The following is a 123,782-nucleotide window of genomic DNA, read 5'->3' on the forward strand; positions in this document are numbered from 1 at the left end:
TTCCTAAGAGATCATTAAGCACTTTCCACGTCGCCTTTTGATCGCCAGATGCCTCGTTTATGCGTGACTGATAAATCTTTTTTATGCGTGACTGATTAATCGCTAGTCTTATCTCTTTATTGACTAGATTTCTTGAAGTTCTATAAGCCGTCCAATCTTCTAGCATACCGGTTTTGGTTGCTTTCCTTCTTAACCAATCTCGCTTAAACATCAACTGTTTGATGTTCGGATTTAACCAAGGAGAGGGTTTGTTACGTATTCTTCTGGTGCGTTAGTCCACCCGGCTAGCGCACAGTTCACATCTTAAAAATTATCAATACACGACCCAGGCGCATTACTGAGATCTCTTTTGAATTTTGATTCGTCAAAACGCTGAAAATTACTTGCCTCAACAAACCTAGGTCGACCGCTGGGAATCCCTATTTTCCTGATTGCATAAATAAGATAGTGATCACTAATTGAAAGTGGATAGATAGATAGATAGATAGATAGATAGATAGATAGATAGATAGATAGATAGTTCACTTTATTTATACACGGTAAATTCCACTCAGTCGTATACAAGCAATATACTTACAAATGTAAAGCTTAAAACTATATAATCATTATAAAATATATACAAAGATTAAAAGCCTAATCTAAACGAACTGAACTAACTTCTTATTAGAATGATAATAAATGAAAATAAAAGTACTGCTTTTCAGGGACGCCATGTCATTAGTTCACTCAAAACTGAAGTTACTTAGCTTCGTCTTAAACTCACCTAATGTTTTAGATACTCTATTATCAGTCGGAAGGCTATTCCACAACGCGGCACCGCTACAAGAGAAACTTTTACGAACATAATCGGTACGAGGTTGCGGAAGAGCCAGCCTCATTTCACTATTTAGCAGTCTATAACTAGTAGTATCATTACAAAAGATGAATTTATTTGATAAATAGTCAGGTGTCTGTCCATTTAGAATTTTGAACATCAATAGCGGCTTTGGCAATAAGCCTCAGGTCCCTTAGGTTTTTCCAACGAAGTGTGCGGAACAGGTCTAGAGCACTAGAATCATAAGGGGCGGACAACAATATACGAGCCGCCCGTTTCTGCAGCTTCAGAAGTTTTTCGGTCAGACTTGTACTACAGCAATCCCATACTAAGCTGCAGTAGTCAAACTGGGGCTTTACCAAACCATTGAAGATGTTCAAAAGAGTGTAGAATAGTATAAAATCTCTAAGAATTCGGTCTTAGTCAGGTTCAACGTGAGTTTATTAGAAGACAACCAGGTATTGATGGATTTCAAATCTTTGTTAAGATAATCACCTGGGTAAGCACCTGTGTGACTTAACCTTTCTTTACTATTGGTAATCACGACGTCAATTAAGGTTTTGGAAATAGGAGTGACTCTTGTAGGTTCATTTAACACCTGATTCATCTGAAAGCTAATCAATACATTAACTGTGAAGTGTGATACTCCAGGGGATTTGATAAAAAATTACAACTCAAATCGCCGAGTAAATAAATTTCTTTATATTTTGGCGCTACTTTCCCAAAAACAACTCAAAATACTAAAAGCATTGAGAATCTAACTTTGGTGGTCGATACCAGGGGGTGGTGAGGGATGGATAGGGGGAGGGGGTAGTGAGGGATGGATAGGGGAGGGGGGTGGGGAGGGATGGATAGGGGAGGGGGTGGTGAGGGATGGAGAGAGGGAGGGGTGGTAAGAGATGGATAGGGGAGGGGTGGGGAGGAATGGAGAGGGGGAGGGGTGGTGAGAGATGAATAGGGAGAGAGTGGGGAGGGATGGATAGGGGAGGGGGTGGTGAAGAATGGAGAGGGGGAGGGGACGTGAGAGATGGATAGGGGAGGGAGTGGGGAGGGATGGATAGGGGAGGGGGTGGTGAGGGATGGATAGGGGAAGGGGGTGGTGAGGAATGGATAGGGGAGGGGTGGGGAGGGATGGAACCCTTTATTTAAACATGGCATTTCATCAAATTAAAATATACAGCGATATTAAAATTTGGTTTACATAAAATCCGTACGCAATACAAGTTATATATTTACTATTAGAAAGTTTAATATTCTAGAACCAGTTAGAAACAAAATGGATTTCACGAGAGCATAGGGAGAATTAAGGTGGCCCACAACTGTCACGGCGAAAAAAATCGCTTACGGCGAAAAGAAATTGCTCACGGCAAAAAGAAATTACTCACGGCAAAAAAAAATTGCTCACGGCGAAAAGAAATTGCTCACGGCGAAAAGATATTGTTCGCGGCAAAAAGAAATTACTCACAACGAAAAAGAAAACTCAAAAACGCCTGGGTGGTGAGGATTGGTTCGAGTTGGCTCGGATTGCATCAAGCAGCACGCCATCTTGGAGCAGGGTGTCTAGCAGCAGCTGCGGGTAGTGTTTAGGGAATGAAGACAAGTAAAGATTGTGGGGGGATTTAAAGATCTCAGTTTTTGGGTTTGAAAGGGAGCCTACCCAGCTGTTGTTTTATAAAGAGGCTCAAAAGGTTTTTTTCTTTTTTCCTGAGCACTGCATTTGGGAGTGAAATAACTAAAGTAAAGTGACGTGAGTCGTGGATCAATAACAAATTTCAAACCGATGAGATAGATTAAAATGATCAATTTGTCATAGAGGTACTATGATTTGTGTTGCTAAGGTAACGCTAATTGTTGCTTAAAAATCTGAAGTTCTTGAATTCCTCCCTGAGTTTTTCCACATTTGGCGTAAAGCCTTTCCCCTGTGCGTCTATTCAATACACTATACCTCACCGTGCACAAGCAAACATCCGTCTTTAAAGACCATCCTGCATGTAAAAGTCTGTCTTTACAATTAATAGGTTCAAATCCCATACCTTTGCCACATTGAGAGCAAAACTTGTCTTCATTCCGTAAACACTGCTCGCAGGTGCTGCAAAACATTGTGCTCCATCGTGCCATGAGGAATTTCTTTTCGCCGTTTCTTTTCGCCATGAGAAATTTGTTGTCGCCGTGGGTAATTTCTTTTCGTCGTGAGCAATTTATTTTTGCCCTGAGTAATTTCTTTTTGCCGTAAGTAATTTTTTTTTGGTATGAGTAATTCCTTTTTGCTGCGAGCAATTTCTTTTCGCCGTGATTAATTTATTTTTAAGAAACAGGGCCCCTACGGATACCAGCCTTGAGCTGAACGGGCTACCTTGTGTAAATAAAGTTTTACTTCCTTTTACTTAGTTTCAATACTTACTTTTCGCCGCGACAGTTGTGGGCCACCGTAGAGAATTAACACTTCTAGTGGCACTATTTGAAGATTCAGGCAAATGGTTTTAGCATGAAATGCCACTTTGATGACGACCTCCTAAGTCGCACCAGGTGTTTATTGTTTTCATCCTCTCTTATTCTAGTTAGGGAGGTCCAGAAGGGGTCCAAAAGGGGGTCTAGAAGGGGTTCTAAAAGGGAGTCAAGAAGGAAGGTCCACGTTTTGTACCGTCCCATTTATGTCTATGTATGTACAAATTTCGAGAAATTTTTAAACAAACAAAAACATAACAAATCAGTTTAAAAGGCGCGTCGTAGAAGCGCAATTTTTGTACAGATCGAGAATAGCTCAATTCCAGCGAACTGTATGAATTAAGGATTCGTCCGGTAGGCAAACATGATCACATCTTTGCAGTTCTCTTACAATTTCATCTACCGTGTTATCTTCCATGGTTTTTGACAAAATTTCTGGCGTGTCATCTCCCCAGTTTTGAAGTCTAGCACCCCAGTAATGGTTAAGTCTTATTTTACTTTCATCTGCGTCCTCTGAAAAGCCATGTGATAAGGCGTGGTGATGGACGTGAGAACGTAATATATCCGAAGTCTTGTAGATGGGTTTAACCAAATTGTTAGCCGGTCCGCGTGTTCTCCGCTTGAGGCGATCGAGAAGTAACGGGCGTTCCTTATCGCTAAATGGTTTACCAAGAAACAAGAAATTTTTCATCGTTATCTGAGAAACACTGGGTTTTTCTCTGGAGAAATTAGCTATGAAACGTTGTATGAAATTGGGTTTGGTGTCTTCCGGACAGAAAGGGTACTCGTCCATATCGATGCTTGCTTGCCAATTTGATTTCTTGCCCCATGTTTCTACGCAATGCTGATAGGCGCTTTCTTGAGTTCCAGTCATTGAATAGGGAAACGCTTTGTGACTCCAGTCCACATATGTGACGAAGCCTTCCTTTACGAGGAATTCTAGCGCGTTCTTTTGTGATTCATTCTTATAAACATAAGCATCGTACACGTAAACATGTTCAAAACCAGCGTATTTTAGATAATAAAGCCACTGCAATAGTTCTCTTGTGCTAAGTTTTGCCAAGTCACTGGAATAAATTCGTACAAGCAAGACTCCGCTGAGAAAATACTTTGAACCGGCTGTGTTTGTTTTGTGACACCAACGGTGACAATCATAACGTGTTCCATCTTTTGTAGTATTTTGTACAACAGTCGATTTTTGTTTTATATCGAGACTTAGATTAACGATTAGGCTTGTATTTCTTGACGAAGAATTCTTTATGAGTAGCGATACCGCATGATTAAACTTGCCTCCGACGAAATTCTTTCCTCTGAATTCACTTAGGTGATAAGTGATCATCATAATAAAGGCAGTTAGAGAACACAACCATATGGCCCTAAAATACTTTCGACTGCAAAGTATTTGTAGAAAGCCAACCTCCTGAATTGGACAATACGTTAATTGAAGCTTCATTATTTGCAGTTCAAAGCTTGTCAATAACGTAGTGTAGATCCGATGGAATTACTCAGTTAGTGATCCATGCCTCGGAAAGGTTCGTTGATCAAACTAAAACGGCTTTAAAAACGGCGAGAGAGATGTTGGTTCACCGCTAACATTCTGAAGTTTTTTTGAACGATTCAGCTGTTTGTCTATCCTGTATCACATTACTCGCCAGTTATGTGGTTCAAGCGTGGACAGTCAGAGTACAGATAGACTCTTAACTCAGGATGTAACAAACCAAAAGGGTTATAACACTTAATTTTTTTTCCGCATCCAAATTTGATAGAACCTTCAAATGCAGCTCAGATCGTTTCAAGCTGTAATCAGTTGGATGCAGGCTTCTTCCCGCCAAAATGACACCAACTAACGACGCGCATGTCTATCAAGGTCCTCCGTGGTGACCTTTTGTCAGACGTTTTGCGACTTCCTGAATCACTATAAAAGAAGATAAAGTTATGCAGTAAATGGTTTGAACCCGGGGGTAACATGTGAAGGTGTAGTCTGATCGTCCGGGTGAGTGTAGTCCTGAGAAGGACTGTTGTCGGTGGCAGTGACTGACGTTTCGACAACCTGTGCGGAAGTCATCATCAGAGTCAAGTGAGTGATTGTTGTCAGTAGAATGTTCTTATTCCAGTTCGTGTGAAATGATCGGTTGGTTTTGCCGTGATGTTATTGGCTGTAAGACTCAAGTGACGTAAGTCGTTCGTGATTGGTCTGTTTCGGTCTGTCGGTAAAGCTAGGTTGTTCTTTTTCCGTCGTTTGTGATGTTTATGTCGTGAATGAGTCGTTTGTATGGGGCGGGTAGTTGTTGACATCTGTTTAGGGGAGTCTGTTCTAAGTTAGTAAACCAGCTTTCCAGAGTCAGTCGTTGAAAATAGTCAGTGCTGTAGGTTAGGCATTGCGCAGAGTCCCAGTCAATGTTGTGGTTGGTAAGTCGATGGTGTTCAGCGATGTGATTGCTGACATCACCTTTCCTCGTCGCCCGTCTGTGTTCAGTCAAACCGAAACAGACCAATCACGAACGACTTACGTCACTTGAGTCTTACAGCCAATAACATCACGGCAAAACCAACCGATCATTTCACACGAACTGGAATAAGAACATTCTACTGACAACAATCACTCACTTGACTCTGATGATGACTTCCGCACAGGTTGTCGAAACGTCAGTCACTGCCACCGACAACAGTCCTTCTCAGGACTACACTCACCCGGACGATCAGACTACACCTTCACAAGATAAAGTTAATAGCACTAAATAAAAAGAATTCTTTACGATAAAGAATATTATTCTAGGATTAACGACAACTTAACTGATTATGTATATGTGCACGATCCTTCGCAGTAAAGCACTATTTGAGCAATAGCTTCAAAAAAAAAAATTTCAGGCCTGTACGGGATTCGAACCACTGACCTCTGCGATACTAGTGCAGTGCTCTACCAATTGAGCTAACAAGCCAACTGGGAGCAGGCCATCAAATTAATTCGACATAAACCCGTAGATGACAAATCAAACAACAACAAACATATGAAACATATGTATGAACTGCGGTTATGAAACGTATATGTGCACGATCCTTCGCAGTAAAGCACTATTTGAGCAATAGTGAAAATCAGACCTGAAAAAAATTACAGGCCTGTACGGGATTCGTAATTTTTTTCAGGTCTGATTTTCACTATTACTCAAATAGTGCTTTACTGCGAAGGATCGTGCACATATACGTTTCATAACCGCAGTTCATACATATGTTTCATATGTTTGTTGTTGTTTGATTTGTCATCTACGGGTTTATGTCGAATTAATTTGATGGCCTGCTCCCAGTTGGCTTGTTAGCTCAATTGGTAGAGCGCTGCACTAGTATCGCAGAGGTCAGTGGTTCGAATCCCGTACAGGCCTGAAATTTTTTTCAGGTCTGATTTTCACTATTGCTCAAATAGTGCTTTACTGCGAAGGATCGTGCACATATACGTTTCATAACCGCAGTTCATACATATGTTTCATATGTTTGTTGTTGTTTAACTGATTATAATTGGAACTGCCATGGGCGACTAACTCTCAGCGAGGAAAACTCCAGGACAATTTTTAACGCGACTTACAAAATATATAATCTCAAGATCAGAACGAACGAAACGAAACGGTTAAAAATTTGTCGTGATGCCGACGAGTTACTGCTTTACTGCGAAAAAGCTGCACGACGTGCGGTACTATGAAATACAATAGAACTTTCTGGGTAAAACTGAACACTCAAAAGGGAAACTGAACTGAAAAAACTACGATGAACAATACGGTTTAAATACATGCTATTTTACGTAACGTTACGAAATGACACAAAGCATGGCGCACGCAAAATTTCTACTGCAATTAGTGCTGTTCGTAAAACAACAATAAACAAAAGAAAAAGAATAGGGCGTTTGCGATCTATAACAATGTTTTTAAGGTGAGTTGATATTAAACACCGTATGTTCAACCTAGGGGTATCGAATGGTCTTTGCGAGCAGTGTGTTTATTTTTGCGAGCACAAGCACATAAGAAAATACAGATAGGGAGCAGCGAGCACTTTAGAAAAATACAGATGGCGAGCAGCGAGCACTTCGAGTACTTCATAACTTTTCCGCAGGCCGGAATCTCTCTTTTATTGATGGGATACGTTCTTTTGCACCAAGTAATAGCTAACAATCTGGCTGACACCTTCCAAAAAGAATGGTGGGTGCAAAGCTAGGGCGGTTTGGTCAAACAGCCAATTGTGCCCTGCTTAATTGCCAAATCATTATGGCGCGTAGCTTCACATGCGTCGGTTCTGTCCTGGTGTACCGGTTCACAAGGGAATTACCATTGTTCTTTCTTTGTTTAGGAGTCATTGGTTAGCTGTTGTGTATTGTTCGGTCTTTTGTATCGGCTCTTGTGAACCGGTACACGAGGACAGAACCCATGCGTCAGTCAGGGTGGACGCTCAAGAACTTCAAGAGCTCTCAAGGAGATGTACTAAGTCCAAAGCCCGCGACCTAAAGTTTTCCATCTCTTTCTAATCCGAAGCTAAAATAGTTCTTATGAAATGTAAATAACGTGACATTCGGTCTACCAAGCATTTCGAGCTTCGGTTTCGATGTTCGGCAAACTGGTTTCCCGCTGATTGACTGAAAAAGATTCAACGCAATGAAGCTTTATTTGTTAGCTTTTATTTGGAGGTTACAGTGAAACAATTTTCAGTTTTTTATCTACTCTCTATTGAGGGTTCTATTCAAGGGCGGCTTCTATTTTTTCTTTTCACGACATTTCTGCGGCTTCTGTTCAAGGGTAGCCTCCTGCGCAGACGTTCTTTAGGCTCGTCACGCAATCTTCCTGAAAACATTTGCGTGACGAACCCAAAGAACGTCTGCGTGGGAGGCTAATTCAAGGGCGGCTTCTATTTAAGGGCGGCTTCTATTTAAGGGCGGCTTCTATTTTTGCTCTTCGCGAAATTTCTGCGGCTTTTATTCAAAGGCGGCTTCTAATCAAGGGCGGCTTCTATTCAAGAGAATACGGTAACCACAAATTTTCAACGGCTGAAATACTCATTTCTCGGTCATGCGAAAGGACCATAAAAATTAAGCATTTTAAAAAAAATGCTTAACGATGTAAAACACAAATTGAAGTCATAAATCCTAAATCTGAATTATTAAAAACATGGAGTAAAGTTCAGCTAGGAAATAGCTTACCAAATGTATTCATTCTTTTTTAAATTAATTTTCTCGTGCCTCGGTTTTGTATCTATGCAATTTCGGTATTCTCCTGGCCTTTCGACGACCATTTTTCGCCGGGTTTTCATGAGTGAAGACTCAAAAAGCTTTCCAGAAAGTGATTTTCCCTAGCATGGCCCAAGCTGAAGCATATCATAAATTCCATTCACTTAAAATGCATTATTTCACGCATTTTTGTTTTAGTTTTGAGCGATTCAGCGAGTTTTTTCTCTCTCAGCCACGATAAATATTCATGACAAACCAGATTGCCCATGGTTGCACCGTGTTTGAAGCGCTGAAGTCTGAAAACATTTGTTTCACTTACCAAGAATGAAGACTTTTTATGAAACATAGAGGGAAGTTTTGTAGGCTGAATCTTTTCGGTAAAAAAACTCAACGTCTGTAACATCAGAGTTCACTCCGTTATTGAATACACAGTAATCACCTTTATTGACACTTCTATTGGAACCCTCCACATGAAGGAAATCTTAGAGTGAAATTGTCATTGTTCTGTAGTTAAATTCCAGTAGGTGTAACACCAACCCGTATTAGTCACGCTGATTCGTCAGTTGATGAAATTTTTATTACACAAGCTCCCTTGTTCCTTGGATACTCCAAACTATAAATGAAGAACTATTCATCGACCTATTCATTAATTGGAACACCCAACAATAAGCAGAATTTTAGAGAAAAAAGTCAAAAATGATGCCGATGTTAATTAAATCCGGCATTCAGACTAGCTCCGCGCTAGTCAATGATTCACCGAAGGAGAGGTGAAAAATTGTTTTAGTATGTACCATATAAGACTAAAAGAATAGTTTATTTCTGTCGGAATACCGAGAAATAGCTGGAACTTTCACTCTTGACACGCGATTTTGCAATATTTGGAAGAGAATCTACCTGAGGTGAAAGGAACCTCGTTTATTAAGAGTCCTCAGACGTGCTGCATCATTCGAAAGACGAAGCACAGAAAAGCCTTGAATCAATTACACTCGAAATCGTTACGATGTCAAACTCTGCAGTGGAAGTAATAATGAAAATATATCGATATACAGAGATAAACGACAAAATACCAAATACGTATAATGCACGATCCTCGCAGTAGATAGCGCTATTTATGCAATAACGAAAATTAGACCTGAAAAAAATCAGGCCTGTACGGGATTCGAACCACTGACCTCTGCGATACTAGTGCAGCGCTCTAGCAATTGAGCTAACAAGCCAACTGGGGGCAGGCCGTTAAGTTGATTCTTACTAAACCCGTGATGATAAATCAGATACAATGAATATATGAAGTTCTTATATTTTGAACTGCGGTATTAGATACGTATGATGCCCATACAGGTCTGATTTTTTTCAGGTCTGATCTTCGCTATTGCATAAATAGCGCTATCTACTGCGAGGATCGTGCATCATACGTATTTAATGCCGCAGTTCAAAATATATGAACTTCATATATTCATTGTATCTGATTTATCATCACGGGTTTATTACGAGTCAACTTAACGGCCTGCTCCCAGTTGGCTTGTTAGCTCAATTGGTAGAGCGCTGCACTAGTATCGCAGAGGTCAGTGGTTCGAATCCCGTACAGGCCTGATTTTTTTCAGGTCTGATTTTCGCTATTGGATAAATGGCGCTCTCTTCTGCGAGGATCGTGCATCCTACGTATCTAATACCGCAGTTCAAAATATATGAACTTCCTATATTCATTGTAACCAAAATACCAAATTTCACTTCTTTCGATGAGACATGCGCAGGTACGAATTACTGTCTTTTCGTCCCAAAAGTTTTTTCATCTAAGTCGGTTCGGCTAATTGTTAAGTCTTTTCTCGAAGCAAATAATTATCTTTTAGAAGGTTAGGCAAGGTTATATAATGAACTTATTAGTGCGAGCCGTTGCCATTTTGGTTCCGATAGCTTTAGTCACTAATGCTCTTTTACGAATTAAACGTCCTAAATTACGATAAATACACAGAGAAGATGCTAATTTGGGGTAATTTTTGGCTTAGTTTTATTTCTTTATCATGTTAGACTATATTGTTGGTTATGTCGGACATTTAGTGATGTTACACTCGGTTGTCTATTACGCCTAACAGACACTTCACAACAAGCCTAATATTCCCATTTCTTTTGTGCGAAATAATTAAACGGCAAGTCTTTACTTTTGTCATTATCTAATAAAATATTTTGCGCTACAACTTCATTTAAAATAATGTTGTAACTTTGACGAAAAAACTTGATATTGGACGAATGGACCTAAGACTTTAGACGAAAAGACTCTTGGACGAAAAGACCGGATACCGCAGGTACATCCCATCACACAACTATAGAACAAACGGTAAAACAAATTCCTTCAGGTTTTACGGTTTTTTTAAGGTCTTCAAGCGCATCAACCTAAACAGAGGTGTTTAAAGTGCAATCTGCTCCGATCAGTAATCTGCGATGGTAAAACGTGGTATTCATTCATCGCCGGTTTCACTCCCAATATCGAAATGTTTGTTCCACGCACTTCATGCCTTACTCTTCTTATTGCTTGGCTTCGAGAATCTGGTGTTATTCATATTCTTAATAAGCTGAATAACACACATTTTAATTACTTCTTACTTATGATCTGTTGGAGGACAGATATTTGACTTTTTTTATCATATAAGTAAAATATATTCTATGTAGCTGTGTCTGTTGCTTTTGTGGCTGCGCCTGGTTGGTCACTTTCTGTTTACTTAAACGCACGCTTATTTACATTCTGTTAGGTTTTTTCGTATAATTTTTCTCTGTTTAATTTCATTTGTTTAAGTTTCTGGGTAAAATTGAACGCTTGGAGTATCAGAGTTCGCCAAGTTAAAATCGCCGTTTCTTTACCGCGTTCAACTCAAAATTTTTCCGTCCTTCGTGTCCACAAGTCATACAACGTTTCAACAAAAGTAATTGCCAACAAAGTCAGGTTTCAACACGATCAACCGTTATGTATATAACTTTTAAAACGTTCGCGTGTTGAAACCTGACATTGTTGGCAGTTACACGTAAAGTTTATTGTGAAGACGCACTCTGGAAGAACAAAACTGTTTACCGGTTTCCAAGAAACGATAGGCTTTAGAAAGTCATTCAGTTGAAAATGAAAGTCAGAGCGCATTGTGAAGAGATTTGCTCCAAAGATAAATTGTCCCAAGAATTTTTTTCCAAATACCACTCTATGTCGAAATATCCTTAACCACACAATCCTTCACGGAAAACATTGACTACCCTTTACGTGTTTGTCTTGTCATTCCGCATTAACACCCCTCGCCCACCAACATAACAATATTCACAGGAGCGAGAAACATCGAGTCTAAAATGATGCTTGTATAAAGATTCCGTTCCTTACCTTCACAATCGATCAGTTGTTGTAATCTGTGAAAAACTGTCACTTACTCACGGCTTAGTAATGGAAAAGTAATGGCAACCAAGACAAGTTCAAGACAGTTTCTCGTATATTGTGATCCGCTTGAACGCGGCATAACTTCAGAATACAGGGCCACTAAGGTCCACTTTATCGGCATGCTTTGAAGAACGCGTCAGAAAACAAAGTGATATATTGTGCTTCAATGAGATGTATATAAAGGGCCCTTTTTTTTAAGCCCTGAGGGTTTTCTATGGGGTGGAATTTGATGAATGGATTAGGAAAAACGGGTTAGAATTAAAACTGAATATTATACATTCCAGTTTTAAAACTGCAAATTATAAATAATACAATTATTCCACCAGTGGGAAGAATGACACGTCTGTGTTTTACGTTGTACTCCACGTTGAATAAACGTTTGGCAAAGGCTTAGCTCAGAAGAGGTTTGACAGACTTGAGAGGCTCTTCAGGTTCGTAAACGAATCTTTGAAAGAACATTTAGCTCAATTTTTACAATAAAGTAAAAATTGAGCTAAATGTGCTAAATGCTAAATGTGTGCCCCCTCTCGTAACATGTGGCCAGTTTTACCCGGCCACATGTTACGAGAGGGGGCTCCTCAAAGATTTCCCTTAAGGTTGGCACACACGAGGGGACTAGTCCCTGCGACTAGTCCGTGCGACTAGTCCCAGCGACAAGTCTTTGAAGGGTTTACACGAGGGGACCGGTAGCAGGGACTAGTCCCTTAAGGCGTTCACACGAGGGCACTCAATTGCACAAGAACATAGGAAAATTAAGAGGCAAATGATGTTTCTTAGTCTGGGGCGTTACACGAAAACAGTTAAAATTTGCTAACTTTCATTGTAGCACTATTAAACATCAACGCAAGCGAACTACACTTATTCAGTCGGATTATTCATGCTTTTACGTGTTCAGTTTTTGTTTTTTTTTTTATTTTATTTTTAACAGACAGAGAGTCAAATAGGGTAAAAAATTCCATCAAAACGGCTCCAAGACATCTGTATATGTTTACAAAACTAGAAATAGTTTTTTATTCTTCAGTTGTAGAAATCTAGAAGTCAGGGAAAATTCATAGAAACTGCAATGTTTACAAATACCGGAAGTCACGCATCGTACTGACCCGTGATTGGCTTATTTACCGTTTAGTCGCAGGGACTGGTCGCACAAACAGTTCACACGAAGGGACAAACATTTGTTTCATGCGACAAGTCCCTGCGACTGGTCGCATGAATTCAAACCAGGGGGTGCCGAAAAGGTCGGCACACACGAGGGGACTAGTCCCTGCGACTAGTCCCAGCGACCAGTTTCATGCGACTAGTCCCTTCGTGTGAACTACACATTTCTGTGGTCGCAGGGACCAAAATTTGGTCCCTGCGACTGGTCGCACGAATTCAAACTGGTTTGAATTCGTGCGACCAGTCGCAAGGACTTGTCGCATGAAACAAATGTTTGTCCCTTCGTGTGAACTGTTTGTGCGACCAGTCCCTGCGACTAAACGGTAAATAAGCCAATCACGGGTCAGTATGATGCGTGACTTCCGGTATTTGTAAACATTGCAGTTTCTAATGATGAATTTTCCCTGACTTCTAGATTTCTACAACTGAAGAATAAAAAACTATTTCTAGTTTTGTAAACATATACAGATGTCTTGGAGCCGTTTTGATGGAATTTCTACCCTATTTGACTGTGTATGTTAAAAATAAAATAAAAAAAACAAAACAAAAACGGAACACTTAAAAGCATGAATAATCCGACTGAATAAGTGTAGTTCGTTTGCGCTGATGTTTAATAGTGCTACAATGAAAAGTTACCAAATTTTAATTGTTTTCGTGTAACGCCCCAGACTAAGAAACATCTTTTGCCTCTTAATTTTCCTATGTTCTTGTGCAATTGAGTGCCCTCGTGTGAACACCTTAAGGGACTAGTCCCTGCTACCGGTCCCCTCGTGTAAACCCTTCAAAGACTTGTCGCCGGGACTAGTCGCACGGACTAGTCGCAGGGACTAGTCCCCTCGTGTGTGCCGACCTTAAAAATGTGTTGGTTCTGTATAATTAGTGTATAACGCCAATGTTTGTTCACCAATGTCAATGGCCTGGTTAACAAACTTCTGGTGGTCCAGCTTCTATTGGAGGTGGTCAATTTTGATATTCTTGGCATTACAGAGACCCACCTTAGTGAGAGCGTATCCGACAATTGGATCAGGATTCCCGGCTTCCACCTAGTGAGAAATGACCGTGACAACCGCGGCGGTGGTGTCTTAATCTACTCCTTCAAGAAAAGTCTTCTTGCTCATCAGGTTACTACATGGGATCATCCTAATTTGGAAGCTACTTGGTTGAACGTTACTGTGAGATCTCAGTCTTTCCTGGTTGGCTGTATCTATAGTGATTGTTGCTTCTTTGACGATTTTAGAAATCAAATCACAGAGATTTGGATGAAAAGGAAAAATATCATCTTGGTGGGCGACTTTAACTGTGACATGACTCCCAGCCTGGATTCAAATGATTCCCATTTTGGAAAACGCTTCAAAAGGATTCTGTGCAGTTACGGTCTGAAGAACATCATCGACAGCCCTACACGCATAACACTGGATTCAAAGTCTCTTATTGATCTCATAGTAACAACAGCCAGCGAAAATTCAAATATCTGGTTCCACTGACTTAGGAATATCTGATCACCATCTGATTTATGCAGTTTTTAAAGTGGCTAGAAACAATCCTAAGCCACTGGTAATTTCAACCAAGAAATATAAACAAGTAGACAAAAAACATCTTAATACAGACTTTGAGCACGCTCCTTAGTGTAGTATGGTATCCCTGTAGATTACGTATGCGCTCCTATCGAGAAGAATGTAAATGAGAACATAGATCTTGTGGAGGAAGTGGAAAGCTTCACACAACAGATCGTAGCAGGGCTTCCAGCAACGCCTAAGCGGCTGCAAGATATCAGTGAAGCCCAAGACCAGGATGAAGTATGCAGGATGATCAAGAAGTATTGCCTAGAAGGATGGCCGGCTTACATGCCAAGTTCTACCATACTCCGTCCATACTGGGAGAATAAGAAACATTTAACTGTGATAGACAAGATTCTACTATATGATGACCGTATTGTGATTCCAGCAGGAATGAGGCTGGAAATACTTGACCTCTTACATCAAGGACACCTTGGGATAACAAAGACGCAAGCACGAGGCAAGATGTCTGTGTGGTGGCCGGCGATTACTACAGCGATAACAGACATGGTGACGAAATGTTTTACGTGCGCTAAGAACAGACCAGTGCCCAAGGAGCCCCTGATGCCATCGTCATTCCCATCCAGGCCATGGGAAAGACTAGCCGCTGATCTCTTCGATCTAAAGGGAAAGAAACATCTTATTGTAGTCGACTACTACTCAAGGTGGACTGAAGTTAAAGCACTTCCCAGTGAATTGTCCGAGTCAGTAATCAAAGCCCTGAAAGAAATATTTTCAACTCACGGAATTCCAGACTTACTGGTGTCCGATAACGGCCCACAGTTTGCTTGTAAATCCTTCCAACTGTTTACAAGTATTTACGGGTTCACTCATATTACTAGCTCGCCAACGTACGCAAGAGGAAATGGTGAAGCAGAGAGAGCGGTACGTACTGCCAAGGATATCCTGAAAAAGAACGATGATCCCTATCTCGGTTTTCTAGCATACCGAACAGCACCTCTTCACAATGGCCTGGCGCCATGCGAACTTCTGATGAACCGCCAACTCCGCACCCAGTTACCAACCTTACCTGACAATCTACAACCAAACCTACGACTGAAAGACCTGGCAAAACTAGATGCAAAAGAGGGACTTTACCGCAGCAACCAGAAAAGCAACCATGACCGCAGATACAAGGCAAAAGACCTACCAGAACTTCAGAGCGGAGAGAAAGTTTGGATTCGCGATCAAGATCGGATGGGAAGAGTACTAGCGGCATCTTCATCACCACGATCCTACATAGTTGAAACAGACAAGGGAACACAGCTTCGAAGGAACAGGGCAGCCCTAGTTTCAGCAGATACCTGTACAAAGACACCCGACACCCAACCAGAAGATAACGTTGAGACAGAAATGCTGAGGAAAAAATCGAAAGTGCCCACCAGCAAAGACCTGACCACAGCTGCGATCAAGCCTACTGAGAGCAGCTACAAAGCTGAACCAGACACCCCGAAAGTGCACATGACGCGCTCAGGGAGAGTAGTAAAACCGCCGCAGAGACTTATTCAGGACACTTGAACGTTGAACATTTGAACATTGCTTTTGTTTATAGTAGACCCTTATACTGTTTGATATGTCGTTTATAATTGTCTGTTTGATTACTGTAAAAGCTTTAAGGGGAGGTGTAGTATGGTATCCCTGTAGATTACGTATGCGTATCACGTGACTAGCACGTGGAGATAGATCCGCCATCTTGATTAAAACTGTTGACATTTATATTTGTCTCGTCCTGCTTCTTAATATTACACTTAGCATCTTGTTAATTTGTTTGATGATATTGATGATTGCTACTCCATCTGGAACTACTTATACAAGGATATTATGGATCACCGTATACCATCTAGGAAAACAAAGATCAGATCTAATTCCCTCCCATGGATTGATTCTTCTATCAGGAAAGAAATGAACAAAAGATTTAAGCTCTTAAGTGAGGCTAAAACCTCCGGAGATCCAGTGACTGGAGTCAGTATAGGGTGAAAAGGAACAAGGTAAAAAATCTGTCAAAGAGGGCCGAAGCTGCTACTGGAAAGAACAGTTTTATAAGTCAACCAATCCTAAAGAATTCTGGAAGCTGACAAATCAGGTGCTAAGGAAAAACAAAGTTTCCAAGCTTGGTGCAGTTATGGATTACAAGCTACTGACTGATGATCTAATGAAAGCAGAACATTTCAATGATATTTTCATCAATGTCACTGAAAGCCTAACAACAAAGTTAAATCCTCTAGACGAGTCAACCCTATCGACCTTCGTTACTAGGATTACCCCTAGTAAGGATTGCACAGATTTTAATTGGGAGCTAGTCAAGAGTATTACCCAGAAGGCAACAAATCCTAAGAAGGATATGGGTCCAGACTTGGTCTCACCTAGGGACCTTTTTATGGTATTGACTGATCTGGTTACCCACAGCTTGCTTCCACTTTATAAGAATAGCTTAATCTGTACATCCTTCCCTTGTGATTGGAAACAGTATCTCGTGTTACTCCTGTGTTCAAGAAAGGCAAACCAAGCAATGTGAACAATTACAGACCGATATCTCTGCTTAGCATTCCTGGGAAAATTCTCGAGGCTGTGGTGTGCAATTCCACACTTTATCAAGTCGCAACCAGTGGGGCTTCAGAAAAAATCGCTCAACTGAGGGTCTCTTGCTTCATATGACAGAAACTTGTAAGTCAGCTCTGAATCAAGGTTTGGTAGTGGGTGTACTATTTGTTGACTTCCGCAAGGCTTTTGACTCAGTTAACCATTCAATCCTGTTGGAGAAACTGAAAGCCATGGGAATATCGGGGTATCTGTTTTCTTGACTTGCCAATTATTTGTCTAACCGAAATCAGTGTTCAGATATCTGGAAAGAAATCTGCACTACAACTTGTGAAGTATGGAGTGCCCCAAGGGTCCATCCTGGGGCCTAGATTATTCTCAATATATGTTAATGACTTGCCTGAATCCATATCTTATGGAGACCTCTATATGTTTGCTGATGACACCACAGTTTATACCATTGGTAGGGATACAGACATGATCATCTCTTCACTTTGATGTATTCTATCCCAGCTACACGTATGGTGCACAGTCAACAGACTAATTGCACATGAATCAAAGACTGAAGCAATGATAATATCTAGCTCCACCTTTATAGTCCCTCTGCCAGCTTTAAGATATGGCACCAAGACCATCGAGCTCAAGTCTTCATCTAAGTGTCTTGGCTTAACTATATAGACAATAAGTTATCTTGGCAGGATGAAATTAGGAATGTTTGTATTTTATATAACAAGAAATTGGCTGTTTTGAAGCAAATCAAATTCCTGCCTCAGTCCATCTTGGAATCTATTTATTTCAATTCAATTATTCCTAGTGTTGTATATAATATTGTTGTTTTGGGCTCTGCTTCCCCATCACTTATGGAAGATATTGAGTTAGTTATATGAGAGCAATTAGGATTGTTTGCAAGCTACCTACGACCACTCCAGCTGATGAGGTCAAGAAATTGAGGCAATGGAATCCCATTTCTTTGTATTATGTTAAAAGACTGCTGGTTCTGACCTATCAATCCTATCATAGCTTAAATACGGAGGATCTAAATATTTTAATTTCCAAGGCAAAAACGAATTACTGCTTAAGAAATTCTCTAAATTTAGAAGGGCCAAGACCAAGATCTGAAATTGGCAGGTCTTCTTTCAAACATAGGGCCGCCTTGGCATGGAATCTTCTCCCCCATCACATCAAGAAATGTGCTAACTTAAGATTGTTTAAGATTAAGCTTAAGGCTAACAAGTATTTTCTCAATAGCATAAATTTTGCCAAAGGTTCCTGCTGTGTTTCAAAGAAACATGATGACTTTCTGTATTTTTAGTTGTAAATTTAATATTGTTTTGTATTTAACTTATCTAATTGGAATTGTATTTAAGAAGTAATTTCACTCTGTTTTTCCAATTTTTATTATATATTTTATTGTGATTGTATTTAATTTGTAGTTAGGCAGGTCCACATCAGGACTTTGGTCTTGCCAATCCTTCTAACCTGCATTGTTAAATAAAGATGTATGTATGTATGTATGTATGTAGTGTATAACGCCTAAGGGTGTTATGGTAGATCATGAGAACAGAAATTAAAGCGCAGAACTACAGCACTATTGGATCCACTTAACTTTGCTTTATTTTTCACTGAACATATGTAAAGTCATTTACATTTGATGATGACGCGGAAAAAAATATATAATGTGGTGAAAAATCTTGTGAAAACCAATTGGACCATTAGGAATTAGCACTCTATAAATACTGTATATTATCATTATTATTATTAATTATCACGGCACGACAACATAAATTTGTTTTAAAGTTCTAGTTAAGGTAACTTAAGGCCTCGCGAAAATGTTGTTTGTTTCATTGGGCGGGAAGTCGTGGTGGGGGGGAATTATTTTAAGTATAAGAGCAAATTTGGGCAAAATTTTTAAAACCCAGGGAATAGCTTTAAAACCGGAATGTCTAGTGAGATGTCACAATTTCATCGTCATCTTCAGAGTACACTGGTTCAGCACAATCCTTCCATAACATATCTGGTACTGTTACCAGCACTTCCCTCGAAAACCAGTGGATCCCAGAGTCATTGAAGATATCACTATGATGAAAAGTGTTAGGAATTGGTGTCTCCCTTGTATATGGCAGAATCTGAAGGATTGCAGGTAAAGGAAAATAGGCAACAAACCAAAGCTTCTCCACAACAACAACTATTATTACAGTGTAATAATAAGTTAGTGTTTCGTTGTTAGTACAATTCAATTTTCTAAGTAAACTGGCAACAAAGTAAAGAAATAAGTGACAAAATGGTTGTTGTTGGTCACAAGAAGCCTTAATATGATGAGTGGTTGCTCAATGATAGCATATATGAAATAAGAAAAATCCAATTTTTTTCCAGTGGCTAATATCTTGGAAGCACAGGTAACACCCCTCTTGAGGATCAGGGTTTATTAGAAGACTAATTCCTCAGTTTTATTGTTATTCTTAAGTAACACTTAGTCCACCTATAGGAGCTTATTAACAGTCAAAGTCTCTCCTTCGAAAACTTCACTTTTGTTTCACCAAACGCTATGGCATGAAGGCTTACCAGTAAATTCACATTTTAAAAGGTTGTATAGATGGAAATTAGATAGAGGAAAAAGGATACATTGTAAATATATAATGCTTCTTCTCTTAGCTTTCTAGAGGGTATTCTGAATAGGAAAATATTAAAAAACATTGATGTTCCTTGAAACTTGCCATTTAATGTTTAATCAAGGTAAACTACTGTCTCCTTTAACAAAAGTACGTGAACATGTTTATCCAGATTTTCCTGAACTAAGGATTAATTGACAAATTATTTCTTATCTTCTATTCTCTATTTTTTGGCCAACCAACCAACCAACCAACCAAACCACTTTCGCAAAAGGGAAGGCCATGGAGCACAAAAATAGTTGATGGTAAAGGCCTAAATGAAAAAAAATTATGCAGGGCACCTACCTTTCCTGATAGCTTGTAAATCTATTCCCAAGAATGATAACATTGGATAGCCCTAGACCCCAGTTGGCCCAAAGAACACTGTTGTAAAGGGGTTTACCACAATGAAGCATGAAAAATAATGTTAAGTCTTCCACCCTTCTCTTTCCTTCCTAAGAAAATAAACCAAAAACAGTCTTAAGAATAATTAGAAAGTGTAATATTGTTTTTATTCCTTCCTGTTTCCAGTGTCCATCAACTGTGGGACCTGACACAATTTTTTGTCATTCTTTCATCTGATACTTTAGAAAGACATCTTACCTCATTGTGATCAATAAGAGAACATCCAAACTCTTCCACAACTACTTTATCATCTTGTGAAAAATGAGGTTCATAGATGAAACACAGTCCACTAATCTAGTCACAAAAAAGTTTTGTAAATGTCATTAATCACAAAACAAACTTACCTAATCAAGACCTAAAAGATCCCTTTAATTCAATCATAATCTGCCTTTCATTCAACAAAATATTTCAAAAATATTGCAAGTTTAAAATACCATAGTATTTTAAATTAGACAAAATACAATAACCTGCTGTAAGTCTAATCAGGATACCAAGTGGTAGATACAACCCATACTCATCTCAGTTCCTATGCTTAAAGAGTATTCCTTGTCCTCCTGGATGGAATACTGGGACATAACAGGTTACCCAGAAAGATTTTTATGATTTCCCAGATAATTTTGAGCACCCAATTTGTATTACTTGTGCAGAAGCATTGTGAGAATTTAGTGTCTTTCTTAAGAACAAGTATTGAGAAATAAGTGCCCAGCAACTTTACAATTTAGACAGTTAAAGATTTCACCAGACAAAGCTACCTTTAGCAACTCTCTCAATAACAGCAAAAAGGCAAACTGGTATCTAGCTACAGGACATGAAGACAGTTTTCCAATTCCATAACAAACAATATCAGTAACAGGTTCCTCTGGGATGGCCTTAGTATCTGGTTTAACAGCAGATTCAGCTGGACAACAGATATTCTTCACAGAGTGGCCATCACAAAGCAGTTCTAAAGAGAAACAAAAAATTGAGGCTTGTTAGGGAGGGATCCTTTGTATTCCATCTCTTATAGACCACTTTCATAAATGGCTGCCGGGTTAATATTCTTTTGTTTAAATTTAAATTAGCCCTTCTGGCCTCGCTTGAGATAATGTATTCTTTTGAATTTTGAACAGGAGAGTGAGGCCAGAAGGGCTAATTTAAATTTAAACAAAAGAATATTACTCCAGCAGCCATTTATGAAAGTGGTCTATACCTCATCTCCTAAACAATCCTTACATTGGCCAAGTAATTAATGAAAAAGTAACTCTAGCACATAGCATGGTTGAAAAGAGAGCAGATTGGACTCTCAATGCAGGGCTGCAGCTCTGCTCTGACCACTAGCTTGACTCTTTTCTGTTCACCTCCTCAACTATTGCAAATATAGCCAACTGGTATGCCTCCTGTCCGGCTAAATCATGTCACATTTGATTGCCAATCTCTGGTTACCTACGTGTTTTTGAAGCATGGGCCATAGTGAAAACCACTGGATCACCAGCAATTGTGCCACCCTTACAGAGCTGGGCTGGGTTGTTCAAAGCTGTATTAAGATAACCCAGGGTTAGTGTGAAATTTGATTTCAGATCTGAAAGCTCTAAAAGAAAATTCAGCTTAATTCCATCTGTCTACAATTTGATGATTGAATGTCCTAAAAAGAACTAGGAAAATTATCCCAAAATTGCTTTTGATTGGAGATATTTAGAAACCTGGATTAAAATTTAACCCTGGGTTAGAGCTAATCGGCCTTTCAACAACTGAGCCCTGTTCTTTATTTGGAGGTCCAGTTAAATCATCCTTGATGAAATATTTAAATTTAAGGGAGTAGTCTCTTCTGGTTTGTCCAGGGTTCATAAACTGGCCCTCAGATGGATAACTGAGATGGATAGGGAAAGGGTGTGGTGAGGATGCATGGGGGGGGGGGTGGGGAGGGATGAATAGGGGTAGGGGGTGGTGAGGGGCTTTCGAGGGCTGACAAAAGTTGACAGCCAATGCTCTAATTCTTGTATTTTACCTTGAACATTTGAAAGAAATTCACTCCCGGAAATTTCTTCCCTAATGAATAATATATATGAATTCAGTTAAGTAATCATGTAGAACCTTCATCTTCAGCGTATCGTCTGGGCAAAACATAAAACTTTCACAAAAAAGTAAACCTTTGCCTGCCTGCATTTCTCGATTTTCGTCTTTAACTCATTTATATCGCACTTTTCTGAATCATAGGAGCTCGAGATGTCCCGATATTTCGCTAAAGATCCGTTTTTATCTTTGTCATTCCTGTGTTTGCGACCTTTACTTTTCTTTACCACTTGAAATCCATCGTTGTCCGCCATATTTTTAAGCTAATCGTTCCCAGGGCCCACTCTGTCGTTTATCAAAATCCCTTGGGGTTGAGGAGAGGTGTAAGTAATAGCTTTTATTTTCTATAAATCACTCTCCGAATAAACATCTCAGTGGTGGGAGGTCTCCTGAAAAAATGTAATGCAGAGGTGAGGGCTCAGAAATTAGGTTGAAAGTTGAATGTGGTAATCCTAAGCCAACAGGGGCGAGCTAAGGTAGAGGCGCTGCCCTGTCCAACACCCCTTCACCCCCAATAACGGAAACAGGAAACCATCATCTTTCTGGCATGCAACACAGTCTCTTGGGGACATCAACATGTTTTTTCTCTAATGATAGGCAGCTTGTAGCAAAGGAAAGTGTTAACATACAGAAAGAGTAAAAAAGCCAAAGGATTGACTTATTACACTAAAATAGCCAACATTTTATTGTCTTAATACACCAATGTGGCTCCCACAATGTCATTTGAAACCCTCTATAAAATTTTAGCATCCAAACAATAGTTCAAGTGAAGCAGTAAATATTTACTCATGATAAGTTAATGTAAACTTCATTCTCTCATTTCCACTTCACCACAATTTATACTAAAGAAATGTTCCTTAAGGTTTGTAACTGAATTAAAAACAAGAATTGGTAAAATAAAGAAGCAAAGCTAACTTCATTTCAATTTCTGGTTATTTCAAAAGAAGATTTCCCTGTTAACTATCTACATGACATACAAATAGCAATTTCATCAAACTGTATAAATCACAACAGGATATTTAGAAAAAATGTTAAAAATGAACAAAAAATTTACACAAGGTAAAATGGAATATCAACTGCAAAATTAAAAAAAACCAGTTAATTTAGAAACACCTCACCGTGTAAACAAAACAACATTGATATCTGTGTTCCTCAACAATAAACATTGCCTACGCATTGTGTTGTAAAAAGCCAGCTGGGATAAATCATCACAGTTTTGCTATCTTATACAGACTGAAATAAAACAACTTCAAACATGAATGGCATGGTCTAGCCCATGCAAGCAAGAGAATTAGGAGCCTATTTATATCTGTGTATTTACAAATTTATACCAATCCTATCCATTAAGAGAATAAGTATCTCTAACAATTTTATCAATTGGATTTCTCAAAGCCTTTATGACTTTACGAGTGGTGCTATATCATTGTCACAAGTCATGTAAACATTTTGGTATTCCAATTGATACACGCACTGGTGGTACTCAAGTTGTTAATAGTTTCTTGAAATAATAACTTAATTTTGAAGTGAGGAACTCTTTCAAGGATAAAGCCTTACTTGTGACAAACTTTCACCTTATTAGAATATCAGAGGTCAACTGGATGAAGTCTCAGATTGTTGCAACAATAAATATTGAAACAAGTTAATTCAGGTGCATTATAAAAACTGTATCTAAACTATTTTAATAATTTTGAGCCAGTATAATTTTAGCACTGTCTATTGAGTAGTGATCTGCATTCTTGATTTACATAAAATATCAGAATTATCCTGCCTGGGTAAGGAAACAATCTTTCAGTTATTTGATGAATTCATTTCCTTGTATTCTGTATACTTTTTGCTTGATCCCTTTACCAGATCAGCAGGATATTTCTTAGAATTCAGTGCTATTTTAGCCACTACTTCCTTGGGTAGATCAACATGACATTTTTCTGCAAGTCTCACCAAGTAAACAAGTACATCGCTGAGTTCTTGGGCTAGATGATGCTTCTCTTTGGGAGACCAATCTGGAAAAAGCAATCACAAACAATTTGCTGAGATGCAGGGTTTTCCTTTTTGGCCAGTGACCAGCGATTTTCACCGCCTGCGAATGGCTCCGTCACCAGCAACCTAAAAAGTCGTTGCTGTTATATAATTTTAAATATTTTAGACAAATAATAAACACTTTGTATGTTGTCTGACAATGACGTATAAGAAACGGAAATCGATGAAAAGTACATATTTCAGCAAAAAACAAAGAAGAATTTTTACGCGTGTACTGGTACGCGACATTCATTGGGCCATTCCATTTAATATCCACACCCCCCCTATTGAAGGCCTAGGATTTCTTGGGGGGAGGGGGGGTCAATGCTATATTTTTTCTTAGGGGGTTCAACCATATTTCTGTGAGGGGTCGCCATAAAGTACACTTAGAATGAACGGCCCATTACAAATTTGCGCAGTCAAGTCATGCATCACTGGCATCCCTTCAAGCTTCAAGATACATAAATCATTCTATTTTTGCATTTAAATAAATTACTATTTGAAAGCTCAATTATCTTCTTGATTTATCTGCTTCTAACTGTTTTAGTTAGAACAGATATACTTTAACTAGGAACTACTTATTCTCACTAAGCGAAAGCTTAACAAATATTATCTTGGGTCAAGTCCGAAGTAAAGTACGTCTCAACCGATCATGTGGGATGCAATTGCAAAATATTTTCTGTGATGTTTGTATTTTTGTTTACCTTTCATTTCTGTGTCAATATATCTTTATGTGAAATTCTTCCAGATAGATTCAAGTGTTGTTTTACATTAATATTTATAAGTAATGTGCCCAGTATTGCCAATCAACGTGGCAGAAAAGGGCTGCATTTTATCAAATACATTGTTATTTCTTGTGTTGTTAAGCCTGTTCATTTCCTTAATTTAAGCACCCAAAATGCAACAGATTGCATCTCAGATCACGCAAATTTTCAAAATTTCTGGGGCAGCATGCCCCTGGACCCCCCTAGTTGTTCATGCCTTTGGCACTCAGGTTGGGCGCTACGCACCCAAATTGTCTCCACCTGCTTTCCTTTCATCCGACTTCAACTTTCTTTGAGAAGGAAAACCCTGGAGATGTGGTTCAAAATTCACCCAGTACAATGTACAGTTGTAATCTTCTGATTTCTAAGTTTTGTTTGCTACTTGTTTTTAATATAAGAACTATTCATGAGATACATTTGAATTCTTTAATCTCTGAAACCTTGGCTTTGGATTTTTCTGATTCTAGTCCATTTACAGGCCATTCCCTCCTTTCCATCATGTTTCTCTGATAATTTGCTTGGGGCATTTCTCAGTTACATTCCTAGGACTAGAGAGGTACTATAAGAGTTAAGCATTTTGCCCAAAAACACAACATAATGAGTGGCCTTATGCTCTGGTCCTGAAGGCTTGAAATGACCGCAGGTCAATAAAAAATGTCTGCTCAAAAATAGCTTTTGTCAGTCAAATCTTTAGATGGCCAGATCATTTCCTTCAGTTGTCTACACTTGGAAAAAAATTGGAATCTCAAGTTTCTGTATTTTAAGGTTTAACATTGTTGAATAACTTTTTAAAGATCTTTTAATTTTTTAAAACTAAACTAGTAAGCAGCACTCTGTGGACCGTGGTTGCAAAACATCTTTTTCCCCAATGCATTTCCTTTAACTGTCATAGACTTCTTCAGGAAGTTTTTACAAGTTAACATTAAACACCTGTATTTATAAGCCACAGTTAAAGGGTTATTACAGGGCCAATGACCAAATAGGCTTGGCCGGACTTATGAATAGGAACAGTTTTGGCTAAAATCATGGCCCCCAAACATTTTTCTCACCTTACCTGGAAAAAAATTTCAAATTTTTTCACAACTTTGCCTGCTCCTGTGTTGATAGGGAGAGTGGAAGGAACTAATTTTCAATGGACTAGCACCTCATCCAAGGGAGACAGTAGCAGTATTCCTAGTTGTTTCATGCAATTTATTTGTGGGCCACATGGCTCTAGACTTATAACTTACAAGAGAAAGGAGTGTTGCTTTCTTTCTTTCAGTTATTTTGTGGTGGAGATGGTCCTGAAAAGAAAGTAAGGACACTTCTTGTACTCACCTGGGAGTCCTTCCTTTACTTCACCTTTCCATTGGCTATAAATATGAAAAAAGATAAGGGAAAAGATAATTTTAAAAGCTAGGCAATTATTTAATTAATGTTTGGGGTACAACAGGACAATAATCTTTAAATCAGTAATATTTTACTTACAATAATTCTGCTACTTCTCCAACTTCTCCAACCTATGACAAAAGCAGGGATAAAAACTAAATAAATATATTAAAACAGAAGATCTATACTGAGAATTCATGAGAAATTAAAACAAAAAGTTTGCCTTTTCTCCAATTGTTACTTGGAAAACACATGCGGTCAGAGAAGACTGCCACCATATTAAAGTGGGGAGCCTATCTTTGGTTAGGACCAAAACTTAACTTAAGTTGTGTCCTCCTTTTTACAAATTATGAGAACCAAATAAAGGAGACAATGTCATTGAGAGCATGTACAAGAGAAATGATTCAAATTTTGTGAACCCTCCTTTCACATATTAAGCAGCTGTATTCTTAAACAACAGGGACCCCAATGATCTTCATTTTGCAAGAGAAAGAAAAAGGTTTGTTTTTCTTGGAAACTAAAGCACAAAAAGAGGTGCAGAAAGTCAAGTGTACGTCAGGTAGTTCAATCCCTAAGACAGGTTCATTATCAGTGATTAATTAGCAAGGTTTTATACCATTGCAAGCACAAGATTTCTGGGCTGGTGAAATTGATCCCAGTCTCTTTCTTTAGCGAACTTGGACTGCATCAGTCGGCTGAAAGTAAAGAAAGAAACAAAAAATTGAACATCTTAATAATAGATTAATTCATATCAACCTGCACTCATATCGATAAAAAATCGAAGTGAAGAAACTCATTACTAGCTGTAAGTGAGTATGTGTAATGCATATGTTATATGCAAACGATTGCAGAGTTAGCTCACATTTTCTCCAAAGAAGGCACTTCGCTGAACCTAAAAGCACTCGTTTCTTGAACATCCATGTCTTCAGCGTTCACCAGCGAGCTATCGCACAACATAGTCGACATTCGATCGTTCAGAAAAAATTAAATAACTCCAATATTTAGCGGCGAAATCACGGAACGCTTCACTGCGAAATTCGAACGATGGTGAAGATGGTGAACAATTGGCGCCAAAATGACGTAGATATCCCATAAGTCTTTCTAACATTGCAAACCTGACCATCATCCCTTGTTAAAGATTAAGTACAACAGCCGCCATCTTTGCACGTAAAAGCCGGTTCAAACTTTTTACGGTTCAAGATTCAAGACTGACGATGAGTATTGGGAGAACAGTTTACAACGCCTTATTCCGGCGAACTTCCACCTTCGCTGTAACTATTTTTGTTGGAGCATTTACATTTGAGAGAATCTTTGATGTCGGAATGGATAACGTCTGGGAAACCATGAACCGAGGGGTGAGCTTACCCAATATTTAGCTGCATATTCAGCATATTTAGTTTCATGCTAAACTTAAGGTTGTGAAGTAGAGAGCTAAAGCTTATACTTGAGTGATAGTAATGTGAAAGAAATACATTTAGTTATTAACCGCGTCAGTGAGGTTATTCGACACAAATATAAGATCAAACAATACTCAATTGATAGAGTAATATCGCAAGGAAATATTAAATGTACACCATTTTATGAAATTTTTGGTGTTATCTAAAATAAATTAGTTAGGTTTTAATGTATAGCTTTTAATCAGAATTTGATCAGCATTTTCCAGAAATCATGGAAACCGAACTATTTGTTGTAGTGGGTAACTGCATGCACTATACTCAGTTAGTCGACTACAGTACATTACTTAAAAGCATTTAAGTGTTCTGGCAGATGTACTACTTGTGATACAGAATTTGTAGGTTATGACAAATTGAACTAAAGGATAACAAGGTGAATTATGAATCATTAGAACAAGAAATTCAGGTATTTTATTTGGTGTCTGTAATGGCAAGTACTTCTTTGTAAGTAAGTTTGGCAAGTACTTCAATCAGTAAAAAACAAGGCTCAACACAAACTTTTTAATTTACTAGCCAAACTGGCGTGTGGAAATTGAAAACCACTAGCCAAAACTGAATTTCTACCAGTCTGTAGCTAGTTGGCTACCGTCAGTGTCGAGCCCTGAAGAAAGATACACAGACCCAGATTATTATCACATAGAAACTTAAAGGAGAGGCATCTATCTCTAATATGGAACTGTCTGACTTTTGTTTAAATATTTGATAATGGGGTGACTGTAAACCATGATAAATAATTAGAAAAGTCACCCTAGCACCAACATGGTAAGTGTCCTCTTATGAAATCCTATAACAATCCTGTCCAAGAGAAAGTTGCTATTCACATTTTCTCTTCAGCTCTGATTTTAGGTAATCAAAAATCATGTGAATACATCATAGTTTTGAATTAGCTTGAACAAAAAAACAAACAATATCTTTTGCCTTATTTTACCACCAGAAATTGTGGAATCACATCAAGCACCGATATGTCCAGAATGCTGAAGATGATGATGAATGACAGAAGAATTATGAATTATTTAATAGACTAGGAATGCCTTGTCCTGCTAGGCTTTCTTGTGAATTGGGACTTTTCTCCTGCAAACTTTATGTGCTTCAATTTCTTGATGATGGGTTATCATTGGTGAATTATACGCTGTGGGAACTGATTTCAACTGTTGTAAATGTCCACTGCTATCTTTCTATAAAAGAAAATAAATACCATTGTTTTGCACTTGTAGTGTTATTTTGGTGACAACTGCTTTTCAGTAAGGGGAAAATAGAAACTTGTTTTTCCAAGTTGAATGTCTTATTTCAGTAATGAGAGAATAATGTTTTCAATCAAGCAAACCTTGAAAGAGACAGAACAAAATCTGGTTTGAGTTTCTTGGAATATATTTTTTATACACACTATTTTATTGAGGTTTAAAACAGCAAGGCAGTTTTCTGTATGATATATTTTTTATTTGAGACTGTGCTAAGTGCTTCCTTTGTCATACAGCTTGGTGAGTGTTGCTAATTTAAGTGCAAGAAATAAGTATTGACAAGGAAGTCATATTCTTCCATACCAGTCTCTTCTTATTACTCAAGAAACAGACTGCCAAAGTTTTTGTTCATGAAAGTAATTCATACTCACATTAAGAATTGGAAGCTTGGTAAGCCTTGTGATTGAGTAAGATTGCTAATAAATAATATAAATATTTAAGTTAACTAAATAAGTTTTTGTGTTCATTGTATTGCCAAACTTTGGAAGAAATTGGCATTCAGTGGTGTCACTGGTTGTGAGCATATGTCAAGAAGAATACATGGTTGTCCCTTTGTCTGAGAGAAATAGAGATTGTAAATGCTTATTAATTTTCAGGCCTTCCACACAAGGGCCTTTATGTTGGGAAGGGCTGATTAAAATTCAGGGATGAGAACAAGTGGTAATTTCTTTCTATCTGTTTTCAGCTTTTTTTTCAATATCATACATAGTTTTACATTATTTTTACTTGAAAACTATGAAAGGCTTTCAATTACAGGTATATTTTGAACCAAATAAATAACAATTCTAAAGTATTTGCTAAGGGGTAGAGGGGACTATGCCTGTAGAGTGGGAATGGAGTCCCACAATGGAGAGCCTATTGGAGAGGGGTTTTGTTGTGTATTTGTAGGTTTCAGGAGGCTTCTGTGGAATTTACTGGAAAAAAAAAGAGCTAAACAGGAAGACTATCAATTGAAAATCGACTCTTATTTTCATAAGATGTATGCAAAGAGTAAGTCGAGCGCGCAACCATAACGGAGCTTCCTTACTGTTGAAGAAAAACGAGGAATAACGAGAGGGACTGGCACTGATGAAAGGGACTTGTCCCCAGTTCTTTTTCGATCAACGAGTCGATCGACGACTTGATTGGATTTAGTGGAACATGATGCGAAAGTTTGATAATAAATGGACGAATGCGTTAATGATATAGAGGCAGGCTTCTTTGGTGTTTATCTTCTGTACTGTCTAAATCCTCGCTACAAGGGACGCTCTTATATCGGATTTACTGTTGATCCTAATCGTAGGATCAAACAGCATAATGGAGGGGTGCAGAAAGGAGGTGCTTCCAAAACTAGTGGCCGAGGCCCATGGTAAATGAAAAGTGTAGTCCGAGCGTAATAAATTTTCTCTTCTTGCTTAAATGCTGCATTTACATTAAAATTTTTTACTACAGTATTGCTTCCAGTATAGACTAACTTGATTACTGACGTAGATCATATGTCAGAATCTAGATGTCTTCGTTGATGACGACCGTAATGATTTTTGAGTTGTTGGTTTGTTCAACTTTTGCTTGAGAATTTTGTGTTAAATCAAACTTTCACCCAGTTGATAATTTTCCCTTCGCTTCATACCCAGTGTCTGTGATCATTTCCTGATATTGTAAGGTGGATTTGTTTTTTAGTCACCCCTTCTCTTGAAAGAGTTTTATGAATATTTTGGCTGAAAGAAGGGAAGAAAACAAGGGAACAAGGATAATCCGGGCAGAAAAAAATTGACATGAATGCAAATTTCAAACTTGAAAAATTGACGGTAAATTTTTCTAAGGTGCACAAGTGGATATATGTTGGCTTCTTTAGATCTTAAAGGCCCATTTGTGAGATTATAATTTAAACTGTTCTATCAAATTTTAACACAAACAATCTTGATCTTGTCAACAGGGAGATGATTTTGATTATACATGGGTTCCCTAGTGATATTATTGCCTTACAGGTGAATGTTTCCATCTCTCTTAAATTTCCCTATCATTCTTTCTTGATATTGATTTGAATTGTTTGTCTTAATATTTATTTCATCATGACTACACAGTTTGAGTGGGCTTGGCAAAATCCAGGAAAATCCAGACGTCTTCGCCATATCTCTAACAAAAAGACTAAAGAAAAAGATATTGAATTTCGCTTTAGAGTTCTCTCAGAGATGCTTAACGTTGGTCCTTGGAATCGACTTCCTCTTACAATAAGATGGTTGAAGCAAGAGTACAAAATGGAGTTTGAAAAGCAACCACCCACTCATATGCCTATAGCATATGGTCCTCTAAATAAAAGAAAACCTGAGAAAAGCAAGAAGGGAGCTAAAGAGGAATTAAAAGATGTCAGTATTTCCCACTTTACTTGCGTGGTTTGCTCTGAAAAGATCAAGGTATGCATGTTGTACAGTAGGAGCATTGCTGCTTTGCTAGCATGTATTCTTACTGTCTCTGAGTGTGACAACTTTTCGTCACCCTTTTTCACCCTATAATCTTAGAAATTCTTGTCCTTGAATGTACTTTACATTGCAAGTTAGATAGGGACTTTTGCATGCAGGATAGTTAAGCTGTCACAAAAAATACTAGTTCTAGTTAGGAGCCCTTCTTAAGATGAAACACCACAGAATGAAAGTTGAAAGAGCTGTCCATTCCAATGTTTATCATCCATTCTGTATTTATTTGAGAGCATTTGAACTTGGGTAAAACCCAGATATCTGCTATTGTGACTAGAGGGAGCTAAGAAGAATTTTATTTTATTTCAGGATGCAGATGACTGCCTTTCGTGTATTTCAGAGAGCTGTCCAATGAAAGCTCATCTCATCTGTTTGGCTAAAAGGTTCCTTATCGAAAGTGAGGACAATTCATATCTGGTCCCTATAGAGGGAGATTGCCCAATTTGTTATCACACATTTCTATGGCGAGATTTACTCAAAAATGGCAATGGCACGGAACAAACTTCAGATTCAAATGCAAATAGCCCTCACTGGGCAGAGGCACTTCAAAGTCAAGAGGACATTCGATAAGCAAAATTTCTAACTATTCAAAAATGGCGAGATTTACTAAAAATGGCAATGGCATGGAACAAACTTCAGATTCAAATGCAAATAGCCCTCACCGGGCAGAGGCACTTCAAAGTCAAGAGGACATTTGATAAACAAAATTTCTAACTATTCAAAATTTCTTTACTATGATGTGCTCTGTCTTAATTACCACTTAGCAGCAGTTGACAACTGTTGCTTTGCATTACACACACCCCTCTAAATTACCAGGAATGTTATGTGGCCAATTGATTGGCTGGTGGTGTAAGAGTTGTTCACAGTTAGCCCATGTGTAAATTTCGGCTATGCATTATTTTTAATTGAGGCTTTCAATGGCCAAGCTCATAAAATGTAATCTTAGTTGAAATTACATTGATGCATTCAGATGCTCTTAATGGAAGTTGATCAATGTTTTCAAAATTTCAATTTTTATTTAATTTTGAATTTTCCTCTTCAATCAATAAACAAACTCATGCAAGAGATGAACATACACATTACCGAACCCAGATATTTATTTATCTCACACAATCATGGGTATAATCATTACTTAATTGCTTTGCTAAACATGTGCCTGTTAAACAGTCCTTGATGAAGATAATGCAGTTGAGGTAAAAGACACCCTTTAACTGGCCTATCTTTAACATGCACCTCCTGTCTTTGTTAAGGTCTTGTTTAGCACAAGGTAAAGAACAGACCTCACTTTTTACAAAGTTGGAAATCAAAGGTTTAAATGACAGAATTCTTTCATCTGTAAAGAAAATCTGCCTGAAGATTCCCAGCTATTTCAGCCTCCCATCTGTCACCATTATTGAGAAGTTTTTCTTTGTTGTAAAGCAGCTCCTGATGAGTTTCAGTAGCAAATTCAAAGTTGGGACCCTTGGAAAAAAGACAAATACCATTAGGAAACAAACTTGTCATAGAAAAGTAACATTCAAGGAGACACTTGAATATTTGGATTCTACTGTGTACCAGTTTTAAGGGAGTGGGGCACATAAGTGATAAAAAAAAAAAGAAACAGCACCCATCAAAATATATGGTAAGAGGGTATTATGACAAAGTTTCATTATCTAAGATAGTAAAACTATACTGTGTATGTCCTTTTAGTTGTGTAAAACCAACAAAATTTGTCCATGGATATTTTTCTATTTTTTTAACAGCATCCAAACTAAATTTTAATAAATTTACACCCAAGTGAACCTTAACAACCTTTCATGTTGGAAACCAATGTCTCAATAAGTTTTGGCCCTATTTCCAAGCAAAATCATAAGTATTTGAGAACTACTTTATTCGCTTTGCTAGTTTAAATATTGTATCAATCACAAAATCATTCATTTGTAATTCTTAATACCTCCACAATAGCATCCACAGGACAAGCTTCCTGACAAAAGCCACAGTAGATGCATTTTGTCATGTCAATATCATAGCGAGTTGTTCGTCGACTTCCATCAGCTCTAGGTTCTGCCTCTATGGTGATTGCCTGTAAATTACAACAAACAAAAACTTGAGAAACATTAGTTAGCTACCTGATTAACACTTCAGATTGTTAAGTTGGTGATTGAGCATTTATCTTGGCATTAAGACAATTTGCCTTTGTCCCTAAAAATATGACTACCACTTCCTGGGCTTCATAGTTCAGTGGGTAGACAGGATTTGGTGTAGTATTGTGTTGTTTTTTTTTGTTTGTTTGTTTGTTTTTAAGCTTTTCTTCCCAACTGCAAACCTCAGAGATCTCAAGGTAAACATCTATTTGCTTTAATTTTTTAGACTAACCTTGTAAATGTTCAAAGCTTATACTATTAGCATCTTAGATATCAATTTCTAGGAGTATATAGCAGACAAGTTAACTTAATTTGTCACATAGGCTCAGTTTCTGTCACCCACTAGAATTCAGTCTCTGATCATCCAATAGAGGACACTCCCACACCTCTTCATGGGAGGGTTGTGATGGATTTATTTCCCTCTCAGAGGCTGGTTGTAAAGCCTAAATATTACACCAAGAAGAAAGAAGTGAATGTTTTTCAGTTCTGAAAAAACACATGAATGTGTACGAACCTGTGCAGGACAGATAGCTTCACACAGCTTGCAAGCAATGCACCTCTCTTCTCCAGATGGGTATCTCCTCAATGCATGCTCCCCTCTGAACCGAGGACTCAAAGGGCCTTTCTCAAAAGGATAATTTATTGTTGCTGGCTCCTGGAACATCTTGCTCAATGTCATTTGAAGACCTGGAAATATAAATGTTATATAGCACTCCATCGTTATGTAATACATCTATTTTGGGGAAAAACGTAGATTGTTATACAGATGTTATTTGTAGCCAAGTTCAGATGATTGTCCTCAGTAATTACCAGTGTTGTATGTGAACAAACCTTGTTCAACTTTATCCCCATGTGCAAGGGATTTTGTTGTTGTTTGAGAATGTAGATAGCATATTGGGTGGGTTGAATCATATCTAAAACACTGTAGGGTTGTGTCACAAGCTGAGGGAAAAACTTGAATGATCATTGCCAGTGACTAGAAGTTTATATGGTGGATGAACCAATGAAGAGTATTCAAAAGGGGTTGTTTTGAGCTGTAGAGTTTCTCTCTTTCCAGAGGGTACCCCTGTTTCACAGGTTAACCATCAACAAGTTATGCAACAAGGGTGGGGGGTGGGAAAACTCTTATATGGTGCTCTGACTTATCTCAAAATTGATATCTGACCCACGGTAAATGCCATGCTCAACAAGAAATACAACATCACATTAATTAATCGAGGCAACCTTAACTCATGACGAAAGGGTGAGACCATAGTTTAAGGGGAGGGGGGGAGAGGAGGATGTAATCATCAAAATAAATTGGGTTTAAACAGAGTATCTTGGAGCTTAGGGCCTCTGAGCTCTAGAGGGGACCGCTTACTAGGCCCCTCCTGTGAAGGTGCCGCTGAAACAGATCGTTTTTTGCGCCGAATCGAGCTCTGAAAATAGTTCAATTTGTTTACCTCTTAGCAACTCTGTGATGAAAAGCGACTGCGCATTCCTTTCCGTGGCACTATGCCAATCCATTGGTATGTCTTGTGGTTCCTTTGATATGTATTCTAAAAGAAACACAAACGTTACCCATTTAAACGCCTTTTCCACAACAGTTAAAAGAGCATGATATTTCGAAGTTACCCAAAGCTCAAAGTTCGTACTTACTATATGCAAGTCTTTTAGACGACACCGAAATAGTTCTGATCGCCAAAGAATTGTGCATTGTAATCTTTCGTGCTTAGAGAGTTTTCAAAAGTAAATATAATTAGTATGGAGCATCAATAGAACACATAACTGAAAATACTTGTTTACCAACTCGCCAGAGATTCGCCATTTTGTCTTGACCGCTGCAAGAGCGCAGGGAGTTATGGGACAGGCAACTCTATTTCGCGTAACCATTGCATCGTGGGAAGGTTGAAAAAACACAAACAAACATGTCGGATGCATTGAGGGCGGCATTTACATCGGTAACAAAGACTGTTTTTCCTTCGTCACGTTCGATACGAAACCATCAGCGACATCATTTGGTGAGCACAGGTTAGAAACTATTTTTCACCGAACTTAGTATAATTAATGATTCTTCACATGTTGAAATCCTTTACGATCCTAGACCTGTCCCTTTTTTAACGTAGCAACGTCAAAATAAACTCATGTGGGACTCAAAATGAATGCATGGCAACAAAACTGCCATGATGTTATATCCTATGAAAGGCCTCAATCCCGCGTTATTAAAACAAAAAGAAACTTACCGAGGCCTTAGTGACCCAAGTAGCAACTTCTCCCCTCGGCGAATTATGATAGGAGCTGGCAGGAAGTGGGGGGTTGGGGGGGGGGGGGGGGGAGACGGTATGAAAAAACTTGTACTTCATTTGCATGTACATGTAGTTAATTAACTGACTAATTATCAGTTCATCTTAAAAGGAAATTAAAATTCTTACAAGTTTTTATATTTAGAACTTAAAAAATACCCATTTCCCAACATGCAACATAATTTACCAAAGGAATGCATTGCAAATTTCATCTCATCTTTACTGTCTTTCCAAGGAAATGAAATTGTATCTAACTTGGCCCTGCAGATGTCATTGTACTTCAATGTGTATTTTTCCCCTTGTTGGTACATAACATGCATTGTCATGCTGGTAGCAAAGGTTAGTTAGCTTACATCTACATAACTGTGACTCAATAATGTTTTGTTTTTTAGTTATTTTTGTGTTGCTTGTATTCAGCAAATGTAAGAACTAAGAAGCAAGTGGATGTAGTTTCTAAACTTGTACTTCATTTGCATGTACTTCTAGTTAATTAACTGAGAAATTATCATTATACCAAAATCTCTGATTTTCAGTGAACATAACAGCTACATTTTTGATCACTGAAAATTACAGAAAACTGGTTTAAATTTACTACATAAGCTAATATGTAAGAATGAATAAAAAGGCTAAAATTAAGAAACTGTGATGCTTCATCAGTGGGCATGTTGCAAGATGATTTGCTTTTATAAACATAATTAATGATGTGAGCTAGCTTCAATAGATTTTAAAGCTGCCGTTTCAAGCATCAGCCCTTTGTCAGTGAATCGGTTCTGAAAAATGAAATCTGTGTAATTTACATTTATCAACTCAGTTGGTAAAAAAAAAAAAAGAGATCTAAAACCGCTTTTGGTCTGTGAATGGAAGTGTTATCATAGTACTTGTGTATCTTGTAGTATCAAAAGTTGGACTCAGTATACAAGTTCATTACAATTGTCATTTACATTGCCATGGCACTAGTGGAGATTGCTAGACTTTACTTGGGATATGCTGGAAATCTTCAAGAAAAGGTACACTGTAGACAGAGACATTTAAACTTCCTCATCAAAATAGGTTGAATCTGTTGTTCTTTGATGTTTAAGGGCATAGTCTAATAATTACAGTACTTTTGATTAAGGCTTTGAGATTTGTAGAAAGGCAGCACAGGTATAAGAAAGAACAGGCTTGAGCAGCTAGAAAAAGAAGAAAGTAACTTAGAACAAAAAAATTCTTATTGTGTAACTTGTAACTAGTAAATATGCAATTGGGAATCCTTCTACAATGGAGGGCCAGACTAATGACATTTTGTATTATAACATAACCAAAGTAAAGCACACCCTCTGATTGGTCAATTTAGCACCCCCCCCATTTGTCCATGGGTGTACGCTGCTGATATGAGCAAATGCAAAGACTATTTTTCCACGTGTGCTTGTTTTTTTTGGTCATGTAAGATTTGTTAAAAAAAAGGGAACTCTTTAGCTACAATGTATCAATGTTGTGTTATAAAACAAATGGTAAACACCACAGCATACACTATTGAGTTATGGATGCACTTGGGAGGTTTGCTAAGCACTCAAGAAGCTAGAGTTGCTCTCGGCTATTGCCTTGAGCGACTCTTACGCTTCTTTCGTGCTTAGCAACCTCCCACTTGCATCCATAACTCAATAGTGTACACTGTGTTGTTTACCATTTGTTAATTGCAGAATGGCACTTTAAATGCAATGCTTAACTGGTTTGCTTAAAAATGCCATAAGGTATCTGAAAAGTCTTTGAGCTGAGATGAGATGCAGTGTTGTACCAGCCACTTAATATACTTCAAAAGTGTTAGAAAATTTTTTATTGAAGGAATTAGCCAAAAGTTACAAAAAACTAAAAAAGACAACAATTTTAATTTCAAATACTTAGACAACAGTGATTTTTTTTGTAAAGTCACCACTTTTCCTTATCACCATTTCTTCCTTCTTCAGGTTCCTGAGCTTGCTGGTTTCTGGATCTTGACCCTTGTCCTTCAGCTCCCATTGACACTAATGCTATTGCTTAATGAGAGCATGTTGATCATGCCAATGGAGAGAGCTGTCAACATTATTATGGCACTATTTGTTTTGTTTGAGACAGTTCAGGGCTACAGGGTGATAAAAACAATGATAGACCACCAGGTTTCAAAGTTTCATGTACAGCAGTTTGATGACTTAATTGAGCTTCAAGAAATGCCAGGTGGGGTTGAAGATGTGGGTTTTAGACCTCAGTAAACCTCAAAAGCTATTTTAAATTATGAAGTATGGTAGGCTTTTTTCACATGAAAGGGTCATCAGTATTAAATGCAGTATTTATTTTTGGTGTATGTTAAATGTATATATTAGATTAATGTTAGATTAAGTCTAAATTTATTCTAGCTTTTAACTTGCAGTTGCAGTATTAAATTGAAAGAAAAGTTACCTTCATATGTATTACATTTGCTTATAAATGAATTGGGGTATTTCCATGGATTTCCATGCCTGAGAAAAGCCATAACTGTGCACATGTAAAATTATAACATTTTTGTGATGTGTTGAATATTGCCAAAAAGCCACTGACACATCACTTGCCTTTCATGCCATGCTGTCAGGCTGTTGAATGAATGGTAAAGTGTTCACCATTCTCACTGGTTTTCTTTCATTAATTAAGTCATTCATTATTCTCTACGTCTTTCTCATAGAGCAGGAAGCGAAGTTGTAAAAATGAAGTAAACCACCTCCTTATCTTTTTATTGCCCCTAATTTCTCATCTATCTTCATCAGAAAAATTTGACTTCTGCAATCCTTACCCTTCTCCGTTTAAATTGCTTCATTACTTTTCCAAATTAGTCAGCCCCATTAGTAATTTGAAAATGTTAACAGGTCCAAGAGGCTCATTTTATTTTAATAAAACACTATTTGACAAAGTTTACAATAAGGAAAAGTGTTAAAAACTCCCAAATAAACCATAACTTATTCAATAGTGGGGGTGCAATTGAATTGCAACAATTTTGCACCCCCTGAGATTTATCAAAAGCATATGGGCTTCCAGCTCTTTAGATAAGATCACATTTGACACCTTTAAGTTGTTCATACTCTAGAAGAGCTTAATTTATGGTGGAAAGAAATTGTATTTTAAGCACGTGCTAATTAGGTATGAAATTTTCTGCATCTATTAATTAGATAATTTGATTAGGCAGGGGATGTTAAAGAACCCACATCACGAGCTTACTGTGATGTGGTCTGGCCTGTTTACTGGGAATTGCAGGGAGGGGGCATCTGTTAAAATTCGCCTTTATTGTTTGTAAACTGCCACTGGCAGTCTGGTAAATTCCCCCACGCAGCGTTGTAAAGTGCCTTGAACATAGGATAAGAGCACTATAGAAATAAAAGTTATTATTATTATTATTTCATTATTCATCAGAACAGGTGTATACAGTTGTGTGTACATTGTTCAATATAAAAAATATATTTTACATAGAATCAAATTAGAGAGAGAATGCTTGAACATTAAACTGTATCAGTTTGTATCAACCTAGAGTACAAGACATGAGCGACACCTGAAACCAGGCTCATATTCACAAGTTCTAATATCACTTGAATGATGCTGTTCAGGTCTTGTCCATCATCACTGCTTCCCATCCAACTCAACAGTAAAACCTGCATACACTCAGGGAATAGTTCTTTGACAAGAACTGATGATGGAGGAAGATTATCAATTGACGTTATGTGCCTTTTTTTGAACTCGGTTACCCTTTCACTAATTTCAGGCTGGAGTCTATTAAATTCGTCACCAAGATATTTGCTAACTGCTACAAGTACCTTTGATAATCCAGTTCGTTTAGGGTTTGTTTGAACTTCATACTCCTTTGAAATTCTTATAATAGTATCAAGAAAACCATTAAAGTCGTCCTGATCTACTTCTTTCGAAATTTTCTCCATTTCTTCGATATGTCGCCTCCAGTTAGGGGTTGTAAAACATTTGTGCTGTAAAGAACCTGGTGCAAATGAATGAACGTTGTTGCAAACCGATTCTATTGTTTGAGAAGACGGTGTTCCTGATGGGTCAACTCTTTCATTCGAGACAAACTGTTTAGTTGACATTACGACCTCTGGCTGCGCAGGAATGTCCACTTTTTTGCTGGGAGTATCTTGAAAACTAAGTTCAATTTCCCTTTGTGTAAAAGGCTTGTCTGTAAATCTTAACTTCCACGAGGCGCAGAGCTTTGTCAGACATTCCAGTTGTTCCTCGCGATTGTAATACTCAAAGCAAACTCTGAAAACGCCTTGAACTGAGTAAAACCAAACACCTCGAGTCGAACCATGGATACCTTGCAATCGTAGAGAATTAGGGAAGTTAACTTTAACAGCCAGGCCTTGTTTGGAAAACTTTACATGCATCCTTGGTAAGTTAGAAACAGCGATAGAACACCCAGACAGCACATCGGCCCCTAGAAATAGGGGGATGCTGTCTGTTGGCTTTTTCGAAATTGAAATCGTGTCATCTGTCGTAGCCCATTCCAAAAACCGTAATTTTCTTTCACTAATCTGAACCTCACTCATATGGATAGAATCGTCAGCCATCTTAGTTTTAAGATGTATTACCGCTGAAAGTTTCTCTTGGCAACAATCGGCTCAAATTTTGTAATGACCCACCTGAACAGCTGTTGCTAAGGAACGTCGGCTTGTTTTCCAGGACTCCTCGCAACAAGAAGCGCAAAGCAAGTTTACTCCGTTGAAGACGGACATTCTGCGAAAAGAAAGCAAGATGGCTAGGTTAGTTCAGCCTCCACCGAAATACACTCCCGAAGAATGGCACGCTTCGAACCATCTTCAGTATTTTAATGCTGAACGGGAACGCGCTGCGGCAGAAAGACTTCGAGATGAAAGCTATCGACTCGCTCATGAAACCGAAGTTCGTACGACACAAACTCAAATGGACGTCAACAAGAAACTTGAACAGCGAATCACCGATATAGATTTTTGGAAATCAGAATTAGATCAGAAGCAGGAAGAAACGGGAGATGAAATTTCCACCTTACTTCAGTTCAAAGCCAGAGTAGAGAAAGCTCTAGCAGATACAGAAGTCCCTCTTATGATCGCTCAACAATGTCTCGTCAACCGAGAAAGACGAATGAAAGTTGATCTTGTCCACGACAATGTGGAAATGCAACTTCAAAAGGTAATTGTACGATTTTGTGTTTCTTATTTGATCATTTTCTTAAAATATAAGAGGGATGATTTAACGATTCGATGCGATCAATTTTTTTAGGAGGTGGAGGTTATCGAAGGAGTACAGGCCCTGTTACAGAGAACTCTGGAACAAGCAACTGAGCAGATAAGGTAAGTCTGCCAGTGGTGATTCTTTACACACGTCTAAATAATAGGTTTTTAGTTGTAATTGCCATTCTGCCGTCATGGTAAGATGATTACTTAAATGTCCAAGAAGCAATAGCCTCATCTTGAATTTAACCACTTTCTGTCGATTTTCTGTCAGCAGCATTTTAATAATCTTACGAATCTCGAGGCCATCATATACGAAAATTTATATGTTTTTATTAGCCAAAAATGTCAGCAAAAATGACGTTATTTTCTTTCTACTTCTATGCAAGACTAAAAGACTTATGGAATTAAATATGGATATCAAAAACCATATCATTCTATATAAAGTACTTGCATTCACATTTTAAAATTTTTATTTTTTCCCCTCTAAACAATACAGGCTTTTAAGATCAGCAAAATACTACTTGGACAAAGACAAGAAAGACAAATTCCAAGCTAATACTATTGACAACAAGTGTGCATCACTAGAAAATACTTCAGCTGGACTGCACTTTGCCAAAGATGCCGTTAAGGTGGAGAAAAAGTAAGTGAGAGTTGATTTTGTAATAGCTTTCCTCATGTTTTTAAACTCTGAGAAACTATGTCGTCGATGTTAATTCATTTAATTGAACTTTTACAATTTAAATAATGGCAAATTGCAGGCCAAGTCCCAGAGGAAAATATTTTGAGATTGTAGGATCAAGAAGAATCTCGATCCCAAAGTTAAACCAGTAAAGTTTCTATACTGAGTCGACTTAACAGTGATTTGATGCTTTCATAGTTTTTGCTGACAGGAAAAAATTAAGCATTGCTCAGACAGGTGTCTTCACAACCTCATTTCAACCTTCATCTTTAATCCCAGTCTCTATCACCTAGGATCTAACTCAAAGACTAAACCGTATGTTTTCAAAGTATAATTTAGAGGTATTTAATTCCTTAACCTTCTTGATAGTAAGTGATCTTGGCTTCTTGTTTCTAATGTGTACTTCTGTAATCTTGGTTTCAGCTCTGTGACTCCTGATGAGTGGGAAGATTTTTCCAACAAGAATATTCTTAAGGCAGAACGAGAGAAAAACTCTTCTATAAATCTGCGTAGCATTATAGATGGCATACTTATGCAGACCTTAAGTGACCTTCAAGCCCAATGCCAAGCTGTCAACCTTGCATTCCAGAAGAGGATTGAAGAAACTGTGGAAGCAAAGACAAAATTAGAACAACATTTAGCTCAAGTGAGTTATAGTGATATTTTACAACCTAACTGTAAATTCCTTCACATTTGATTATTTCAATGTCTCAAGAGAGCATGGAATGTAAATAAAACTAAATGAAATGTCAAGGAATAAATGCTTGGCAAATTGTTTACTGTAGATTGCTGATTGAGAGTGGAATTATGATGTATGTTTGTTGGTGTAAATAATTGTTATCATTTTATGATAATTTTTAATGACTATATGCTTTCTGGTGCACTGTGTTTGATGAAATTGTATCCAAACATTCCAGCAAACAGCTAATAAGAATAGTAGGTCAGACTTATCAGCTAGAAGTTGTTATCTTGATATAACATCAAATTCTCACCAATAATTTACAAGGAAATATGTAACAGCTATTGAGGAGATTTAACAACCAGATAGTAATAATAATAATAATAAATATATCTTATTAACCAAGTGCGAGGGCCTTACTGAGAGAATATCGGCCCGAGGTCTTGACAGTACAAAAAAGACCAAGGGCCGATATTCTTCCAGTACAGTCCCAAGCAAACTTGGTTAATAAGAGATTTACTATCTATAGGACTGAAGTTCAAAGGGACACAAGTGTGGTATCATTCGGGACCATTCAGGACAGTGCCCGGTCCAATACTAAGGGAATATTGACCAGCAATAGAGCATTTTGATTGGTTGATTTTAGTTACTGACCCTCTGACTGCCTGAGTCGTGTAATAGTAATCTTTATTCTCTCAAGATAAAAGTACATATCTCAAGTTACAATTATATTAAAAAGATAATCTAAGAATCATTGAATATTAAAAAAGATAAATCTAAGAATCATTAACTATAACTAGACAAATAATAATCTAAATATTATATCTAAAAACTAGCCTATTCACAAACACATTCTTAAACCTTTCCGAATTTATTCCAGAATGATGGCAGATTATTAGTGGGAGTTAAAAGGTTGACTTAACGTACTTCTTCTTCTTCTTCTTTCCTCAGGTGATGGAAGAAATAGCTGCCATGGAGCAAAACATTGAAATGCTCAAAAGAGCTATTGCTGAGAAAGAGGCTCCAATGAAGGTTTCTCAGACACGACTGGAAAACAGAACCTTCAGACCCAACGTAGAGCTTTGCCGAGACCGTGTACAGTATCGGCTGATAGAGGAAGTATTTGAGATCTCTACCAACATTCAGCGACTGCGAGAAAAACTGGCTGATGCTGAAGAGTCCCTCAAAGGACTGATCAGGAAGCAGCTGTCTTTGGAAGAAGATATTGAAGTCAAAGCAAACAGTCTTTTTATTGACAGAGATCAGTGTATGGAGTTGCGCAAACAGATCAATCATGTGCCTCATTGAAATAGCAATTTTAGGAGATATGCTTCCACAACTCTCAGATATTGATATGTATCAAAATTGTAAATTAGACAAAGTTACTGTTAGTGTTCTAAAAGGGTTTTTTGCATTTCATGTGAATCTTTTAAAAATGGAACTAAGCAGTACGTTTTTTTAAAAGTGTTCGTTTCTATTATTGATTTTTCCTCTTTTTTCCCAGCAAACTCAAACTGACATTTTCAAACATTGAATATAAATTTTCACCTTGAAGAATTGTAATTCTTAAGAGTAATTTTTGCCTTACCGTGTCGAGTACTGAATAATCTCAAAGACGAATTCTGTTGTAAATACAATTATGTCAGGTTTAACTGCAGTAGCTGTTAGTCAATCAATCACAACCTTTCATTGTATTGTTCTTCTTGCTTTCAATGAATGTCGATAATACGTGAACTTAAGCTTCCTTCAATTCATTTTCTTTATTTGTACGGTTGTTTATGGGAAAAACTATTGGCTTCCTGTTATTTCAGTATAGACTCGTCAAAACTCGTCGTGTTTTACTGTGGGATTATATTAGTTTACGTTGGATGATCAGTACTATCACATCGAAGGTGTACATAATGGTTGTTACGGCAGCACCTGTAATCGCCTACATGAAGTCAATTGATTTTCCGTGATGTACGTAATTGCGCCCAATTTAGGGGTCGCTAGGTAAAGAAAGCCAAATATGTTTTAAAAAACCGCAATAATTAGCGGGTTATCATATTTTCTCACTATAGCTTTAGTTTTTATACGATGTTTCGGTGACGTATAGCCAATGCAAGCACGGGAATATGGAATTGTGCCTTCTTCGTGGTGACTAGGGAATCAGACGATTTCTTTCCTAGACTGGGTTTGCCTTAGAAACTTAGGTTTGAGGGACCAGAGTATTTAAGTCTTGATATTGCGCGAGAAATCAGCAAGGAGCTGCAGATCAACGACGATAGGTTTTGATCAGTGGTTTATGAAGAGTTTTGTGAACTGCTACGCTTGATATCTGTTGACGTTATAGATACTACAGCAATACAGTGATATCGGACTGGAACGCTATGACTCGGGAAATATATCGCTATTACACACTAAATGCTTGGGGAATTATTCTGCAGTGGTGACTAATGTTCTAGATGTCTGTGAATTACATGTAAGGATACCGTTTTATTTTCTTGATGGACCTTGCAAACTGTTATAGTTGCTACGTCACCCAGTAACTCTGAGGAGTTTTTTAAAGGTAACTGCTTTGTGTGCTGTTATATAAACAATGTTGAACCATGTACTCAAAGACAAATGAACAGCTCTACCTTACAAAATTCGATGACTGTTTCGACTTAAGGGCAAGAACAAATACTCTAATTAAATTACAAATCAGTATATTTAAACCAATTTACTCAAAAGTGATCCGTGGTAGACACCGTGACCATTTTTCTGAAAAAGCTCGGACCAGAGCATGTAGATGTGGCCCGTGTGCGGAACAACAGATCATTTGCAAATGAAGGAAGAGAGAATTGAGCGACAGTCTAGTCGGTCTACCATCACAGAGGTTTACATTCTCACTGAAGAATTTAAGAAAGTGTAAGAATGAAGAAAGTGTATCATTAAGATGAAAAGATTGCGGATTTTCAAAAATAACCCCAAATCGAAGGACATACTTTTCTTAAGCGAACACAAGCGTTATGGGCATCGTTTCATCCATGACTTTTCACCTCTTCGCTTTCGTCTAGCGCTCAGGCTAGTTGTCGCGCGAAGATTGCTTGACATTGTTACGCCCTAGAGCTTTGCGTGTCTACAGGAAATCGCGTGAATCGTTATATTCTTTTTTATGTCACTCATACTTGGATCACGCATACTTCGTTTGAAATTCAAAACAAGCTTTTGTAAGCTTTTATAGTAGTGCCTTCTGATAAGTTTAACAAGAAATGGTTCAACGCACATTGAGAATAGGCTTTCATATTGTGGTTATGTGTTAGAAATAGATATACGTCATGTGACTTGCGCCTGTTTCGCTTTCAATTTCCAACTCTGGATGATTGGAGACAGGAACTTCTATTCTTCTTTAAAGTGATACTATTACAACTTTGCTGTCTGTTTCTCGAATATTTCGACGCAGTAAGTACAATGCATATCCTTTCTTCACATTATATTACTGGAATCACATTTTAGAGTTGTTTGCACACTTTTGCAAACTTTTCGGTATCGATGAAGTTGCGATCAAAGTAGGTCACCTATCGTTGTCTGTTCCTCGATGATCAAAGTTCTATAATATACTCTATGTTACTAAGAGTTTGACAGAAATAGCTTTAAGTGAACTCCTTCAAGATTCCATCGATCAGCGTTGCCCTAAGATTTTTTATTTTGAATAAAAGTACTTCTGCAGCTGTCATTGTTGCTGGTATTAAATTTAGTTTTATCTACCTTCAGTCGAGCAGAGGTGTTAAGTATCACAGGAGCATTGTGAACCATTCTGTATTGCAGTTCCCTCCAGATTCGCCTTTCCTACTTATTTCACTCAGAGCGTAAGACCACATCAGCAAAGATTTAGCCATGAGCCGAGGCGAGGCAGAGAGAAATTCAAACGGGTTTTCTCCTCGCAGCTGTTTTCATTGTTCTTTAGTCATGGTTCTATATACAGCGAACAGTTGACGCCTAAATTCAGTCACGTTTGGTTAACGGATAACATTCCTGTTTACGAAATACTCGAAAAAGGGAGATTCAAAGATAGATGAGGGAAACCTACAATCCTGATTTGAAAATTTAAAAAGAGGTTTTGAGTCATAAGTTTACTAAATTGTACAACATTCAACCGATTGGAACATTCTCGAACACGAAATCCATTGTAGGGTGGATTCTATTATGTAAATTTGATGAAGTTGTTTATTTATTTACCAACGATTTCCGGTTGCGTCTATCTTTTTGCTTATTGTTCCCGTTACGTCTTTATCCTCCTCATAGCGACGTAAAACCCTTCATAATACATTACAAAATAATAATATCAACAATATACTCTTCCTGAGACTTTTTAAAGCTTTTATTCCGACTCCTTTCCAGTGCGCGTCTTAAGACTTCAGGCTCACTATGTTCTTTATCCACTCACCTTCTGATACCAAACGATGTTTTCTTGCAAAGTGTTTATCTCAAGAATTCAACCATGTCCGTGCATTTCCGCATGTTGAACCCGGGTCGTAAATTATCAGTTGTGTGCGCTAACACTTCTTGCGCTTGTCGCAAAACTAGATCATAACAATATGCTTTTAAGACTAGATACTCTCTTTCGTGAAATTCAAAGCATTTAAAAACATTTTAAGCACGATTTCGAAGGTTTTTAACTGTCTTCAATTAAATCAGAATAGCGTACTTGCGCTTTGTCAACCCAACACCGCCAAAGTCATTGCGCAGCTACTGAGTGCCTGTTGACCGTTTGGTGCAAGCCACATTTCTCCGGTGTTAGTGCCGGGTTGGCCGTTACGATTCACAAGCATTTTTCCAGCATAATTTGGTTTGACGAACAATTTCTTTTTCTTCCTTTTCAAAAAGAAATCCTGAGATAATTCAGCGGTGTCCACCAATTTTTTCTAAATTAGTCTGCTGAAGCATAACTTTGCTTGTTTTTGGTATTTTAACACTTTGAAAGACCATTAAGAAACAATTCTACAAGCTCTCAATTCTACCAGTTCTCCACATATATGCTGTTTTAACGTTGTGACTTGGAAAAACGCGTAGCCGGTCAGCGAAAGATGAAGGTCGCGAAACAGAAAATAGGTCAGCTCTTAAGAGCGCTGGTAAATCATTCTAAAATAAAAGTTCCTTTGGTGCAACCATCTTCGGCTGCAGCAGAGAGAGTATTCTCGATACCTAAAAGTTTGTTTTACAACCCCTTGGCTAAGGGGCGTGAGATGTACTTGAGGGTGCCCCTCTCAGCAACGCACTCTCTTTCTACTGAACCACTGCTGGTATTTAATTCAATTGGACATCTAACATAAAGACGCTGTTCCTTATTCTTCATAAAATGTTTTAAGGGTTCCTCTATGAAAACAAAATAAAACAAAAACTTGTAGTGCAATTGGTTAGACTGTTCATCTACGGGCTTCAAAAATATAGGGCTAAATTACAGAGTCTAGAACAAACCAATGGAAGAGGGATTGGATCAGATTCTTTGAAAGTATTCTGTTAACAATACCCCAACGCCGGCATGTAATACATTGTTGGCTGTAGTTATCAACTCGCTGTACTGTAATCAGCTAGAGGTGCATCTCTACTAGTGTTGGTGAAGCACTTTTCAGAATATCAGTGACTTTCAAAGTAATTCAGAAAAGTTCATTTTGCTCCTTGGGTGTCATGAATTCCGTGTTTCTATGCTCCAGCATCCCTTTAAGTTACCGTAAGCGCAGACGCAATCACTAGTCATAGGTTTCATCAAGGCCTTCAAAGAAAATTAACTGAAATCGCACGCTATTAATTATTTGATCAGTGCATTTTTGCAGTATCAATTTTGATATAGGATGTGCCCTCGACACAAAGGCAGATTAGCCATCTCTGTTAAAAACTAAAAATAGAAACTCTTTTTTTCTTTTTCGCAAGGGACAGTCATGAAACTTTAACTATAGCTTAAGCGAAATATGGCTTCATCGGTGGAATACAGCGAGGAGCAACTAAACTACTACAGGATCTGTTACGTTACCACTGACATCCTGACCGAAGGTCTGCGAGAAATCTTCAAACAAGAATGGGACAATCGCTACAAAGCTACTTTAATAGGAGAGTGGAAAGATACACCGAAAAACGGACTGGACTTTAAGAACGGCGAGTCGCCACGGAACCAAAAGAAGCATGCTCGTCTACTAACAACCATGACTAAAGGCAACAGAGCTGAGTGGGATTGTACCATGTTGTTTTACGCCATTCTTTACTCCGATTGCATTAATAGTCTCAATCCAGTGGTCAAGACAAATGTGCATAACCTCAGGCTGTTTCGGAACGAAGAGTTCGCTCATATCGCACGAGGTCACCTCTCTGACGTAGAGTTTCAAAATGCCATTAGTAGAGTGGAGAATGCATTTAACGGTCTCGGTCTTTCCACTGTGAAAATTCATGACGTTAAGACCCAAAAATATTTTCCAACAGAGCAGCTGAGACGTGTTTTGAAGGAAGTGGACGACCTTAAACAGGAAGTTCAGGAGAAAGACAAGAATCTACAAGAGAGAGGAAAGGAGCTTCGTGAAAAAGAAGAACAAAGACAGACTCTTGAAGAACAGTTAAACAGCGATACTCCTTCATTTTGCATTCTTCCTCCTAAGCCCTCTCATCATGTCGCAGATCGAGATTCTGATGTGTCTGAGATTATACAAAAGCTGAAAGAGTTAAAAAGGTGCACAGGATTAAGTTACCTGTATATCTCGGGTAATCCTGGAAGTGGTAAATCACAGATAGCATCGCTCGTAGCCAAGCGTCTTTTTGACGAAGTCACTGAAAAAATTCCATCTACTGCATTCTTTGTGATGACCCTGAATGCTGGAAACTCTAAAACACTTTTGGAATCGTATGTCTCTTTCGCTCGCCATCTGAAGTGCCCAGAATACGCCGTTACCAACACATTTACCTCAAAAGATTTGAGTACAATTGAGAAGATCAGAAGTCTCAAAACATTGATCAGCCCAAAAATTGAACTGTACTCATCGTGGCTACCGATAGTTGATAACGTCACCAACATGTCTCATCTGGATGGTAATTTACCTGATCCAGGAAATGGGCAGTGGGCAAGGGGCCAGTTGCTGATAACGACACAGGACACTGCGGCTATACCACTGTCAGCCTCATTTATCCAACATATCTCAGTCAGCAAAGGTATGGACCCTCATGAAGCCCGCTCTCTTTTAGAAATCCTGTCTGAAGTTACTGACCCCGAGATGGAGAAAGTTTGTCAGGTTTTAGACTACCAACCACTTGCCCTTGCAAGCGCTGCCACTTATGTAAGAGAAGTAAGAAAAACTGGATTATCTTCGAGTTTTGGTTTTATTGACTTTTTAAAGAAACTAAACCAAGGGAAGAGAAGTACAACAGAAGCCATGCTTACTGAAACCAACCCAAGTTACAAAACCTCTATGACTGCTGCTACAACACTTGCTGTTGAGAAGGCGATCGCAACAGATAAGGTTTTGGGGCACACTTTTAATTTTCTCTCTGTCTGTGCACCACACCCTTTGAGTATAGAAATTGTTGTTAATTACGTGAGGAAAGTGGATCAAGAGCTTAAAGATCCTGAAATGCTTGCCACGAGAATTCGGAAATGCTCTTTGCTGTTATTTGAAAAAGATAACAGTGGCGTTTACATTCGGATGCATCAGATTGTCCAAGACGTCATCGGCGCCATTATGAAAACTGTCGCAAAAAGCAAAGAGCTTGAAGCCGTAGATGGGGCCATCCATTCATTCTGCCAAGGTATATCTCAAACCCTGGATGAAGACGACTTGTATACACTTGTCAAAAGCAAGAACGTTGTTCCTCATTTAGTCACATTAAGTGACAAAATCGACGGTCTATTTACAGAAGAAGGAATAACCGACGCTGAAAAAGCCAGATCATCTACTTCCTATGACTACTACAGTAATTTCACAACTCTTGGTATAACCTGCAAAAAACACTGTGAATTCCGCACAGCATTAAAGTACTTTAATATCATATTGAGACTAACTCAACGTGAGGACGTGTTTGCTGACACAGACGTTGCAACCGCATATAATTACATGGGTAGTGTTCATAAAGACCTTTGCAACCTGCAGCAGGCGAAAGAATGTCATGATCGTGCACTGACCATTCGTCTGAAAAAGCTCGGACCTGAACATGTCGATGTGGCAATTACTTACAATAATCTGGGTACTGTGCACCATGATCTTGGTGACCTGCAGCAGACAAAAGAATGTCATGATCGTGCACTGACCATTCATCTGAAAAAGCTCGGACCTGAACATGTCGTTGTGGCAACTACTTACCATAATCTGGGTACTGTGCACCATGATCTTGGTGACCTGCAGCAGGCAAAAGAATGTCATGATCGTGCACTGACCATTCGTCTGAAAAAGCTCGGTCCTGAACATGTCAATGTGGCAAGTACTTACAATAATCTGGGTACTCTGCACCATGATCTTGGTGACCTGCAGCAGGCAAAAGAATGTCTTGATCGTGCACTGACCATTCGTCTGAAAAAGCTCGGACCTGAACATGTCGATGTGGCAAATACTTACAATAATCTGGGTACTGTGCACCATGATCTTGGTGACCTGCAGCAGGCAAAAGAATGTCATGATCGTGCACTGACCATTCTTCTGAAAAAGCTCGGTCCTGAACATGTCGATGTGGCAAATACTTACAATAATCTGTGTAGGTTGCACCGTGCCTTTGGAGACCTGCAGCAGGCAAAAGAATGTCTTGATCGTGCACTGACCATTCGTCTGAAAAAGCTCGGACCTGAACATGTCGTTGTGGCAACTACTTACAATAATCTGGGTACTGTGCATTATGATCTTGGTGACCTGCGGCAAGCAGAAGAATTTCTTGATCGTGCACTGTCCAGTTGTTTGAAAAAGCTTGGACCTGAACATAATGTTGTGGTAACTGTGCGTAATAACTTAGAGATGGTACAACGGAAAAGAGAGAGTGTAGGCAAGTCTACCATATCTCACAGTGTCCGCTGTATGATATCTTAAGTAGACTTTTACTTTTGTATTTAACTAGAAAAGTGGCGGACATGATATTTGGATGACTTGATATCAATGTTTTGCCAGAAAACGAAATTTGCTGAAAAGTTAGATTTCTTTGGTACAGGGAGAATTCCATGAATTCAAAAGCTAGAAGCAATAAAGTTTTTCAACTCTTTTACCCAATCCGTTCCGTCAGCAATTTTAAATACAAAAGTCAGCTGAATATGAATTTCAATGACCGAAAATAGAAATAGAAATAGTCCTTTTACACCCCAACATCAATATCCTTATTCTCCATTCACTGAAAAGGAGATCTTGTTTATTAATCAAAGCTGCTAAGGTTGCTGATCATTTCCTTTATTCTCGTCATCTTAATGAATGATTCAGCGGTATCCATGTGAAGAGAAATTAGATGCTGGTCATTGAAACTAAGGCAGAAGTAGTTCTTTCCAATATTCCACCTGCTGTTGATTTTTTACCACAATTGGCGGTAATGTCGTAATCTGATTGGCCAATTTGTCGTTGTCGACAAGAGTACAGACAGCGCTGCTCGCGTCAACGTGTCACGCACGGAAAGAATCGTTTCTACTTATCTTACGTAAGTTATGAGTACAGACCACGCTAAACCACCGTCGATTTGTTAATTTACTTGATTAGTCATAGGCTCGACTGCGAATAGCAGGACGTAGGACTTTATCGACTACGCATCGATGTCATTTAGTTGAAGTCGAAAACTTGTCATTAATCTCTCCCGCCACACCCCTGTTGTCTGCTTCATTGCTAATCTCAGTTTACTCAGGTGGGTTTGGTCGTCCGGATTGCAGGAAACATTTATTATCTCAGTGAAAATTCATGTCGATTGTGAATATCTAATTACTCACCATGTAGCGTTTGAAAGTTTTCATACTTCCGGTATTTAAAAAATATGGCATTAACATTCGCGGTCTTTTTCTCCTGACTAAAACTAATCAAGTGTGCTTACAGAAAACTTATGATGCTTGGAGGATAGTTTAGAGAAACCGGTTTTATTATAATTTTGTTAAATGAGGCGGTAGGAAGTAAATATTGAAAGTGTAAGAATTGTCTCTAGGAAGCCTTGGAGAAGACTGCGTTATGCGAATGCGTTACAACTAAAAAATCATTTAACTTAATATGCGCAGTCGGCTAATTAAAACAATTTGGCAGTTTCTGGTTGTTTCTTTTAATGATCTTTAGGTTTTAGTGTGTTATTTTGCGACATATATACTCTATTCCGTTCATATGTCTTGTGCCTTTTTTCTAGTTTGCATAATCTTACGCAAGAAGCTTTCTTTGACCGCTAAATTCAGATGCTGAACGAGTAAGACCGAAGATTCCTTACCCAGCAATCACACCGGACTCTAATTTACGGGGTATATTGCTTCCACCATATCCTCCTGCATGTCGTAGATTAGGCCAAGTTAACCGTGTACCTGCACTCAAACTTGGCCCGTCCGTGACGGAGTTCAGGCGCCTACTCAGGCGAAAGCTTCTTAATGACTGTTTTATTTAATTTTGATTCAACCTTTGTCTTCTTTTAATGTCATCATTTTCATATGTTTAGTTTTCTGCGTGTTTAATGTAATGTAACGTTGACTCTGAAAAGCCACGCGGGGGACAAGCTAATAAAGTGTAAATGTATGTATGTATCTTTGTGTCATTTGTAACATTAGGTTCTTTTCCTTTCCTTTTATGCTCACTCAGCTCAAATTTACGATTTAAACCACTGCTGGTGGTTATTCTTACATTGCTCAACAGTTCCGGCCATACTCTGAAACGTGATGCCAACCTGTGTTTAGAAAATCGCGCGAGTCAGTAAACCTAAATCTCACTATTAGTTGTCACGCAGACTTATATCACGCAAACTTTTCTTCAAGGTGGTGCGGTAGACATTCAAGACAAGGTTACATTGACCACAATAGCTTGAGGTTAAGAGGGTCGACACATATATCGATAAAAGTATAGTATTTCGCTAGGAGTGATGTATCAAAAAAAGCCACGACGTAATAGAGCTCGCATGCGTCAGGAGACTATGACTAGTTTCGTTTTCGAGTTCCGCCCCCGGATGATTACAAACAAGTACTATAACTCTTTATTTCAGGAATAGTATCACTACTTTGCTGAATTGGTCGCCGTTGTAAGTACAATTTATCACTTTATTACTGAGATTACAAGTCAGCGTTGTATGGGTCTTCTGATCTAACTTTTTCGTTTAAGCAAGTCATATGCAATCCTGAAACTAAGTCGTTGTATACTGTCATATTGACAGACTGCTCTACCCAAACGATTTTGCGAAGTCTTACGCCGTTCTTTACGCCCAAACACCCTCTGCAGACGGTATATCGAATCTACTTGAGCGGCAGTTGTCGCAAAAACTTAACACAATCTCACAAATGAATCAAATAGGGTTAAGCTTCCTCAAAAAGAAAGACATGGATGAAATTATCAGAGATAAACATAGGTATAGTGTTTTTTTTTTTCTTATTTTTTTACTTAAGAAAGATTCAACTTAACTTTTAACGAATTATACGACAAGTTGCATATTTTTACATTTTTGATAAGAAATTTGAGCTCACTTGGCGAGTTCGATTTTCTGAAATAGTAGCAGCTTCTGTGATACCTTTTAGGGCATTGCACCAAAAATATGTGACAGTGCGTTGTTGTAGAATTGGTGTCTCTCGGGGCTGAAAACAAATTTTATGCCACGCCCACAAATCAGGACCTTGGTACCTCCTTGGTATTTCTTTTAGAACCACTTCGCACCACGAATGGTCAACAGTCATAACAGCACGTCTCCCTGTAGCCCGACTTACGATCTTGGATCGTCTTGTTCGGAAGATGTGGAAAATGGAAGGTCTGATCTACAGTGATAGAAAAGTTTTGTTCGCAAATTAACTCGCTCTCGATGAAACATTAGCAACATAAAAATCTGACTTTCAGTTAAATGTTATGGCTTGAATTTATCAGTTTTCTTCTTGCAGTAAGCTTTAAAACTTCATTTGCGCAAATTTTGCATTTGTACAAGCAATTCTTCTGGAGATCATGTTGCAACTTAAAGAGCACTGAGTTAAGCGTCATCTGTGTGTTACTTGTAACAGAGGGTCCTTATTTCCCATTCCTGTCATAGTCAACTGAAAAAACAGAAGTCTTTTTGTAAAATTCAGGCCCTTCTGCCCGCTCATCTGAAACTTACATTTTACTGGTTATTATTTCACTGCCTCATTTCCCGCCACGCTCTGAAACGTGATGCCAACCTGTCGTGAGTTCTTAAAATAAATCTCACTTGTAGTTGTCACGCAAACTTAGATCACGCAAACTTTTCTTCGAGGCGCTACTGGAGATATTCAAGATAAGATTACGTCAGCCACAATAGTCTGTGGTTAATATTCATGACAAGAGGGTCAATGGGCGTTGATAAAAGTCTAGTCTTTCGTTCGAAGTGATGTATCCAATATAGGGGAATCCTTGTTTACAATATTTGCCTCATTAGCATAAGCAATTCAGTTTCTGATGGAGCTAAAAATAAATCACTTCTGAATATCGAAAGGTCAAAGTACGATTAACTCGGCCAATGAATACGAGCCTGATGCATTGAATACTTTTTGTGCAACACGGGTTTAAAAACTCAAAATTTTACATAGAATGTATGAGCTCATTAGCGCTTTTGCCACCCAGAAATTTTGCAGTTTTTGATGGACTATTTCTCCTTGGATATTATACCCAAAGAGCTAAAAATCTTACCATGTACTGAGGTTTTCTAGCTCTTTAGCTGCCTGAAGTCTATTTGTATCTAACATGCTTCCTTCTTTACGCAAAGCCGTATGCAAATGAGCAAAAATGTGAACAGTGACGTCAGCCTGAATCCGCCTTGCCACAACGTTGTATAACTCGCGCGTGCGTCATGTAAGTAGTTTCCCTTTCGACTTCCGCCCCACGGACGATTACAGACGAGAACTATTACTCTTTGTTCCAGGGAGAGTATCACTTCTTTGCTGAATTGTTCGCCGCAGTAAGTACAATTTATTGCTGAAATTACAAATGACGGTTGTGTGGACCTTTTGATCTAACTTGTCCGTTTCATCAAGTCATATGCAATCCTGAGACTAAGTCGTTCCATGTTGTTACATTGACGTACTGCTCTGCCTCCTTTTTGTCGTTAGCTTGTCGTTTTTGGTTAAACAGAGGCATCCCCAGGCTATTATCTATTGAATTTAAACCATTCAGTGAAGTCTTCCGCCGCTGTTTACACCCGAATTACCTTCTCGAATCTGCATGAACGGCAATTGTCGCAAAAACTTAATCAACACAATCTCACGAATAAATCAAATAAGGCTATTATAATTGATGAGACCATCTGGTATAAGGGTTCTATTTCTTTCCCTCTATTCCGATTTTGTCAGTTTATTCAGGAGGAAAACTGAGCTATGAATCAGCAAAGAATAGAGATGCTGTATGTCTCAACATAGTTAGTAGAGGGAACTTGAATGAACTTGTGCATGGTCAGAGTCACGTGACGGGTCTGTTCAACATCACCGACCGCGCTGTTGTTTAACCCTTTGATGTTTACCGGGTTTCATAACCAGTCCACTCTACTAACTATGGTCTCAATAAGTTCTGACGTTAAGTTTCCTGGTTATAAAAGACGTGGATGAAATGATCAGAGATGGGCACAGAAAGCCAGGAATATTTGTTTGTTTGTTTATTGTTTTGTTCAATTTTTCCCGAATTTTATGACACGTTACATATTTTGAAATTCTAGAGAACGAAATTTCAGCTAATTTGGCGGATTCAATGTTTTTGAAACGATTAAATTAGATTAATCTCTCAACACATCACCTTAGATATCCCAGTTGGTCCTTCTTTTAGCGAGTTGAACTAATGCAAATTTATGGCTTTATCCTATGTAACCGCTATAAACTTTTGAATTATTCAAAAATTTATCTTTTTATTGTTACCAAAAGGTACTTTCGTGTAAAGGTATTCATCTTCTAAGGTCAAACCAAGGTTTTGCATTTCCGCCTTGTCACGCCGGACTCAAAATATTGTTTTTCTTTTTACTTATATCAGAAATATTACCTCAATCCTTGCCTGAATATGTCAACTCGGAAAGAACAAAGACAGATTGGAGTTTTATCGCTTTCGATAGAATAGATTAACAAAATCGCAATGATACAATTTGGGCGGTGTTGAACTAGATAGCCATCATCTCATCACTGTTGGGAAGGTGTGTTTCCTTTCACCGGACAAGAGTCTGCTAAATCACCATGACAACACAAAGGAAACAAAAGGAAAATTAACATGAGTACCACAAACCTGATCAATGAATAAAGAGTAAAAGTTTTTAAAGAAACTGTGGTGCTGCATCAGTGGGAGTAACAGGACAATTTTGGTTTAATCAAAAGCGTTGATAATGTAAATTGGCCGCCGTAAACAGTTTCAAAGCTGACGAAGGGCTAAGGGTCGACACGTCAGCCCGCTGAAACTCTTTAACTCTTTTCCGCCTGAGTTGTTTTAAGGGACTCTTTAGAATTTAGATACACCCATCACTTTTTACAGTTTTTTACCATTTTGTTTGCTCAGAAGTATGGATAACTATATATCAAATTAATCAGCAATAAATTTTGCATCTATAAATTTTAAGCAATTTCATAATTGATTATTAATGAATTATTAATGAACTAAAAATTAGCATAATTTGTTACCAAATTATCTTAGTGAAATTCTCAAAACAAATCTGCATGTATTATAAAGAAGTTTGAAAGACTTAATTTTAAGGTAATGTAAATAAATTGCTGTAAGCAGTTCAAGAAGATTCAGGATAACATCCTAGAACCATTTTCCCTAACAAAACACCATAGAAAACTAAAATAGTTTTTGTTGCTTGTGCCAAACTGAGAAACAGTTGCTGTTAGTGTTCAGGCACAAATGTACATCACATGTCTCGCATCTGATTATTGATCTGGCTGGCCTTGGCCTCTTCTCATGTTTGTATTGATGGGACAAACGAGCAGAACAAACAGCACAAACTCTTGAAGGGCCAATTACTGGAATGTGAGGCCCAACATTTTGCAACCTTGGTTCCAGATTTGCGTCAACTCGTCTCCTGGCAACAGGAATGTTGTTGTTTGCAATGTATCCAGACATCAGGTGTGTTGCCAGAGTCATTCTAAATGTCTTAGATGTGAGTCTCTTACCAGCTTGTGTGGCTTTGTAAATTATAAAGGCATTGTTTATCGAGGTTTCTAACTGGTGAAAAAACACTCTGGGTGGCCAACGCTTACATTTCCGTCCAACACTATAGTAGCGATTATTTTGATCTGCACGATCAATCCCACACATGTATTTGTTATAGTCATGCAGTAATGGTGGGCATGGTACAGAAGCTGCTCCTCCCTTGCTTCTCCTTCTAACCCCTCTTTGCTCCTGTGGAGTATCTGTTGAATGTTCCGGACTGTGCACTGTACTTAGAAAGTAGACAGGCTTATTGTCATACCATGATACTGCGAGTATCTTTTGGCAGCTTCTCCAGGACCCTGATCCACGTGAAGGTTTTGGTTTTTGAGGAAAAATTATGTCTTTTGGGAAGTGTTTATTATTAGCTTTTACAGTACCAAGACAATCTATGCCCCTGGCAAGTAGCTTCTGTGCCAAAATGGGGCTTGTGTAGAAATTGTCAGTTACCAAAATGTAGTTTTTGTCTTGGTAGCCCACTGTTAAGTCAAGTACAACCCTTGCACCCAATCCAACTTCTGGTATTCCTTGCTCAACATTTTTTCCAGTGTAAATCTGCTGCCTGAGAATGTAGCCACTGTTTCCATCAGCCATTGCCCAGACTTTGATCCCAAATCTGGAAGGTTTGTTTGCAACAAACTGGCGAAACGAAACCCTCCCCCTAAAAGGTATCATTTGTTCATCGATGGCTAACCACTGATGGCTTATCCACTCTTGGTCATACTTTGGTAGAAGTTTGTCCAAGAACCTTCTCACTTTGTAAAGTTTGTCAGGTGAAGGTTGGTCTTGGCCATCCCTTGGTTGAGGTTTGTCTGCTTCCTCATCACAAAACTTCAGGTACCTCATGATACCTTTGAATCTCTCTCGGCTCATATGCTCATTCCATTGCCCAATTTCAAACAATCGGTATGATTTCTGCCAGTAATCATGAAGATCTGGGAGTTTTAGGATACCCATAGCTACACAAACCCCAATGAATGCTTTCATTTCACCTAGACTTGTTATTGGTCTCCATGGAGACTTATGTTTGTCAGGATTATCAGCTCTTTTTTTTTCTGCATTTTTATTTGTCATTTCTCTTAAAAATTCAAATAATGCATCATCCCAGAATAACTGGAAACAAATGGCTGGACTGGACTCACCTCCCCACACACGAGTTGGACCAGGTCTGAGATGGAATTCGGGAACAGTGTTGTTTGGATTATTTTGATTCCAAATAAACTGCGGTTGTTGTTGTTGTAAGCGTCTTGCTTGGTTTTGATTACCAGTCGTTACTCTTCGACGTTTCCGAGGCCTTGGTGGATTACTTGTTGTACTAGTGTCCGTAGATGCATCATCTCTTTCATTTGAAATAAAAACTTGGCCCACTGTGTCTTCATTCACGAACGCAATCTCTGATACTCCGTTCGCATCAACATTTTGATCGTCATCACAGTCAAAATCACTGCCTGCTGACTCGGTGTCCTCGTCAATTTCAGCAAAATTTCTCCCCTCGACATCATTTGGATAGCCATAAATGTTGTCATCGATGGCTTGTTCTTCGTCTGAATCAGAGTCACCAAAATCGCTAAAATCACTGTCGTTTTCGAGTGACAATTGCCCAGAAAACTCTTCATTAGAACAACAGGCCGCCATTTTTAAATCGCTGTGAATGATACTTCGAAATTCGCGCAATAAATCCGCAAAAATACACTTAAAAAGCCTTGAAAAATTACTTTATTTACTTTCGAATGAATGAAAAATATGTCAACATAAGATTTCTAGTCACAGTCTTTCTCGGTCATGTCATACCGAGCTGATTTCATTAGCAGACTGAAGCTAACGTGGAGAAGCCAATATATTGGCTTCTCGGCGGAAAAGAGAGGTGGCCAATTTACATTATACACTCAGTTGGTAGAACCAAAAAAACCTGGTCAATAAAAAGTCTTCTAATCACCCGAGAGAAATCCACCCCTCAGTTAAAATTATATAGCCTCGGATCGGGGATAAAGAGCGGATTTTAAAACGAGGTCACAGATGGAGAAGGAGTCGATTTCCCCCCCATGTCACCGTCCAACCCATCCACGAGTATTGCCGTCTGGATATCCAGGAAAACGATGCATAAAAAGGTTTATCTCGCCATAATTACTGTTCAGTAGACAAATCCCCGGTAAGAACCAAACGAGTCCGAAACCAATAAAAACTTAAAAAAAAAAAAAAAAGAAAGAAACGATTTATTCGACCAAGTTCCAACAAAAGCACGGATTCCAGTTTTCCTTCAATCCTTCTTTCGACCCAACCGCGTGCTCTCGACGAAACTGTTACTTAAACATGTCAACGACGATACGAATTGGTCACACAATACTGAGTCACGCAATAGTGTTCGTTCCGATAACAGAAGTTAGTCGGGACAACCCACGGCTTGTCCAGTCAGAATCTACACTGCAATTGCGATTGTTTTTTTGTTTTGTTTTGTTTTGTTTTGTTTTTTTTGCTATTTTGTTTTTGCTCTTCTTCTTAAGAATCCTTTTGGGGAGTTAAAGAAACGGGAATTCAAATCAAGGGAATGAGTTCGTCTTCTCTAACATCTCATTCTCATACGCGGATTTTTGATAACCTGTTATTTTTTAATGCGCTAGAGCAGTCAACTTTCAGCCGTAAGCTATTGTAACAGCAATCTTAATATGAGATAAACACTCAACTGTTTGTACTGGCTCCCTGTCTATGCAAAGCAAAGTGATTCGACTGAAGAAAGCTCAGATGAGCCATTTCTGTGGTCAAAAAATTTAAAATTTCGTGTTTTTCTCACAAAGGACAGTTGTAAAACTTCCAAAGTCGTTCAAGTCAAATATGGCCTCTTCGGTGGAATACAAAGAGGAGCAACTAAACTACTACAGGATCTGTTACGTTACCACTGACATCCTGACCGAAGGTCTGCGAGAAATCTTCAAACAAGAATGGGACAATCGCTACAAAGCTACGTTGGGAGAGTGGAAAGATTCACCGCAAAACGGACTGGACTTTCAGAACGGCGAGTCGCGAAAGAACCAAAAGAAGCATGCTCGTTTATTGACAACCATGACTAAAGGCAACAGAGCTGAGTGGGATTGTACCATGTTGTTTTACGCCATTCTTTACTCCGATTGCATTAATAGTCTCAATCCAGTGGTCAAGACAAATGTGGATAACCTCAGGCTGTTTCGGAACGAAGAGTTCGCTCATATCGCACGAGGTCACCTCTCTGACGTAGAGTTTCAAAATGCCATTAGTAGAGTGGAGAATGCATTTAACGGTCTCGGTCTTTCCACTGTGAAAATTCAAGACGTTAAAACCCAAAAATATTTTCCAACAGAGCAGCAGACTCGTGTTTTGAAGAAAGTGGACGACCTCAAACAGGAAGTTCAGGAGAAAGAGAAAGAAGTTCAGGAGAAAAACAAGAGGCTACACGAGACAGGAAAGGAACTTCGTGAAAAAGAAGAACAAAGACAGACTCTTGAAGAACAGTTAAACAGCGATGCTCCTTCATTTTGCATTCTTTCTCCTAAGCCCTCTCATCATGTCGCAGATCGAGATTCTGATGTGTCTGAGATTAGACAAAAGCTAAAAGAGTTGAAAAGGTGCACAGGATTAAGTTACCTGTATATTTCGGGTAATCCTGGAAGTGGTAAATCGCAGATAGCATCGCTCGTAGCCAAGCGTTTTTTTGACGAAGTCACTGAAAAAATTCCATCTACTGCATTCTTTGTGATGACCCTGAACGCTGGAAACTCTGAAACACTTTTGGAATCGTATGTCTCTTTCGCTCGCCATCTGAAGTGCCCAGAATACGCTGTTACCAACACATTTACCTCGAAAGATTTGAATACAATTGAGAAGATCAGAAGTCTCAAAACATTGATCAGCCCAAAAATTGAACTGTACTCATCGTGGCTACTGATAGTTGATAACGTCACCAGCATGTCTCATCTAGATGGTAATTTACCCGATCCAGGAAATGGGCAGTGGGCAAGGGGCCAGTTGCTGATAACGACACAGGACACTGCGGCTATACCACTGTCAAGCTCATTTATCCAACATATCTCAGTCAGCAGAGGTATGGACCCTCATGAAGCCCGCTCTCTTTTAGAAATCCTTTCTGAAGTTACTGACCCCGAGATGGAGAAAGTTTGTCAGGTTTTGGACTACCAACCACTTGCCCTTGCAAGCGCTGCCACTTATGTAAGAGAAGTAAGAAAAACTGGATTATCTTCGAGTTTTGGTTTTATTGACTTTTTAAAGAAACTAAACCAAGGGAAGAGAAGTACAACAGAAGCCATGCTTACTGAAACCAACCCAAGTTACAAAAACTCCATGACTGCTGCTACAACACTTGCTGTTGAGAAGGCGATCGCAACAGATAAGGTTTTGGAGCACACTTTTAATTTTCTCTCTGTCTGTGCACCACACCCTTTGAGTATAGAAATTGTTGTTAATTACGTGAGGAAAGTGGATCAAGAGCTTAAAGATCCTGAAATGCTTGCCACGAGAATTCGGAAATGCTCTTTGCTGTTATTTGAAAAAGATAACAGTGGCGTTTACATTCGGATGCATCAGATTGTCCAAGACGTCATCGGCGCCATTATGAAAACTGTCGCAAAAAGCAAAGAGCTTGAAGCCGTAGATGGGGCCATCCATTCATTCTGCCAAGGTATATCTCAAACCCTGGGTGAAGACGACTTGTATACACTTGTCAAAAGCAAGAACGTTGTTCCTCATTTAGTCACATTAAGTGACAAAATCGACGGTCTATTTACAGAGGAAGGAATAACCGACGCTGAAAAAGCCAGATCATCTACTTCCTATGACTACTTCAGTAATTTCACAACTCTTGGTATAACCTGCAAAAAACACTGTGAATTCCGCACAGCATTAAAGTACTTTAATATCATATTGAGACTAACTCAACGTGAGGACGTGTTTGCTGACACAGACGTTGCAACCGCGTATAATAACATGGTTAGTGTGCACCGTGCACTTGGTGACCTGCAGCAGGCAAAAGAATGTTATGATCGTGCACAGACCATTCATCTGGAAAAGCTCGGACCTGAACATGTCTATGTGGCAGGTACTTACCATAATCTGGGTGTTGTGCACAGTGCCCTTGGTGACCTGCAGCAGGCTAAAGAATGTCTTGATCGTGCACTGACCATTCGTTTGAAAAAGCTCGGACCTGAACATGTCAAAGTGGCAAATACTTACAATAATCTGGGTACTGTGCACCATGATCTTGGTGACCTGCAGCAGGCAAAAGAATGTTATGATCGTGCACTGACCATTCATCTGGAAAAGCTCGGACCTGAACATGTCTATGTGGCAGGTACTTACAATAATCTGGGTAGTTTGCACCGTGCCCTTGGAGACCTGCAGCAGGCAAAAGAATGTCATGATCGTGCACTGACCATTCGTCTGAAAAGGCTCGGACCTGAACATGTCGATGTGGCAGCTACGTACAATAATGTGGGTGCTGTACATTATGACCTTGGTGACCTGCGGCAAGCAGAAGATTTTCTTGATCGTGCACTGACAAGTTGTTTGAAAAAGCTTGGACCTGAACATAATGATGTGGTAGCCGTACGTAGTAACTTAGAGATGGTACAAGGGAAAAGAGAGAATGTCTGCTGTATGATATCTTAAGTAGACTTTTACTTTTGTATTTAACTAGAAAAGTGGCGGACATGATACTTGGATGACTTGATATCAATTTTTTACCAGAAAACGAAATTTGCTGAAAAATTAGATTTCTCTGGTAGAAGGAGAACTGCATGAATTCAAAAGCTAAAAGAAATGAGAGTTTTTCAACTGTTTTACCGAATCCGTTTCGTCAGTTTTCTTAATATAATTTCAAATACATAAGTCAGCTGAATATGAATTTCAATGACCGAAAATAGAAATAGAAATAGTCCTTTACAACCCAACATCAATATCCTTACTCTGCATACACTGGTTCATTAATCAAAGCTTCTAAGGTTGCTGATCATTTCCTTTATTCTCGTCATCCTAATGAATGTTTCAGCAGTATCAGTGTGAAGAAGAGAAATCAGATGCTGGTCACTGAAACTAAGGCAGAAGTCAGTCTTTCCGTTATTTTACCTGCTATTGAGTTTTTACCATAATCGGCAGTAATGTGGCAATCTGATTGGCCAATTTGCCGTTGTCGATAAGAGTAGAGGCAGCGCTGCTCGTGTCAACGTGTCACGTAACGTGTCACCTTCGGAGAGAATCGTTTTACTTATCTTACATACGATAAAAGTACAGACCACGGGAAACTTCTGTCAATTGTTTAAGTTACTTGATCATGAGTATTCATAGATTCGACTGCAATTAGCAGTCGAGGTAGGACGTAGGACTTCTGGGGCGGATCCACGATTTGATCAAAGGGGGGCTCGGAGAATTGTCCGAGGGCATGCGTCCCCGGGAGATTTTGAAAATTAAGTCTTCGGAAACGTGGTTTCCAGCATTTTGAGAGACAGTCTAGGGGGTTCGACTGAACCACCCAAACTACCCCTGGATCCGCCCCAGGACTTCACCAACTAGGTAACGGCGTCATTTTTTGAAGTCCACGACTTGTCATGAATTTCTCCCGCCAAACCCCTCTTGTCTGCTTCATTACTAATCTCAGTTTACTCAGGTGAAATCGGTCGTCCGTGATTGCCTTGCCAAACCGTCATGCTTATGAAGTAAAGAAGGGAGCGTTATTGTGTGTTCGGTCTCCCTTTAAAACACTTGTCCTCTTCATGAAATGGTTCTAAATCATACACCGGAAAAAAAATCAGTTTGAAAGTGGTGAAGTGAATTTGTTACCTTTTTTATTCCTTGCAGTTATTAACGTCACCAAAAAACAGGAGGTTTGATCAGCTTAGTAAACGTGTTAGTAGCGTATATTAACTTTATGTATTTAGATATCTTGAACAGAATTATGAATGCTATGAAAGGTGTTTGGAATGAATTGACTGTGACGATTGTCTTCTGTATCTAAGACTTGACCATCAGCACAAAGGAAGTAACTGATGTAATTTAGATTAAACTGTTTCCTGAAGAGTTTTTCTCACTTTCCCTGAAAGAAAATCCAAAATCAATTTGATCGTAAATAGATCAGTCAGCTGGTAAAATTAAAATTTAAAACCTTTTCAGGTAATATGAAGTCAAAATTATTTTCTTGCCTAGGTAACTAATTGCAAGGGGATGATGACAGCTTATTCCTCACTGGAGAAAAAGCCGATTATTATCGGAAAATTAATTAGTAATATTTGTACCAATGGTAGAAAATGTAAAGGGGAAACACAAAAATTTTGAAAATCAAACGGAAACTTTTATAATCTCAGTAACAATTCAGGACGATTGTGAATATCTAATGACCCACCATGCAGCGTTTGAAATTTTCATACTCTCTTTTTTACAGAAATCGTATTAACAGTCGCAGTCTTTTTTTTCATGAATAAAAGTAATCAAGTCTGCTTACAGAAATTGTATGATGCTTAGAGGATAGTTCAAACAAACCGGTGTTATTACATTTTTATTAAATGAGGCGGTAGGAAATTAATCTAGAAGTGTAAGACTTCTCTATAGGAAACCTTGGCGTCGACTTTGCGATATGCGTTGAAAAAACAAAATCATAGAACTTCATCCGTCTGCGCAATCGACTAATTAAACAAATCTTGTCGGTTTCTTAGTGTTTCTTTTAATGATCTTTAGGTTTTAAGTATGTTATTTTGCAACAAATATATTCCATTCCCTTTTTATGTCTTGTATCTTTTCTCCAGTTTTTGCAATCTTACACAGGACACTTTCCCTTGCTGTTAAATTTAGATGCTGAACGAGTAAGACCGAAGTTTCCCTACCCTCCTCTCCCTACCTTGTTACTTGTGCACGAGTCTTAGTCCAACGCGAGAGAACATAAATGTGTACTTCGCTCCATGTTAGGAGAGTGGCAAATGGTTTATATAGCACACGTGATTAATCCCAAAAAATAATACGCGACGTGCAAATTTTAAAGAAAGGCACTGTAAGGTAAGAGTTGAGGTTTTGCCTTTGAATTCGTGTGTGTGAAATAATGTTTAATGTACACGTGACGCGCAAATTCACCCACCCCAGCATTCCCCTCCCTCCCCCTGTTGTACAGTGCTTCAGGCATTAAGCAGAAAAACTTGAATTTCCACTGCATTTATAAATCCCCAAATATTTGCTGATCTGGAGTTTCGAAATCATTCCAGCAGAAATCTATTCGCAGTATTGTGGTCAGATCATTGTTCTCCTGATGACTACAGCAGGCTGTCGAAGGTGGCGATAGGGATAAAAAGTTTTCATAATTAAATTTTTTTCAGCGAAGATTCAGGATTTAGTCGGTGTTAATGTGAAAACAGAGAGCGTGGGTAGATTCCCTTTCGTTTTAATTAACCAATTGAACTACCGTTTTAAAAAATAAGTGTGGTGTCTTTCAATCTACCGAAACATTGTGAAAGGTATTTTCTAATATCTTTCACAAAAGAACTGACACAAAGCTCAACGTTATAAAAATGGTTTGATAAAGCGGGATGAATAGGATTAATTCAGGAACTGAGATTTACAGCCGAACGTGTTTACGACTACATCGCAAATGTAAACTTTGAATAATTTACATATCCGCATATCTATAGCAGATAACATTTTGTAAGGGTTTGATAAGGCTTTTATCTTATCACATGGGTATGATAATTGGGAAATGTTAAGAGAAATTACAGAAAATACAGAGCTTAAATTACAGACGCGAACTGCATGGAATCAAACTGGTGTAGTAGAAATGGCATCCAACACGGACTCCACTTTTCAAGCACAGCCGCCAGCTGTTAATGGGGTATCAATACCCTATTTTTGAATACTTCTCTTCATCTCAGAACTCTTTGTTTATAAACAATAGCGCACAAATCAGTCTCTCAGTAGAGAGAATTCACCGTAGAATTGTCCCTAGTGTCAACAGCAGCCATTAATCCACATCGACAAGTTAGAAGCCTCTTTATATACACCCTGAAATGTGTGCTGTAAAAACTATAAATAAACGGGTTGGCTGCAGCAGAAGCTATGGTTAATAACTGGCTTAGTTTCCAGATTAATTCCCCTTCATACCAGTTGAAATAACGAAGTGTTCGAGTGAAAATGAAAGGAGACCAAAACGCGAAAAAAACTATCGTCACTACCCCTAACAAAATATATTCTCCATCCCCACTCCACATACAAGTAAAAACACTACACCTACCTCCAGTGGTATTTTAGTACTTTATTCTGATTGGTTGTCGGAAAGGGGGTGATTGATGGCTGTCACCCGAAGCTTGGTGGCATGAAAGTGAGAGAGATTCTCAACGGTCCTGACCAGAGGTTCTCTCCGCTCGCTGCTTTGCAGCTCGTTGGTCGGCGCTTCGCGCCGAATTATCGTACTCCGGGAGAGAGAAGAGAACCTCTGGGACCAGGGTAGTTTTCGCGCGAAGATTGCTCGACATTTTCACGTACTAGAACTTTGCGTGTCCCGAGGAAATCGCGTGAATCGTTATATTCCCTTTTTCATGTCACGCATACTTGGATCACGCATAATTTGTTTGAATTTCAAAACAAAGTTTTAAAAGCTTTTATGGTAATGCCTTCTAATAAGTTTAAAAAATAAATGATTCAACGCACATTGAGGCTTTCATATTGTGGCTCAAAATAGACATTGGTCATGTGAGTCATGTGACTTGCGCTTGTTCCGCTTTCTATTTCCGACTCTGGATGATTTGCGACAGGAACCTTTATTCTTCTCTAAAGTGATAGTATTACAACTTTGCTGTTTATTTCTCGAATATTTCGACTCAGTAAGTACAATATATATCATTTCTTCACGTTATATCATTAGAATCATATTTTACAGTTGTTTACACACTTTTCGGTAACGATGAAGTTGTGATACTAAGACTTAATCGTTGCTGTTCCTTGATGATCAAAGCTCTGTTAATCTACTCCATGTTACTCAGAATTTGACAGAAATAGCTTTAAGTAAATTCCTTCAAGATTCCATCGATCAGCGTTATCCTAAGCTTTTTTATCTTGCACAAATGTGCTTCCTGTCATTGTTGCTGCTATCATAGTTAATTGAGGGGACTATGGTCGAGTAGAGATGTTCTGTATCACAAGAGTATTGTGAGCCATTCTGCATTGCAGTTTCCTCCAGATTCGCCTTTCCTAATTATTTCACTAAGAGCGTAAGACCACATCAGCAAAGATTTAGCCATGAGGCGAGGCAGAGAGAAGTTCAAGGGAGTTTTCTCCCCGCGGCTATTTTCGTTCTCCTTCAGTCATTGTTCTATTATAGCGAACAGTTGATGCCTGAATTCGGTCACGTTTGGTTATCGGATGAGATTAGTGTTTACGGAATACATGAATAAGAGAGCTCCAAAGCTAGATGAGCTACTTGTTTATCGATGCACACAAAGACAAATGAATAGCTTTAATTCGATGACTGTTTCGAGTTGAGGGCAAGAACAAATACTTTAAATTACATGTCAGTCTGTTTAAACCAATTTACTCAAAAGTAATCCGTGGTATACACCGTGACCATTTTTCTGAAAAAGCCCGGACCAGAGCATGTAGATGTGGCCCGTGTGTGGAACAAAAGATCATTTGCAAACGAAGAAAGAGAGAATTGAGCGACAGTCTAGTCGGTCGACCACCACAGGGGTTTACATTTCCACGCAAGAAAGAGTATGATGAGGTGAAAGGATTGCGGATTTTCAAAATAACCCCAACAATAACCCCTTTCACTCATGACTTTTCACCTCTTCGCTTTCGTCCAGCGCTCAGGCTAGTTGTTTCAACGTTTTCGCGCGAAGATTGTTCTACATTTTCACGTACTAGAACTTTGCGTGTCCCAAGGAAATCGCGTGAATCGTTATATTCCCTTTTTTATGTCACGCATACTTGGATCACGCAGACTTTGTTTGAATTTCAAAACAAAGTTTTGAAAGCTTTTATGGTAATGCCTTCTAATAAGTTTCAATAATAAATGGTTCAACGCACATTGAGGCTTTCATATTGTGGCTCAAAATACACATTGGTCATGTGAGTCATGTGACTTGCGCTTGTTCCGCTTTCTGTTTCCGACTCTGGATGATTTGCGACAGGAACCTTTATTCTTCTCTAAAGTGATAGTATTACAACTTTGCTGTTTATTTCTCGAATATTTGACTCGGTAAGTACAATATATATCATTTCTTCACGTTATCTTACTAGAATCACATTTTACAGTTGTTTACACACTTTTCGGTATCGAGGAAGTTGTGATACTAAGACTTAATCGTTGCCTGTTCCTTGATGATCAAAGCTTTGTTAATCTACTCCATGTTACTCAGAATTTGACAGAAATAGCTTTAAGTAAATTCCTTCAAGGTTCCATCGATCAGCGTTGCCCCAAGCTTTTTTATTTTGCACAAATGTACTTCCTGTTATTGTTGCTGCTGTTAAGTTTAGTTCTATTAAGCTTCAGTCGAGTAGACTGAGGAGTTATGCATCACAAGACCATTGTGAGCCATTCTGCATTGCAGTTTCCTCAAGATTCGCCTTTCCTAATTATTTCACTAAGAGCGTAAGACCACATCAGCAAAGATTTAGCCATGAGGCGAGGCAGAGAGGAATTCAAAGGAGTTTTCTCCCTGCGGCTATTTTCGTTCTCCTTCAGCCATGGTTCTATATTACAGCGAACGGTTGATGCCTGAATTCGGTCACGTTTGGTTATCGTATGAGATTACTGTATACGGAATACTCGAATTAGAGAGCTCCAAAGCTAGATGAGGGAAACCTAAAATGCTGGTTTGAGAATTTAATTGCAGGTTTTGAGTCATAAGTTTACTAAATTGTACAACATTCAACCGATTGGAACATTCTCGAACACAAAATCCATCGTAAGGGGATTCTATTACGTAACTTTGATTAACTTGTTTATTTCTTTACCAACGATTTCCGGTTGTCTCTCTCTCTATATATTGCCTGTTAAGTCTTTATCCTCCTCATAGCGACGTAAAACCCTCCATAATACATTACAAAATAATAAAATCAACAATATGATTTTTATCTCCTTTCACCTTCCATTTTCTGAGACTTTTTAAGCTTTTATTCCGACTTCTTTTTCAGTAAGTGTCTTAAGACTACAGGCTCACTATATACTTTATCCACTCACCTGCTAATACCAAAAATTGTTTTCTTGCAAAGTGTTTATCTTAAGAATTCAACCATGCCCGTGCATTTCCGCAGTGGCGGATCCAGGGGGAGGGTCCGAGGGAACCCGTGTTGCAAATTTATTCGAAAAGAAATGCAGCGATAATTCAGCGTTGTCCGCTAATTTTTTTCTAAATTAGTCTGCAGAGGCATAACTTTGCTTGTTTTTAATATTTTAATACTTTGAAAGACCATTAAAAAACAATTCTACCAGCCCTCAATTTTACCAGCTCTCCACACATATGCTGTTTTAACGTTGTGACTTGGAAAAACGCCTAGCCGGTCAGCGAAAGGTGAAGGTCGCGAAACAGAAAATAGGTCAGCTCTTAAGAGCGATCTTAACTGCTGGCAAATAATTCTAAACTAAAAGTTCCCTTGGTGCAGCCATCTCCGGCTACAGCAGCGAGAATATTCTCGATACCTAAAAGGTTGTTTCACAAACCCTTGACTAAGGCGTTTGAGATGTACTTGAGGGTGTCCCTCTCAGCAACGCACTCTCTTTCTACCGAACTACTGGCTCCGGTTGTTCAAAGGCTGGATAGCGCCATCCACTAGATAAAACTCTATCCGGTGGGTAACGCTATACATTTTGCTATCGCTTATCCGCCGGATAACGATTTATCCGTAGGATAGCGTTATCCGGCCTTTATTACACGCCTCGGGCAGCCAGAGGGCCAATAACTGAAATCAATCAATCAAAATGCTCTATTGCCGGGCAATATTCTCTCAGTATTGGACCGGGCACTTTCCCGAATGCTCCCGAATGATACCGCACTTGTGTCCCTTTGAACTTCAGTCGTATAATAAATCTCTTATTAGCCAAGCTTGCTCGGGACCCTACCGGAAGAATATCGGCCCTCGGTCTTTTTTGTACGAACCTCGCTGCGCTCGGGCGTAGTGTCAAGACCTCGGACCGATATTCTCCCAGTACGGCCCTCGCGCTTCGTTAATAAGATATATTTATACAACTGGGCCCTGGTATTTAATTGAATTGGATATCTAACATTAGACGCTGTTCTTTAAACTCTTCATAAAAATGTTTTTAAGGGTTCCTCTATGAAAACAAAACAAGACAAAACAAAAACTTGTAATGCAATTGGTTAGACTGTTCATCTACGAACTTCAAAAACATAGGGCTAAATTACAGAGTTTAGAACAAACCAATGGAAGAGGGATTGGATCAGATTCGTTGAAAGAATTCTGTTCACAATACCCCAACGCCGGCATGTAATACACTGTTGGTTTTACTTATCAACTTGCTGTATTGTCATCAGCTAGAGGTACATCTCTGGTGGTGTCGGTGAGGCACATTTTAGAATATCAGTGACTTTCAAAGTAATTCAGAAAAGTTATCCATTTTGCTCCTTGAGAGTCATGAATTCTGTGTTTCTACACTTCAGCATCGCTTTAAGTTACCGTAAGCGCACACGCAATCACTAGTTGCAGGTTTCATCAAGACCTTGAAAGAAAATTAACTGAAATCGCACGCTATTAATTATTTGATCAGTGCATGTTTGCAGTATCAATTTTGATACAGGATGTGCCCTCGACACAAAGGCAGATTAGCCATCTCTGTTAAAAACTAAAAATAGAAACTCTTTTTTTCTTTTTCGCAAGGGACAGTCATGAAACTTTAACTATAGCTTAAGCCAAATATGGCTTCATCGGTGGAATACAGCGAGGAGCAACTAAACTACTACAGGATCTGTTACGTTACCACTGACATCCTCACCGAAGGTATGCGAGAAATCTTCAAACAAGAATGGGACAATCGCTACAAAGCTACTTTAATGGGAGAGTGGAAAGATACACCGAAAAACGGACTGGACTTTCGGAACGGCGAGTCGCCACGGAACCAAAAGAAGCATGCTCATCTACTAACAACCATGACTATAGGAAACAGAGCTGAGTGGGATTGTACCATGTTGTTTTACGCCATTCTTTTCTCCGATTGCATCCATAGTCTCGATGGAGTCGTTAGGTCAAATGTGGATAACCTCAGGCTGTTTCGGAACGAAGAGTTCTCGCATATCGCACGAGGTCACCTCTCTGACGTAGAGTTTCAAAGTGCCATTAGCAAAGTGGAGAATGCATTTCAAGCTCTTGGTCTTTCCACTCTGAAAATTCAAGACCTTAAAACCCAAAAATGTTTTCCAACAGAGCAGCTGAGACGTGTTTTGAAGAAAGTGGACGACCTCAAACAGGAAAATCAGGAGAAAGACAAGAAGCTACACGAGACTCGAAAGGAACTTCGCGAAAAAGAAGAACAAAGACAGACTCTTGAAGAACAGTTAAACAGCGATGCTCCTTCATTTTGCATTCTTCCTCCCAAGCCCTCTCATCATGTCGCAGATCGAGATTCTGATGTGTCTGAGATTATGCAAAAGCTAAAAGAGTTGAAAAGGTGCACAAGATTAAGTTACCTGTATATATCGGGTAATCCTGGAAGTGGTAAATCGCAGATAGCATCGCTCGTAGGAAAGCGTTTTTTTGACGAAGTCACTGAAGAAATTCCATCTACTGCATTCTTTGTGATGACCCTGAATGCTGGACACTCTAAAACACTTTTGGAATCGTATGTCTCTTTCGCTCGCCATCTGAAGTGCCCAGAATACGCTGTTACCAACACATTTACCTCAAAAGATTTGAGTACAATTGAGAAGATCAGAAGTCTCAAAACATTGATCAGCCCAAAAATTGAACTGTACTCATCGTGGCTACTGATAGTTGATAACATCACCAGCATGTCTCATCTGGATTGTAATTTACCTGATACAGGAAATGGGCAGTGGGCAAGGGGCCAGTTGCTGATAACGACACAGGATACTGCGGCTCTACCACTGTCAGGCTCATTTATCCAACATATCTCAGTCAGCAAAGGTATGGACCCTCATGAAGCCCGCTCTCTTTTAGAAATCCTTTCTGGAGTTACTGACCCCGAGATGGAGAAAGTTTGTCAGGTTTTAGACTACCAACCACTTGCCCTTGCAAGCGCTGCCACTTATGTAAGAGAAGTAAGAAAAACTGGATTATCCTCGAGTTTTGGTTTTATTGACTTTTTAAAGAAACTAAACCAAGGGAAGAGAAGTACAACAGAAGCCATGCTTACTGAAACCAACCCAAGTTACAAAAACTCCATGACTGCTGCTACAACACTTGCTGTTGAGAAGGCGATCGCAACAGATAAAGTTTTGGAGCACACTTTTAATTTTCTCTCTGTCTGTGCAACACACCCTTTGAGTATAGAAAGTGTTGTAAATTACGCGAGGAAAGTGGATCAAGAGCTTAAAGATCCTGAAATGCTTGCCACGAGAATTCGGAAATGCTCTTTGCTGTTATTTGAAAAAGATAACAGTGGCGTTTACATTCGAGTGCATCAGATTGTCCATGAGGTCATCGGGGCCATTATCAAAACTGTCGCAAAAAGCAAAGACCTCGAGGCCGTAGATGGGGCCATTCATTCATTCTGCCAAGTTTTACCTCAAAGCCAGCTTGAAGACGACTTGTACACTCATGTCAAAAGCAAGAACGTTGTTCCTCATTTAGTCACATTAAGTGAAAAAATCGATAGTCTATTTTCAGAAAAAGGTATATCCCACGCTATAAAAGCCGGATCATCTACTCCCTATGACTACGTGAGTAATTTCACAACCTTTCGTAAAACATGCCAGAAACACTGTGAATTCCGCACAGCTTTAAAGTACTGCATTTTCATATTGAGATTAACTATATGTGAAGATGTGTTTAGTGATAGGGACATTGCAAACGCATATAGTAACATGGGTACTGTGCACAGTAACCTTGGTGACATGCAGCGGGCAAAAGAATGTCATGATCGTGCACTGACCATTCGTCTGAAAAAGCTCGGACCTAAACATGTCGATGTGGCAACTGATTACAATAATCTGGGTACTGTGCACCGTGCTCTTGGTGACTTGCAGCAGGCTAAAGAATGTCATGATCGTGCGCTGACCATTCGTCTGAAAAAGCTCGGACCTGAACATGTCGATGTGGCAAGTACTTACAATAATGTGGGTAGTTTGCACCATGCCCTTGGTGACCTGCAGCAGGCAAAAGAATGTCATGGTCGTGCACTGACCATTCGTTTGAAAAAGCTCGGACCTGAACATGTCGATGTGGCAACTGATTATAATAATCTGGGTACTGTGCACCATGATCTTGGTGACCTGCAGCAGGCAAAAGAATGTCATGATCGTGCGCTGACCATTCGTCTGAAAAAGCTCGGACCTGAACATGTCGATGTGGCAACTGATTATAATAATCTGGGTACTGTGCACCAGGATCTTGGTGACCTGCAGCAGGCAAAAGAATGTTACGATCGTGCGCTGACCATTCGTCTGAAAAAGCTCGGACCTGAACATGTCGCTGTGGCAACTACTTACAATAATGTGGGTTGTTTGCACCGTGATCTTGGTGACCTGCAGCAGGCAAAAGAATGTCATGATCGTGCACTGACCATTGGTCTGAAAAAGCTCGGACCTGAACATGTCGATGTGGCAGCTACTTACAATAATCTGGGTACTGTGCACTATGATCTTAGTGACCTGCAGCAGGCAAAAGAATGCTATGATCGTGCACTGACCATTCGTCTGAAAAAGCTCGGACCTGAACATGTCGGTGTGGCAAATACTTACAATAATCTGGGTACTGTGCACCAGGATCTTGGTGACCTGCAGGAGGCAAAAGAATGTCATGATCGTGCACTGACCATTCGTCTGAAAAAGCTCGCACCTGAACATGTCGATGCGGCAGCTACTTACAATAATCTGGGTACTGTGCATTATGATCGTGGTGACCTTCGGCAAGTAAAAGAATTTCCCGATCGTGCACAGACCAGTTATCTGAAAAAGCCTGGACCTGAACATAATGATGTGGTAGCCGTGCGTAATAACTTAGAGATGGTACAACGGGAAAGAGAGAATGTAGGAAAGTCTACCATATCTCACAGTGTCCGCTGTATGATATTTTAAGTAGACTTTTCATTTTGTGTTTAACTAGAAAAGTGGCGGACATGATACTTCGAGGACTTGCTATCAATTTTTTTGCCAGAGAAGGAAATTTACTAGAAAATTAGATTTCTTTGGTAGAAGGAGAATTCCATGAATTCAAAAGCTAAGAGAAATGAAAGTTTTTCAACTGTTTTACCCAATCCGTTTCGTCAGTTTTCTTAATACAATTTTAAACACAAAAGTCAGCTTAATATGAATTTCAATGACCGAAAATAGAAACAGAAATAGTCCTTTACACCCCAACATCAATATCCTTATTCTCCATTCACTGAAAAGGAGATCTGGTTCATTAATCAAAGCTTCTAAGGTTGCTGATCATTTCCTTTATTCTCGTCATCTTAATGAATGATTCAGCGGTATCAGTGTGAAGAGAAATTAGATGCTGGTCATTGAAACTCAGGCAGAAGTCAGTCTTTCCAATATTCCACCTGCTGTTTATTTTTTACCACAATTGGTAGTAAGGTCGCAATCTGATTGGCAATTTGTCGTTGTCGACAAGAATACAGACAGCGCCGCTCGCGTCAACGTGTCACGCATGGAAAGAATCGTTTTTATTTATCTTACGTAAGATATGAGTACAGACCACGCTAAACCACCGTCAATTTGTTAAGTTACTTGATTATTCATAGGCTCGACTGCGAATGGCATGACGTAGGACTTTATCGACTACGCATCGATGTCATTTAGTTGAGGTCGAAAACTTGTCATTAATCTCTCCCGCCACACCCCTGTTGTCTGCTTCATTGCTAATCTCAGTTTACTCAGGTGGGTTTGGTCGTCCGGATTGCCGGAAACTTTTATTATCTCAGTGACAATTCATGTCGATCGTGAATATCTAATGACTCACCATGTAGCGTTTGAAAGTTTTCATACCTCCGGTATTTAACAAATATGGCATTAACATTCGCGGTCTTTTTCTCCTGACTAAAACTAATCGATTGTGCTTACAGAAAACTTATGATGCTTAGAGGATAGTTTAGAGAAACCGATTTTATTATAATTTTGTTAAATGAGGCGGTAGGAAGTAAATAATGAAAGTGTAAGAATTGTCTCTAGGAAGCCGTGGGGAAGACTTTGCGATATGCGTTACAACTAAAAAATCATTTAACTTAATCTGCGCAGTCGGCTAATTAAAACAATTTGGAAGTTTCTGGTTGTTTCTTTTAATGATCTTTAGGTTTTAGTTTGTTATTTTGCGACATATTTACTCCATTCCCTTCATATGTCTTGTGCCTTTTTTCTAGTTTGCATAATCTTACGCAAGGAGCTTTCTTTTACTGTTAAATTCAGATGCTTAACGAGTAAGACCGAAGATTTCTTACCCATCAATCACACCGGACTCTAATTTACGGGGCATATTGCTTCCACCGTATCCTCCTACATGTCATAGATTGGGCCAAATTAACTGCGTACCTGCACTCAAACTTGGCCCATCCGTGACGGAGTTCAGGCGCCTACTCAGGCGAAAGCTTCTTAATGACTGTTTTATTTAATTTTGATTCAACCTTTGTCTTCTTTTAATGTCATCATTTTCATATGTTTAGTTTTCTGCGTTTTTAATGTAACGTAACGTTGACTCTGAAAAGCCACGCGGGGGACAAGCTAATAAAGTATAAATGTATGTATGTATCTTTGTGTCGTTTCTAACATTAGGTTATTTTCCTCTCCTTTTTATGCTCACTCAGCTCAAATTTGCGATTTAAACCACTGCTGGTGGTTATTCTTACATTGCTCAACAGTTCCGGCCATATTCTGAAACGTGATGCCAACCTGCGTTTAGAAAATCGCGTGAGTTCTAAACCTAAATCTCACTTGTAGTTGTCACGCAGACTTATATCACGCAAACTTTTCTTCAAGGTGGTGCGGTAGACATTCAAGACAAGGTTACATTGACCACAATAGCTTGAGGTTAAGAGGGTCTACACATATATCGATAAAAGTATAGTATTTCGCTAAGAGTGATGTATCAAAAAAAGCCACGACGTAATAGAGCTCGCATGCGTCAGGGGACTATGACTAGTTTCGTTTTCGAGTTCAGCCCCCGGATGATTACAGACAAGTACTATAACTCTTTATTTCAGGAATAGTATCACTACTTTGCTGAATTGGTCGCCGCTGTAAGTACAATTCATTACTTTATTACTGATATTACAATTCAGCGTTGCATGGGTCTTCCGATCTAACTTGTTCGTTTAAGCAAGTCATATGCAATCCTGAAATTAAGTCGTCGCATAGTGTCATATTGACAGACTGCTCTTCCTCCTTTTTGTCGTTCTTAGTTAAACAAAGGCATACCCAAACGATTTTGCGAAGTCTTCCGCTGTTCTTTACGCCCAAATATCCTCTGCAGACAGTATATCGAATCTACTTGAGCGGCAGTTGTCGTAAAAACTTAACACAATCTCACAAATGAATCAAATAGGGTTAAGCTTCCTCAAAAAGAAAGACAAAGATGAAATTATCAGAGACAAACATAGGTATAGTGTTTTTTTTTTTCTTATTTTTTTACTAAAGAAAGATTCAACTTAACTTTTAACGAATTATACGACAAGTTGCATATTTTTAAATTTTTGAACAAGAAATTTGAGCTCACTTGGCGAGTTCGATTTTCTGAAATAGTAGCAGCTTCTGTGATACCTTTTAGGGCATTGCACCAAAAATATGTGACAGTGCGTTGTTGTAGAATTGGTGTCTCTCGGGGCTGAAAACAAATTTTATCCCACGCCTACAAATTAGGACCTTGGTACCTCCTTAGTATTTCTTTTAGAACCACTTCGCACCACGAATGGTCAACACTCATAACAGCACGTCGGCCCTGTAGCCCGACTTACGATCTTGGATCGTCTTGTTCGAAAGATGTGCAAAATGGAAGGTCTGATCTACAGTGATAGAAAAGTTTTGTTCGCAAATTAACTCGCTCTCGATGAAACATTAGCAACATAAAAATCTGACTTTCAGTTAAATGTTATGGCTTGAATTTATCAGTTTTCTTCTTGCAGTAAGCTTTAAAACTTCATTTGCGCAAATTTTGCATTTGTACAAGCAATTCTTCTGGAGATCATGTTGCAACTTAAAGAGCACTGAGTAAGCGTCATCTGTTTGTTACTTGTAACAGAGGGTCATTATTTCCCATTCCTGTCATAGTCAACTGAAAAAACAGAAGTCTTTTTGTAAAATTCAGGCCCTTCTGCCCGCTCATCTGAAACTTACATTTTACTGGTTATTATTTCACTGCCTCATTTCCCGCTACGCTCTGAAACGTGATGCCAACCTGTCGTGAGTTCTTAAAATAAATCTCACTTGTAGTTGTCACGCAAACTTAGATCACGCAAACTTTTCTTCGAGGCGCTACTGGAGATATTCAAGATAAGATTACGTCAGCCACAATAGTCTGTGATTAATATTCATGACAAGAGGGTCAATGGGCGTTGATAAAAGTCTAGTCTTTCGTTCGAAGTGATGTATCCAATATAGGGGGATCCTTGTTTACAATATTTGCCTCATTAGCAATATTTGCCTCATTAGCAATTCAGTTTCTGATGGAGCTAAAAATAAATCAGTTCTGAATATCGAAAGGTCAAAGTACGATTAACTCGGCCAATGAATACGAGCCTAATGCATTGAATACTTTTTGTGCAACACGGGTTTAAAAACTCAAAATTTTACATAGAATGTTTGAGCTCATTAGCGCTTTTGCCACCCAGAAATTTTGCAGTTTTTGATGGACTATTTCTCCTTGAATATTACACCCAAAGAGCTAAAACTTTCACCATGTACTGAGGTTTTCTAGCTCTTTAGCTGCCTGAAGTCAATTTGTATCTAACATACTTCCTTCTTTACGCAAAGCCGTATGCAAATGAGCAAAAATGTGAACAATGACGTCAGCATGAGTCCGCCTTGCCACAACGGCGTATAACTCGCGCGTGCGTCATGTAAGTAGTTTCCCTTTCGAGTTCCGCCCCACGGACGATTACAGACGAGAACTATTACTCTTTGTTCCAGGGAGAGTATCACTTCTTTGCTGAATTGTTCGCCGCAGTAAGTACAATTTATTGCTGAAAGTACAAATGAGGGTTGTGTGGACCTTTTGATCAAACTTGTCCGTTTCATCAAGTCATATGCAATCCTGAGACTAAGTCGTTCCTTGTTGTTACATTGACGTAGTGCTCTGCCTCCTTTTTGTCGTTAGCTTGTCGTTTTTGGTTAAACAGAGGCATCCCCAGGCTATTATCTATTGAATTTAAACCATTCAGTGAAGTCTTCCGCCGCTGTTTACACCCGAATTACCTTCTCGAATCTGCATGAACGGCAATTGTCGCAAAAACTTAATCAACACAATCTCACGAATAAATCAAATAAGGCTATTATAATTGATGAGACCATCTTGTATAAGGGTTCTATTTCTTTCCCTCAATTCCGATTTTGTCAGTTTATTCAGGAGGAAAACTGAGCTATGAATCAGCAAAGAATAGAGATGCTGTCTGTCTCAACATAGTTAGTAAAGGGAACGTTAAGTTTCCTGGTTATAAAAGACGTGGATGAAATGATCAGAGATGGGCACAGAAAGCCAGGAATATTTGTTTGTTTGTTTATTGTTTTGTTCAATTTTTCCCGAATTTTATGACACGTTACATATTTTGAAATTCTAGGAACGAAATTTCAGCTAATTTGGCGGATTCGATGTTTTTGAAACGATTAAATTAGATTAATCTCTCTACACATCACCTTAGATATCCAAGTTGGTCCTTCTTTTAGCGAGTTGAACTAATGCAAATTTATGGCTTTATCCTATGTAACCGCTATAAACTTTTGAATTATTCAAAAATTTATCTTTTTATTGTTACCAAAAGGTACTTTCGTGTAAAGGTATTCATCTTCAAAGGTCAAACCAAGGTTGTGCATTTCCGCCTTGTCACGCCGGACTCAAAATAATGTTTTTTTTTTACTTATATCAGAAATATTACCTCAATCCTTGCCTGAATATGTCAACTCGGAAAGAACAAAGACAGATTGGAGTTTTATCGCTTTCGATAGAATAGATTAACAAAATCGCAATGATACAATTTGGGCGGTGTTGAACTAGATAACCATCATCTCATCCCTGTTGGGAGGGTGTGTTTCCTTTCACCGGACAAGAGTCTGCTAAATCACCATGACAGCACAAAGGAAATAAACGGAAAATTAACATGAGTACCACAAACCTGATCAATGAATAAAGAGTAAAAGTTTTTAAAGAAATTGTGGTGCTGCATCAGTGGGAGTAACAGGACAATTTTGGTTTAATCAAAAGAGTTGATAATGTAAATTGGCCGCCGTAAACAGTTTCAAAGCTGACGAAGGGCTAAGGCTCGACACGTCAGCCCGCTGAAACTCTTTAAGGTGGCCAATTTACATTATACACTCAGTTGGTAGAACCAAAAAAACCTGGTCAATAAAAAGTCTTCTAATCACCCGAGAGAAATCCACCCCTCAGTTAAAATTATATAGCCTCGGATCGGGGATAAAGAGCGGATTTTAAAACGAGGTCGCAGATGGAGAAGGAGTCGATGTCCCCCCCATGTCACCGTCCAACCCATCCACGAGTATTGCCGTCTGGATATCCAGGAAAACGATGCATAAAAAGGTTTATCTCGCCATAATTACTGTTCAGTAGACAAATCCCCGGTAAGAACCAAACGAGTCCGAAACCAATAAAAACTTAAAAAAAAAAAAAAAAAAGAAAGAAACGATTTATTCGACCAAGTTCCAACAAAAGCACGGATTCCAGTTTTCCTTCAATCCTTCTTTCGACCCAACCGCGTGCTCTCGACGAAACTGTTACTTAAACATGTCAACGACGATACGAATTGGTCACACAATACTGAGTCACGCAATAGTGTTCGTTCCGATAACAGAAGTTAGTCGGGACAACCCACGGCTTGTCCAGTCAGAATCTACACTGCAATTGCGATTATTTTTTTGTTTTGTTTTGTTTTGTTTTTTTTGCTATTTTGTTTTTGCTCTTCTTCTTAAGAATCCTTTTGGGGAGTTAAAGAAACGGGAATTCAAATCAAGGGGATGAGTTCGTCTTCTCTAACCTCTCATTCTCATACGCAGATTTTTGATAACCTGTTATTTTTTAATGCGCTAGAGCAGTCAACTTTCAGCCGTAAGCTATTGTAACAGCAATCTTAATATGAGATAAACACTCAACTGTTTGTACTGGCTCCCTGTCTATGCAAAGCAAAGTGATTCGACTGAAGAAAGCTCAGATGAGCCATTTCTGTGGTCAAAAAATTTAAAATTTCGTGTTTTTCTCACAAAGGACCAGTTGTAAAACTTCCAAAGTCGTTCAAGCCAAATATGGCCTCTTCTGTGGAATACAGAGAGGAGCAACTAAACTACTACAGGATCTGTTACGTTACCACTGATATCCTGACCGAAGGTATGCGAGAAATCTTCAAACAAGAATGGGACAATCGCTACAAAGCTACGTTGGGAGAGTGGAAAGATTCACTGAAAAACGGGCTGGACTTTCGCAACGGCGAGTCGCCAAAGAACCAAAAGAAGCATGCTCGTTTATTAACAACCATGACTAAAGGCAACAGAGCTGAGTGGGATTGTACCATGTTGTTTTACGCCATTCTTTTCTCCGATTGCATTAATAGTCTCAATCCAGTGGTCGAGACAAATGTGGATAACCTCAGGCTGTTTCGGAACGAAGAGTTCGCTCATATCGCACGAGGTCACCTCTCTGACGTAGAGTTTCAAAATGCCGCTAGTAGAGTCGAGAATGCATTCCAAGCTCTCGGTCTTTCCACTGTGCAAATTCAAGACGTTAAAACCCAAAAATATTTTCCAACAGAGCAGCTGAGACGTGTTTTGAAGAAAGTGGACGACCTCAAACAGGAAGTTCAGGAGAAAGACAAGAATCTACAAGAGACAGGAAAGGAGCTTCGTGAAAAAGAAGAACAAAGACAGACTCTTGAAGAACAGTTAAACAGCGATACTCCTTCATTTTGCATTCTTCCTCCTAAGCCCTCTCATCATGTCGCAGATCGAGATTCTGATGTGTCTGAGATTATACAAAAGCTAAAAGAGTTAAAAAGGTGCACAGGATTAAGTTACCTGTATATATCGGGTAATCCTGGAAGTGGTAAATCGCAGATAGCATCGCTCGTAGCCAAGCGTTTTTTTGACGAAATCACTGAAGAAATTCCATCTCCTGCATTCTTTGTGATGACCCTGAATGCTGGAAACTCTGAAACAGTTTTGGAATCGTATGTCTCTTTCGCTCGCCATCTGAAGTGCCCAGAATACGCTGTTACCAACACATTTACCTCGAAAGATTTGAATACAATTGAGAAGATCAGAAGTCTCAAAACATTGATCAGCCCAAAAATTGAACTGTACTCATCGTGGCTACTGATAGTTGATAACGTCACCAGCATGTCTCATCTAGATGGTAATTTACCCGATCCAGGAAATGGGTAGTGGGCAAGGGGCCAGTTGCTGATAACGACACAGGACACTGCGGCTATACCACTGTCAAGCTCATTTATCCAACATATCTCAGTCAGCAAAGGTATGGACCCTCATGAAGCCCGCTCTCTTTTAGAAATCCTTTCCGAAGTTACTGACCCCGAGATGGAGAAAGTTTGTTAGGTTTTGGACTACCAACCACTTGCCCTTGCAAGCGCTGCCACTTATGTAAGAGAAGTAAGAAAAACTGGATTATCCTCGAGTTTTGGTTTTATTGACTTTTTAAAGAAACTAAACCAAGGGAAGAGAAGTACAACAGAAGCCATGCTTACTGAAACCAACCCAAGTTACAAAAACTCCATGACTGCTGCTACAACACTTGCTGTTGAGAAGGCGATCGCAACAGATAAAGTTTTGGAGCACACTTTTAATTTTCTCTCTGTCTGTGCACCACACCCTTTGAGTATAGAAATTGTTGTTAATTACGTGAGGAAAGTGGATCAAGAGCTTAAAGATCCTGAAATGCTTGCCACGAGAATTCGGAAATGCTCTTTGCTGTTATTTGAAAAAGATAACAGTGGCGTTTACATTCGAGTGCATCAGATTGTCCATGACGTCATCGGGGCCATTATCAAAACTGTCGCAAAAAGCAAAGACCTCGAGGCCGTAGATGGGGCCATTCATTCATTCTGCCAAGTTTTACCTCAAAGCCAGCTTGAAGACGACTTGTACACTCATGTCAAAAGCAAGAACGTTGTTCCTCATTTAGTCACATTAAGTGAAAAAATCGATAGTCTATTTTCAGAAAAAGGTATATCCCACGCTATAAAAGCCGGATCATCTACTCCCTATGACTACGTGAGTAATTTCACAACCTTTCGTAAAACATGCCAGAAACACTGTGAATTCCGCACAGCTTTAAAGTACTGCATTTTCATATTGAGATTAACTATATGTGAAGATGTGTTTAGTGATAGGGACGTTCCAAACGCATATCATAGCATAGGTAGTGTGCACCATGATCTTGGTGACCTGCAGCAGGCAAAAGAATGTCATGATCGTGCACTGACCATTCGTCTGAAAAAGCTCGGACCTGAACATGTCGATGTGGCAAATACTTACAATAATATGGGTACTGTGCACCGTGATCTTGGTGACCTGCAGCAGGCAAAAGAATGTCTTGATCGTGCACTGACCATTCGTCTGAAAAAGCTCGGACCTGAACATGTCGATGTGGCAGTTACTTACAATAATCTGGGTACTGTGCACCATGATCTTGGTGACCCGCAACAGGCAAAAGAATGTCATGATCGTGCACTGACCATTCGTCTGAAAAAGCTCGGACCTAAACATGTCGATGTGGCAAATACTTACAATAATCTGGGTACTGTGCACCGTGATCTTGGTGACCTGCAGCAGGCAAAAGAATGTCTTGATCGTGCAGTGACCATTTGTCTGAAAAAGCTCGGACCTGAACATGTCGATGTGGCAGTTACTTACAATAATCTGGGTACTGTGCACCGTGCCACTGGAGACCTGCCGCAGGCAAAAGAATGTCGTGATCGTGCACTGACCATTCGTCTGAAAAAGCTCGGACCTGAACATGTCGATGTGGCAAAGACTTACAATAATCTGGGTACTGTGCACCATGCCCTTGAAGACCTGCAGCAGGCAAAAGAATGTCATGATCGTGCACTGAGCATTCGTCTGAAAAAGCTCGGACCTGAACATGTCCATGTGGCAAAGACTTACAATAATCTGGGTTGTTTGCACCATGCCCTTGGAAACCTGCATGAGGCAAAAGAATGTCATGATCGTGCACTGACCATTCGTCTGAAAAAGCTCGGACCTGAACATGTCGATGTGGCAAAGACTTACAATAATCTGGGTTGTTTGCACCATGCCCTTGGAGACCTGCATGAGGCAAAAGAATGTCATGATCGTGCACTGACCATTCGTCTGAAAAAGCTCGGACCTGAACATGTCGATGTGGCAATTACTTACAATAATCTGGGTACTGTGCACCATGATCTTGGAGACCTGCAGCAGGCAAAAGAATGTCATGATCGTGCACTGACCATTCGTCTGAAAAAGCTCGGACCTGAACATGTCGATGTGGCAAAGACTTACAATAATCTGGGTACTGTGCACCGTGCCCTTGGAGACCTGCAGCAGGCAAAAGAATGTCATGATCGTGCACTGACCCTCCGTCTGAAAAAGCTCGGACCTGAACATGTCGATGTGGCAATTACTTACAATAATCTGGGTACTGTGCACCGTGCCCTTGGAGACCTGCAGGAGGCAAAAGAATGTCATGATCGTGCACTGACCATTCGTATGAAAAAGCTCGGACCTGAACATATCGATGTGGCAAAGACTTACAATAATCTGGGTTGTTTGCACCATGCCCTTGGAGACCTGCATGAGGCAAAAGAATGTCATGATCGTGCACTGACCATTCGTCTGAAAAAGCTCGGACCTGAACATGTCGATGTGGCAATTACTTACAATAATCTGGGTACTGTGCACCATGATCTTGGAGACCTGCAGCAGGCAAAAGAATCTCATGATCGTGCACTGACCATTGGTCTGAAAAAGCTCGGACCTGAACATGTCGATGTGGCAAAGACTTACAATAATCTGGGTACTGTGCACCGTGCCCTTGGAGACCTGCAGCAGGCAAAAGAATGTCATGATCGTGCACTGACCATCCGTCTGAAAAAGCTCGGACCTGAACATGTCGATGTGGCAATTACTTACAATAATCTGGGTACTGTGCACCGTGCCCTTGGAGACCTGCAGGAGGCAAAAGAATGTCATGATCGTGCACTGACTATTCGTCTGAAAAAGCTCGCACCTGAACATATCGATGTGGCAAAGACTTACAATAATCTGGGTTGTTTGCACCATGCCCTTGGAGACCTGCAGGAGGCAAAAGAGTGTCATGATCGTGCACTGACCATTCGTCTGAAAAAGCTCGGACCTGAACATGTCGATGTGGCAACTGATTACAATAATCTGGGTACTGTGCACCGTGCCACTGGAGACCTGCAGCAGGCAAAAGAATGTCATGATCGTGCACTGACCATTGGTCTGAAAAAGCTCGGACCTGAACATGTCGATGTGGCAAAGACTTACAATAATCTGGGTACTGTGCACCGTGCCCTTGGTGACCTGCAGGAGGCAAAAGAATGTCATGATCGTGCACTGACCATTCGTCTGAAAAAGCTCGGACCTGAACATGTCGATGTGGCAAAGACTTACAATAATCTGGGTACTGTGCATCGTGCCCTTGGAGACCTGCAGCAGGCAAAAGAATGTCATGATCGTGCACTGACCATTCGTCTGAAAAAGCTCGGACCTGAACATGTCGATGTGGCAATTACTTACAATAATCTGGGTACTGTGCACCGTGCCCTTGGAGACCTGCAGCAGGCAAAAGAATGTCATGATCGTGCACTGACCATTCGTCTGAAAAAGCTCGGACCTGAACATATCGATGTGGCAAAGACTTACAATAATCTGGGTTGTTTGCACCATGCCCTTGGAGACCTGCAGGAGGCAAAAGAGTGTCATGATCGTGCACTGACCATTGGTCTGAAAAAGCTCGGACCTGAACATGTCGATGTGGCAACTGATTACAATAATCTGGGTACTGTGCACCGTGCCACTGGAGACCTGCAGCAGGCAAAAGAATGTCATGATCGTGCACTGACCATTGGTCTGAAAAAGCTCGGACCTGAACATGTCGATGTGGCACGTACTTACAATAATCTGGGTACTGTGCACCATGCCCTTGGAGACCTGCAGCAGGCAAAAGAATGTCTTGATCGTGCACTGACCATTCGTCTGAAAAAGCTCGGACCTGAACATGTCGATGTGGCAAAGACTTACAATAATCTGGGTAGTTTGCACCGTGCCCTTGGTGACCTGCAGCAGGCAAAAGAATGTTATGATCGTGCACTGACCATTCGTCTGAAAAAGCTCGGACCTGAACATGTCGATGTGGTAAGTACTTACAATAAGCTGGGTAATGTGCACCGTGCCCTTGGAGACCTGCAGCAGGCAAAAGAATGTCATGATCGTGCACTGACCATTCGTCTGAAAAGGCTCGGACCTGAACATGTCGATGTGGCAGCTACGTACAATAATGTGGGTGCTGTACATTATGATCTTGGTGACCTGCGGCAATTAGAAGATTTTCTTGATCGTGCACTGACAAGTTGTTTGAAAAAGCTTGGACCTGAACATAATGATGTGGTAGCCGTACGTAGTAACTTAGAGATGGTACAAGGGAAAAGAGAGAATGTCTGCTGTATGATATCTTAAGTAGACTTTTACTTTTGTATTTAACTAGAAAAGTGGCGGACATGATACTTGGATGACTTGATATCAATTTTTTACCAGAAAACGAAATTTGCTGAAAAATTAGATTTCTCTGGTAGAAGGAGAACTGCATGAATTCAAAAGCTAAAAGAAATGAGAGTTTTTCAACTGTTTTACCGAATCCGTTTCGTCAGTTTTCTTAATATAATTTCAAATACATAAGTCAGCTGAATATGAATTTCAATGACCGAAAATAGAAATAGAAATAGTCCTTTACAGCCCAACATCAATATCCTTACTCTGCATACACTGGTTCATTAATCAAAGCTTCTAAGGTTGCTGATCATTTCCTTTATTCTCGTCATCCTAATGAATGTTTCAGCAGTATCAGTGTGAAGAAGAGAAATCAGATGCTGGTCATTGAAACTAAGGCAGAAGTCAGTCTTTCCGTTATTTTACCTGCTATTGAGTTTTTACCACAATCGGCAGTAATGTGGCAATCTGATTGGCCAATTTGCCGTTGTCGATAAGAGTAGAGGCAGCGCTGCTCGTGTCAACGTGTCACGTAACGTGTCACCTTCGGAGAGAATCGTTTTACTTATCTTACATACGATAAAAGTACAGACCACGGGAAACTTCTGTCAATTGTCTAAGTTACTTGATCATAAGTATTCATAGATTCGATTGCAATTAGCAGTCGAGGTAGGACGTAGGACTTCTGGGGCGGATCCACGATTTGATCAAAGGGGGGCTCGGAGAATTGTCCGAGGGCATGCGTCCCCGGGAGATTTTGAAAATTAAGTCTTCGGAAACGTGGTTTCCAGCATTTTGAGAGACAGTCTAGGGGGTTCGACTGAAACACCCAAACTACCCCTGGATCCGCCCCAGGACTTCACCAACTAGGTAACGGCGTCATTTTTTGAAGTCCACGACTTGTCATGAATTTCTCCCGCCAAACCCCTCTTGTCTGCTTCATTACTAATCTCAGTTTACTCAGGTGAAATCGGTCGTCCGTGATTGCCTTGCCAAACCGTCATGCTTATGAAGTAAAGAAGGGAGCGTTATTGTGTGTTCGGTCTCCCTTTAAAACACTTGTCCTCTTCGTGAAATGGTTCTAAATCATACACCGGAAAAAAGATCAGTTTGAAAGTGGTTAAGTGAATTTGTTACCTTTTTTATTCCTTGCAGTTATTAACGTCACCAAAAAACAGGAGGTTTGATCAGCTTAGTAAACGTGTTAGTAGCGTATATTAACTTTATGTATTTAGATATCTTGAACAGAATTATGAATGCTATGAAAGGTGTTTGGAATGAATTGACTGTGACGATTGTCTTCTGTATCTAAGACTTGACCATCAGCGCAAAGGAAGTAACTGATGTAATTTAGAATAAACTGTTTCCTGAAGAGTTTTTCTCACTTTCCCTGAAAGAAAATCCAAAATCAATTTGATCGTAAATAGATCAGTCAGCTGGTAAAATTAAAATTTAAAACCTTTTCAGGTAATATGAAGTCAAAATTATTTTCTTGCCTAGGTAACTAATTGCAAGGGGATGATGACAGCTTATTCCCCACTGGAGAAAAAGCCGATTATTATCGGAAAATTAATTAGTAATATTTGTACCAATGGTAGAAAATGTAAAGGGGAAACACAAAAATTTTGAAAATCAAACGGAAACTTTTATAATCTCAGTAACAATTCAGGACGATTGTGAATATCTAATGACCCACCATGCAGCGTTTGAAATTTTCATACTCTCTTTTTTACAGAAATCGTATTAACAGTCGCAGTCTCTTTTTTCATGAATAAAAGTAATCAAGTCTGCTTACAGAAATTGTATGATGCTTAGAGGATAGTTCAAACAAACCGGTGTTATTACATTTTTATTAAATGAGGCGGTAGGAAATTAATCTAGAAGTGTAAGACTTCTCTATAGGAAACCTTGGCGTCGACTTTGCGATATGCGTTGAAAAAACAAAATCATAGAACTTCATCCGTCTGCGCAATCGACTAATTAAACAAATCTTGTCGGTTTCTGAGTGTTTCTTTTAATGATCTTTAGGTTTTAAGTATGTTATTTTGCAACAAATATATTCCATTCCCTTTTTATGTCTTGTATCTTTTCTCCAGTTTTTGCAATCTTACGCAGGACGCTTTCCCTTGCTGTTAAATTTAGATGCTGAACGAGTAAGACCGAAGTTTCCCTACCCACCTCTCCCTATCCTGTTACTTGTGCACGAGTCTTCGTCCAACGCGAGAGAACATAAATATGTACTTCGCTCCATGTTAGGAGAGTGGCAAATGGTTTATATAGCACACGTGATTAATCCCAAAAAATAATACGCGACGTGCAAATCTTAAAGAAAGGCATTGTAAGGTGAGAGTTGAGGTTTTTCCTTTTAATTCGTGTCTGTGAAATAATGTTTAATGTACACGTGACGCGCAAATTCACCCAACCCAGCATTCCCCTCCCTACCCCTGTTGTACAGTGCTTCAGGCATTAAGCAGAAAAACTTGAATTTCCACTGCATTTAAATCGCCAAATATTTGCTGATCTGGAGTTTCTAAATCACTCCAGGAGAAATCTATTCGCAGGATTATGGTCAGATGATTGTTCCCCTGATGACTACAGCAGGCTGTCGAAGGTGGCGATAGCGATAAAACGTTTTCATAATTAAATTTTGTTCAGCGAAGATTCAGGATTTAGTCGGTGTTAATATGAAAACAGAGAGCGTGGGTAGATTCCCTTTCGTTTTAATTAATCAATTGAACTACCGTTTTAAAAAATAAGTGTGGTGTCTTTCAATCTACCGAAACATTGTGAAAGGTATTTTCTAATATCTTTCACAAAAGAACTGACACAAAGCTCAACGTTATAAAAATGGTTTGACAAAGCGGGATGAATAGGATTAATTCAGGAACTGAAATTTACAGCCGAACGTGTTTACGACTACATCGCAAATGTAAACTTTGAATAATTTACATATCCGTATATCTATAGCAGATAACATTTTGTAAGGGTTTGATAAGGTTTTTATCTTATCACATGGGTATGATAATTGGGAAATGTTAAGAGAAATTACAGAAATTACAGAGCTTAAATTACAGACGCGAACTGCATGGAATCAAACTGGTGTAGTAGAAATGGCATCCAACACGGACTCCACTTTGCAAGCACAGCTGCCAGCTGTTAATGGGGTATCAATACCCTATTTTTGAATACTTCTTTTCATCTCAGAATTCTTTGTTTATAAACAGTAGCGCACAAATCAGTCTCTCAGTAGAGAGAATTCACCGTAGAATTGTCCCTAGTGTCAACCGCAGCCATTAATCCACATCGACAAGTTAGAAACCTCTTTATATACACCCTGAAATGTGTGCTGTAAAAACTATAAATAAACGGGTTGGCTGCAGCAGAAGCTATGGTTAATAACTGACTTAGTTTCCAGATTAATTCCCCTTCATACCAATTGAAATAACGAAGTGTTCGAGTGAAAATGAAAGGAGACCAAAACGCGAAAAAAACTATCGTCACTACCCCTAACATTCGACTCGCCTTCTTATGGCGCGCTCGCATAGAGAGAGCGATCTGTTGTGTTGGTGCGACCTGTGACTTAAAAACGCGTTTGATCTTCAACTGCGTCCAAATCATGATTAATAGAGGAACAAAGAATAGTACAGCCGCGGTCAAACTGTAGTAAATCCGCCTTCCGAGATGCGTCCATGCGTCGTTCATACAGCGTATAAAAACGGTGTTACTGTTCGAAGTTTCTTCCGTCAAATTGTACGCGTAGAGAAGAGGTGAGCATAGCAATACGGCCAAAATCCACACAATTATCGATCGAGATCTTCTTTCTTTAACTCGCTGAAAGCGTGATTTTATTCGTAAATCCGAGATAGACTTGACCCTCTCGCGGCTGATTGCCATTAGGGTGAGTATTCCCGCGGAGTAGCATAACTCGACAAGAAAACCCTGAAGCTTACATAAAATGGGTCCCATGGTCCATTCGTAGAGTATCGCGTAGACAGCGTCAAAAATTGTCAACTGCGTGAAAAGGAGGTCCGCAACAGCAAGATTGGCGATGTAAAGATTAAAAAACGTCGTGCGAGTTGGCTGAAAGGCTGTGTTTCCTATATTTTTAGCGCAGATGTACAATACCACTGCATTTCCTGCACTAGAGGTCGAATACACAATGATGTAAAAGCACATGAAGAATATTCCCATGAGTGAATTCAATGTTAAACCTTTTGCCACTTCGTTGTGGACTGTAGAGTTGGGAGTGAAATTGGGTTCTGCAGTAGAATTGACTACATCCAACTGCATAATTTCGTGATCTTGGTAAATCATTAAGCGGCATTTATCAACACAAAGACGTCCTCGGTGGGCCGGCAATGACGTACTGATAGCGATCAAAATGCTCGAAAATCAGTTTGAAATTCTAGTTCCTCTAGCCTTTTTCTGTTGAGGCTTTCCGCGGAGAACGTCATTCAAATGGCATTAAAATTCAAACACAGGCTAGAACACTTTCGTAGCAACGATGGAAAATTCTGATAGGTTAAAGAGTACAGTATTTTCTGAATGACACCTGTCGTTTGCCGGAGTACATAAAAGTTGTTGGAAAATGGCATTGGCGTATATATTTTAAAGCCACGTCAGTTTAAATTCTAATGTTTGTTTGCGCACTACAACAAAGATTGACAAAGATGGCCATTTTTCGTATAAATAGGAAACTGATTTTTAAACGGTGCAGGGAGTAAAGAAACCAGTCTTTACGCAATTTCTCAGTCGCAATCCCTCAGAGAAAAAATAGAAAAGCAGATGTCTTGCAAACTCGTTATTAATAATAATTTGCTGTTTGCAATTAAAGTAATAAAGACGAGCTGATTATCACCCCTGATATTTTGTCGTTACTTCATTTGCGGAGACCAACAAATGGGATAAGGGTATAACGCCTTTTTTAACCTACTTAAAAGAATAAAAGCAAGTCATTTTGCTAAATTTATTACTATCTCGGTGACGGTGAAAAATCAAAAAATTTTAATCACAGGTTTCACATTCGGTGTGAAAGGTTCTTTCATGAAGTGGCTTCTGCACATGTTACTATACAAGATATTCTCACAGACTGGTAAAAATGAATGTTGTTAATTATATTCATGCACTGTAAACAAACGGAATGGATGTCAAACCTTGACTTGAAATCTAAATAAATTGCATAATAAATAATTTTTTTATTTTTTGATAACCTTCGAAAAAGGACAATAGGGTTAGGGAGAAAAGTTGTTCGTGTGCTGTTGAACTCTTTCATTGTTTTAGTCTTCACTAAAATGATTTTTCGAAGAGGGGAAGACAAACAAGATTGGTTAGCGAGTAAAGCAGACAGTTAAGATCTTGCCATTTAGCTGGTTCAAATACTGCCTGCGTCACGTTAGTACACAGTTACATGATTATCAAAAAAATGTTTACTTTGCTTTGATACAAAACTGTTTTGGTTACTCTGTTGGCAAACTTTCTTCTTGATTCGACAACCGAATACGAAATGTTTCTTAACACGACGGATACATGTTCCATTTTGGTCGCTATTTCCGAGGGTCATGTCGTACTTGCCCAATAGTCCCTTTACAAGCCACATTTGAATAACCCACATTTAGCGTTAAACTTTTATAATAAATATCTCATCCGCTTGATGCTGTTTGAAGAGATATAACAAAACGATAATAAACAATATGGATTAATATAATAAGCAGTGACTGCAGATTTTTTCTCCAAAATAACTTATTCAAGTCGCTTTGATCCGTATTGTTCTGTTCTTTCAATGAAGCATTGCATGGTCGACATCCTCTGTTGATAGTCGCTCCAGGTTCCGCTCGCCTCTATGCTTTTCGTGCAATTGGTTTTCGAAGCATTCTCTGTCAAGACTTTTAAACTAATATTTTTTTCAAGACATTTTTCTTGAACACATCAACATCGTAATGATATTTTATTCAGCCTTCAATCAAAATTAATCCCACACAGAAGCAATTAATCAACGCTTTATGCTTGTCTCGCACGCATAAAGTAACAACGTTGCTGAGTTTTTTTACTTTGCCCCAGGTTCGCTAGGTCACACCTTTAAATCCTGTCGAGTGCGAAAACTCTTTTAAAGATTCTTTAACCAAATTTAAATGAGTTGAACCACTGCACGGATATATATCCTGTCGTTCAATTTCATCGCCGTATTTCATATACACGTTTCAATATAGGTATTGTCTTTCAGACCAAGAGAACAGTCTAGTTATTACAAGAAAGAAAGTTTCTTTTTGCAAGACGATCTTTTTTGATATTAACTAAAGGGTGTATTGAAAAAAAAAAGACTTTTTAAAGTCTACATCCATTCAAGTGTCTGATAGGGTCAAGTTTAATGTATTTAAGGAGAATTGCTATTTTACCGAGAGGCGATTAACGACCAAACTCCGCTCCGTTTCTAGAACACTTGAAAACTACCCATACATCATTCTTCAAGCAGCACAGCACTAAAAACTCCCGACTAACTTACAGGGAAATGTATATTACAGATAGAGGGGGAAATTATTAATAATATCTTAGAGGTTTCTACAGAGAAAAAAGGATGGACCAATATTATTTATGAATGGAACCGAACCGGACACCTAAGTCTGACTTTCACGTGCGATCCGCCCTCGCCTTCACGCCCCGTGTTCCAGTTTGCAAAGGGCATAAAAGCAGTATATCGTTCTTTTTTATTCTACGTGGGCTTGTGCTGGTGTAATCTCGATAAGTTTAGAGCACTTTGATTAAAACAGCTGATATTTTGAAAATCACGGACTAGGCTAAATCCTCCACCAAATATGTTATACCTTCAAATTTTTTAGGGAACTAGCTCTCGAGCACACCACACTCGACGAAAGACACCAAGACTCTCAAACCGTATTTTTTCTTCTTTCTTTAATTACTCGGTTCTTCTGTACACAATTCTACTTACAAGTTTACTTCATTTTGTGTGACTCTGGTTGATCTCTAGGACGCTCACACTTTGATATCACTGGATACGTCTCATTGACTTGTGCTGATAAACGTTCACTTCAACTACGGAATTCTTTCTCCACGCTTCTACACACTGTCTACGTTCTTTTCTACTCTGCCCTCTACTTTTCAAAAACTTCCTTTGCCGCTTTCTCTCCGCTCTCTCGAGCTCTCTCCTCACCAAGCGAGCTCTAACGAACATGCTTATAAATTCGCTATTGATAGATACGGGTGGGCATGCCAGCTGGCTAACCTTGGAAGATTTTAAAAACATTTGTTTTTCGAACACTATACAAACATTTTCACGAGACTTTCGGAATGAATAAACAAATTACAATGCTTTTGATCAACTGAATCAACCTCTGACTGCGTTAGCCAAAACAAGAACTTTCGTGTGGTTCTACTGAAATCAAGGTCAGAAGATAAACTTATGGAAGTTAGACAAGACCGATCGGTTACCGTGGACTTTGCAGCTCCTTGTAATAGAGTCCCGAGAACAAACTAGGGAGGGAAAGGGAATAAGTGAGTGCCGCTGACCGCCTGTCAGGCCCTAACTTTATCACGGTCTACCGGTCTCTGAGTGGAAAGCTTGGGAGGTCCTATGGAACAAATATCGGGGCGCCTAAACTGAAGGAGCCGCGTGGGAGGTCCGTGTATTTGTTACTCCCTAACGCTCTCAAAACTTCCTCCATAAACAGCTTGTAACTGGTAAACGGGTAAGTATTAATCGCTGTTTGTGAAATTAGAATGGTTATTAATGGAAGGACGCCTATTGCTAACCGTGCTATACACTTAACTTGACGCCTCTCAAATGGAGGGTGTTTGAATCCTAACCAGGACTAACTCGTTCAACCGTCAATACATAGGCTCGAAAACAGACCGCTGTTCGGGAAATTAAAACATGCTACTCGCCTCGGATAAGTGAAAACCGGACAGCGGTGAGCGGGGAAATCGGGTCCAGTCTTCGCATCAACGGATCATCCAGTTTATAGTCAGCAGATTACTTATTAAGCCTCAAAAAGCATACAACTATTTCTTTGTTTCAACATATCCATCAGAAATGTTGCAAATATTACCGTAATATTTGATATTAAAAGCTTTCTTGTTTAGGATTCACGTCGGTGGAACATATCTCAGTGTAAATTCACCTTTATGGAAATTGAAGTGATATGGTTTTGTCTCAATTCTGTGAACTGTGTCTCAATATTATTATAAATAGCCCTAAACTGTATTAGCATGGGCTTATTTGGGCACATGCGAAATAGAGGATTGACGGCCACTATCATCGACCAAGTTTAATAATTAACAAACATATCAAAACAATATTTATTCTTTTTGGAAATGTTTCCGAACATTTCTTTATCTGCATTTTAGAGGTTTTTGTTTATGACGCTTCTTTGTCTCCTTTGTAGTCAACTATGTAGTCACAGCATCCGTTTGCGTCGTCTGTATAATTCAGAGACGTACAAAAGTCAGTTTCTTAAGTATTTGCCTTAGGTCAGATTGAACTACCTGTATATCAACAAGAAACTCTGATTGCAAAATAAAAAACTCACATCTATACAGAAATAAACAGAAGGAAAAAAACAAAATAAAAGGGGAAAAGTAAGATTAACTGATTATAAAGGTTAGATAATCATCTTAACCATAATTCCCAAGTTAAGCATTGAGTTGGTACCGCGATTATATTGGATGCCAATTTAATCTCCTTAGGGGAAAAGATCTTCGAGTAGCTGATATGCTCGCACAAATCTAATTGATTTATCAACCGTTAAAAAATATTTCTGCCTGCTTTATTTGTATGTTGGCTTTTTCTGATGGGCTCTTGATAAGGACAGACTTGTAATATTCAAGCCTGTTACATGCTCACCCCCGCTTGCTAGGCTAATGACTCAGCAGGAGACCTTTTCTTGGCTCTTTGCGGCTTTGTGAAGCTTGAAAGTAAGTCAACCAATTAAATTAATAATGTTTGAAGCTCCTTTTAATTCAATCGGGCCTTTCTTGCAATAATTTCTACGTGTAGATTTGCTTGTCGCCGGTAATCAAAGTGCGTGACGGACATCGTTCTGGTGATGTCACTCAGGAAGTTCGTAATACAAATTTAAAAACGAAAACTTCCGGAAAACAACTTAAAGGTTGTGTTTTTCTCGACCTCTGCCTTAACTTTTGAAAATAAGTCTCTCGTACGCTTCTATGGAAGAAACAGAGAACGGAACGTTGTCGGTGTATATTGGAAGGAAGTCTAGAAGATAAATATTCTGTGTGGCTGAGCCAAACAATTGATATAGACTTGTTGTCGTCTTTTATTCCTACTAGGAATTACAAACCACGGTTCCGGTCACGAACTCCACACGACAATGGCAGTGATTTTGAGGGCAGGCGTGCCTCACTCTTGGTGTGTCTACGCGCACTGCGATCATCCAATGAAATGTCAGTGCCCAAGAGAGCGTGTAGGAGTATACATGAACAGGAAATTGCAAATTCAAAGTGTTGTGGTCAGTGCATCTTTAATTAGGAGGGAGAGGACGTGTAATAGAAATACGAATCAACTAGTTGTGTTTTTCCGTCTGAAAACGAGTGGTTATGTTTGATTGCTCCACTACACCTTTGGTACTCGAAAAGAGGCATGACAGAAATTTGATAGTGGCGTAATATTGCAGAAGGGCCTTGACAGCGAAGCGACTCGGAGTAGGACCTGGCGTTTAAAAATCTAGCAGCTGGCGTTTAGAAAATTTAGCACCTTGAGAATGGCAACAAACGACTGCTGCGAGATGAACAACACTTCAAAACCCTCTGTTGTGGACGAAGAATATCCCTTATCGCTGGTTGTAGGATATGGAATCTTGTATGTTGCTTTCTTCACATTCGCCTTCTTTGGAAACATTATGGCTCTGTTAACATGCTACAAGAAATACCACACATCTCAATCGATTCTTCTCTGTTACATCTCGAGTCTTGCGCTCGCAGATCTTTTGTTCGCCATCCTCTCCATTTTTGACACCGTCTACTTCTTTCTGGGTGATTGGCCTGGTGGCAATCCTGTGTGTAAAATTCAAGGGACTCTGATCGAGATATCGTACTCCGCATCAATATTGACCCTAGTAGCAATCAGTTATGAAAGATCGCGATCTGTCACATCGACAAGTCTGGCCAGAAATCGCGGTGTTGAGCAGCGCACCATAGTCATAAAAATACTATGGATTGTGTCGGTTGTTCTATGCGCGCCTTTATTCTACGGTTACGCAACGAAAGAAGAGAAAGGCGTGCAGCTCTGTTTGAACACTAACTGGGGTGACAGCGGGAGGCAAACCTACTACATACTTCAAGCAGTTTTCATCTTCATTTGCCCTTTAATTTTCATGATTTGGGCGCATACGAGGATTTTGCGCGTTCTGCGAACGCACGTTAAGAACACTTCAGGACTGGGATCCGTCGAGTCAAAACAACACAAGGTAACAAAGATGTTAGCTGTAGTAACCCTGGTCTTTTTTTGTTGTTGGTCTCCGTTTATCATCGTTCGCGCACTACGCTATTTTTACGTCTACGAGGGGAACGAACTGTGGAAACTCACGCAACTGATCATATTCGGAAATTCGGCAGCCAATCCAATTTTGTACTGCTTCTACAGCGGACAGTTCCGACGATCTTTCAAAGAGATTATCAGATGTAAATTCAAAATTGAAGCTCGACGTAAAAGTCGCACTGGAAGTCACTCAACCTTCGCTTTGCACAAGATCCGTCATGACAACGTTAAAAGAACCGCTGCGATAGAAGTGGCTCTCGATTCAACACTGAACAGCTCCACTACGGATTTTCTCTAGAAATGGAAGATCGCATGTTTCTATGCCATTCTACTAGCCTCTGAAAACAATTTTCCGCGCGTCTACTGAGAACATGAATATTTTAAGAATTCCCACTTGTAAACAACTCATTGAAAGCGCATTTTGACTGTCTGTATCTCTCACTTGGTGGTTCGAGGACTTTCATCGGAAAAAGTGCACTTTGTTTCAAAAATGAAAAAGAATATCAACAGGGGTCGAGGACCTCTTATTGCGAGTTATATTGAAGTTTGGATCTCAGATCAAAACATTGTTACCTACTTGGATCATGTCGTTTCAATTGTTGAATACTAAACAGCCGGATCTAGCAATTATAACGCAATTTCCGTCCGAAATTTTATGACCACGTAAATTGTTTTTTGCTTATGATGATAATAATACCGCCAATTTCTTTCACAGCATGTAAGCAGATGAACTTTTCGCGAACAGGCGTTCATTTATGTTGCAGGATATTATGTGATATATCAGATTGGTTTCTTTCTTGGAAGGCGTGTCAGTTGCGGCATAAGAAAATACATATTTCAGGTCAATATAATTTTCTAGAATAACATCTGCTTCTTGGTAATTTAATCAACTCCTCTGAATTTTAAATGTGAATACCATAATTAGATTTTGTTGGGTTTTTGGATCTCGATTATTTTGACATTGTTGACCATTACGCCGACATCATCTAAAAAATCTCAAATACTAGGTATATGGAAAGATTCCTCTCTTTTTAGTTTCAAAGAAATCTTGTAAGCAAACCAAGGGTGGTAATTAGGAATGGAAACCTGAGCAAATTAAATTTTATCCAGTGAAGCATGTCGCTCATCGAAACACTTGTTTGGCTGACATTGCACTATCCTGAAGGCTAAAAATGAAAAAAGCGCCCCTTATAAAAATTTGATCTTTAATTTGGACAAACTAAGTGGTAAACGGCATTGTAACTTACAGTACCGGTGAATAAAGGCTGATAGTTTCGAAAGAAACTGTTTGACGCTGCGTCGGTGGGGGTAACGAAATAATTTGGATATATCAACAAAGTTGAAATGGTAAATTGGCCACCGTAACGATTACAAAAGCTGACGTTTCTAGCGTTAGCCTTTCGTCGGAGTGAATATTACTGTATCGGTGTCAACCGACTTGAATGATATAAAAGTTGTAATGTTTATTCTTCAGTTAGGTTTTTAGCATGAAGGAGCTCTATGAGTCATTTTATAGGAGAATCATTTTAAGAGGCTAGGGTGCATTGGGATTTCGATTTGGAGTTTTGGCAATATTTTGGTTTTTGTGCTCAAGAACCTCCCTTTTTTTAGTTTCGGTGTTCATTGCGGTTTGCGTATTTTCCCCTTTTTAGCCGTTTGCTTTTGAACTTTTGTACAGTTTTGCGTTTTCTAATAGACCCCAATGACCCCCTCTTGCAAAAAATTTAAGATTCACTCCCAAAACCCTGGAAGAGTATCATGAAACGCTAGAACTTACCAGGGAAATCGAACTTTTAAGCAGCTGTCTGTGTCATGCTCTCGCGCCTTTGGGCATGATCTCAAGCCAAATATTTTTCTGTCCGGCCCGTCAACTAAATCAGTATGAGTCGCTATCGGGGCGTATTGTTGATTTAAGACTGACGAAAACAACTGGAAGAAAAATTTTTTTTGCCACGCATGAAACGTTCAGCACTTTTGAAGTAGTGTTTGTCTTTTTCTTTTTCTCTCTCGCTTTTTTCCCGTTTTGGTCTACAAATCACTGATCAAGTACCCAAAACCTTGATACTTTTGCCCCTACCCTTTAGCCATGGCCCTTACGAGTCTTACAGCAGTGTGCAAATGATGAAATGTTTAAACCGGAGTTCAAATGCCGAAAGGAAAAAATTGACAAACGAAGAATTGGCTTTTTGGTGGAAAACCCGAAGCTCGAAGAATACAGCTTTTAATTTTCGTGCCGTTTCCGTCACCGAACGAAAGATCTACGTTCTTCGTCGGGAAATCGTTTTATGACTGTAGTTCCCAGCGATCCTTGCATGATAGGTTTGCAACTTTACCGCCATGAAGTAGAGAAGTACTTTAGAACTGTTGGTGACTGAAATGCCACGTTGAATGTGTAGTTTGATATGTTTTTATATATTTAAAGCAGACCTAATCTTTGTTCGTACCGTATGTTAATTCTGGCCATCTTACTCAAATTCATTGCTTGTCACAGCCCAGAAACTTTCATCCATCGCTCTTGCGTCGGATCCAAGAAAACAAGAAGTCTTTACATCCAATCCGGTAAGGTGTGCTCCTTTCATTTTTAAGAAAATCTTCAGCTCAGTGTGGCATCGGATCTATACGATTTGTTTCACGCTGACATAAGTTAAAAGAATGGGTATTAATTTTTTGAGAAGAAATTAGTTTTTGGATTGTCACACGAGGATTGCGTGACGTTACAGAGAGAAAATAGAAGGGCGCGCGTAGATCTGACAAATCAACAGTGGTTTACCGTGGTCTGTACTCTTATCGACAACGATATTTGTCGTCACAGTGGTCTAAAGGTTGTGGACCAAGGAGGTGCAGCTGAGTGGGTGCACAACAAATTTTGACCACCTTGATGATGAACATCATTTTCTGTAAGAGTAGACCATGCTAAACCACTGTTTATTTGTTTTTTTGTTTTTTTTTTCAACAAAATACAGACATCAAATAACATGATTCTTTCAGTGCATGTCACCTTGCCTGACATATTGATGCCAGGAGTGTTGCCTGTACTCTCATCCGCATGAGCAAATTGGTCAATCAGATTGCAATATTACTACTAATTGTGGTGAAAATAGAATTTCTCTTTGATGAGCTCACTTTTGAGCCATGAAGTTGAATACGAGAAGAGAAATTCCATATCTACAGGCAACCATCTATTATTTTATTTATTATAGAAGCACAATAGCCCTTTACTGACAAGAGAGGTTAACTTTACTAATGAATGAAAAAATAGGATCCACAATCCCTAAAAAAAAAAATTTTTAAAGTGCATTGGCGATAATGCTCAAGATGAAAAAATGTGTTGAATCATTAGGTAAATATTAAATGTTTAATGATTGACTTTTTCCTTACTGAGAGAAGAAATCTTTTCAGGTACATGGGCAAAAATCAGCCAGTGGCAAATCTTTCATTTGGCAATTTTTGTTATCTGTCATGAAAAATGTCATTAACAAAGCCACTGAGTATGTAACTTCGGTTTTTCCATTTGTATTTTGGTTTCTTCCCTTTCTAGGAAATTTAGAAAGTGACTGTCTGCAAGCGTTACAAATTTTTCAGTGACTTAGCAGCCATAATCCAAGAAAATTTTGACAAATGATCTTGGGCTGAGACTGGCGAAGGCTTTGCCCTTCATTAACAGAACAGGGTGGTGCGAAAGGTAAGAGGGCATGTTATTACATTTGTATGATAAAAAGTAGGTACCCCTCAGATGAAAAGTGCTTTTCTCGCACGATGATTGGCCAGCTCAGAAGTGAGTAGCAAGTACCATTCACCTCTGAGTAGCTGAAGAGAGAAAAAATCACACACCTAGAGTTTAATTTCTTACCATTTTTGGTATATTGAAAGAAATAAACTGGTTTTTCATATTTGTGTGGTATATAGTAAAACAATTATTCACCTCAGTGTCAGTGAGAGTGGTAGGTATTTACCGAGCTGCAAAGCTCCGCTTCAGTGAATAATTATTAATTAGTATATACTAAAAGAGTAGATATGGTTAAAGGTGCACTCTGTTTAGCTACTCAAACACTGAATATCCTTAGCTATTCGCCTCCAAGCAACTCACACCCAAAAACATTGTAATTATCGCAGGAATAAACAAGTTAAAAATCGTGTTTTGGAGGTATATTACCTCACTAATCTGGTTTATTAAAAACTGGATCATTGAATAATGCATTTCAAGACTTTTTATTGGCTTAGCCATTATGGTATATGAGCCAATATATCATAATCCAATATCTGTACATTGTAACATCCAGTTTCTTCTTACAAAATAAAGTTGAGAAGATTTGTCTAATATCTTGGGGGCGTTTTTTTTTTTTGATAGAACAATTATTCCACTCGTGTTTGTTGGATATGAGATGATTATAGCCAACTCAGTGCTATGCGCCTCATTGGCTATCTATCATCTCATATCCAACGCGCACTCGTGGAATAATTGTTAAATATACTTAAACAACAATTCACTTTATTGTTGGCGGCTAGCACCGCATAATAACTTAGCTGCTCCCTAGCGCAGTAAAGATCAACCACTAGCCACCTCCACTTTGATGACTAGTTGTTAATTATAGAAAAAGGAAAGTACAGATAACTCATCCCATGATGCATCACTTTTGACTTAAGATTCAGTGTTTACATTCTAAAATTTCATTACATAAGGCAACTTGTAATAAAAACAGGCTAGTCCGACATTAATTTTTACCAGCCTTGGGTATTGGACAGCACTTTTGTCACACTCTGAATGTATGGGCCACTTGGCTTATAAGACTTGATGTTCTTGCATTAGTGCTTTTGTAAAGAAAAGGATAACTTAAACATGCTTATACATTAAACTTTGTATCAAATCATGATCCAAAAGCTCTAAGTTATGAAACAGATTTTTTCTAATTCCTACCTGCTGTAGAAGTGAATGATTGTTGCTTAATATGTAACATTGAACAAGTTCCTATATTTGTAAATTACTTTTCTTACCATCTTCTTGTATTACTTAACAATCAGTGAACATCCACATATTTTGTTATTAATTGTGAACCTGTCCACTTACCAACTGATTTGAATGATTAATGTACTGTCTGGCTCACCCACTGACTGACTGGTAAGCTGACTTACAGATAGACAGATTGACTGACTCTCTGGCTTACTTACTGTCCCACTGGCTTGTTGACAAACAAACTGACTGACTCGCTAGCCAACTCACTGACCAGCTGACTGACTAAATGACTTATCATTGACTGACTGGCTGACCGACTAACTGGCAGACTGGGAGACTGACTGAGTGATGGACTGACTGGCTGACTGACTAACTGACCAACTAGCTGACTGGGAGACTGACTGGGTGATGAACTGACTGGCTGAATGACTGACTTACTGACTGACTAACTGGCAGACTGGGAGACTGACTGGGTGATGGACTGACTGTCTGACTGACTAACTGGCAGACTGGGAGACTGACTAAGTGATGGACTGACTGACTGACTGACTAACTGACCAACTAACTGACTGGGAGGCTGACTGGGTGATGGACTGACTGGCTGAATGACTGACTTACTGACTGACTAACTGGCAGACTGGGAGACTGACTGGGTGATGGACTGACTTGCTGACTGACTAACTGACTGACTGAAAGACTGACTGAGGGATGGACTGACTTGCTGACTGACTAACTGGTAGACTGCCTGACTGACTGAGTGATGGACTGACTGGCTGACTGACCAACTGACCGACTAACTGACTGACTGGGAGACTAACTGAGTAATGGACTGACTGGCTGACTGACTAACTGGCAGACTGGAAGACTGACTGAGTGATGGACTGACTGGCTGACTGACTAACTGACCGACTAACTGACTGGGAGACTGACTGGGTGATGAACTGACTGGCTGACTGATTAACTGACTTACTGGGAGACTGACTGGGTGATGGACTGACTGGGTGATGGACTGACTGGGTGATGGACTGACTGGCTGACCGACTAACTGGCAGACTGGGAGACTGACTGAGTGATTTACAGACTGGCTGACTGACTAACTGACCAACTAATTGACTGCGAGACTGACTTGGTGATGGACTGACTTGCTGACTGACTGACTTGCTGACTGACTAACTGACTGGGAGACTGACTGAGTGATGGACTGACTGGCTGACCGACTAACTGGCAGACTGGGAGATTGACTGAGTGATGGACTGACTGGCTGACTGACTAACTGACTGACTGGGAGACTGAGTGAGTAATGGACTGACTGGCTCACCGACTAACTGGCAGACTGTGAGACTGACTGAGTGATGGACTGACTAACTGGCAGACTGGGAGACTGACTGAGTGATGGACTGACTGGCTGACTGACTAACTGACAGACTGGGAGACTGACTGGGTGATGGACTGACTTGCTGACTGACTAACTGGGAGACTGACTGAGTGATGGACTGACTGGCTGACTGACTAACTGGGAGACTGACTGAGTGATGGACTGACTTGCTGACTGACTAACTGACCGACTGGGAGACTGACTGAGTGATGGACTGACTGAGTGATGGACTGACTGACTAACTTACCAACTAATTGACTGGGAGAGTGACTGGGTGATGGACTGACTTGCTGACTGACTAACTGACTGGGAGACTGACTGAGTGATGGACTGACTGGCTGACCGACTAACTGGCAGACTGGGAGACTGACTGAGTGATGGACTGACTGGCTGACTGACTAACTGACTGACTAACTGACTGGGAGACTGACTGAGTGATGGACTGACTGCCTGACCGACTAACTGGCAGACTGAGAGACTGACTGAGTAATGGACTGACTTGCTGACTGACTAACTGGCAGACTGTGAGACTGACTGAGTAATGGACTGACTTGCTGACTGACTAACTGGCAGACTGGGAGACTGACTGAGTGATGGACTGACTTGCTGACTGACTAACTGGCAGACTGTGAGACTGACTGAGTGATGGACTGACTTGCTGACTGACTAACTGGCAGACTGTGAGACTGACTGAGTAATGGACTGACTTGCTGACTGACTAACTGGCAGACTGTGAGACTGACTGAGTAATGGACTGACTTGCTGACTGACTAACTGGCAGACTGTGAGACTGACTGAGTAATGGACTGACTTGCTGACTGACTAACTGGCAGACTGGGAGACTGACTGAGTGATGGACTGACTTGCTGACTGACTAACTGGCCGACTGTGAGACTGACTGAGTGACGGACTGACTTGCTGACTGACTAACTGGCAGACTGTGAGACTGACTGAGTGATGGACTGACTTGCTGACTGACTAACTGGCAGACTGTGAGACTGACTGAGTGATGGACTGACTTGCTGACTGACTAACTGGCAGACTGTGAGACTGACTGAGTAATGGACTGACTTGCTGACTGACTAACTGGCAGACTGGGAGACTGACTGAGTGATGGACTGACTTGCTGACTGACTAACTGGCAGACTGGGAGACTGACTGAGTGATGGACTGACTTGCTGACTGACTAACTGGCAGACTGTGAGACTGACTGAGTGATGGACTGACTGGCTGACTGACTAACTGGCAGACTGCCTGACTGACTGGCTGACTTAGTCATTGGCTCACTTACTAACTGATTTACTCAATGACAGACTGATTGACTCACTGGCTGGCTTATTGATTTTCTCATGGATTTACTCAGAGACAGGCTTTCAGACTGACAGAGAAGTACCTCTTTGCTTTGTGAGGTCATGTTTTTTTATCTTGTTATAATTATATTGAATATAAAAGTTTAAATTGTAACTTTGAACAAATATCTGAAACATAGGGTTGAGATGAAAAACGCAGCATGTTTTTCTGATGTAGATTTGCACTTCACATTTTTTGTTCTTGTTTAGATGTTCCCTGTAGTCACTTATGATATGGATCACACATCAGAAGTGACTTAATTGTGAGAGACAGGATGCCATTATGATAATTATTTTGACATAACAGGGGCAGATCCAGGAATTTTTGATTGGGGGGGTCCAAACTTTGGTTCAGAAAGGACTGATGGACTCTTTTGAGGCAAATTACTTCTCCCCCACACCCCCACGCCCCCTCCAACCAGTCGCGGTTGCACGTTATAATTCCTTGGCCGCTTACCGTTTACTTGGATTAATTAATTTAAAAAATCAGCCAGTTAAAAAGTGATATACGATCCTTCGGATGGAAGAATTTCAGTCTCAAAGTTGTAAGCGTCAGGTCTGATGGGGGGGGGGTTCGGACCCCGGACCCTCCCCCTGGAACCGACACTGCATAACAGAAACCAATGACAATTAAATTTTTGATTTAATTGTTTCGATTTGTTTGTTTTACAACTGAGTCACCTGCATAGTAAATCATTGCAATTCAACCTATCATCACTAGCCTTCATCTGGTCACTACATTGTATGCAATTGGGGCTAGTTGTCATTATAGCTGGAGTCTATCTCTGTTTCCTTCCTGTGAATATCAGGAGTAATTTTGCTCCTGTTAGATGGAAGGTTAGTCCGTGGTAGCTTAACTTCTCCCTTCAAAGCAATTCATTTCCCTCACTAAGTGATCTTGTTTTACAGGAATCAGCTGTAGATGCCAACTGTAACACAGAATGTCAGCTGTTAACCACACTAGCTTCAATATTCAATTCTGATCAAAGCTGTGTTCTAAGAAAAATTGAAGGGAGCCCAGTACTCTGAAACTGTGAAATCCAGGGTGCCCAGCATATGCTTTTTATGAAAAAAACCAAGATTCCTGAGTCGCCCAAGAGCAAAAGTAAGGTCCCAGGGGCCACCAGGCACTGCTAGACCACAGCCCTCCTGACCTTAATGTGTAATTTATGGGTGATATTTTAAGGAGAAATTAGATGCTAGTCACTCTTAGGGGTCAAGGAGTTGAGGAACATGGGGGGAGGGGGTCAGGAGAAATTAGATGCTAGTCACTCTTAGGGGTCAAGGAGTTGAGGAACATGGGGGAGGGGGTCAGGAGAAGTTAGATGCTAGTCACTCTTAGGGGTCAAGGAGTTGAGGAACATGGGGGAGGGGGTCAGCAGAAATTAGATGCTAGTCACTCTTAGGGGTCAAGGAGTTGAGGAACATGGGGGAGGGGGTCAGGAGAAATTAGGTGCTAGTCACTCTTAGGGGTCAAAGAGTTGAGGAACATGGGGGAGGGGGTCAGGAGAAATTAGATGCTAGTCACTCTTAGGGGTCAAGGAGTTGAGGAACATGGGGGAGGGGGTCAGGAGAAATTAGATGCTAGTCACTCTTAGGGGTCAAGGAGTTTAGGAACATGGGGTAGGGGGTCAGGAGAAATTAGATGCTAGTCACTCTTAGCGGTCAAGGAGTTGAGGAACATGGGGGGAGGGGGTCAGGAGAAATTAGATGCTAGTCACTCTTAGGGGTCAAAGAGTTGAGGAACATGGGGGAGGGGGGTCAGGAGAAATTAGATGCTAGTCACTCTTAGGGGTCAAGATGGTCTTGAAATTTGGCCTTCATTTGTTCTTTAAGGAAGAACTTTGGTAAGCACCGTAAGAGTATCAACTTGATGGTCTTAGGTTAGAATCTAAATGGGCCCTTGTATAATCTAGTATTTTCACTTGACATTTATCTTACAACAGGTAACTTGTGGTCGCAGGATGAACAACTGAAGTCAGAAATCAGGAAGGATAAAAGAGAATAAAAGCATTCCAAGAGAGGAGGGGAGGATTGAACGGAACGTCTCTTGAACAAGGTGAGTTATTTTCTTTATTTGATACGATTATTTTAACTCCAATTGAATGTATTTTTGTTGCGATAGTGCACGGTACATACATGCAGGTTGCTGTATCTGTAAACATAATAATAATAATTTTATTAATTTCTATTGCGCAATTATCAATATCAATTTTCAATTGCTAAACAAGAATTTAGCATTATTCCATTATAGTTGCGGTTTTTTTTCTTAAATAGTGGCTAGAGTAAATCAATTAACTACAGAAACATCTTTAGTGTGGAAGAGACAAAAATTTTGATCGTAAGTTCATTGGAATTTTTTTGGCGGATTCCACTTTTTCCAATTTTCCAGTGATAGATTGGCGTAATTAAAAGTACAATATTTCTTTTCATGCTCGATCCACATAGTTTAAAAATCCACGCAAAACGTAAAACGATGTGAATATATATCATCAAACAGCTTGTACAGCTCAAAATGTGCCTTTGGCACTAAGAACTTTTGAAACAGAGATCGCAATGGCAATTTTTTTTATATTCTTGAATAAATCACTTTTTCTGTTGGATTCTGTCAGTCTTACAGTAAACTCGATCCTAGAGGGCTTAGCATTTTTGGATTTTGTTTTTCCATTGAGCTTTTTAATTTGATACCTTTCGAGAAATTTTTCAACGTAGTGAATCAAAATTTATGTCAAGCCCACCAGAATTCCACGTCAAATAAAAGTGTTTTTTTTTTCCAGAAATGTCTTAAAACCATTTTTCGGTGACATTCTTATAAAATTTTATTCTGGCTTTCGTGAAACGAAATCTTGGCCAGCTGAGTTGAATTTTCTGTAGATTTTCGAAAAAATATTTAGTTTTCAACTTTGTCGAAGGACAATAATAAGTTTAACCATGACGTAATTGTTTGAATGGCATCATTGATTTGAATTAATAGTGAAATTTTTCATCGTCTTATAAGTGTATTTTCAAACCGTTTTTCACCGGCCCATATCCAATATTCAGCATTTAGCGTGATTTAAGTGTCATTCCATGGCAGTCTAAACGGCACTAACTTCGCTCATTCCAAAGACGGAGCTTTTTTATCTACCCGTTGTATTTAAGGGTTTTTCGGTTTTTCGCACCAATATTCAGCGCTCTGATACAATGAAATATGTGAAGTTCTTATATTTTGAACTGCGGTATTAGATACGTATGATGCACGATCCTCGCATTAGATAGCGCTATTTAAGCAATAGCGAAAATCAGACCTGAAAAAAATCAGGCCTGTACGGGATTCGAACCACTGACCTCTGCGATACTGGTGCAGCGCTCTACCAATTGAGCTAACAAGCCAACTGGGAGCAGGCCGTTAAGTTGATTCGTAATAAACCCGTGAAAGTGATAAATCAGATACAATGAAACATATGAAGTTCATATATTTTGAACTGCGGTATTAGATACGTATGATGCTCGATCCTCTTCAGCGCTCTGTTAATATATATTCATTTAGAAGTGATAATGTCTGTTTTGTGATTGTTTCGCCTGTTAACTTAGTCATTTTGGCCGTAATTGAGCTTTTACTTATCAGTAAGTTCTCTTCCCACGAAACTAAATCTTAAAACCCTATTTAAATTTCGGTTTATCACTTAGACACTATTGTTATGAGGATATATTCGCTTACCAGTCGATTCGTACCCATGGATTATTCGTACCCAGACCATTCGTACCCAGGCTTAGACGTTTCGTACCCACTTTCGATCACTTCGTACCCAACTCTCTGGTCGATTCGTACTATAATTTTGTGTTGTAAATTTTCAAATGTAACTTTTAAAACAACACAAATTTCTTTCTCTAAACGGCAAAATTAGCCAATAAAATGATAACAACCTATACTAGCCAGTAAGATTAGGTAAAGTGTGATCTTTGCTGACGTCATTGTTTACATTTAACCTCAACCCAGATTTACAGAAAAAGTAATTAATAGTTCGATGTTAACACCGAAAAAAGTGTTTTCGAGGAGTTTTCTTACTTTTTGTTTAAAATTCCTTGCCTACAATAGAATGCGTTATTTCATAGAACAGACCAAATTACTTGAGGTCGTTAATTTTTATGCGAAAAGGTCAAAAGCATCAATGAAACCGCAAACCTGCAAAACACCTTTCTCAGTTTTTGAAAAGAAAAGTTTTCAATTTTAACAATATTTGACGCTTTTCTTGGTGCCCTGTTGCGTACAAGTAGCTGTCCCTGCCTTTTCCCCCCAAAGATAACAGTAAAAATTTTAGTTACCTTCGTTCCTCGTACTCTCGAAGATAGGTAAAATAGCACGCGAAGCGGAACAGGATTCGCATTTCCAAGGGATGTCTTCACCAGATCTGACTGCGTCCTTGCAGCCATCGCACAAAAGAGCTTCTTGACGCTTGTCGACGAATTTTTTGTACGTGATGCACCGATACGCCATTTTCTTTGAAAGTTTGTCTGAGCAGTTCAAGTGAACGAATGTTGAGAAAGTTTTCGAGGGACTTTTTATTGCTGGACCAATAGAAAAGTAAACAATAGTCATCTCTTGCGGGCCACTCACACAAGTATAAGACAACAACTTTAATTAGAATCTCAATATTTCGACTTTGAATTGCGATTTTCTCACAGGTACATTAAAAATATCTTTATTTGTATCTCATTCGTTTCAAGGAGTTTCACAAGCAAAACCTTTAAAAACGTTCTAAAGGTGGACCCTTAAACCAAAAGGATCGAAATTTTGACCATTTCGGTAATGCTGTTGTTTACTCTCTAATTTAATATATTCTAATTTAACACTTTTGAAATGAAAGAGAAAAAATTACATCCATCTTGCGCGCGACAAAGTTCAACAATATGTATAGGTAATCACATGATTTCGAGTGCAATTTGGAATAAATAAGCACGAGTAAATTTCTTCAGACCAACAAAATTGCATGAGCCCGTAGGGCGAGTACAATTTGTGGTCTTTGAAAAAATTTCTAAGTGGTTATTTATTCCAAATTGCACGAGAAAATCATGTGATTATCTATTTATAATGTACATGAAAAAATACGAGGTAGCTTCTCATAACTACGCAGAAGAAAAGCGCACGCATCACGTGCAAAATAATTTATTCAAACCCTGCAAATGACATTGACCTTGACATTGACCAATCATTCTGACCAATCAGAATGTCTGGTTTGTTTCTTTCTTTGCACTGAGTTAACTCTCTTCTGCACTGAATTAACTGAAAACTGCATTCATCTTAACCAATCAGAACTGAAAATTTTTTTCATGTATGTTATTAGGTAACAAATAAGATCACACATGCGCGTGCTAGCGTGCATTTTAATTGCTTTACGATTACTAGGATAAATGAAATAAATGTTTATGTTTGTTTTAAACATTTTGTCATAATTTATTGGGTACGCACTGATCGAAAGTGGGTACGAAATGTCTGAGCCTGGGTACGAATGGTCTGGGTACGAAACGAATGGATACCATATTATCTCAGGATTCTTTTTTTGGTGCGTGCAGTCGTTGTTACGCAAAGAAACTTCCACAATCTTTTCGAAGAAGAATAATTATTCTAATTGGGCTGACAGCAATCTATTTTATATTTTATATTTTGCTTTTACCTTTTTAAAACGGTTAAAGTTTAAATTGGAGGAAGTAGATCGATGCCCGTTACAATTTGCTGAAAAAATCGAGTACTGATAAACGTTGCTAGTTGTTATTTGTAATCGCTTAAACACGACGGAAACCTTTGCTATGCTATTTAAATCTAAACCTTATTCTGTCTAATACATTTGCAGATTGCTGGATAACAGAAGTCAGAATCAAGCATTAACAGATCAGTATGATGACCTTTCAAGCCAAAAGACAAGCTTAATTCAGAGGTAGAAGTAAATTTTTACTACAATCCCCACTCAAGTCAAATTTCAAGTTAAGTTCGTTTTTTCTGATATCCAAAAACCTTTTTCTCGGCCGGATTGTACCACAGTTGAACCAAATAAATGTTAACTAAAACAAAATTGCGTAGATTTTCTGTCTGTAATTTGAAGAATTTTCCGAGATTTTTTTCCTTGTTAACATGTTAAAATTTTTATTTTTCCCGCCAAAAAACTTAGAAAAATACAGGCGCTTAAAATACGCATGCGCCAGTTTTATTTTTTTGTAACTCTGTAACATCCGGTTAAAATGGCGTAATTTTCCCGCCAAAAAACTTAGAAAAATACAGGCGCCCAAAATACGCATGCGCCGATATTTTTTTTTTTCCAAATGTGTGTTAAAGACTTATTACTATTATATTTGTTTTTTTTTATGTAAGTCAATAAACTGAACAATCTTCACTGTCTGGTGTGATCTTTATTTCGCACAATAAATAGAAATATACAAAGGTTTGTCTTTCAATTCTTTAATTAAGTAATTAAAAAGGTGGCAAGAAAAATTCGTTCAAATATATACTAAGACTTTTGGCGGGAAAATTTAGAGCAATTTGCACAGAATTTCCCCTGACAACATTTTCGTCAAAAAATCCAAAATAGCCTCCCTTAAATTTTCCGCCAAAATATATGTAAACATCACTTTGTGAAAAAAATTTCGTACAAAAATTGTGAAATGGCCCTACCATCTAATTTCTTATTAGTATTTTTTTTTTGGAGAGACATCACCCTCACCGTAGAATTGAAGTGTTTCAAATTTTTTGCACAAAGTGATAAATACAGCTATTTACTCCAACGATAAACAACATGGCAAGCTAACTTCCTTTATGTCTGGCAAATTGGTTCGTTTAAAAAAAACTCGCTTTCTTAGATAATGTAAGCTTGCCATGTTGCTACAAACAAGACCTTTTTCAGCTATTTACTCTTTTTCCTCGCAAATTTTATGTAACTGGCTAATATTTCTTACAAGTGAACGTTTATCAACCAAATGATCGTGAAATATTTGTTCTCCTTTGGGCCAAGTCAGCAGTATTTTCTCTTTGATCACAATTGACCAGATAATCAGATAATTGCTTGGCTCCAGTTATCATTTTTAAGTTGTTTCTGCAATACTTTAGTTAAATCAAATTTTATTTCTCAGCAACTCAGATTTTAAATCTCCAAATTTTCCTATTCTGTGTTATAAAATTGTAGGCTGAAAGAGGTCTTTGAAGGTTACAAATGATAAGGTAAAACCCAATATCTGGTTCAAAGTAGAGGATTATCCAATAAACATATCTTTCAGTTAGTGTTACATTCAACAAAAACACTGTCACTCATTATACAGACCACATTAAAACTGTAATCATCAAACTATTTCATTTTTTTCTTTTCACCCGATGAGCAAAGGAAATGTTCAATTCTCTAACAGCTCTGAACTTTTAACTTCGTTGTTAAATACAGAATCATCCCAACTGAATTGATGAAGAATCTGAACGCGCTCTACTTTACTCCTCTTTTGCTTGACTTTGAAAGGCCATTTTGTTTTCACATAACTGTTATAATTACACTGTGCACTGAGACAAGAGAATTTATTCTTAATGGCTTTTAGAGTGTCCATGATGTACAAGAAAATCTGAATTGTCCACCCAGATTTTGTTCCTTCTTTATGCACTAGAAAATTGACAGTAGGTTGATCTCTAAAGAGCCTGTAATTCTACAAGGTATTTTCTTCGTATTCACGATCGCTTTTGTGGTCTGTACTACTTCAAGTTAAGAAAATTCTAGCAATCCTCTGAACCAGACATTAGGTTTTATATGCTAAACTTTTACAACGACAAGAGAACGTAGGCAATTACATTTTCAGCGAGAAAAGTTTTTACAAATGACTATTACACAACTAATTGTTTTAACCCGATGCGACACTGACGAAGAGTTGTAATAAATCTAGCTCGTCATTTGGAGCAGTGTTCTTGAGCTGTGATTGGTAATTTCCAGTCGTTCTGTTCATTGCGTTGTCAATTTAGTGTCAGTAAATCATTTGTACGTTGATAGTACCATCGCTGAAAGCATCAAGAGCCGTAGGTCAAATATCAAATAGTCATTTCTCGTCGTGGCTAGATTCGCCGATGTATATCCTTGGCAGTTGGAGGACCTGATCTTATCGTGTAAAACACTTTTTTGTTTTTGACAAGATTCATCCAGATTTGTTTTCAACTATGTTCTGTCATACTCTACCTAGATAGGTAAAGATGTCGTGGGGGCGAAGGTCTTGGTACATTAATGTCACTGTATTCGTAGCAGTTAAGCGGATATCCATTCAGTAATTTTGGAACATCTGCGTTTGTTTTGTCCCATTCAGGGAACGTGGTAGTTTTCTATTGTAAAAGTCGGGCCAGCTCTATGATATTTTTTACTCCAATAAATTCTGGATGCGTTGCAAACTAGTTGTACTCGTCTCGTCAAGTCGTGAGGATCGTAACTTTGTGTGAGATGTCTCTGGTTGTGAAAGGATTTTTTTGCCAATCTGTTGACATTGCTCAGTTTTGTGCAGTCTATAAAAGAGAAAAATGTTCGGAAAGAGTACCATAGAACCCCATACATTAATTATGTATTCCACTTCTTTGTCTTTCACGACAAAACTTTAAAAACAAAGTCTACTAGTCTGAATGCATAATTAATGTATGGGGTTATATGGTACTCTTGCCAAAATGTTCTTTCCAACTTCTTGGGTGACTCTTTGTGTCAACGTTCTGTCGGTAAATGTATCGTTGCTCACCAAAGGTGTCTTTTCGGTTCGTAGCAAGTAGTAAGGAAATAGTCTTTTTTTTATGCCAGTAGAACGAAGCTTATTGAACAAATTTTGTCTTCATGTACATTTTGATTGTCATTGTTCTCTTGTCCATTGTTAAAATATTAATGAAGCAAATGTGTGAAATATTTTAAAGTGGCACTGATCGATGAATGGATCGCACGTGGCGAAGTCTAAGCATGTTTTCCAAATAAAAAAAAGAATTGTGGAAGACCGGAAAAATAAATGGAATGTTGTTTCATGGCTGAATGCCGTTTTAGCATCAATAGTGAATATTCTTTCGAGAAAGGTTTGAATAATTTAGTTCGCCCTTGTAACAAGCCGATTTATGGGGTCATCCTCGGTGTAAAAACCTGACGAGGTTTTCTTTGTTTCATGAGGTATTGTTTTGCTGTATACGCTATTGTTTATAATGTTTTGTTGTCTTTGTTTTACGTCACTCGTGAGCTTCACAGGTTTTTACACCGAGGATGAGCCGATTTATGCGCGTTTTAACTTTTAGTTTTCTTAATATCATTGCTTTTCGGTGCCACCTTAAAAAAATCCCACCACACTGGTGACTGCCACCGCCTAAAGTCGAGTCTCACCTCGATCCTCAGTACCTTCTGTTTTTAAAGAGTCCATCGTGATACTCCACAAATTCCGATTTAATGTACGAGAGTAAATTTCGAAATTCTGGCAGCCACCATTTAAGCTAGGACATTGTAACAGTATCAGAGATGTTATCTTCGTAGAGTTTCTTTTACATTCATTGACTTCAGTTTGTTCTCCTGTATCCTCTGTGCTACAGTCGTTTTCGTCATCTCATTCTTCCTGCAATAGGAATGAACAAAACAATTTTGAGTCGCTTGGCTGATTTCAAACCTCTCGAGTATCGAATAATGGCAGATGAGTGTGGGAAGGGAGAGGCGTAGCGAGTTTTAACTATAACAGAATTCTAGAGGCAAAGACGTTTTCGGTGCCTTCACGAAGTTTATTGTAAAAGGCGGTTTTGAAATGTTACGGCTACAATTTCTTTTCAGGTTAAGAGTAGCCATAAACACAAACTTCAAACGCACCAGGCTGCGTCCTACGTGAATCTTGTGTACTATTACCACATTTTTGCGAAATCTTACTAATCGAGAGTAATTTCCTGCAAAAGGTAAACACGGTATTTCTTTAAACTTGAAACTTCAGTCAGTTTCTTCTAGTTTGGTGTCAAGGTGAACGACTCAAATGGCTCGAAGTCGAAGTCGAAGCATGAAACGAACCAAACGCGCACTCATTCACCGACTAGTTGTTTCTTACCCTTACAGTGAGGGAAAGATAACTTCAGTAGTAATTATGAAGGAGAGACCGAATGCTTACCTTCAGACATCATCCTTCAAGCGTGAGTCTATGAATTCCAACAGCAAGCGAACCCTTGGCACAAAGTGTCGTTATAGTAACTAGTCCTCACCCGTCCACGACCTGTTTAGTTTGATAAAACTTTACAATATTCTATGAATATTGAATATAGAAACAGACCAATCACTGGTGGGTACGTCACAAATATGACGCAAGTTTTAATCACACACCCTTCAGAGAGCCTATCAGAGGCTCCCTTCACGTGGAAATAATAATTCTTCAACTCAGTTTCAGTTGTATTTTTAAAAATTTTGAATTCAAAAATATAAATCGAATTATAGAAAAATTTAACACATAAATAAAAAAAACAATCAAACAAACCTAAACATAGAGATCGACAAAGAAAAAGAAAATTGACATGTTCCCCCGTTTGGATTTGAAATTTACTTGGAACAATATTCACAATCCCAGATTATTTAAAAATAAAATCACCAATATGCAAAGACCTTTAAGGCTTTTTAATAGCAAGGTACAAATGAGAACAGAATAAAGCATAAAAAAAGATTTAAAAAGAGGAAAACGGCAAGTTCCCCGGAACAGGATCTCCACCCTGAGTGGGACCTGGGTTCTACCCACTGAGCTGCGGGGAACTTGCCATTATGGGGGTAATTTTAAGATTATTCGTAACAAGTGCAGTACTAACTGAAAGGAACAAATGTACACGGATTCTGTGAAAAAAGTATTTTGACTCTAAAATGAAAATGACATTACTATAAAAACTTTGTTGTGTGATTTAATAATGTTCAAATTGAGCGGCGTTCCAATGTATGTTCTGAATTGAAGAGTGTAGGAAAAGGGTTAACTTACCAATAAGTAAAACAAAACTTTCGCTAATGTAATCAAGTCAAAAGACGAGTATACAAAGATACTGCATACTATTTAAAAGTCTGGTATAAAACGGCAAAAGGAATAAATCATCAAATATAGATATTTATATATATAGGGATGTATATATATAGGGATGTATATATATATATAAGGATGTATATGTAGTTGTTTTTTCTGCCTACCACTCATATGTATTTTTAACAATTATTCCACTCGGGCTTGTTGGATACGAGATGATTATAGCCAACTCGGCGCTACGCGCCTCGTTGGCTATCTATCATCTCATATCCAACGCGCGCTCGTGGAATAATTGTTTTATTAAAACGCCCCCAAGAAATTATTATTTTGTAAGAAAAAACCGGATTTTTTAGCTCCCTTTTGATTTTAAGCTGACGCGTACGCTTACCATATTTGTAGATTATGGTATATTGGCTCATCTACCATAATGGCTAAGCCAATAAAAAGTCTTGAATTGCATTATCCAATGATCCAGTTTTTAATAAATATATATATAGAGAGTTTAAAAATTGCGAGGATGGACAACTTCTGACGTCAAAAATATAAAAGATTTTAATAAAAAACGTTTCGGTCAGAGACTTTCCTCAGTTATTTACCTGTTATTTAGTTATTTACCTTCTTCAGTTATTTACCTTCAGGTAACTGAAGGTCTTTGACCGGAACGTTTTTTATTAAAATTTTTTATATTTTTCACGTCACAAGTTGTCCATCCTCGCAATTTTTAAACTTTCTACGTTCGCGTTTGCTGTGAGGTTTGGACTTATTCAACCTCCTGGCGCGGTGCACCTTTGTTGGCCTGAGAGTTCCACTAATGACTATATCTATATATATAGATAAAAAGCAAAAAGATAAAAAGAACCACAAGTTCCCCGGAACAAGATCTCCATCCTGATTGGGAGCGCTTTCACTGTACATTGTTCTACCAACTAAGCTGCAGGGAACTTGCCATGAATGGAGGACAAAATTTTAAGGTTATATTTAACAAGTGCACCACGAACTGCATGGAACAAGTGGGCAAAGATTCTGAGGTAATGGCGTTTTGACTCTAAGATAACATTACCACAAAAAGTTTGTTGTTTGATTTAATAACATTCAAACTCATTAGTGTTAAGATGCATGTCCTCAATTTAAAAGTGTAGGAAAAGGGTAAACTTGCCAATCAGTGGAAGAAAACCTTCGCTAATGTAATGAAGAGAAAAGACGAGTATGTAAAGACACTTGATATAAAAATGGGAAGATAAACAAATCATCGCCGATGAAGAAAAGAGAGAAAGAAAAGGAAAGACAAGAAAAAGGAAAAAGGAAACTACATAAACGTCAAGTCCCCCGGAACAGGATCTCCATCCTGCCATAGACCGCTTTCGCGGTACAATGCTCCACCCACTGAGCTGCGGGGAACTTGCCATAAATGGAAAGTAAATTTTAAGATTATATGTAACAAGTGGAGTACATTCTGAAATAAAGAAAGGCACAAAGACTGTGAAAAAATGTTGAGATTATATGTTACAAGTGGATTAGTGCTGCCTGGAACAATGCAAGAACACAACGATTTTGTGAAAAATTGTTTAGACATCACTACACGAACATGGTTGTTTGTATTAATAACGTTCAGAGAAGTAGAGGTCCGATGCATGCCCTTTCCTTAAAAGTGTAGGAAAAAGAGTAAACTCAACAATAATTAAGTGGAAGGGAACTTTGTATTAAGAGAAAAGACGAGTGTAAGAAGAAAATTACAAAATTATTTATAAGCTGGGTATAAAATGGGAAAAGAAAGAAAATTTAAAAAATGGTTAAAAAAGAAATCAAACAGAAAAGTGGCAAGTTCTCCTGTATAGATCATATTTATGCTATGTAGGGATACGAAACAAAGGTAGCAACCTGACGCCGGGTAGCCGTGATCTTCCCCAGTTCAAACTAAAATCAACGCCAAAATATTCATGGCGAGCTTTGCTCAAGAAAAAAAATTCTCAGCAGGCATCGTAAACTGGTGCCGAGGTTTGGGGAAGAAGGTGTTGGGTGGATGTCATAATTAACAATTATTCCACGAGCGCACGTTGGATATGAGATGATAGATAGCCAACGGGGCGCGTAGCGCCGAGTTGGCTATAATCATCTCATATCCAACAAGCGCGAGTTGAATAATTGTTTTATTAAAAACGCCCCCAAGAAATTATTATTTTGTAAGAAGAAACCGGATTTTTTAGCTCCCTTTTGATTTTAAGCTGACGCGTACGCTTACCATATTTGTAGATTATGGTATATTGGCTAATAAACCATAATGGCTAAGCCAATAAAAAGTCTTGAATTGCATTATCCAATGATCCAGTTTTTAATAACATTAATTACACCGTAATGTAATTACTTAGGTTAGCGCCCACGAATCCACGAGAGATACGCGATTGCGTGCGAGTTAACGCGGGGTCATCTGTTGGCAATGAAAATCAAAATCATGAAATGAAATGAAATGAAGTTTGCTGTGCGCGTAATGGTCATAAAATACTGCGTTTTCTCTGTTTCTGCCTGTTTCCTTACTATGACATTTCTAATCACGTAATCTTGCTAAGATCCTTCCTTTTCACAGAAGAGGCAATACCTGCGAGGCGCCGTATTCGAAAAAGCCTCTCTTTCGATTATTCATGTATGATCCTTTCGCTTGGTTTGCCATAAAATAGTAACAAAAGATGTTGCAATTTTCATGTGCCGTACGACCTGAATAACAACCGTATCGAATTTCCAGTATTGCGTCACGTGGTGAATCGATCAGTGTTCACGCTTTGCGATAGTAGTACACGATGTTATTGTTTTTGTACAAAACCTGTGGCGATCCCACGACTTGGCCTCGTATCCTGCAATTAAGGTTCATACATTTCCTTGAAGTTTTGGCCTTTGAGATCCCCCCATTCCCAAGAATTTCCAACCCTTTCTTTAAGCGGAGTATGGACATTTTTTGGAACTACACAATGCCAATTAGGCTGTAGCCTTGCTTCTGCAGTCCTACAAATGTAAGATGACAGAGAGCATAGGGAGTGTGTTTTTAATGTGAAATTGAGAAGAACATTGGCACGCCATCCCAAAATGCCAGTATTAAATGACAGACCACTTTTTCACAATCAAACAGTGATTACCGGGATAACATGTTTTTAGAATTAAATAATTCATAAGTAGTTTTCCATAATCCTCCAAATTCCATTAAAACAAGCTATGATTGTATTTACAAGAAGTTCCACATTCACATGAGGAAGTTTTACTTTGGCATTGTCACATTGTTTGGAAGTAAACATTCGAAACTAGGTTCTTTTAATAATGTTGTAAACAACTTTGCTATTTGTTGTTCACAAAAGTATATTAAATATATATGGAGAGCTTTAACTTTGCTTCCCTTGTTCATTTTCTTAGCAACTCCAACTAATGTCTTTGCGAAGAGACTTCCCCTTTGTTTGCTTCATTTTGATCTTGTTTTTCTTAATCACATCCTTTGTGAATGAGAATGAGCATACCCGTACATACAAAGTAATAATGCCATGCTATACATCCTTGATCAGTTATGACCAATCCATAGTTAGAAAGAACATCACTATCACTAGTAGCTTTGAGAGTTATTGTAACAATGTCAATTCTCGTGAAGCCACTTTCTGAGCTAGCTGGCAGAAGTAGTGTTCTGCCACTACAAAAATCTTCTGAGCTGGCTCTGTAATTGACCATAGCCCACCACAGTTCAAACTTGAAATAAGATTTTGCTTTGAATCATTGATACAGTCAAGTTTACCAGCCTTCAGTATTGCCATAGCTTGCTGGCTCTCCGCAGTACTGGTTCTTGCATGTTTCTTGTACAAATTGTGCAGCACATAACCTCCTAGGTATTGCAAGCCAGCCCTTTCCCTATCAGATAATACTGTAGTGGTGGGATAATTGTCACGAGAGTTCTTGCTTCTCTTACGGTATGCAATGAGGCAGTTGGCAACTTTAGTTGACAATAATGTGGCAGCATTCCTTGACAGTCCAGTGAAGAACTGTGTAAACTTCACAGGAACTGTTGCATAATATTTCTGAAAAACTTCTCTAAGTCTCCATTCTTTAAAAACCCATCATACATTGATTTTATACTAGTGAATTCGAAACTTCCTTCCTCTGGCTGTTAAAAAGAATACTTGCTTAGTTCATCACTCAAGCTTTTGGTAAACGCTTCAGTTTCATTTATTTTCCTGATTGCGGAAGCCACGACTTCAGCAAGTATGCTGACACTCAAAGGCTGAATAGATCCTTCGTGAAGACTGCTGTGTTTCAAACTTCTGTGTCGTTCATAACCTCCTTTCGTTTTATACTTTTTCCCCCAGTCTTTGCAGATAATTTCATGTTGCTGGACCTACAACAAACAAAGAAAAATTACGATTCGTGCAACATATTGCTACAACCAGCTAAAATTGGATGTGATACTCTGAACTCAGAGCTATTTTCCAGCAAGTACTTCTCATATTAAACGAGACATTCAGTGTAAAACATATTCTTAGCTTCTACAGAAACACTGATTAGTCATTGCAGGTAGGACATGCATATCTAAGTAAAATTTTTGGGTGTAGATTTTTTTTCGGCTGACTCGAGTAACTTGCCATGCCACAAATATATAACCGAGCGAACGTTTTGGGTCGGTAGCAATAAAGTAGACACGTAAATTAGCACAATTAGAACTTACATTGTTAACTGTTGCTACAAACTGCTGTTTGACTGTTTCATCTCCTTCTAAAATGTCTAAAATAACTTCGAAATCGTCTCCCCATAGCAAGAGATCGTCTACTCCATCCGCCATCTTGTTTTGAATGTGTGCACCTTCAACCTCAGAGGGCTCCTATTGGCTTATCGTTTGAAGTTTGATACATCATTGTTCTATTAACTCTGGCCTCATTTAAGAACTCTAGCCCAAGGGTCGCAAAATTGTCTTCGTTTTGGGACTGGTGGGCCGCGTCTCTGTTTGTATCCATTATTATCGCGAAATAATTAAGATTTTTAACAGAGTGACAACATGGATCTGTGCGACGAAGTACAAAAAAGTAAACAAACGTCCCTTTCGGCTCGTGAAAATCACGCCACATTTTAATACTTTGGTGTTGGAGCGAGCGCATTTGATCCAGTTGACTGTGAATGAAAAGCTCAAAATTAACGGGAAAAATGGAGGAAATCTAAGCTAAATGAAGTCTCGTGTCACTCTAAAATGTTTTAATACTCAACGATGGGACGATTTTGCGAAACGTGCAACTTGCGGCTTTGTTTTTGCTGCTTCAGTTGAATCAAGACCCAAAAGGTCAAAATTAATAAACGCGGCATTACCAGGAGTGATCATTGGTCGAGTTTATCTCTTGAATTTTCGAGAGGTCTGAGATTTCGGGGTCTGAGATTTCGGGGTCTGAGGTCTGAGGTCTGAGTTTTCGAGGTGTGAGTTTTCGTGACACCCCAAGCTCGCTTGCACTCGGGTAAAATGCTCATGGATTTTGCCGAAATTATGTCAATGAAGTGCAGTATGCGAGGGCTAAATACATCGATTTCTCATCGGCTAAGAAGCTCAAAGAAAAGCTCGACCAAAAAAATCGAGGATCTACAACAGCCGCAAGCCTCGAACCATATGTAGTATGGTATCCCTGTGTATTATGTATTCGTATCTCACGTGACTAGCACGTTAAGATAGATCCGCCATCTTGATTAAAACTGTTGACATTTATATTTGTCTCGTCCTGCTTCTTATTATTACACCATACAACAACTTCTAGTTCCTCCTGTTCTTCCCCTTGATTTGTAATGATATTAGGTATAGCGCATTAGATCATATATCTAATGAATTTTGCGCTATAGAAATAATAAAATTATTATACGAAAAAATCCTTAGTCTTTATGCTTTCCACTTTTGCTCGAACAGCCAACAATGCATAAAACCATCCCTTCTTTCTCACACGAACTCTTCGTTAGATACGCTGAGACCTCACCAATCGGTCATCAATGAGATACTTGTTCATCTTTCGTTCAAATTCTAGCTTCTTCCCTCCAGTGTTTTCCAAGATAATCGCCGGGAAAGTCGTAAGCACGGCTTCCATTTTATGATTGGTAAATCCGCATAGCTATTCCCCAGTCTTTCCTTGTTTTTGCCATCACTTGCATGATAATGACGTATATTCACGGTTTTTATTCGAAGTTCTTGCATGACTGCTACGCTAACTCTTTACACCGTGAACTAGTATTTATAGTCCTTCACTGTTGTGGTTACATTTCCTTTTAGGGGTACGGACAAGGACACTCCTACATCGGTTATTACTTGCCCAGTTTATTCTCATCACCGGGTTCAAAAGTTTAGAAAAAAAAAATGCGTTTCAATCTATTACATTTCGCCTAATAATTATTTATGTTTACCTTTGGTAATGATGAATCGTCTTGCCAAAGCATCTCATTAAACAGACACAGAGTCAAATTGGGTAAAAATTCCATCAAAACGGCTCCAAGACATCTGTATATGTTTACAAAACTAGAAATAGTTTTTTATTCATCAGTTGTTGAAATCTAGAATTCAGGGAAAATTCATAGAAACTGCAAAATTTACAAATACCGGAAGTCACGCATCATACTGACCCGTGATTGGCTTATTTACCGTTTAGTCGCAGGGACTGGTCGCACAAACAGTTCACACGAAGGGACAAACATTTGTTTCATGCGACGAGTCCTTGCGACTAGTCGCACGAATTCAAACCAGTTTGATTTCGTGCGACCAGTCGCAGGGACAAAATTTTGGTCCCTGCGACCACAGAAATGTGTGGTTCAAACGAAGGGACTAGTCGCATGAAACTGGTCGCTGGGACTAGTCGCAGGGACTAGTCCCCTCGTGTGTGCCTACCTTTAAGGTGTTCACACGAGGGCACTCAATTGCACAAGAACATAGGAAAATTAAGAGGCAAAAGATGTTTCTTAGTCTGGTGCGTTACACGAAACAATGAAAATTTGGTAACTTTTCATTGTAGCACTATTAAACATCAACGCAAATGAACTGCACTTATTCAGTCGGATTATTCATGCTTTTACATGTTCCGTTTTTGTTTTTGTTTTTTTTTATTTTTAAGAGACACAGAGTAAAATAGGGTAAAAATTCCATCAAAACGGCTCCAAGACATCTGTATATGTTTACAAAACTAGAAATAGTTTTTTATTCTTCAGCTGTAGAAATCTAGAATTCAGGGAAAATTCATAGAAACTGCAATGTTTACAAATACCGGAAGTCACGCATCATACTGACCCGTGATTGGCTTATTTACCGTTTAGTCGCAGGGACTGGTCGCACAAACAGTTCACACGAAGGGACAAACATTTGTTTCATGCGACTAGTCCCTGCGACTGGTCGCACGAATTCAAACCAGTTTGAATTCGTGCGACCAGTCGCAGGGACCAAATTTTGGTCCCTGCGACCACAGAAATGTGTAGTTCACACGAAGGGACTAGTCGCATGAAACTGGTCGCTGGGACTAGTCGCAGGGACTAGTCCCCTCGTGTGTGCCGACCTTAACAGACACAGAGTCAAATTGGGTAAAAATTCCATCAAAACGGCTCCAAGACATCTGTATATGTTTACAAAACTAGAAATAGTTTTTTATTCATCAGTTGTTGAAATCTAGAATTCAGGGAAAATTCATAGAAACTGCAAAATTTACAAATACCGGAAGTCACGCATCATACTGACCCGTGATTGGCTTATTTACCGTTTAGTCGCAGGGACTGGTCGCACAAACAGTTCACACGAAGGGACAAACATTTGTTTCATGCGACGAGTCCCTGCGA

At 39.0% G+C, this 123,782-nt stretch overlaps 14 protein-coding genes, 1 long non-coding RNA gene and 2 pseudogenes across 21 annotated transcripts; 10 read left to right on the forward strand and 7 right to left on the reverse strand.

Annotated features, from left to right (window-relative positions):
- Positions 1-509: 509 nt before the first annotated feature.
- Positions 510-11,999, reverse strand: LOC111322687 (uncharacterized). The gene is made up of 2 exons (XM_088742744.1): positions 11,818-11,999; positions 510-5,174 (listed from the first exon to the last, which is right to left on the reverse strand). The coding sequence occupies exon 2, from the start codon at positions 4,710-4,712 to the stop codon at positions 3,576-3,578; it is 1,137 nt and encodes a 378-aa protein (XP_088598870.1). The 5' UTR covers positions 4,713-5,174; positions 11,818-11,999; the 3' UTR covers positions 510-3,575.
- A 2,331-nt stretch (positions 12,000-14,330) lies between these two features.
- On the forward strand, positions 14,331-16,100 carry LOC111322601 (uncharacterized protein K02A2.6). The gene is made up of 2 exons (XM_022925725.2): positions 14,331-14,468; positions 14,658-16,100. The coding sequence occupies exons 1-2, from the start codon at positions 14,331-14,333 to the stop codon at positions 16,098-16,100; spliced, it is 1,581 nt and encodes a 526-aa protein (XP_022781460.2).
- Positions 16,101-18,716: 2,616 nt separating this feature from the next.
- Positions 18,717-22,747, reverse strand: LOC111322635 (SRR1-like protein). 2 transcript variants are annotated; one of them, XM_088742747.1, is made up of 8 exons: positions 22,310-22,747; positions 22,158-22,198; positions 21,600-21,686; positions 20,926-21,116; positions 20,372-20,467; positions 20,075-20,223; positions 19,743-19,788; positions 18,717-19,246 (listed from the first exon to the last, which is right to left on the reverse strand). In XM_088742747.1, the coding sequence occupies exons 1-8, from the start codon at positions 22,474-22,476 to the stop codon at positions 19,064-19,066; spliced, it is 960 nt and encodes a 319-aa protein (XP_088598873.1). In that variant the 5' UTR covers positions 22,477-22,747; the 3' UTR covers positions 18,717-19,063. The 2 variants fall into 2 exon arrangements, with proteins under 2 accessions (XP_088598873.1, XP_088598874.1); XM_088742748.1 differs by lacking the exon at positions 21,600-21,686.
- A 133-nt stretch (positions 22,748-22,880) lies between these two features.
- LOC111322689 (dCTP pyrophosphatase 1) lies at positions 22,881-27,452 on the reverse strand. Its single transcript, XM_022925832.2, has 5 exons — positions 27,233-27,452; positions 26,987-27,065; positions 26,470-26,501; positions 26,320-26,354; positions 22,881-24,222 (listed from the first exon to the last, which is right to left on the reverse strand). The coding sequence occupies exons 1-5, from the start codon at positions 27,334-27,336 to the stop codon at positions 24,011-24,013; spliced, it is 462 nt and encodes a 153-aa protein (XP_022781567.2). The 5' UTR covers positions 27,337-27,452; the 3' UTR covers positions 22,881-24,010.
- A 38-nt stretch (positions 27,453-27,490) lies between these two features.
- On the forward strand, positions 27,491-29,031 carry LOC148717338 (cytochrome b-c1 complex subunit 9-like). Its single transcript, XM_088742749.1, has 2 exons — positions 27,491-27,725; positions 28,759-29,031. The coding sequence occupies exons 1-2, from the start codon at positions 27,585-27,587 to the stop codon at positions 28,816-28,818; spliced, it is 201 nt and encodes a 66-aa protein (XP_088598875.1). The 5' UTR covers positions 27,491-27,584; the 3' UTR covers positions 28,819-29,031.
- Positions 29,032-30,162: 1,131 nt separating this feature from the next.
- Positions 30,163-32,594, forward strand: LOC111322673 (structure-specific endonuclease subunit slx1). Its single transcript, XM_022925812.2, has 4 exons — positions 30,163-30,410; positions 30,978-31,029; positions 31,126-31,455; positions 31,825-32,594. Exons 1-4 carry the CDS (start codon positions 30,226-30,228, stop codon positions 32,083-32,085), a joined length of 828 nt encoding a protein of 275 aa, XP_022781547.1. The 5' UTR covers positions 30,163-30,225; the 3' UTR covers positions 32,086-32,594.
- On the reverse strand, positions 32,595-35,507 carry LOC111322674 (NADH-ubiquinone oxidoreductase subunit 8). The gene is made up of 6 exons (XM_022925814.2): positions 35,424-35,507; positions 35,277-35,348; positions 35,081-35,176; positions 34,153-34,325; positions 33,449-33,577; positions 32,595-32,976 (listed from the first exon to the last, which is right to left on the reverse strand). The coding sequence occupies exons 1-6, from the start codon at positions 35,443-35,445 to the stop codon at positions 32,845-32,847; spliced, it is 624 nt and encodes a 207-aa protein (XP_022781549.1). The 5' UTR covers positions 35,446-35,507; the 3' UTR covers positions 32,595-32,844.
- Positions 35,501-38,337, forward strand: LOC111322680 (transmembrane protein 17B). Its single transcript, XM_022925820.2, has 4 exons — positions 35,501-35,648; positions 36,156-36,259; positions 36,814-36,927; positions 37,864-38,337. The coding sequence occupies exons 1-4, from the start codon at positions 35,546-35,548 to the stop codon at positions 38,143-38,145; spliced, it is 603 nt and encodes a 200-aa protein (XP_022781555.1). The 5' UTR covers positions 35,501-35,545; the 3' UTR covers positions 38,146-38,337.
- A 933-nt stretch (positions 38,338-39,270) lies between these two features.
- On the reverse strand, positions 39,271-40,595 carry LOC111322679 (uncharacterized). The gene has a single exon (XM_022925819.2). It carries the CDS (start codon positions 40,471-40,473, stop codon positions 39,400-39,402), a length of 1,074 nt encoding a protein of 357 aa, XP_022781554.2. The 5' UTR covers positions 40,474-40,595; the 3' UTR covers positions 39,271-39,399.
- Positions 40,596-40,657: 62 nt separating this feature from the next.
- On the forward strand, positions 40,658-44,207 carry LOC111322681 (tektin-1-like). The gene is made up of 5 exons (XM_088742743.1): positions 40,658-41,071; positions 41,162-41,232; positions 41,612-41,755; positions 42,218-42,440; positions 43,425-44,207. The coding sequence occupies exons 1-5, from the start codon at positions 40,658-40,660 to the stop codon at positions 43,779-43,781; spliced, it is 1,209 nt and encodes a 402-aa protein (XP_088598869.1). The 3' UTR covers positions 43,782-44,207.
- Positions 44,208-44,355: 148 nt separating this feature from the next.
- Positions 44,356-64,694, forward strand: LOC111322603 (uncharacterized). The gene is made up of 3 exons (XM_088742750.1): positions 44,356-45,896; positions 48,366-51,322; positions 62,741-64,694. The coding sequence occupies exons 2-3, from the start codon at positions 48,404-48,406 to the stop codon at positions 63,380-63,382; spliced, it is 3,561 nt and encodes a 1,186-aa protein (XP_088598876.1). The 5' UTR covers positions 44,356-45,896; positions 48,366-48,403; the 3' UTR covers positions 63,383-64,694.
- LOC148717339 (uncharacterized) lies at positions 55,217-88,886 on the forward strand. Of its 2 annotated transcripts, none has more exons than XM_088742742.1 (3): positions 55,217-55,508; positions 71,579-74,904; positions 87,967-88,886. In XM_088742742.1, exons 2-3 carry the CDS (start codon positions 71,617-71,619, stop codon positions 88,030-88,032), a joined length of 3,354 nt encoding a protein of 1,117 aa, XP_088598868.1. In that variant the 5' UTR covers positions 55,217-55,508; positions 71,579-71,616; the 3' UTR covers positions 88,033-88,886. The 2 variants fall into 2 exon arrangements, with proteins under 2 accessions (XP_088598868.1, XP_088598867.1); XM_088742741.1 differs by lacking the exon at positions 55,217-55,508 and adding an exon at positions 64,843-67,566.
- LOC148717340 (uncharacterized) lies at positions 78,920-88,093 on the forward strand (annotated as a pseudogene). The gene is made up of 2 exons (XR_015994521.1): positions 78,920-79,029; positions 81,296-88,093. The product of XR_015994521.1 is annotated as an uncharacterized LOC148717340 (transcript).
- Positions 88,887-89,515: 629 nt separating the features above from the next.
- Positions 89,516-93,018, reverse strand: LOC148717341 (QRFP-like peptide receptor). The gene has a single exon (XM_088742746.1). The coding sequence runs from the start codon at positions 91,123-91,125 to the stop codon at positions 90,055-90,057; it is 1,071 nt and encodes a 356-aa protein (XP_088598872.1). The 5' UTR covers positions 91,126-93,018; the 3' UTR covers positions 89,516-90,054.
- A 2,786-nt stretch (positions 93,019-95,804) lies between these two features.
- Positions 95,805-98,602, forward strand: LOC111336800 (galanin receptor 2a). The gene has a single exon (XM_022942958.2). The coding sequence runs from the start codon at positions 96,543-96,545 to the stop codon at positions 97,614-97,616; it is 1,074 nt and encodes a 357-aa protein (XP_022798693.2). The 5' UTR covers positions 95,805-96,542; the 3' UTR covers positions 97,617-98,602.
- Positions 98,603-99,200: 598 nt separating this feature from the next.
- On the forward strand, positions 99,201-111,361 carry LOC148717342 (uncharacterized). 3 transcript variants are annotated; one of them, XR_015994524.1, is made up of 5 exons: positions 99,201-99,877; positions 100,857-101,000; positions 104,958-105,053; positions 105,903-107,052; positions 110,825-111,361. It is a non-coding gene; the product is annotated as an uncharacterized LOC148717342 (long non-coding RNA). The 3 variants fall into 3 exon arrangements; XR_015994525.1 differs by lacking the exon at positions 104,958-105,053 and having other exon boundaries at positions 99,202-99,877; XR_015994523.1 differs by having other exon boundaries at positions 99,203-99,877; positions 104,958-107,052.
- A 6,748-nt stretch (positions 111,362-118,109) lies between these two features.
- LOC148717343 (uncharacterized) lies at positions 118,110-120,797 on the reverse strand (annotated as a pseudogene). Its single transcript, XR_015994522.1, has 2 exons — positions 120,667-120,797; positions 118,110-120,339 (listed from the first exon to the last, which is right to left on the reverse strand). The product of XR_015994522.1 is annotated as an uncharacterized LOC148717343 (transcript).
- Positions 120,798-123,782: the final 2,985 nt, after the last annotated feature.

This window comes from Stylophora pistillata, chromosome 13 (genome assembly GCF_964205215.1).
Source record: "Stylophora pistillata chromosome 13, jaStyPist1.2, whole genome shotgun sequence".
Lineage (NCBI taxonomy): Eukaryota > Metazoa > Cnidaria > Anthozoa > Scleractinia > Pocilloporidae > Stylophora > Stylophora pistillata.

What these genes read in the sequence shown, in the direction of transcription:
- LOC148717341 (XM_088742746.1), bottom strand. Translation starts at nt 91,125, where the DNA reads ATGATTTACCAAGATCACGAAATTATGCAGTTGGATGTAGTCAATTCT.
- LOC111322603 (XM_088742750.1), top strand. Translation starts at nt 48,404, where the DNA reads ATGGCTTCATCGGTGGAATACAGCGAGGAGCAACTAAACTACTACAGG. An exon ending in ATCTTGGTGACCTGCGGCAA is followed by an intron (nt 51,323 to 62,740) that starts GCAGAAGAATTT and finishes GACCTGCAGCAG; the next exon opens with GCAAAAGAATGTTATGATCG.
- LOC111322679 (XM_022925819.2), bottom strand. Translation starts at nt 40,473, where the DNA reads ATGGCTGACGATTCTATCCATATGAGTGAGGTTCAGATTAGTGAAAGA.
- LOC111322673 (XM_022925812.2), top strand. Translation starts at nt 30,226, where the DNA reads ATGGACGAATGCGTTAATGATATAGAGGCAGGCTTCTTTGGTGTTTAT. An exon ending in ACTAGTGGCCGAGGCCCATG is followed by an intron (nt 30,411 to 30,977) that starts GTAAATGAAAAG and finishes TCTTGTCAACAG; the next exon opens with GGAGATGATTTTGATTATAC. An exon ending in GTGATATTATTGCCTTACAG is followed by an intron (nt 31,030 to 31,125) that starts GTGAATGTTTCC and finishes ATGACTACACAG; the next exon opens with TTTGAGTGGGCTTGGCAAAA.
- LOC148717339 (XM_088742742.1), top strand. Translation starts at nt 71,617, where the DNA reads ATGGCTTCATCGGTGGAATACAGCGAGGAGCAACTAAACTACTACAGG. An exon ending in TACAACGGGAAAGAGAGAAT is followed by an intron (nt 74,905 to 87,966) that starts GTAGGAAAGTCT and finishes TATTCCTTGCAG; the next exon opens with TTATTAACGTCACCAAAAAA.
- LOC111336800 (XM_022942958.2), top strand. Translation starts at nt 96,543, where the DNA reads ATGGCAACAAACGACTGCTGCGAGATGAACAACACTTCAAAACCCTCT.
- LOC111322689 (XM_022925832.2), bottom strand. Translation starts at nt 27,336, where the DNA reads ATGTCGACTATGTTGTGCGATAGCTCGCTGGTGAACGCTGAAGACATG. An exon ending in GGAGAAGTAGCAGAATTATT is followed by an intron (nt 26,355 to 26,469) that starts GTAAGTAAAATA and finishes TCATATTTATAG; the next exon opens with CCAATGGAAAGGTGAAGTAA. An exon ending in AGTAAAGGAAGGACTCCCAG is followed by an intron (nt 24,223 to 26,319) that starts GTGAGTACAAGA and finishes TGCTTTTTCCAG; the next exon opens with ATTGGTCTCCCAAAGAGAAG.
- LOC111322674 (XM_022925814.2), bottom strand. Translation starts at nt 35,445, where the DNA reads ATGGCGAATCTCTGGCGAGTTG. An exon ending in GTCTAAAAGACTTGCATATA is followed by an intron (nt 35,177 to 35,276) that starts GTAAGTACGAAC and finishes TGTTTCTTTTAG; the next exon opens with AATACATATCAAAGGAACCA. An exon ending in CTGTGGATGCTATTGTGGAG is followed by an intron (nt 32,977 to 33,448) that starts GTATTAAGAATT and finishes CTTTTTTCCAAG; the next exon opens with GGTCCCAACTTTGAATTTGC.
- LOC148717338 (XM_088742749.1), top strand. Translation starts at nt 27,585, where the DNA reads ATGAGTATTGGGAGAACAGTTTACAACGCCTTATTCCGGCGAACTTCC. An exon ending in GGGAAACCATGAACCGAGGG is followed by an intron (nt 27,726 to 28,758) that starts GTGAGCTTACCC and finishes TTTTACCACCAG; the next exon opens with AAATTGTGGAATCACATCAA.
- LOC111322687 (XM_088742744.1), bottom strand. Translation starts at nt 4,712, where the DNA reads ATGAAGCTTCAATTAACGTATTGTCCAATTCAGGAGGTTGGCTTTCTA.
- LOC111322680 (XM_022925820.2), top strand. Translation starts at nt 35,546, where the DNA reads ATGTCGGATGCATTGAGGGCGGCATTTACATCGGTAACAAAGACTGTT. An exon ending in ACATCATTTGGTGAGCACAG is followed by an intron (nt 35,649 to 36,155) that starts GTTAGAAACTAT and finishes TGTCTTTCCAAG; the next exon opens with GAAATGAAATTGTATCTAAC. An exon ending in CTGGAAATCTTCAAGAAAAG is followed by an intron (nt 36,928 to 37,863) that starts GTACACTGTAGA and finishes TTCCTTCTTCAG; the next exon opens with GTTCCTGAGCTTGCTGGTTT.
- LOC111322601 (XM_022925725.2), top strand. Translation starts at nt 14,331, where the DNA reads ATGACTCCCAGCCTGGATTCAAATGATTCCCATTTTGGAAAACGCTTC. An exon ending in AGTCTCTTATTGATCTCATA is followed by an intron (nt 14,469 to 14,657) that starts GTAACAACAGCC and finishes TCCTTAGTGTAG; the next exon opens with TATGGTATCCCTGTAGATTA.
- LOC111322635 (XM_088742747.1), bottom strand. Translation starts at nt 22,476, where the DNA reads ATGGCGGACAACGATGGATTTCAAGTGGTAAAGAAAAGTAAAGGTCGC. An exon ending in ATTTCTTTCAAATGTTCAAG is followed by an intron (nt 21,687 to 22,157) that starts GTAAAATACAAG and finishes ATCTTAATACAG; the next exon opens with CTTTGAACAACCCAGCCCAG. An exon ending in CTCTTATTGATCACAATGAG is followed by an intron (nt 20,224 to 20,371) that starts GTAAGATGTCTT and finishes TTATTTTCTTAG; the next exon opens with GAAGGAAAGAGAAGGGTGGA.
- LOC111322681 (XM_088742743.1), top strand. Translation starts at nt 40,658, where the DNA reads ATGGCTAGGTTAGTTCAGCCTCCACCGAAATACACTCCCGAAGAATGG. An exon ending in TGGAAATGCAACTTCAAAAG is followed by an intron (nt 41,072 to 41,161) that starts GTAATTGTACGA and finishes CAATTTTTTTAG; the next exon opens with GAGGTGGAGGTTATCGAAGG. An exon ending in CAAGCAACTGAGCAGATAAG is followed by an intron (nt 41,233 to 41,611) that starts GTAAGTCTGCCA and finishes TAAACAATACAG; the next exon opens with GCTTTTAAGATCAGCAAAAT.